We start from the raw sequence: 144179 nt of genomic DNA on the forward strand, positions 1-144179 counted from the left end.
TAATGTCTCTGCTTTTTAGTAAGTTGTCTAGGTTGGTCGTAACTTTTCTCCCAAGGAGTAAGCGTCTTTTAATTTCATGGCTGCAGTCACCATCTGCAGTGATTTTGGAGCCCCCCAAAGTAAAGTCTGACACTGTTTCCACTGTTTCCTCATCTATTTCCCATGAAGTGATGGGACCAGATGCCATGATCTTCATTATTAAGTTAATCTTAATGCACTCCAATATACAGTAGGTACAAACACTTTGATTCCATTTATACAAGGTACCTAGAATAGTCAAATTCATAGAGTCAGAAAGTACCCTGGTAGATGCCAGAGGCCAAGTAGGGGATGGAGTATTGGGGAGGGGAGATTGGGAGTTAGTATTTTACTGGGACAGATTTTCAGTGAAGGAAGGTGAAAAACTTGGGAAATGGATGATGTTAAGAGTTGCACGATAACGTACTTAGTGTTACTGAGCTGTAGAGTTAAACATGGTTAAAATAGTATGTTTTATATTATGTGATTTTCACCACACACAAAAAAATCATTAAAAAAATCAGTACCACGTTCTATCCCCTGCTGACTAAATTTATTTTTCTCTGAAGCGCTTATCCATTAATGTGCTATATATTTCACTTGTTGATTTTGTCTTCTTGTGACTAGAATGCAGGCTTTCAGAGGGCAGGAATTTTTGTCTGTTTTCTTCTCTGTCCTACCCTCGATGCCCAGAACCATGCCTGACATATAGCACATAGTACCATGCCTGACATATAGCACATAGTAGTCTGTTGATCAAGTGCACGAATTCTTCTGAGAATTAGAGCAGACTCCAGGTCTCTTTTCTGGTGTTTTTTTTTTTCTTTTCCCCCTGGTGTTTAGGAAACTAGATGTACAAAACTTGCCGTGGAAGACTAGAGCCAGCCTGTCTATTCTTCTTCATTTTGGTTTCCTTTCATTTCTTACTAAAACACCTGAATAGGCTCTACGTTTAAGAACTGCCTTCCCTCCCAGCATCACTTAGTAGAGAAAAATATTTATCTGGGTTTGAGGTTGGCAATACATCAAAATCCAATAATCGTACCCTAGTGCAATTGCACTGAAGGGTGTGAGATCCATAACGTAATAACATGTAATCTGCACATCAGGATCACAAAGGCAAATCTATAATTTCATTTTATTTATTTTCTTAAAATGTGACAATCCCACATGTTGCTTGAAATGATGGAAGTTGGGACAAACAGCAATGTGGGAGATTTATGAGCTGTGTCAACTCGGTCTTAGGGATTCCTCCCTGCTCCGTGCTTGGAAGATAGGACTGAACAATTTCCCTTTTTACTGCAGCAATATCTTGTCTGCATTTGGGAGAAAGACCCCCGACCCGTGAACATATTAACAGGCCTGTCTGTTTATGAGCGTGTAAATTTCTCACAGTGTACGCCTCCTGAGTCTTGGGGGTCTGTTTATTGGTGTGAGCTGTTTGGAGGCTCGGGTGTACAGCCTATGTAGGAGAAATCTTCATTGTGATTTGGACTTGTGCAAAGTGGAGAGGGGGAGATGGTCTGGAGATTTTAAAAAGCAGCAGACTTTTTTTTTTTTTCCTTGAACGCAAGGCAGGAGCCTGCTCAGATGAAATAACACAAAACAAATTCAAAGGCCTGTGAGCTGTGGTCGCAGGTTCAGGGTTGGACAGATTGGATCTCCCAAAGCCATCTGAGAGGGTCTTCACCCCCAAGGGGAGACTTCACCTGCCTCTCCCCACTTTCCTCCTTCATTCCTTCCCCCAAGGATTTGGCTCTGTCTTCTCACTGTTCTAAGCTTCCTGTCCCTTGCTGAGTGATTTTATGTTAAAGGTAGCAATAACCATTGTTATTTGGCAGAAATGTAACAGTGTCTTATTAAACACTCTGTAAGGCAGGTGTGTGGTCTCAGATTTGTCCAGGAGGAATCTATGACCATAAGGGTTAAATGACTAAGAAAGCAAGTGTTAAAGCTAGGATTTGAGATTAGGACTATGTGGTTGGCTTCTATTTTTGTGTTTTAGGGTCATCAGAACTTCATTGGTACTGTCATTTGTCCCATGCCACCAGGGCTCTGGGCTTCATGCTCAGAGGGCCCAGCACTGGCTTTTACTACAGGACATGACACATTCCTGGATCTGACACCCCTTCTTCAAGACCAAGTTCCAGATCCTTAAGGCAAGAACTGGAATTTAGATATGTGGTCTGGGATAGTCACATACTTCCATGAGGGCCTCTTGTCCTATCAGTTCAGTTCACTCACTTAGTCGCGTTTGACTCTTTGCGAACCCATGGACTGCAGCACGCCAGGCCTCCCTGTCCATCACCAACTCCCAGAGTTTACTCAAACTCATGTCCATTGAGTCAGTGATGCCATCCAACAATCTCATCCTCTGTTGTCCCCTTCTCTTCCCTCCATCAATCTTTCCCAGCATCAGGGTCTTTTCCAATGAGTCAGTTCTTCGCATCAGGTGGCCACAGTATTGGAGTTTCAGCTTCAGCATCAGTCCCTCCAATGAACATTCAGGACTGATTTTCTTTAGGATGGACTGGTTGGATCTCCTTGCTGTCCAAGGGACTTTGAAGAGTCTTCTCCAACACCACAGCTCAAAAGCATCAATTCTTCGGCACTCAGCTCTCTGTATAGTTCAACTCTCACATCCATACATGACTACTGGAAAAACCATAGCCTTGACTAGACAGACCTTTGTTGGAAAGTAATATCTCTGCTTTTTAGTAAGTTGTCTAGATTGGTCATAACTTTTCTTGCAAGAAGCAAGCATCTTTTAATTTCATGGCTGCAGTCACCATCTACAGTGATTTTGGTGCCCAAAAAAATAAAGTCTGTCACTGTTTCCCCATCTATTTTCCATGAAGTGATGTGACCAGATGCCATGATCTTTGTTTTCTGAATGTTGAGTTTTAAGCCAACTTTTTCACTCTCCTCTTTCACTTTCATCAAGAGGCTCTTGAGTTCTTCTTCACTTTCTGCCATAAGGGTGGTGTCATCTGCATATCTGAGGTTATTGATATTTCTCCTGGCAATCTTGATTCTAGCTTGTACTTTATCCAGCCCAGCATTTCACATGATGCACTCTGCATGTAACTTAAATAAGCAGGCTGGCCATATACAGCCTTGACTTGTAGGGTGAACCAAGTGTTGAAAGAGGAGATAGATGGGCAACTCAGTAAGGCTCCTTCCTTAGGACTCTTGCTGCAGGGGCCATAGATGCCAGGCTTGCATTTTCATCATCATGACACCCTGAGTGTGTGGAACCTCTGGACCATTTCCATTGCATCCATCCACTGTTTGATATTCACTCCAACTCAGTGAGACTGGAAGAATATGAGGATAAGGGAGAGTTCTACCCCCAGACTTGTCCTCCAACCCCCTCTGATCTCTCTCCAGTGCCTGCTCAGGCCTGTCATGTTCTTTGTGGTCCCTCCTCCTTTCTAGCATCCTCCTCGCAGTTCAGTTCAGTCACTCAGTCGTGTCCGACTCTTTGCGACCCCATGAATCGCAGCATGCCAGGCCTCCCTGTTCATCACCATCTCCCAGAGTTCACTCAGACTCATGTCCATCGAGTCAGTGATGCCATCCAGCCATCTCATCCTCGGTTGTCCCCTTCTCCTCCTGCCCCCAATCCCTCCCAGCATCAGAGTCTTTTCCAATGACTCAACTCTTCGTATGAGGTGGCCAAAGTACTGGAGTTTCAGCTTTAGCATCATTCCTTCCAAAGAAATCCCAGGGCTGATCTCCTTCAGAATGGACTGGTTGGATCTCCTTGCAGTCCAAGGGACTCTCAAGAGTCTTCTCCAACACCACAGTTCAAAAGCATCAATTACCCTAACCCTAACCCTAACCCTTCGGCGCTCCTCCTCGCAGAAGCCATGAAATTGGCCTGTGTCTCAGAGATAAGATCTTTGAAACTTGCCCCTACTAATCAGGTCCAGTTTGGCTAAACTGATAGACGTATCCCCAAGAACATGGAGACCTCAGGGGGTCTTCCTCCCCAGGCCAGCTACATGTTGCCTATGATTTGCTGGTCAGATCACAGAGAAAGTTGGAAGCTGGAGGCAAAGCCATCTGCAGTAACTAGATACCCTGCATCTTCTCATGGCTGTCTTCTCTGTGGTCTTCCCCCTACTGGGTCCACAATGGCCTGGGCTCTCACAAAGCAATAGGACCTGATTACAAAAAGACTCCCTGAATCCCAGAGCAGGCTGCTCTTGGATTGACTGAGATTGTTCAGTGTCAGGCATGTGGAGTCTACAATTCAGGCTCTGGGCCTGCCTCCTACCACTCCTCCTGCACCTCCTGCCAACTCCCCAGTTAAACTCAGCCCTAGATAGGTGGATTTCTTCATAGACCAGTCTACATACTTGGTCTCTTAAAATCTATGTCTTGCTTGTACCATTTTCCTTGCTGAGCATGTCCATTTTCCTGTCTCTCATTTTGTGTGAGCTTTGCCCATTTTTGAAGCCCTTGGCAGTTGTAAGTCATTCCATTTTAGGTCAACTGAAGAATCTATAGTTGTTTTGGCAAGAAAAGAAGGACAATTCAGGAGAAATGTGTGGAAAATGATGCAAAATATGGGAAGGATATTGTCTGGTAGAAGAGGTAGTGAAAGTGAAGTTGCTCAGTCGTGTCCGACTATTTGTGACCTCATGGACTGTAGCCTACCAGGCTCCTCTGTCCATGGAGTTTTCCAGGCAAGAGTTCTGGAGTGGTTTGCCATTTCCTTCTCCAGGGGATCTTCCCATCCCAGGGATGGAACCCAGGTCTCCCGCACTGTAGGCAGATATGCTTTACCATCTGAGCCACCAGGGAAGATCTTAGAAGAGGTAGAGGACCTAGTATATTTGACCTCAGAAGGCAAGTCAGAGCCACCAGAGGTTCACTTCAGCTCAGTATGGGAGAGAACCTGCAGGCAGTATCAGAAATCCAAACATGGATTGGACTGACTTGGGCAGTATCAAGTCTCTGGTTTCATGATACTGACTGTGTTCACCAGGGGATCATTTCTTGTGGCTGATGAAGATGAAATACAGGGTCAGTTTACAAGGCCTTATATTTCAATGACTATAGTTCAATGACTTCCAAGGTCCCTTGGACCCTGAGATACAAAGTTTTCTAGCGTCACTTCTTCTGGAAGATCTTTATCCATTGCTGCCTTCAGAGATATTTCTTTCTCTGGACCACTTGGAACCAAGAACTCAATCTTTAGTCCTGATTTTAGTTACCTTGTCTACCCTAGGTAGAACAAAAATTCCTTGAAGTTAAGGACACTTTCTGAGATAACTGTTCTTCTAGAATATAGTAAAGGGCTCAATATACACATCTTTTTAACTTTTTTGGATGATAAAATATATTTCTGCTTATTAAAAAGAGTCTAGAAACTGCAAAGCATGCAGAATAATATAAAAATGATCCATCATCCCAACATCCAGAAATAACTACTGACAAACATGTTCATGCATTTCCTCCCAGTCCTCAATATGCATTTATTTTTTGAAATGATGAGGACAAACTTGTGGGAGAATTTTGTATTTTTCAAACTCAAAAGCTAGTGGTAACCAAGAAGCTCAGTCAGCCTTCTGGGATGGTGCAGTTCAGTCCAGAACTTTCTGTTGTTGGTTCCTCCTTGGAAGCAAGGTAAGGGGTAGGAGGGACTCTCTCATCACTGAGGGCTACTGGCTATTCCAGGTAAAGTGCCCAAGAGTCTATAGGAAGGTGTGTTTTTTGGTGCAGATAGTGCACCAAGCCAAACCCAAGTGTTTGCCTTCCAACCCTAGGATATTCCTTGTGGTCAAATGTGCTCTCATTCTCCACAGTTACCAGGGGGTCTCCGCAGGGAGGATTAGCCTGGCTGGAGATGTCCATGTGCGGGCGTGTGTGTGTTTTCCTTTCTCCCTAACTCACTGAGAGCTTGGCAAGGCCAGGAGAGAGGCGGCTGATTATTTTTAGCCCCTTGTTCCTCAGAATGGATTGTGCATAACAAAAGAATGCTAATGCTCAGTGTCTTTATGAAAGCACTGGAGTTCATCAGCTTTGCAAAGAAGTGAAATTAAATCAAGATTTAATTGGGATATGCATGTTTTATTCATGCTACTAACCACAGGAGAAGCCAGCAAGCTGAAGGTAAAAAAGAGGGGAAAAAATCTTTTGAAAAGTTGTTTCTCTCTGATTAAATAGAGATAGTTTCCAACTTCAAAGGCAGCAGGCCTTTAATGTATTTTAAATGCTCAACTATGCTTGGTCTGGCCAGTTCTGTTGCCGGTGGGTGATAGCAACCCAGGCGTGCCCGGCTCCTGGCTTCAGATTCTGGCACCAATGCAAGTATGTGGCCCCTTGCCCCACCATCTATGCTTCAGTATGGGCCCTGCAAACAGCTGTCCCAGGACTCTGGGGAGAAGTGAGCACAACTCAGGGGATCTAGAGTTACCCTTCAGAATATGAGTAGCCTCTATTGCCCAAGTCTGTAATATTGAAGAATAAGACTTTTCTTCTTCAGAAATTTCTCTTCTGGAAGGAGATATTTGGGGTATCAAGCAATGTTAGGTCCAAAGATAAGGCAGTCCCAGCTTAAATCTCTTGCACCTCACAATATAGAACAAGAGATTAAAGAAAGAGCCAAATAATATGGGAAAAAGAGAAAGGCAAAGTTAGCTGGAAAGGTTTCTGAAGCTCTGAGAAATCAAAAGAAGGAGCAATCCAGTAGGAAGACCAAGAAGAACTTAACAGAGGAGGTGAGATTTGAGCTAAGTTTGAAAAGTGTCTAGAATGTCTATGTGTATAATTGGGAGCAAGTGTTCCAACCAGTGAAACTCTGGATCAAGTTGCTGGAGATGGAAGGCTTAAAAGATGTTTAGGGGAGGACAAAGAGTCTGATTGACTAAGACTTGTGGTGCATATGGTGTAGCAGCAGGAGAGTCTGGCAGTATGGGTTGGGACAAGACCAGGGAGAGAGTCTTAAAATCAGGCTGAGCAGTGTATAAAATGAGAGGATTAGCTGAAGTTTAGGGGAAAATGGGCTTTTATATAAATAAATCCAGAGGGCCATAGAATTGGAAGAGGTTTGCAGAATTATCTGGCTCAAGGATTTCTCTTCCTGTGGCTAACCACCTCCTGTGACCATGGTAGACATCAGTCATCCATACTGGCTCTCTTCTTCTGAGCTCAGAATGAAGCTTGAAGTCTTTTCAAGCAAAGCAAACTAGTATCCGCTGCTGGATTCTGGCTTTCTCAATTCTTTTGCTGACACTCATGAATATATCACATGTCAAAATATCTGCATGAAATGGATGGAACTGTACTCTTAACTCTCTATAAATGGGCTAGGTTATTTGGTTCTAATTACCTGTTGAGAGAAAACTACAAGTCCTCTTAAACGTATCAAGTAGGTAAGAAGTTAGTATGGAACTACTGAGAAAATTAATTAAAGGAAAATGTGAGAGGTAAAGCCAACACAGAAGACATTTTTTGCCTTAAGAGCATTGGCCAGCCTGGTGAATTCTGAACTTTTCTTTTGAATTCGTTATGAAAAGAAGGGGAAAGAAGAGAAAATCCAATATCTGAACAAGATTTGAAGTTTAATAGGTGATATGTTCCTCAACAAGCTGGTATAAATGTGAACCAAAAGGAATCCAGCCCACCTACAGTTCTGCAATCTTGTTTCAAATCTCCTAGATGGTCCAAGGAGCCTTTGGGCATAGATTCAGCATAGGATGGCATATATCCATGGCATTTGAAAGAAGCAATGCAAATTGGCTCCAAAAGAAAGCAACTACTTCCTTTTGTCCTCAAATATTACAAGTAATTATTTCAAGTGTAATGGGTATCATAAAGTCAAAGATCATCAAATTGCAAAGAATAAAATAAGTGTAGAAAAGCAGAAAACAAACAAAATAATAGAATCATTTCAACAAAGAATTCATTATCTTGACCAGACAGAAGTTATAAAACAACTATATTTAATCTGAATTGCAGCCTGGATTCTCAGGGATGTAGACTCTGAGACGGATATGAAAGTTAGAAAGCTTATTAGGGATCAACGTCTGTAAGGGAAGAAAAGAAAGTAGGATTGAGAAGAGGAAGAAGCTAGACTGAAATTCAGTCTCATTAGACCTCAGCAAACACCAGGAGAAACTCTGAAGGTAGGATGGCTCTTCAGAGATACCCTGAATTGGAGGGAGGAGTTTAGGTTATTAATTCCATTACAACCAATCCTTGGATATGGCTCACCTGTAGGAAGTACCTCTTTTTAACTGAGGTAAGGAATCTCTTTTCAACCAAGGCAAGTTCCAATGAGGTTGTCAGACAACAACATTCTCATCAACTGGGTAAGAAATCTCTTATTCCCGAGAGGGAAGTGTAGCATAACATCCATAATGCTCTGTTTAAGGAAATAAAAAGAATTGTGAATGTATTTGTATGAGAAGGAAGCTATAAAGATTAACAGAGTAGGTTTTTTTAAAATAGAATTTCTAAAACTGTAAAATCTAACCATTACAATGAAAAAAATGGGCTTAATTACAGATTAAACACAACTGAAGAAAAAATTAGTAAACTGGAAGATATGTCAGAAGAAAGTAGCCTATGTTTGACATGAAGAGACAGAAAGGTAGAAAATAAAGTAGTCAGATGATACACAAGATAAAGTGAGGCTCACATGCATTTAATCAGAATCCCAGGAGAGAAGAGAGAAAATAGGACAGAAGCCATGTTTGAAGAGATAGTGGCTGAGGATTTTCAGGACCTGATTGTGTATGACATTCATAAATCATGGAGTCTTATAAATCCACAAAACACTTAAACACAATGTAGAGTAACACAGACAAAGAGAAAATCTTAATAGAAGATTTAAAGAAATACAGATTATTTTCAAATGAATCAGAGTTAGATTAAGTACTGACTTCTCAACAATAATAAAGAAAACTAGATAGCACAGAAATAACACCTTAAATATGTTGACAAAATTAATAGCTATGAACAATTCTACACTTAGTAAAATATCTTTTAATAATGAGGACAGCACCTCCTTGAGAATCATGATGGGATCCAGGCATGGCCACAGTGCCTCCTGCACAGGCCCACGCATGCTCCATGTTCAAAATGTCTGAGACACTTTAAAATCATGTGACTTCTTTGGCAAAGGGACACCCCTGCCCCCCAAGCCCAAGGCACTCGTGGTGATCTCTCTTCTTGGCAGACTCCCATTCCTGTCTTAGAAAGACCCCAAATGTAAAGCTGAGTCCTCTGAGACCCCTGAGATGAAGCAAACCTTTCAGGATGGCTGAGTGACCAGCTGAGGAAGGTGCCCTTGTTCCAGACCCAAGAAGTTGCCCGACCATCTCTTGGATACCTTTTACCCAGACTATTGCAGATCAAGTCCTGAGCCTTTGGAGTGGGAGCACTGACTCCAAGACCCTAGACTACCAGAGAACTAACCCTAGGGAGTGTCAAATAGTGATAACTCACAGAAAGGAAGCCACTTGGATACAAGACCCGGCATCATCCAACCACCAGTAGCACCCTGTGCTGGACGCCTCATCTAAACAACAAACAACACAAAAGTACAAACCCAATCATCAGCAGACAGGATTACCACCTCACTCAGCCTTGCCCATCAGAGGCAAACAAACAGCACAAAAAAACTCAGCACAAATATCACCCTATGCAAATCTTATACAAACCACTGGACCAACTTTAGGAGAGCAGAAACCAAAAGGAAGAAAGAATTCAACCTTGAAACCTGGGAAAAGGAGACCTCAAACACAATAAGTTAAAAAAAAATAATGAAAAAGTAGAGAAATGCTACAAAAATGAAGGAACAAATGAGAAACACAGAAGTCCAAATAAATGAAGAGGAAATAGGCAAACTATCTGAAAAAGAATTCAGAATAATGATAGTAAAGATGATCAAAAACCTTGAAAACAAAATGGAGAAAATGCAAGAATCAATTAACAAAGACCTAGAAGAATTAAGGAATAAACATACAGAGACAAACAACACAATTACTGAAATTAAAAATACTCTGCTGCTGCTGCTGCTAAGTCACTTCAGTCGTGTCTGACTCTGTGCGACCCCATAGATGGCAGCCCATCAGGCTCCTCTGTCCATGGGATTTCCCGGGCAAAAGTACTGGAGTGGGTTGCCATTGCCTTCTCCATCAGAATGGCCATCATCAAAAAGTCTACAGGCAATAAATTCTGGAGAGGGTGCTGAGTAAACGGAACTCTCTTGCATGGTTGGTGGGGATGTAAATTGATACAGCCACTATGGAAGATGATATTAAGAGTCCTTAAAAAACTAGGAATAAAACCACCTCATGACCCAGCAATCCCACTCCTAGGCATATACCCTGAGAAAACCAAAAGTGAAAAAGACACATGTATCCCATTGTTCATTGCAGCACTGTTTACAATAGCTAAAACATGGAAGCAATCTAGATGTTCGTCAACAGATGAATGGATAAAGAGGTTGTGGTACATATACACAATGGAATATTACTCAGCCATAAGAAGGAACACATCTGAGTCATTTCTGATGAGGTGGATGAAAATAGAACCTATTATACAGAGTGAAGTGAGTCAGAAAGAGAAAGATAAATATCGTATTCTAACACATATATATGAAATCTAGAAAAATGGTACTGAAGAACTTAATTACAGGGCAGCAATGGAGAAACAGACATAGAAAATAGACTTATGGACATGGGGAGAGGGGAGGAGAGAGTGAGATGTATGGAAAGAGTAACATGGAAACTTACATTACCATATTGGTAAAATAGATAGCCAACGGGAATTTGTTGTGTGGCTCAGGAAACTCAAACAGGGGCTCTGTATCAACCTAGAGGAGTGGGATGGGCAGGGAAATGGGAGGAAGTTTCAAAAGGGAGGGGATATATGTATACCTATGGCTGATTCATGCTGAGGTTTGACAGAAAACAATAAAATTCTGTAAAGCAATTATCCTTCAATAAAAAAATAAACTAAAAAAATTATGAGGACAAAATAAAGACATTTTAGGTAAACTAAACAGAGCTGTTATCAACAAGCCCTCAGTAAAATAAATTCTAAATGATGTCTTTCAGACAAAAAGAAAATTATTCCAGATGGAAGATATGAAATGCAGAAAGGAATCAAGGAAAAGAAAATTGTAAATAAGTGGATAATCCACATGAACAGTGAATATACAGAAGAATAAGCATAAAAATCTTGCAACTTAATTTTAGAAATAAGAAATTAATGGAGTTAGTGTTGTAAGATCTTTGGGTAATGTGATATGAAGATTAGGTTATTCACATTTGATTTTGATAACTTAAACATATATCTTATACATTTTAGAGTATATTGTTCATGATTCAGCACAGAAAAACAGAAACAAAATATTTCAATAAGGAAAAATATAAATACAAGGAATTAGGAGTTTATTAAATCATTGGAATGATTGAGAACAAGAGTTAGAATGGCAGTGAAAAAATATCTGGCTGCTGCAAACTTCAAGGTTTTTACAACCTGTACATCAGCCATCACCACTGTCAAAGAAAGAAAGGTCTTTTCCTCAGTCTTGCTCTCCAGATTATATATATTTATTGGCAGAACATAAATTGCATTTCAAAATCCAGTGTTAAAGCATTTGAGAAATGTAGGTTATAGGTTTCCAGTCCCTGAGATCTAGAGACAGGCACAGAAGAAGATAGAAATGAAAGATTACCACTAAACATTATTCAGCACCAAAAGCATAAAAAGAGTGTATAATATCCAAAGAAGTAGATTTGCCACTGTTTTATGCTAGAATCGTCATAGTTTTTACTTTTACATTTAAGTATATGTTGTATGCTGTATTTAGGTATATGTTATCTATTTTAAGCTATTTTTTACATATTGATTGGAATTCATCTTTTTTTTTTTTCCGTTGTGGATGTCCAATTGTTCCAGTACCATATGTCAAAAGACTATGCTTCCCCACTGAATTGCCTTTGGCATGTGTGTGTGTGCTCAGTTGCTCAGTTGTGTTCAACTCTTAGAGGCCCCAGGGACTGTAGCCCTCCAAGTTCCTCTGTCCATAGGATTTTTCCAGACAAGAATACTGAAGTAGGTTGTCATTTTCTTCTCCAGGAGATTTTCCTGACCCAAGGATTGAACGCACGTGTCCTGCATTGGCAGGCAGGTTCTTTACTGCTAGCGCCACTTGGGAAGCCCCCCTTGCCCTTTTGTCAAAAATCAGTGTGTGTGTATGTGTGTGTGTGTGTAACTTTTAGATTCTCCATTCTGTTCCATTGCTAGGTCAGTCTATCTGATGTCAACATCACACTACCTTAATTGCTGTACCTTTACATTAATTCTAAAAACAGGTAGAATTAGTTCTCTATTTTGCACTTCCTTCTAAAGTTTATCTTGGCTATTCTACCTTTACAATTCAATATAACTTTTAGAGTCAACTTGTCTAAATCTATAAAAAGAAAAAACAAACCTCAAGGCATTTTCAATAGAGATTCTTTTGAATCTATTTGAGGACAACTGACGTTTTAACAATACTGAACCTTTGAACCTGTGAACAAGGTATTTCTCTCCATTTATCCAGGTCTTCCATTTCTTTTGGCATTATTTTTTTTGTAGTTTTCAGTGACAGATTTTGCATATATTCTGCCAGTTTTATACCTAGTCACTTCATATTTTGGTGATATTATCTCTTAAAAATATTTCAATTTCATTGTTAATATTTAGAAATACAGTTGAATTTTGTATATTGGTCTTGCAACCTGAAGTTCTGCTAAACTCACACATTAGTCTCAGTAACTTTTCTTTAGATTGCATCCCATTTTCTAGATGTACAATCTTACTGTATGTGAATCATTTGTGTATGTATGGGAAAATATTTTTACTTCTTCCTTTTCAGTCTAGATGCCTTTATTTCTTTTTCTCGCCTTATTGCACTGGTTAGAAATTCCAACATAATGAATAAAAATAGTGAGACTGGATATCCTTATCTTGCTCTTGATCTGAGGGGGAAAAACACGTTTTCTAAGAGTTTTCTGTTTTTAATGAAAAAATGGAAGTTGGATTTTCTCAAATGCTTTTCCTTCATCTATTGAGATGAATTATGTGATTATTCTCTTTCAGTTTGGTAATACGGTGACTATATTAATTCTTTTAAAAAGTTAAAACAACTTTAACAGTGATTCATGGAATAATTCATGTGATAAATCCTATTTGGTCAAGACATGTTATTATTGATTTGGTTTTCTAAAATATTGTCTATAATTATGGTATCTATGTTTATGGGAAATATTGTTTTGTAGTTTTCCTTTCTTTGTAATGTCTTTTCATTGTTATCGTTGTATCAGCTATACTAACTTTCAGATGACTTGGTGCATATTCCTCTTTTTCAGATTTTTGAAAGAGTTTGAGTAGAATAATTTTAATGTTTTCATTCAGTGTTTGGCAGAATTCACAGATGAAGTCACTTGAGTCTGGAGTTTTCTTTGTTGGAAGGTTTTTATTTACAAATTCAATATCTGTAATAGATGTAAGACTATTCATGCTATTTCTTCTTGAAAGAACTTTGATAGTTTGTGATTTTTCAAGGAATTTTACATTTCATTTAAGTTAATAAATTTATTGGCATGAAATTGTTCATAATAATTCCCTCTGACCCTTTTAGTATCTGTAGAATCTGTAGTGACATCCCTTTTCATATCTGATATTAGTCTCTTGTGTCCTCTCTTTTTCCCCCTTGATTAGTGTGGTTAGAGGTTTATCAGTTTTGTCATTATTAAACAATATTTATTGTTTATTACTACATTATACATATATTTATTTTGAAAGCTGCTAAATCTTTTTTTTTTTACTGTGATCCTCTGATCTGTATTATTTCTTTTCTTCTATTTCTTTAGGTTTTTTTTTTTCCAGTTTGTGAAGGTGAAAGCTGAGGTTATGTGTTTGAGATCTTTTCTTTTTTTTACTAAAATAGATATTTAGTGATAGAAATTTGTTTCTAAGTACTGCTTTAATAATCCCACAAATTCTGAATCATTGTGTTTTCATTCAGTTCAAAATGTTTTTGATTTTGTCTTTTGGTTTCTTCCTTGATTCATAGGTTATTCAGAAATGTGTTATTTGGTTTCCTAATTTTTAGAATTTTCCTTTTATTTTTCTGTTTTTGATTTCTATTTACTTCCATTGGACTTCCCTGGTGGCTCAGATGTGCTCAATGTAGGAGACTCAAGTTCGATCTCTGGTTTGGGAAAATCCCCTGAAGAAGGGAATGGCAACCCACTCCAGTATTCTTGCCTGGAGAATTCCATGAACAGAGGAGCCTGGAGGGCTACAGTCCAAGGAGTCGCAAAAAGTTAGATATGACTGAATGACTAACACCTTCACACTTACTTCCATTTTGGTCCAAGAATATACTTTATATGGCTTGAATCCCTTTAAATTTATCTAGATTTACTTTTTTGGCTTTTGGCTTGAATTTGGTCTACTTTGACAATTGTTCCTTTTACATTTAGAAGCAATCTGTAATTTATTCTTGTTGGATGGAATATCTTATGGATATCAGTTAGGTCAAGTTGTTTGATAGTGTGTTTAAGTCTTTTATATCATTGTCAGTTTCGTATTGTTTTTTCAAGTATTTAAAGAAAAAAAATTTCCAAGAGTAATCCCCGGCTATACCTGTGGATTTGTCTATTTCTCTTCTTAGGTTTATTTTTCTTTGTTTCATGTATTTCGAAACTCTATTATTATATTCTAAACATAAATGTTTAGAATTGTTATACTGTGGATAGATTAGGGCGTCCCTAGTAGCTCAGATGGTAAAGAATCTGCCTGCAATGCAGGAAACCTGGGCTCGATCCCTGGGTCAGGAAGATCCCCCAGAGAAAGGAATGGCTATCCACTTTAGTGTTCTTGCCTGGAGAATTCCATGGACAGAGGAGCCTGGCAGGCTACAGTCCATGGGGTCACAAAGAGTTGGACATGCACACACGCACAATGGTAGATCAACTCAGATCAATCCCATTAATCATTATGACTTAAAGTTCTTTATCTCTTATAGTATTCTTTGCTATGGTTCTAATTGTCTAATTATAATATAAACACTCCAGGCTTCTTTTAACTAGTGTTAATATTTTTCCTTTTGATTACCTTATTTTTTAAAATAAAATTTGCTATCCATTCATGATAAAGAAAACATTTAGCAAAGTAGAATTGGAAGGGAAACTTCTTTGTCTTGATAAAACATATCTACATCATACTTAGCAAACATAGCAAGTACCATACTTCATGGGAAAGCTCCCTATGCTTTCCTCTTGAAAGCAAGAACAAGACAAGGAATTCTATCAACCCCACATCTATCAATTCAATATTGTACTAGAGGTTTTGGCCAACACACAAAACACCTTCCTTCACTACCTCCAGAAAATGATTGAAAAGGAAAAAAAAAAGTCATCAGTTAAACATAACTGTGCATGTAGAAAATTGAAAAAATTTCCATAAATTTTTAAATGTAAGAAGAAAATTCTAACAAGTTTGTTGGGTACAAAATAAATATAAAAACAACATTTGTTAGAATATTTACACCACCATATATCAAACCCTACTATAAATAATATGTTAATTAGGTTGGTGTTGCTCTGATGCAGTGATAGCAAAATGCAGCAATGCCATGGAGCAGCAAGCCAAGCAATAGACTCTTGATACAGTGCAGAGGTGATCCTGCAGAGAATTAGATAAAAGACAGACTTTTCGAAAATGGTGCCAAGAAAATTGGATATCCATATGGGAGAAAAAGAAATTAGATATCTGTCTCACATCATACACTAAAATCAATTTCAGATGGATTAAAGACCTGATTATGAAGTCAAAATTATATTGCTTTCTGGAATTTCAGTTCCAGAACAAGATACTATAGACTGACATTTTCTTGCTCCTTCTCTCTCTAAATATAGCTAAATACCCAGGAATTTTTAAACCGACAATGATAAAAGGACTCTGAAAGCGGGAAAGAAAAGGTCAGACTGGCTAGAGGCCTCAGGACTTGAGGAGTAACAATGTGATGAGTTCCCTTGATGGGGGTGGGGGTGGCGGTGGGGGGGGCTGGGTTGGTTTGTTTTTGTTTCAGTTTGTTTTGTTTTATGTCTCTCATGTATCCTTATACTGGGCACTGGAAAAGCCTACAACCCAGAACCACTGACAGGCATAAACAGAGAGAAAGAAAAAAGACCTCTCTATTGCCAAAGGACCAAAAAGAGGCAAGCTCAATAGGAGATCAAGTGAGGAATCTCAACCCCTGCTCCATCACTAGGAAACCGGCAGTGGCAGCAGTAGACTCAGCCCCCTCAATCCTGCTCCACAACCAGGATGCTGGTGGGTGGTCTACTCTACTTACAGCAGCAGCAGAAAGTCCCCTGGCCACCCAGCCCTTGCTCCATAAGCCAGGCCCAGTGGGTGACCTGATCCATAGGAAATAGGGAAGCCCTGAGCTGTCTAAGCCACCACTGAACAACTGGAACACTGGTGGCTTATCCCATCTGTCAACAGTGGCAACAACCATGAAGATCTGTGTCTCCCTGCTTTCCGCCTAGAGGTATACGGAGACCCAGGCCCAGGGAGTTTCTTCTCCGTCAAAGGTTTCTCAGTAACAGGTGGCCTAAGGGAATACCTTCTGCCATTGCAGACAGTGCTAGCAGGCCTTGAGCAAGTATTTCAACTGCACTAGAAGAACAAAGCAAGTGAAAACAACATTGCAAGGACCCAGAAAACTGAACTTTTATTAGAAATAAAACAACAAAAGTAGGGAAGAACCTATATGTTAAACTTAAAAAGCGTAACTTTCTGCAAAAGTAGATTTAGATGAGATCAAAATTTCTTAATTTAATAACCAAAATATCCACGATGCAATAAAAAAAATCATCCTTCATAAGAACAGAAGAACCACAACTTGAAAAAGAAAAGGCAATCAACAGACACTAATCCTGAGATGCTGAATTATTTGGCAAGACTTTTAAAGCAACTCAGACAAAATGCCCCATAATCAATTACAACTTCTATCGAAACAATGAAACATATAGAAAATCTCAGCAAAAAAATAGAAGTCATAAAAAAGAACCAAAGAGAAATAAACTAAAAAATACAATAACTTAAATGAAAAGCTTGCTGAATGGAATCAATAGCAGAGTGGATATGACAGAGCACTAGATCCATGAACTTGAAGTCAAATCAATAGAATTTATTCAATCTGAACAATAAAGAGAAAATAGACTAAAGAAAAAATAAAAGTATCAGGGATTTATACAACAAATATCTAACATGTATATCAATGGAGTCCCAGAAGAAATAATAGCTGAAAACTTTCCAAACTGGTGAAAAGCAAAAACCTACGGACCCAAGAAGCTGAGTGAATCCCAGATAGGATAAACCAAATAAATATATACTGAGAAACATCACAAACTTCTGAAGACTAACGGTGAAGGGAAAAAAATCTTAAAAACAGCCAGAGATAAATGACACATTATTAAAAACCACCAATTTGGATGACAGAGGATGTCTTATCTGAACCCATGAAGCAGACAGAAATGGCATAACATTTTTCAGTTCTTAAAGAAATGGCAACCTTGAATCAGCTGAAACAGAGAGCAGGGCTTTTTGGTTTTGTTTTCTTTTGCTTGTAGACACAAACAAGTTTACTTTATTTTTTTTGTTTGTTTTATCTTTTAAAATTCATTTTCATTGGCATATAGTTAATATACAATGTGTGCTACTTTCTACTGTACAGCAAAGTAAATCAGATATATATATATACACACATACATACACTCTTTTTATATTCTTCTTCCATGTAAGTCATTACAGAGTATTGAGTAGAGTGCCCTGTGCTATATAATGAGTTCGTATTAGTTACCTGTTTTATAATAGTAGTCAGTTAGTAAGTTGTCACTCAGTCCTGTCCGATTCTTTGTGACCCCTGGACTGCAGCACGCCAGGTTTCCCTATCCATCACCAACTCCCGGAGCTTGCTTAAACTCATGTCCATTGAGTCAGTGATGCCATCCGATCATCTCATCTTCTGTTGTCCCCTTCTCCTCCTGCCTTCAATCTTTCCCAACTCCTCTTTTCTAAGGAGTCAGTTCTTCGCATCAGGTGGCCTTGTTAATCCCAATCTCCCAATTTATCCCCCCTTTTCCCCTTGGTAACCATAGGTCTGTTTTCTACACCTGTGACTCTATTTCTGTTCTGTAAATCAGCTTATTTTTAAATTTATGAAAAGAGAAAAGCTCTAGAATGGCCAAAACAATTTTGAAAAAGAAGAATTAAGTGCTAGAAATAACTTTTCCCAATGTTAAGTCTTACTATATGGCTAGGGTGTTCAATGGGCTTCCTAGGTGGTATGAGTGGTAAACATCTCGCCTACCAATGCAGGAGACATAAGAAAGGCAGGTTTGATCCTTAGGTTGGGAAGATTCCTTGGAGGAGGGGATGGCAACCACTCCAATATTCTTTCCTGGAGAATCCCATGGACAGAGGAGCCTGGCGGGCTACAGTCCATAGGGTCACAAAGAGTCAGATCCGACTGAAGTGACTGAACATACACACAGTGTATTCAATTAAATGTAATACTAATAGGGGAATAGACATATAGATCAGTGCCACAGAACAGAGAACTCAGAAATAGATCCACACAAAAATACCCAACACATTTTTGATAAAAGAACTAAACTAAGTAAAGGAGAAGAGACACTTTTTTACTAAGTGGTACTGGAGCTATCCATAAGCATAAAATGGACTTTGATTCTAAACCATGCATTTTATGTGCAAATAAATAAAAATGAATCATTGGCCAAATCTTAGGGAAAAAAGCATAAGAGAAAACCTTTGGGTTCCAAGATTAGGCAGAAAATTCTTAGACCTGACATCAAAAACACAATCCATAAAGGAAAAATTAGAACTCATCAAAATTAAAAAGCTTTTCTCTCAAAAGATCCTCTTACGTGGACAAAAAGACAAATCATGCTGAAAGAAAGTGCTTGCAATGTTGTGGAGAATTTGTATCTAGACTACATAGAGAACTATCAGAATTCAACATAAAAAACCAAAAAATCCAATTAGATAGTGGGCAAAAGACACGCACAGACCTTTTATCAAAGAGCATATGCAGATGACAAATAAGCACATGATGTCCAACATCGTTAGCCATTAGAGAAATGCAAATTAAAACCACAGTGAGACAGTACTACATATCTATCAGAATAGTTGATGTAAAAAATCACACCAAATACTAGCAAGGATGTGGAGAAACTGACTCACCTACATATTTCTAGTGGCAATGTAAAATGGTACCACCACTTCAGAAGATAATTTGATATTTCCTTTACAATTAAAAATTCACACAACAATCACACAATTAGGCATTTATTCCAAAGAACTGAAAACTTATTTTCACACAGAATCTTGTATAAAAATATTTATAACAGCTTTATTTGTAATTACTCCAAAACAGAAACTATCCAGTGTCCTTAATTAGCTGAAAGATTAAATAGGCTATGGTGCATTTATACTCGGGATTACTACTCAGCAGTAAAAAGGAATAAACTTGATAACTGCAACAACTTGGATGAACCTCGAGGAAATTACGCTGAGTTTAAAAAGTTATGGCTGAAAGTGTATATGCTACATGATTCCACTTATACGGCATTCATGAAATAGCATAATTACAGAGATGGAGAACAGATTAATGCTTTCCCAGAGACAGGGATAGAGAGAAGAGGAGGTAGCTATTGGGGTGTAGCATGAAGGGAGTCTTGTGATAACTCTACACTTACGTATAGGGATTGTGGCAGTGATTCCCTGAAGCTACACTTGTAATAAAACTGCTTGCTGCTGCTAAGTCGCTTCAGTGTGTCCGACTCTGTGCGACCCCATAGACGGCAGCCCACCAGGCTCCCCCGTCCCTGGGATTCTCCAGGCAAGAATACTGGAGTGGGTTGCCATTTCCTTCTCCAATGCATGAAAGTGAAAAGTGAAAGGGAAGTCGCTCAGTCGTGTCCGACTCTTAGCAACCCCATGGACTGCAGCCTACCAGGCTCCTCTGTCCATGGGATTTTCCAGGCAAGAGTACTGGAGTGGGGTGCCATCACCTTCTAGTGATACAAATACACATTCATGTATGTATAGGTGCGTATATACGAGTGCAGTGAAGTCTGAATATGCTCTGCAGATTGCAGTGATGTCAGTTTCCTGGTCCTGGTATTTCACCCCAGCTCTACAACGTGTTAACATTGGGAGACACTGGGTGAAGGATGCATGCATGGAGATTCCCCATATATATATATATTTTAAAAAACACTAGCTTTGTGGTTGTTTTTCAGTTGCTAAGGAGTATTACATTGTTATTAATATAATGGTTTTTATCGTTACCCTTTTTCATGTTTAAGAGGCAAAAACATCTACCTGATGGCCACGACTCTGGGGTAGAAGGGGAAAATGTTCTTTCTGATCCTCTTTTGCTTACAGAGGTGGTTGGTGGGGAGGTTCCTCCTGAAAGTTTGAACTGGTGGCAGAGGAAGAAATACCCTTTATGCCCTGTAATTTCTAAGCTCCTGCTGTTTTTTAAAATTTACTTTTAATTGGAGCATCAGTGCGTTACAATGGTGCACTGGCCTCTGCCACCCAACAGTGTGAATCAGCCACGAGTATACCTATGTCCCCTCCCTCCGGAGCCTTCCTCCCCAACTCCCGCCCCATCCCACCCCTCTAGGTTAGCACAGAGCACGGCGGCGCTGAGCTGCCTGTGTCAGTCAGCATCCTCCCATTGGCTTAGAGTGGAAAGCTGCTCTATTTTACACATTGTAGTGCATTTGTTTCGATGCCACTCTCTCAATTCATCCTTCTTCTTCTTCCCCCTCTGTGTCCACATACATTTTTTTAGCGCCTCTTGTGACTCTACAATTATTCCAAAATAAAAAATAAAAATTTAAAAAATTATTTTGTTTTTAGATGACAAAAGGGAATAACCTCATCACCTCAAGGTAGGGAAGACTATCTTAAACAAAATACAAAATGTACTACATACGAAAGACATTTCCTCAGTTTTCAATCTTACTCAAACTTCTTGAAGCACTTTATATTATTCAATATTATTTACTTTGAAATCTAGCTTTGATTATTTTCTAGCTTGGCTTCTGTGGATCTTAAACTTATCTAAATTTTCCTTTTACTTCTCAGAATGTATTCACTTTGTTAATGACTATTGAGTACCTATCATGGGCCAAGAATTGTTTTATGTTCATTCAGTCATGTCCAACTCTTTGCCACCCCATGGACAGTAGCCCGCCAGGATCCTTTGTCCGTGGAATTTTCCATGCAAGAATTCTGGAGCAGGTTGCCATTTCCTCTTTCAGGGGATCTTCCTGACCCAGGGATTGAACCCGAATCTCTTGCATTGACAAAAGAATTCTTTACCACTGCACCACCTGGGAAGCAGGCTATAATAGTGAACAAAAGAGGTTTTTCAAATAGATAAGCTTCCTATCCTGATGGGGCTTACAGTTTAGTGCTAGCTGGTGGTTGAGAAGACAAAAAAAAAAAGTATAAATAAATAAGTAAAATATAGTAGTATGTCAGTTGGTGATAACTGTTACAGAAAAATGATAAATCATGAAAAGGGAATAGAGATGTTAGGGAGAGATAAAGTGTACAGTTTTAAATAGGATGATTAGGGAGTTCCTCACGGAGGTGTCTTCTGAGCAGGGAATTAAAGGAGGTGAAGAATGTGCTGTGAAACTACCTGGGGGCAAGTGTTCAGAAAAGAGGTTTGAGCAGGAAGGTGTATGCTCGGCTCAAGGATGGGTAAGGGGGCCACGGAATCCAGAACAGACTAAAGAAAAAAGTAACAGGAGCTGAGGTCAGGGTGGTAATGACACCAGATCCCAACGGCCAGATCCCGGTGTAAAGCCTTTACTTTCCCTCTGCATCAGTGGTCTTGAAACACGGGCCTCACCCAGCAGCATCAGCATCTCCTAAGATGGTGTTAGAAATGCTCAACATCGCTGGTTATCAGAGAAATGCAAATCAGTGCTACAATGAGATATCACCTCACACCAGCCAGAACGGCTATCATCAAAAAAGTCTACAAATGATGAATGCTACAGAGACTGTGGAGAAAAAGGAACCCTCCTACACTGTAGGTAGGAATGTAAATTGGTGCAGCCGCTATGGAGGAAGCTATGGAGGTTCCTTAAAACACTAAAAATAGAGCTACCATATGAAGGAGCAAGCCTACTCCTGGGCTTCTATCTGGAGAAAATTTTGAAGACGTATGTGCAACCCAAGGATCATTGCAGAAATGTTTACAATAGCCAAAGTGTGGATACAACCTAAATATCCATCGACAGAGGAGTGATAAAGATGTGATACATGGACACAATCGAATAGTATTCATGAAAAGAATGAAATAAGGCCATTTGCAACAACACAGATGGGTCTAGAAATGATCAGAATAAGTTAAGTAAGGCAGACAAAGCCAAATATGGTATCATTAAGATGAAGAGTCTAAAACAATGACACAGCTGGGTGGAGGTTGCCATAGCCAGGCATCCCTGGGGAGGGAGCTGGGGCTCCTCCCTGGAGCTCAGGCCACAGCCGCCTACATTCCTGCCAGCCGGTGAGTCGCCCGGAGGGGGTGGGCGCTCAGGGCCTCCAGGGGGGCGCGAGCGGGCAGGGGTGTGTGAGGACGCTCGCCCAGCTTCCCAGAGGCCGCGATGAGGCGTCCCCACGCTGGCCGTTCACTTTCCTCTCGCTCTGATCCAGGCGACGCCCTCCCGTGCTTGGCCCGTTGGTGGCTTCCTGGGCCCTGGGGCCTGCCGGGCCTCCCTCCGCCAGTCTGGCCTGGGGAGGGTCCGTGGGCATACCAGCAGCCTCACTGACGCCCCAGTTCAGTTCAGTTCAGTCGCTCAGTCGTGTCTGACTCTTTGCAACCCCATGAACTGCAGCGCGCCAGGCTTCCCTGTCCATCACCAACTCCCGAAGCTCACTCAAACTCATGTCCATCGAGTCGGTGATGCCATCCAACCATCTCATCCTCTGCCGTTCCCTTCTCCTGCTGCCTTCAATCTTTCCCAGCATCAGGGTCTTTTCCAGTGAGTCAGTTCTTCGAATCAGGTGGCCAAAGTATTGGAATTTGGTCTCCCCGGGGAGACCGCCGGGGCACCCGGGGCAGGAGACCACCGCCTTGCAGTTGACACAGCGTGGTCAGAAATTTTTTTTATTAAAAAAAAAAGTGACACAGACCAGATGAACTTATAAACAAAAAACAGAAATGGATATGTGGGTATAGAAAACAAAGTTTCCATTACCAAATGAGAAAGGGGGTGAAGGATAAATGTGAGTTTGAGATTAATACATATATACCAGTATATATAACAAATAACAAGAACCCACTATATAGCACTGAGAACTATACTTAATATTTTGTAATAACCTATAAAGGAAAATAACCTCGAAAAGCATATATATATATATATATATATATATATATATATATATATATATATATATATTATATAATATGGAGAAGGAAATGGGAACTCACTCTAGTATTCTTGCCTGGAAAATTCCATGGACAGAGGAGTCTGATGGGGTATAGTCCATGTGGTCACAAAGAGTGGGACATGACTGAGCACACACATACACATAATATAATAATATATATATAGAATATATTAAATAATATATAAATAATTGAATCTCTTTGCTGTACACTTAAAACTAACACATTATAAATCAATATATTTCAATTAAAAAGAAAAACACATATTCCTGGACTTTTCCCACTATCTGATAAATTAGAAACTCTAGAAATGGGGCCAGCAATCTGTGTTGTAACAGCCTGTTGGGTGATTTCTTTTTTCTGAGCCCCCATGGTGATTTTCTTTAAACTGATTTTTTAAAATTAATTTTGATTGAAGTATACTTGGCTGACAGTGTTAGTTTCTGCTGTACAGCAAAGTGAATCAGTTATATGTATAAATATATATTTATAAAAAGTCAGCTACACATATACATATATACCTATATATCTATATCTATATCCACCCTTTTTAGATTCTTTTCCCATATAGGTCACTACAGAGCATGGAGTAGAGTTCTCTATGCTATAAATAGCTTCTTATTATACATTTTTTATGGTATATGTCAATTCTAATCTCCAGATTTATCTTTTCCCCCTTCCTCCTTGGTAACCCTAAATTTGTTTTCTACATTTGTGATTCTATTTCTGTGTTGTAGATAAGTTCATTTATACCTTTTTTTTTTAGATTCCACATATAAGAATGTCATATGATATTTGTCTTTCTCTGTCTGACTTCATTCAGTATGACAATCTCTAGGTCCAACCATGTCACTGGAAATGACATTATTTCATTCTTTTTTTTTATGGTTGAGTAATGCACCATTGGGGAGAAGGCAATGGCACCCCACTCCAGTACTCTTGCCTGGAAAATCCCATGGATGGAGGAGCCTGGTAGGCTGCAGTCCATGGAGTTGCTAAGAGTCGCACACGACTGAGCAACTTCACTTTCACTTTTCACTTTCATGCACTGGAGAAGGAAATGGCAACCCACTCCAGTATTCTTGCCTGGAGAATCCCAGGGACAGGGGAGCCTGGTGGGCTGCCATCTATGGGGTTGCACAGAGTCGGACACGACTGAAGTGACTTACCAGCAATGCACTGTTGTATACATGTATCACATTTTATTTATTCATTCATCCACTGATGGACATTTAGGTTGCTTCCATGTCTTTGCTATTGTGTTCTTCTGGGAACAGTGGGGTGCATATATCTTTTCAAATTATGGTTTTCTTTGGTATATGCCTTGGAGTGGGATTGCTGGATCATATGGTAGCTCTACTTTTAGTGTTTTAAGGAACCTCCATACTGTTCTCCGGAGAAGGCAATGGCACCCCACTCCAGTATTCTTGCCTGGAAAATCCCATGGACAGAGGAGCCTGGTGGACTGCTGTCTATGGGGTCGCACAGAGTCAGACACGACTGAAGCGACTTAGCAGCAGCAGCAGCAGCAGCATACTGTTCTCCAACCTAGATGGCATATTAAAAATCAGAGACATTACTTTGCCAACAATGAGTCAAAGCTATGGTTTTTCCAGTAGTCATGTATGGATGTGAGAGTTGGACTATAAAGAAAGCTGAACTGAAGAACTGATGCTTTTGAACTGTGGTGTTGGAGAAGACTCTTGAGAGTCCTTTGGACTGCAAGGAGATCCAACCACTCCATCCTAAAGGAAATCAATCCTGAGTATTCATTGGAAGGACTGATGCTGAAGCTGAAACTCTAATACTTTGGCTACCTGATGACTCATTGGAAAAGTTCCTGATGCTAGGAAAGACTGAAGTCAGGAGGAGAAGGGGACAACAGAGGCTGAGATAGTTGGATGGCATTACCAACTCAATGGACATGAGTTTGAGTAAGCTCTGAGAGCTGGTGATGGGCAGGAACGCCTGGTGTGCTGAAGTCCATGGGGTTGCAAAGAATCAGACACAACTGAGCAACTGAAATGACTGACTGATATTGTTCTCCATGGTAACTGTACAATTTACATTCCCAACAACACTGTAGGAGGGTTCCCTTTTCTCTGCACCCTCTCCAGCATTTATTGTTTGTAAAGTCTTTAATGATGGCCATTCTGACCAGTGTGAGGTGATACCTCATTGTAGTTTTCATTCATGCAGCTCAGTATAAACAACAACAACAACAACAATAAACCAATCAAAAAATGGGCATGAGATCTAAATAGAGATTTCACCAAAGAAGATATATGGATGTTTAAAAGGCACTTGAAAAGATTCTCAACATCACTAATTATTAGAGGGTGATTCTGATGCACACTAGAGTTTGAGAAACAACGCTCTAAATCATATGGAAACCATCCGAGAGCCTTGAGCAGAAGACTGGGGTGGTCTGATTTACCTTCTGGCTTCTATATTGAAAATATTTCACAGGAGTGAACATAAAGAGGCCAGCAAGGAGACTACTGCAAAGCTCTATGGGAGAGTTGATAGTGGCTTGTTCTAAAGTCATAGTGGTGAAGATGGAGAGGGGGTTATCATCACTGATACCTCAAGGATCGTTTTCCTTGAGTTATTTTCTTTTGAGTTTGGTTACAAGGTTTCACGTGTAATTTGCATAAGAAGATGCTCAGATCTGTGTATTCCTGGGCACCTTGCAGAGCTCTCTATCCCCTATATTTAATTCATTTTAGGATATTTTAAAGGAAATATCACCAAGCCTACACTCAGTGTAACTATTCTTCATATTTTGGTATCTGTATTACATGTGTTTACACTGATAAATTCCCAAAGAATTAAAAATAAATTCATTTCTGGGCTTTATTAACTCCCATAGGACTGAGGTCCTGTCACACCTATGAATTAGATTACTCTATCTCCAAAACCCATTAAAAATATTTGACATCCATGCTCGTGTGCATGTGCTCACTCAGTCATGTCTGACTCACTGTGAACCTGTGGACTGTAGCCCGCCAGGGCTCCTCTAGGCATGGGATTTTTCCAGGCAAGAATATTTGAGTGGGTTGCCATTTCCTTCTCCAGGGGATCGTCCCCACCCAGAGAATCAACCCTCATCTCCCGTGTCTCCTGCACTGCAGGCGGATTCTTTGCCACTGAGCCACTGGGGAAGTCCATTCTGTCACCGAATATTCCCAAGAACTGATGTCCAGTCTAGGATGACAATTTTGTCATTTTGCAAGGGTTGGGGTTTATGTTCCCAAATGTTGGGTTAGTTCTTGTGGGATCACTACAGCCAAGGAATCTGTAAGCCTCTAGTTGGTTCAGTTCTAAATGTTGACAGTGACAGATGATAAGAATGCAATGAATGTTTGTAAGAATTGCATGCATCTCTGAGTGTTCATTTATTTGATCTTTTAAAAATTAATCTTAGAATTTGGACTACATGTAATGCTAAACACATGTCGCTGATTCCAAACTTAATACGGTGCATGGAAATGTTAACAGGAATTAGAGGTACTTCAGAGTCTGTCACGGGGACAGACTGTTGACACAATCTGCTTCTGCTTTCTGAAACCTATATTTAGTCACGGACAACTTTATGTAACTCTTTTAAGAGTTCAATGGCTAAAATTATTCTCGTGTCTAAGAAGAATGAGATTGTTAATTGTGTTTACAATGAAAGATGTGAATAAATAAACAGAGTCTGTTACTATTTTATTGTAACTTAGGATTTGCTAGAACAGTATTTAATATATTGGGTACAACTAGTAGATTTTGTTTCTCATACTTGGTCCTATTGATTACTAATGACTGCTTGGAGCTCTGTGTGAAGTGTTCTGAGGCTGAGTCTGGTTACCTCAAGAAAGAGGGTCATGTTCGATATAAATTTTCTGCTGTTGGAGTGGGTCGTGGGCACAGGGGTGGGGGTGGCTTTAGAGCCTCATATTGCCTGACTCTTCCACAGAAGCAAAAACTGTCAGCTTTATTTGGATAAATTCAACATTTCCCAGCCTGTATGGGAACTCCCCACTCTTCAACTCTCCACTTTGAATGTGCTTATCTTTCTCATCTTTGCATTTTTCTCAAGAGCCCACTGCTCATCCAGCTGCTGTTTTATCTAGCATGAAATTCTCTGGCTTTAAGGGTTCTTATGATCTCCTTCCACCCATTCTATGGCTATCATCCTCCTAAGGTCCTTTATGCATACCCTTCTTTCTGGTTAGCCTGGCTTCCTTATTGTCACAAGTGGAAAAATATTGATGATTTTGTCTCTGAGCATTTGCTTAAACCTTCCATTTAAGTCTGAAATGTCCACTCTCCTATTTAACTTCTGTCTTTCAAGATGTGTTATAAGTCCTTTGTAGACTGTGGAGTCTTCCCTCATTGCCCTGACCCCTCTCCCCTGACAACTGCAGTTCTTGATCCAATAGAAACCTGGGGTGTGCTGCAGAAACCATGATATCTTCCTTAAAGCGAAAAAACAAAACAAAACAAAAAAACCAACAATGAATTACAGAGAATTGGGTAGCATTGGAAAGTTTGAAGGAGCATGCTCTAGGCTGTGCTTTTAGAAAGACTTAAAGAATATCAGTACTCTTGCCCGGGAAATCCCATGGACAGAGGAGCCTGGTAGGCCGCAGTCCAAGGGGTCGCGAAGAATTGGACACGACTGAGCGACTTCACTTTCACTTTTCACTTTCATGCATTGGAGAAGGAAATGGCAACCCACTCCAGTGTTCTTGCCTGGAGAATCCCAGGGACGGGAGCCTGGTGGGCTACCATCTATGGGGTCACACAGAGTCGGACACGACTGACGTGACTTAGCAGTAGCAGCAAAGAATATCAAGAATTCATCCACTTGGGAAGCTGCTTCCTAGATCCAAGAGGAAAGGTTAGGGATTTGGAATAAAAACCCTAGAACACTTGGTTTTAGGGACATACCATTTTAGGTAAAGTCCAGGAATCAGAACATTGCCAGTATTGTAACTGTTAAGAGCCACATCAGTCCTGCCAGAGTACACCAGGAAAAAGGATGCCTTATGCCCAACATTTTGGCATCTGAGCATCGAATGACTGGATGATGGAACACGGTGCACAAATGCCCTACTTCATGGTCATGCTTGCCAGCAGAAGACAGCGGATGCCTGAGAGGATGCCCACCTCTACCTTCTAGATCTTGCCTGAGTAGATGTGATTGCCTCAAGCTGAATCTTGAAATCCAGCTGAAAAAGCCTAGGGAATGCAGTTCCTGGCATTCTACCATCTACAATACAGAAAGGTACACTAGAAAGAGAGTGGGATTGATCTTGGTGAGGCAGCAGGGAATGGTGGTGTGAAGCAAGATCTTAATTCCCTGCCCAGGAATTGAACCTGGGTAGCCTGGATGAGAACCAGGAATCCTAGCCACCAGACCATCAAGGCTACTGGCTAGAAGCTATTTTTTCCTGGATCTTTGCCCCCAGTAAAAAAAAATGTATTTATCATGGAAGCAGAAACTGTAAATGCAGGTACAAAGTTTATTATTAGAGACAAAGCACAACAACAAGTGGGAGAGCGCATAGAGAAACAGTTTGTTTAGATGAGATAGAAACAAGACAGAGCTGCGTATGTGGAGAGAAATGGTGTGGGCGTCCCCCCTAGTGAGGAGGAGGGCAGTCAAGAGGCTGTTAAGTCATGTATATAAGGCAGTTCTTCTGGGTCTTTGTCTTCCTTCAGGCATAATATCTGGTTTCTTTTTCTACACCTGACCTCCCCTGGGACCTCCCCTGGGTGTACACATACCCCTCAGCTGATATAAATCTTGAAGTGAAGGCTTCTGGGAGGAACAAGGCTCATTACAGCCTGGAATTATCCCCTTGCTTCTGACCCACAAGGATCTGTGCGTGTGTAGTGTCTCCCTTGTCCCCAAAAGAGAGGAGAGCAAAGATTCCTTAATCCGTTACTCAAACAGGGTTTTGCCCCTCTATGTCCTTGCCATGACTATTACCTTAGAGACAAACACTGGCTATTTACCCTGTTTCTGTTGTTACTTCCATTTTGGAGGGCAAACAGGAGGCTGATTGTAAATGTCTTAACAGGAGCCCATCTATCTTTTGTCTCAGGAAGTGCTAACGGTTATAAGTATCCAGCCTGAAGCCCACTTCTTCAAGCCCCATGAAATGCAAACAGGAGGCCAGCTGTAAATGTCTAGCCTACGTCAGAATGGGTATGGACAGTCTGCCATGTTTGCCATAGGCATCACAAATTGCTCTCTCTTTTTTTTAAAAAAATTAATTTTAAATTGGAGGATAGTTGCTTTACAATGTTAAGTTGGTTTCTGCCATGTATCAACATGAATCAGTCATACATACATGTATGACCCCTCCTTCTTGAACCTCTCTCCCTCCTCCCATCACATCTCACCCCTCTAGGTTATCACAGAACCCCAGATCTGAGCTCCCTGCATTATACAGTAAATTTTCACTGGGTGTCTAATTTTACATATGGTAGTATATATGTTTCCAATCTTCTCTCTCAAGTCATCCTACCCTCTTCTTCTCCCGCTGTGTCTGTAAGTTTGTTATCTATGTCTGCATCTCCTATTGCTGCCCTGCAAATAGATTCATCAGTACCATCTTTCTAGAGTCCATGCTGCTGCTGCTGCTGCTGCTGCTAAGTCGCTTCAGTCGTGTCCAACTCTGTGTGACCCCATAGACGGCAGCCCACCAGGCTCCCCCATCCCTGGGATCCTCCAGGCAAGAACACTGGACTGGGTTGCCATTTCCTTCTCCAATGCATGAAAGTGAAAAGTGAAAGTGAAGTCGCTCAGTCGTGTCCCCTCTTAGCGACCTCATGGACTGCAGCCCACCAGGCTCCTCCTCCCATGGGATTTTCCAGGCAAGAGTACTGGAGTGGGGTGCCATTGCCTTCTCCCTCTGGAGTCCATATATATCCATTAATATATGATATTTGTTTTTCTTTTTCTGACTTATTTCACTCTATAATAGGCTCTAGGTTCATCCACCTTATTAGAACTAAGTTAAATGTGCTCCTTTTTATGGCTAAGTAATATTCCATTGTATATGTGTACCACAACTTCTTTATCTATTCAACTGTCAAAGGGCATCTAGGTTGCTTCCATGTCCTAGCTATTGTAAATAGTGCTATGATGAATATTGGGGCATGTGTATCTTTTTAATTATGGTTTCCTCAGGGTATATGCCCAGTAGTGGAATCGTTGGGTCATACGGTGGTTTTATCACTAGTTTTTTTTTTTTTTAAAGAAATCTCCATACTGTTCTCCATACTGGCTGTATCAATTTACATTCCCACCAACAATGCAAGAGGATTCCCTCTCTCTGCATCCTCTCCAGCATTTATTATTTATAGATTTTTTAAAAATGTAAACTTGAAAGATTTTGCACAGTGAAGGAAACTATAAACAAGGTGAAAAGACAGTCCTCAGAATGGGAGAAAATAATAGCATACAAAAGAACTGACAAAGGATTAATTTCCAAAATATACAAGCAGCTCAATAGGAGAAAAACAAACAACACAATCAAAAGTGAGCAGAAGATCTAAAGAGACATTTCTCCAAAGAAGACACACAGATGACAAATAGACACATGAAAAGATGCCCAATGTTGCTCGTTATTAGAGAAATGCTAATCAAAACTGCAATGAGGTATCATCTCACACTGGTCAGAATGATCATTAACAAATTGCTATCTTTAAACATTGCAAATCCTGTCCTGCTATTTCCCTCTTTAAAACCACTCGTTGCCTCTTAATAGCCTGAAGCTGTACTCCTTAGCATGGCCATAGGCTTTCTTCTGTGCCCAGGAGGCTAGGGGAGTACAAATGTAAAATAGAGTTTATTAGGGGAAGGTGGCTTGGATAGCTTTTCCAGCTTCTGGGCACTAGTATTCTCTCCTCTGCTCTTTTGCAAAGTCATAAAAAACACGATTTTTGTTTTGATTTTATACGTTTCAAAATATGACTGTTTCAACCCCTCCCTTGCTTTTCTTTAAAAAAATTGGGGATATATTTGCTTTACAGTGTTGTGTCAGTTTCTGCTGTATAACAAAATGAATCAGCTATACATGTATATATGCATATATATACATCCCCTCCCTCTTGAGCCTCTCTCCAACATTGCCTATACTGCTGCCCCCTATTTAGGTTATCACAGGGCACCAAGCTGAAACCCCTGTGCTCTACAGCAGCTTCCCCCTAGCTATCTATTTTATACTTAGTAATGTATCTGTTACCCAGTCTGGAAGTAATTGACTGGGAGTCAATTCCAGTCTCCCAATCCATCCTGCCTTCTTCTCTTCTCCCCTCCCAAGTCCACCCTTACTTTTATCTGAAGCTTCCTCTTCTTATGCCCCTATAGTTCTTTTCTTGCACAGTTTGGATTTTTACTCCCAGAAGTTTCTTCTTGGTGTAATGCTTTGCCTCAGAAGCAAGATTTAGTTGGTTAGCTCCAGGTTTTAGGGTCCAGACTGGTTCAGCACCATCTGTCATGACTGTACTCACCCACGTTGCACAGCCAATATTGCATTGTCTCTTTGCACTCACCCGCAAATTGGCTCCTGTAGAATTCCTCCCCATTTTTGGCCTCCGTGCTCAGACTGGGCCTCCAGAATTCCAGCGAATACTTTTGGCATCTTAAAGTTCTCCTATTCTTGGGGCCATGAGAGCTCAACTGGCTTTCCTTTTTTCCTTTAGCACAGATGCTAATATCACTTGTTCTGTTGATATTAGACTATTCTTTGATGGTTTGTTCCTACTTACTGGGTATATATCAGGATTTCATGATTTCTCCTTTTTTGTAGATGTTTTCCATGATTCTTTGATTTTGAAATCCCAGTTGCTATGTCATTTTTTTTAATGGGAAAATTAATGGAAAAAATGAATATCATTCCAATTTTGTCAGCATCTTCTTTTGAAAATATTAAATGAATAAATAAAAATCACTGATGACTCTGAATTCACCCTTAGTTTTGTTAGAAAAAAAAGGGTCTTAGTAAAGTCTTGATGTCATGAAGAATGATGAATTTGCAAGGATCTCTTCAGCAATAAGCCAGCACCCTCACTAAGCTGACAGTTTTGGCTTGGGTCCACCCAAAGTTTCCTTAGTTGGGCCCAACACAGCTTCTTTCTACTCATTGCTCTTTTCCTGTGGAAACAGATGCCACTTCTGATGCTCTTGAAAAAATTGTAGGTGCTTCCTGTGGCATTACTAAGAACAGAAGCTGGGCTTTGTCATTGGTGGTGTAGATGAATTCTATCTTTCATTTTCTTGTCACTTACTCAAGAGTTAAAATCGGGTGGGGAGTTTAGGTGCACCTTACTGGCAAAGTCTAGGCTTGTTCCTGTGATTTCCTTGCTAGGGAATAGAGGATGAAACTGATGATATTTTGGTGTCAGTAGCATAAGAGGTTAAGACTGCATAATAGGTGATTCCTTTACAATGAGAAAGGAGTTTGATGTTGGAAAGCAGCAGGAAAAGCTAAATCTCTATTGCAGTCCATCCTTTTGGTTGGTGAAAATACATTTACTGTTCCTTAAATCTTAAAATTTTGTCAGGAACAATAAAAATAAACAAGGGAGGAAAAGAAGAAAGACAAGCAATAAAACACACCTATCTTTTATACAAATGAAATGTCTACCTTTGAGCAAAGATAGACAGACTATGATCTTGCAGTTCTTGCTCCAGTTTGGGGTACAGGATTTTGGTGATGCTGTCTTAGTGTTGGCTCACCAGGTTGTGAAGTTCACCACCACCAATGCACACTATACCAAATCATGAAAAAAAAGAAAAGAAGAAGAAAGTGAAATATATTTTACCACAAATACAGAAATAAAGATAAAGGCTATGTCTGTTTTTTCCAAAGCTGATTATGACACTATACTTAATTTTTATGACTTCCTTTCTCTGTTCCCAATTCTTGTTTCCATGGACTTTAATTAGCAGCTTAACTAGTTGGAATTCCTTCCTGAGTGAGGTGGTGCATATGACATTCATTTCGGAGGGCATGAGCTCTTGATAATCCTGTGCGTAGAGCCTTCTATGAACTTTCACCCTTGCAAACAATGCTACTGGGAGGAGTACTGGAAGAGCCTCTGAATTTACTCCTTTCTCTTTCTTCCTCCCCTTCTATAAGTCACTCAGTCATGGCCAACTCTTTGTCATCCCATGGACTGTAGCCTTCCAGGTTCCTCTGTCCATGGAACTCTCCAGGCAAGAATACTGGAGTGGGTTGCCATTCCCTTCTCTAGCCCTCTTATAGCAGAAACCTTATTTATTTCATCTTAATACTGAGAATTAACCATCCTATCTAACACTACAAAATTATTATTGTTTGCATGTTGTCTCAGGAACATGAGAAACCCAAAACATCCAGGAGACAATTACAACTTCCAACTTGGTTAAATAATTGTTGTATTTCTTCATGGAAACGTTCCTCCATTGAGAGGTATGGTAGCATAGTGGTTAAGGGCCTGAGCACTCAAATTCCAGCTCCACCATTTACCACTTCACGGCATTCAATTTCCTAATGTGCAAAATGTGGACAATATAGTACTTCAATGGAGTCGTTATGATGACTAAATGAGATGTTCCATGTAAGTCACATAGAACAGTGCCCATCACATGGGCACTGTTAAAATACAAACTGTTACCACCGAGGTGCTAAACACACAGAGTACAGTTACAAGGAAGGGAAACAAACAAAATCAAGATTATGGGTCTAACTGTGAGCCTTGAACAGCCCCTCACTACTCTATATACATACATTTTCGCATCTTCATTTCTTCATTAATAGTAGAAATAGCACCATACATCTGTTGCCTACTCAAAGCACCCAATTTACCCTATACCATGTGCTCTAATTTCCCAAGATTCCCCCACAACTGGCACTGATTTTTATAAAGATTCATATTCTTGTTCCATAAGGTCACCTATTTCTGGGTGATACGCATATGTCGTGATCAATGAATCCCACGGGTATCAACCCAGTGTCAATTCTTTTCTGTACAAATATCAATTATTAATACTAATATTTGAATTATTTGATAAGAAATAGTAATGTGTGACTGTCATTATGATGTATAAGGCAACAATAAGATCATAGATGACAAAGAAAATCGTAATCCAGAATAACTTTCTCTTCCAAAGGGGTAAATCATGGCCACCTTCACAACATAAGTGTTCACTGTAATCAGCCTGCCAACAGGAAGCTAGCTGGTCCCTTTGATATACCGTATTAAGGGATAGAGATGTTGATTGCTGCTCTGCAAACTGTAGAGGATACATCCTTATTCTTAGTCTGTGTTCCTGTCAGCTCTTGGTCCCATGCTTGTGTGGATCTGGTGTTCCATGTGTGAAACAGCACTCTATATTGTCCACTTATTCAGATGATCAGAATGTACTCTGTAGAATCCCAATAACAACTTTGCTTTGTTCATAAAAATAATACGCAATGTTGAATTTTCTAATGCTGTCATAAAAATTACCACAAATTTAATGGCTTGAAACAACACAAATTTTTAATCTCACAGTTCTGTAGGTCAGAACTCTGACATGGGTCTCAGGTGTCTAAAATCAAAGTGTCAGCATGTCTGTATTTCTTTCTAGAGGCTCTAAGAAAAATCTGTCTTAATGCTCATTCAAGGAGTCAATAGAATTCAGTTCCTTGAGGTTGTAAGACTGAGGCCCCTACTTCCTTGCTGGTTGTCAGTTGAAGACTGTTCTCAGCATTTAGAGGCCCCTGTATTTCCTCCTCTATCCATCTTCAGATCTAGTAATTGTGAATTGAATTCCTTTCACACTTTGAATCTCTCTTGTCTCTTTTGTTACATCCCTCATACTCTTCTTTCAGGAAATGTTCTCCACTCTTAAGAACTTAAATTATTTGATTGGGTCCACCAGGGTACTACAGGATAATCTTCCAGGCTCAAGATCCAAGGCCTTAACCGTATCTGAAAAATTCCTTTTGCTAAGTAGCAAAACATAATAGGGTCCAAGGAGCAGGGTATGACCATCTCTGAAGAGCTATTATTTTGTCTACCACAAGCCAGCATTGTAGAAGAAAGCTAACATCATCTGACTCTCTGCAGTAGGAAACTTCGATGATTATTCACAAGAGACATAATATCATCCTTTCAATCCCCAAATGTTGATCCTTCTAACTTATAAATAATTTGGCTACACCATTAGCAAACTCCTAGTTCCTTAACTCAGTTTATCGCTCTTTCCAGGCAAAGTGGAAAAAGAGATGTCCTAGTCAAGGAGAGTTGAGACATCTCTGAGAAAGTCATAAAGGTGTACATTTGTCCCATCAAGTGAAAGAAAATTGCTTCTAGTGTCCTCCATTTGTTGGAAATTGAGGAGAAAAAAAGCATTTGTCAGATTAATAACTTCATACTCAATATCAAGGGCTGTACTGATTTGTTCTAATAAGGAGCCCATGAAAGGAAAAGTACCTGCAGTTAGAGTCATACATTATTAAACTGACAATAATCCACTGCCATTCTCCAAGGTTCATCTACCCTTGGCAGGATAAACCAAAGAACCAAATGGGCCTGTGAATTGGAGTGCTTTTCAAGTATTTTATGGTGACACTGATTTCCATGATTCTCCTAAGGATGTGGTTTATGTTTTGGCTTATTGTTTTGGTAGGAAGCACAAAGTGTAGAGGCTTCTTCTTGTCTCTTTCTGTCATGATCTCTCTCCCTCCACTGGTAAAGGGTACTGATAGAGGATCCTTGCTGTGCATATTTATTTCATTTACTGACATATGTTTTGATTGCCATTGGCCCACTACCATGATTTAGTTCAAAACTCCACTTATCACCTGTCTTATGTAAGCTTCCATTCTGGGTATTAGATCACTGTGGTTTTCTGAGAACATAAGCAGTAGTGTCAGTTTAGACCTGATGGGTAATGTAAATAAAAAGTTTAGATACCTATCTTTTTCTGAGGACAAATATCCATATCTACCTTTGGAGAAGAATAAAGGGAAGATTCTAAGTGAACACTGGGATATTTTTGCAGGATATCCCCTCAAGTGTACCCAGTCTTCATTCGCAAGTTTCTGTTTCTTTGAACTTGAGTCTAGGAATTGCATGAAGGCTCAGGATTGTCATGATCAGGTGACGTCAGGTGACAGTTGAAGTCAGGCCTCCAATTATTCAGTAATATCCATAATGTAGGACTTCAGTAAGCATGGCAGAAAAAGTAATGCTCACAAGTGTTCTATATGGTCTATCCATTTCCCCGTCCCCTTGCAGTTAAATGCTGCCATGTGATTAGCTTTGCTCAATGGGCTGTGAGTGGAAGTGACATGTGAAACTTCTGGTTGAAGCCCAGAAAAGCAGGCATAAGCTCCTGGTGCAGTCTCTTCCTCTACCATGGAAGCTAAGAGATCAGATTACAACATGGAACAAGCTTGGCCTCTAGTCACTGTATGATCAAAAGCCCAAAGGAGTCACTCAGACCTATAGCAGACTAATGTGCAAGAGAAATAAACTTTTAACTGCTAAACCACTGACACCTGTGGGCCATTTTTATTAGCATAGCATTTCCTCATTCATTGGGGAACCAGTCCTTACAGTCAAAGGATCCCTTGAGCGATCAACCATCATCAATGATCTTGTGGTTTAGACCATTTTATACTTCCTTCTGTTATGATAATCAAGCTCATTCTGCCTCTGCCAGTTAAGTGTCTCTACTTTTTTTTTTTTTTTTTCATTCTGAAATTCTTGCATCACACTGAAACCAGGGGGCCTATTTTAACTGTAGCATCTTCCTCACCATCTTTGGACTACACAGATCAGCCATCAGCGTGTTTCTCAAAGGTGCTCATACTTTTTACCAATATTGATCACAAGGTTTCATTGAGGAGAGATTTTTTTTTTTTTTCTGGGCCCTCCCTAGGGACTTAGGAAGTGTGTGGTTGCATTGTGATTAATTTCAGACTTCCTATATCCCTCCAAATTAAAGTTCCTTTATATACATTAGATCAAAATATTTTTGGTATTTGAATTTTATTTAGTGAGAGTCAGATAAGAACATGGATGCAAATGTTCATTAACCAGATATACAAATTATTACAATACATACCAGCAAGAACACAAAAACTAGTCTGTCTAGTAAGTCAATTCATATTGATAACTTGAGTCCAATCTAAAGCTATGTTTCTTCCAATTTGGTGTGTGTGTGTTCAGTTGCTCAGTCATGGTCGACTCTTTGCAACTCCCTGAACTGTAGCCAGCCAGACTCCTCTGTCCATGGAACTTTCCAGGCAAGAATACTGGAGGGGATTGCCATTTCCTACTGCAGGGGATCTTCCCAACTCTGGGATAGAACCTGCATCTTTTGCTTTGCCTACACTGGCAGACAGATTCTTAACCACTGCACCATCTGGGAAGCCTCCTTCCAGTTTGGTGAGAATCCTCTAAATTCATTCCCACACACATTCCAAAGACCTTTGCAAATAAAATGAAAACCCTGCAATTCTTTGGAATAGATTCCTCTCTTTGGTTTTATTTATCATTTTCTCCTTAGGGTATGCCGTGGTCTAATTTAATTGGAGAAAAGAAGGGTGTGTGAGGTGTTAAAGAGGGTAGATTGAAAGATAAAATGGTTTGTTGTTGTAGGGTAACTCTCTCATTCATGGGCACAGGAAGATTATCTCCAAGAGCATGGAAAGTTCCGTGATGGGTAAGGATCCTATATACCAAGACATCTCCTAATCCTGCGACATACATCTAATCCAGTGTCTTGGTATTCTCTTTTTTCCTGATACATGGCCCTACTGAAGAGACATTACAAGCTGGTTAATTCAACAGATGTCACAACTTGGCAGTCCACAGGGGAAAAAAATAATCTCTGATAAATTTGGTATTCACTTATCTCAGTCCTAAAGACGCAACTAAAAATTTATTCTTTCACAGTGTTTGTAGAAAGCCTGAGAATTTAGAAATTTAAATGCTTCATTTTCTTTTTAAAAAAATCATCAAATGCCAAGATAATTCCTTTACCCTGTAGTCTTTGCTTTAGCAACAACAATCGCCCAAGCTTTGCCCTCCATGAATACTTTATTCCGATAACTCTGGGTAATCTTTAACTATTTTGCTGCTGTGTGCCATAAACTAGAATTCCATCCTTGAATTGTAATAGGATGTTCATTGCTTTCTGCTGTATCTAGGCTAGATACCCAATCTCAGCTTTTCTGTACTTTATTGGAGACGTGTTAATTACAATGTGCTTACTTTGTGCCAGGCGCTGTTCCGAGTCGTTCTCACATATTAACTCTTTAAGCATTAAAATAAGCCAGTGAGATTGGCACTGTTATTATCCACACTTAAAAATGAGACACTGATACATCTACAGGCTAGTTCACAGAGCTTGTAAGCGGCAAAGCTGAAGACTTAAATGCAGGCAGTCTGGCTCCTCCAGGTGCTTTGCTGCTTCTCAATTTGAAAGTGCATCCTTATCAGTTAGTTTGCTGTCATCTTGTGAGAAATAGAAACTAATTTTTGCTATCTTAACAAAATGATGTTTTATTGGAATGTCGTCAGAATTGACAGAAAAGACTACAAGAGCAGCCTTAGGTAATAAACAAGATGGAGCTGAGGTCTCCATAGTGGGCCAAAGAAAAGGAAGGCAGTAACTATTCTGCTGAGAAAACAGTCTGGCCAGGACACCGCTCTTTTCACTACATCTGCCATCACTGCTAACTTCATGACAGAGTTCTAATCACTCCATCATCGTATTGCCACTCACTCGAGTGCCAAACTTCAGGGCAGAAGCCTCTGATGTGCTGAGCTTATTCACCTGCCTGTATTGTGGCTGCCAAAGAATGAAGAGAAGGAGGACTGAAAGTTTTTGGCTTCCTTAGTGGGAAAGAGATGAAGCCCAGCTTCACAATGAGACTAAATACAATGAGGAAATCTTACAAATCATAAAGGGGTTGCTTAACCGACATCAAAATACTAACTGATCACTGAGATTTGTAAAGATCTAAAAGGATCGGTACCCTACAATCTCATTTGTGTCTGAAAACCAAGAAACCAAGGAACAGATGTTGCTCAGCCTTCCCACTCTCCAAATCTCTCCTAGCTCCACTGCATAGACTTCACTGAAAAGAAGTAAACCAGCTCTCCCTTACCCCATCTCTGAAACACAGCAAGCTAGATTCAAATTCTACGCTCAGACCATTTAGTAGGAGGCTATTTTTTTCCCCCAAAATTTGCAAACCCAAGACACACCCTAGTCTATTCTGAGCTTGAGGCTGTTTCTCACATTCCTTTGTAGAACTGGTTACCCACAATCTCAGTAGTCCCAGACCAAGCCCCAAACCACTGAACTGAGCCCATCAGACTTCCAGATAAAATTTGGTATGGTAGAAACAGCCCTAAGCAGTCCAATTTATCAAAATAGGTAGGTCCCTTACACTTTCTTTGCTCAACCCCAATTTCCCAGGAAATACTGTAAAAGGAAACAAGAAGACATAAACTTGATAGGTGAAGCTGTAGATAGACATAAAAAGAAAATGAGGAGTGAGTGACAAGAAAGAATGTAGCTCCATTCAAAAGAAAAGTGCTTCCCAAGTTACTCCATCTCCAGAGTGCTGCCCTGTTATTTTGGAAAATTTCATTATTCCTAGCCTGCCTGCTTCAGAGAAGGCAATGGCAACCCACTCCAGTACTCTTGCCTGGAAAATCTCATGGACAGAGGAGCCTGGTGGGCTGCAGTCCATGGGGTTGCTAAGGGTTGGACACGACTGAGCGACTTCACTTTCATTTTTCACTTTCATGCATTGGAGAAGGAAATGACAACCCACTCCAGTGCGCTTGCCTGGAGAATCCCAGGGACAGGGGAGCCTGGCGGACTGCCGTCTATGGGGTCGCACAGATTCGGACATGACTGAAGTGACTTAGCAGCAGCAGCAGCAGCCTGCCTGCTTGCCTACTCTTTACCCAGAAAGCCTGCAGATAACTGCCTATCATTTGTAGTAGATCTTCCCCATGTGCAGTTGCAAACATAAGGATTAGACTCATGAAAGCTACATCAGCTTACTAAACAAATGGATGGGGTTCTTCATTCATAAATATTAATAAACAACCACTAGATATATGACTAAAACCTATGACAGGAAATAAATGTGCAAGGTGAACAAGCAGAGCTGACCATAGATGAGAGAGAGATGATAATGAAGCAGAAGAGAACTTGATATATACTTGAGAGGTCATTGCAGCCATAAAAGGATGCAATCAAAAAGCAAAAAAGAGTTAGCAAATCTGTTATTAGTGTTAGCTATGAAGGGGAAATCAAGGAACCAGTAAATAGTAAAATGGACAAAGTAAGTTGGGTACTTATAGATAAAAATTGAGAAAGCCAATGATAATATAATAAATGGATTATATTATATTACAGGAAAGTTGAGACTTGGTGAATAGAATTGTATTCTGAACAGAAGAATTTCTGGGGAAAAAAAAGAGTGGAGAAAATGTCAAAGATAAACAGAAAAATAGTTTCCAGAGCCAAACAAAGACATACACTAGCAATAATTTTGATTTTTCTGTGTTTTCTTTTTTTCTTATTGTGAATGTATCTCATTCTTATTTTCTGTCCCTTTAATTATGTTTCTTCTGTGGTTTGTTCTGTTTACTTTGTAAGTGTGAGAAAAATTGATTTTAAAAGACTACACCTGAACCTCTGGTTCCAATCAGGTTGCAGTACATTCCATAAACAACTTTAAAAGCTAAACAAAAAATATAAAAGCTTTTGCTTCTAGGCATTAGAGAACAATTATACCAGAAGTATAATATAGGAGGTGAACACTTCATTTATACTCACTTTGTCCCCAAAGGCATTTTCTAAACAGGTGCAGAGAACCCACACAGAGAGTGGTGGTTTATTCAAGCAGAAGAGACATTCATTGTTTAGATCTGCCAAGAGAACTTTAACTGAAAGATTATAACAGTAAAGGAGAGACCTGCAGTTGAGTCCCCCAAATCTATATTTTCCTAGTTCTTTGAATAATTTCTAAATTATTTGTGCATAAGGAGAACCTCTGGAAAAAGAGCCACAATTTGGGAGGTAAAGATTACAATTTTGACGTAAATAGAATGGAAATATCTTGGTGAACCCTATAGACTTTCAGTCAAGAGCTAAGAAAGGTCATATCCTAGTAAGCGGCAAATGTTAGGAGTCCTAGCTATATCTTCAGAGTAGTACAAAACTGAAGTAAACCTACTTAACAAATCCTAAAAGGCCTCTACAGGATAAAAGTGATCTTCCAGTAAATTTTTCTCTTTTATGTTTAAAATAATTTTACTGACTAATTTACATACAATAACGCATTTTAGCAACTGGTTTGAATTGTAAAGATTCATGACAAATGCTTACATCCATATAATCACTACTCCAAAAAAGATATAGATGTTTTCTATCACCTCAGTTTTCTTTTTTTAAAAAAATTTTATTGATATATAGTTGATTTACAATGTTGTGTTAATTTCTTCTGTTTAGCAGTCTTTTGGTTATACATATATATTTAATATATATATATTCCTGCTCATATTCCTTTCCATTATGGTTCATCATGGGATAGTGAATATAATTCCCTGCATTATACAATAGGAACTCATTGTTTATTCATCCTATATATAATAGTTTGCTTCTGCTAATCCAAAACTTCTAATGCTTCCCTCTCCTACCACTGCTTCCCCTTGGCAACCACAAATCTGTTCTCTATATCCGTGAGTCTGTTTTGGTTTCATAGATATTGCTTCGGTGGTTTGTATTGTATTTTAGATTCCACATATAAATGATACCATATGCATTTGTCTTTCTCTTTCTGACTTAATGATAATCTCTAGGTCCGTCCATCTTGCTGTAGATGGCATCAAAAAGAATGAAATAATGACATTTGTATCACCCTAAATTTTCTTTGTGACTTTTTGCAGACAATGACCCCTCTATTTCCTCTAGATTCCTCTAGAAAACTACTAATATTTTTTTTTTTATTAGTAGATAAAGTTTCCCTTTTAAAAAAGAACATCCTTTTGTGTCTGGTTTATTTGACTCAGCATAATGTTTTGAAATCATACATATTGTTGTGTGTATTAGAAGTTTGGTCCTTTTTCTTTCTGAATAGTGTATAATATACTACAAAATATATATAAATATATATATATATATATATTTTGTATAATATATTACAAAAATTTACTTATTGGTAGGCATTTAGGTTATTTTCATTTTTTTGCTATAGTAAATAAAGCAGCTATTAACATTTATGTATAAACTTTTCTTATGAGCCTTTCATATTAGTCAAAGCTATGGTTTTTCCAGTAGTCATGTATGGATGTGAGAGGTGGACTATAGAGAAAGCTGAGTGCCAAAGAACTGATGCTTTTGAACTGTGGTGTCAGAGAAGACTCTTGAGTCCCTTGGGCTGAAAGGAGATCCAACCAGTCAATTCTAAAGGAAATCAGTCCTGAATATTCTTTGGAAGGACTGATGCTGAAGCTGAAACTCCAATACTTTGGCCACCTGATGCGAAGAAGTGACTCATTTGAAAAGACCCTGATGCTGGGAAAGATTGAGGGCAGGAGGAGAAGGGGATGACAGAGGATGAGATGGTTGGGTGGCATCACCAACTCAATGGACATTAGTTTGGGCTAGCTCCAGGAGTTGGTGATGGACAGGGAAACCTGGCATGCTGCAGTCCATGGGGTCACAAACAGTTGGATAAGACTGAGCAAATGAACTGAACTGAACTGAACTGAACTTTCTTGTGAGCACATCTTTTCATTTCTTTTATATATTTAGTAGAACAGTTCCTTAGTTATACGGTAGGTGCAGATTTAACTAAACAAGAAAATGGTGAATGTTTATCAAAATGGTTTCATTTTACACTCCCATTTGGAATGTTAGAATTCCAGTTGTTTTACATCCTTGTCAACTCTTAGCATGGTCAGAGTTTTAAATTTTAGCCACTCTAATAGCCATGAAATTAAAAGACACTTGCTCCTTGGAAGAAAAGCTATGACCAACCTACACAGCTTATTAAGAAGCAGAGACATTACTTTGCCAACAAAGGTCCGTCTAGTCAAAGCTATGGTTTTTCCAGTAGTCTATAAAGAATGCTGAGCACCAAGAATTGATGCTTTTGAACTGTGGTGTTGGAGAAGACTCTTGAGAATCCCTTGGACAGCAAGGAGATCCAACCAGTCCATCCTAAAGGAAATCAGTCCTAAATATTCATTGGAAGAACTGATGCTGAAGCTGAAACTCCAAAACTTTGGCCACCTGATGCGAAGAACTGACTCATTGGAAAAGACCCTGATGCTGGGAAGGATTGAAGGAGGGAGGAGAAGGGGATGACAGAGGATGAGATGGTTGGATGGCATCACCGACTTGATGGACATGAGTTCGAGTAAGCTCCAGGAGTCGGTGATGGAGGGAGGCCTGTCATGCTGCAGTCCATGAGGTCTCAAAGAGTGGGACACAACTGAGTGACTGAACTGAGCTGAACTGAATGGGTATGTAATGCTTTTCTATTTGCTTTTTAATTTGCATTTCCCTGGTGACTAATAATATTAAGTATGTTTCAGATAGTATTGGTTACTGCATATCTTCCTTTGTGAAGCTCTGTTCAAATATTTTGCCCATGTTTTAAAATGTAGCTATTTGTGCTTTTATTATTGAGCTATAATGCTTCTTTATATGTCTTTGATGCAAGTTCTTTATCAGATATATATATATATATATATATATATATATATATATATATATATATATATATATATATAGTGTGTGTGTGTGTGTGTGTTGTGTGTTTAGTCGCTCAGTCGTGTCTGACTCTTTGTGACCTCCAGGCTCCTCTGTCCATAGGGATTCTCCAGATGAGAATACTGGAGTGAGTTGCCATGCCCTCCTCCAGGGGATCTTCCCAACCCAGAATTGAACCCAGGTCTCCCACATTGCAGGCAGATTCTTTACCATCTGAGCCACCAGGGAAGCCTAAGAATACTGGAGTGGATAGTCTATCCCTTCCCCAGGGGATCTTCCTGCCTCAGGAATTGAACCAGGGTCTCCTGCATTGCCTATATATATGTAGATATATATATGTGTATATATATATACATAAAATATCTTCTCTGAGTGTATAGCTTGTCTTTTAACTTTCTTACTGGAATCTTTTGAAAAGTAGAAGTTTAAAATTTTGATGAAGTTATATTTATAATTTTTTATTTTCTCATTTGTTTGTGTTCTATCTATCTAAGAAACTTTTGCCTATACTCAGTTCACAAACATTTTCTCCTCTTTTGTTTCAGAGGTCTATAATTGTATCTTTTACAGAGGTTCATGTATGGATGTGAGAGTTGGACTATAAAGAAAGCTGAGCACTGAAGAATTGATGGTTTTGAACTGTGGTGTTGGAGAAGACTCTTGAGAGTCCCTTGGACTGCAAGGAGATCCCACCTGTCCATCCTAAAGGAGATCAGTCCTGGGTCTTCATTGGAAGAACTGATGCTGAAGCTGAAACTTGAATTCTTTAGCCACCTGATGTTAAGAGTTGACTCACTGGAAAAGACCCTGATGCTGGGAAAGATTGAAGGCAGGAGAAGAAGGGGACGACAGAGGATGAGAGTCGCAAAGAGTCGTATACGACTGAGCAACTGAATTGAACTGAACTGAGCTGAACTGACAGAGATTCGTGATCCATTTTGAATAAATACTTGTTCATGTTGTGACTTAAGAAATGAAGTTCCTTTTTATCCAAACAGATACCCAGTTGTTTCAACACCATTTCTTCATTGAATTACCTTGTTGAAAATCAATTGAATATGTACATTTTTTCCCAGTGAACTTTTGATGTTCCATTAGTTTATATTTTAGAATTTCAATTAATATAATTATTATGGTTACAGTTTCTATAAATTCTTGAGCTTTTTAAATAAAAAAGTGTTTTAAATTGTTTGCTAGTTATATCATTTTTCTTATCCCTGACTATGCTTTGTTAACTGATTTTCTCCTGATTATGAGTTGTATTCTCCTGCTTCTTGATATGTCTACTAAATTATGATTGTAAACTAGACATTGTGAATGCTACACTGTTGAATGACTGGATTTTGTTAATATCCTTAAAGAGCATTTATTTGGGGTGGGGGAGGGTGGAAGTAGCTAAATTATTTGTTGTTCAGCTTGATCCTTTTGAGATGTTTCAAAGACTTTTGCATGTACACGCCATTAATTTACCTAACTAATGATTCTATTGGGATCTCTATTTAATATCCTGGGTATTCAATAAATTCTCTCTACTGTGATTGGCTAGAATATAGATGTCTCCCACTTTTATGTGAATTCTAAAGTTTTTTTTTTTTAACTTGTAGCAAACTAAAGATTGTAATTTTTGCAGCATCAAGGAATTTCACTTGATGATATGTAATAAATACTCAGCTAAGAAATCAAGAATACTCCTAGGCAGATTTCTGAAGCTCTCCATCTGCATAGTTCTCTCCTCTACACTACTATGCCCAGCAAATGCCAGTCACATTATTCTCGGACAAATCCTGCTGATATCTTCCCAAGTCAGCAAAACCCCTTTCGTCTGCTTGAGGTTCTTTTCCTTTGAAAAAGTCTAGAAGTCTCTTCCTGGAAGAAGGCTAGAGTGAATAGAGCTTAAGAGACATGAAGGTGTCTAAAGTCATGTATGTACTCAATTCATCAGAAGTGAGGATATATAATGAAATGAGGCAATATTTGAAGAAATAGCACTGAGAAATTTCCAAATCTGATGAAAGTCATCAACCTATAGATTCAAAAAAACTCAGAATATAATTTTAAAAAGGCTTCATCTAAGCATGTACTAGTTAAAATGCTGAAAACCAAAAATGAGGAGAATATCTTAAAATATTCAGAGAAAAAAAAACAAGCAAAAACAACAATAAACTGATAATTTTTCAACATATACTATAAAAGCCAGAAGGCACTAGAGTGACATATTTAAAGTGCTGAAATAAATAAATAGAACTGCCAACTTAGAATCATATACTCCATGAAAAACATCCTTTAAAAATATGGACAAAATAAAGATGCTTTAATATAAAATAAGATACCAAAATATTAATTTTTAGCACATTCATACTATAAAACCTACAGGAAAATGATAGAGATGAAAGTCCAAAACATAAAGAAGGAATAAAGAATATTAAAAGACTAAATAAGTAGCTCAGTTCAGTTCAGTCGCTCAGTCGTGTCTGACCCTTTGCAACCGCATGGACTGGAGCATGCCAGGCTTCCCTGTCCATTACCAACTCCCAGAGCTTGCTCGAACTCATGCCTATCGAGTCAGTGATACCATCCAACCATCTCATCTTCAGTCATCCCCTTCTCCTCCCTCCTTCAATCTTTCCCAGCATCAGGGTCTTTTCCATGGAGTCAGTTCTTCATATAAAGTGGCCAAAGTTTTGGAGTTTCAGTTTTAGCATGAGTCCTTCCAATGAATATTCAGGACTGATTTCCTTTAGGATGGACTGGTTGGATCTCCTTGCTGTTCAAGAGACTCTCAAGAGTTTTCTCCAACACCACAGTTCAAAAGCATCAGTTCTTTGGCACTCAGCATTCTTTATGGTCCAACTCTCACATCCATACATGACTACTGGAAAAACTATAGCTTTGACTATATGGACCTTTGTTGATAAAGTAATGTCTCTGCCTTTTAATATGTTGTCTAGATTGGTCATAGCTTTTCTTCCAGGGACAAGTGTCTTTTAATTTCATGGCTGCAGTCACCATCTGCAGAGATTTTGGAGCCCAAGAAAATAAAATCGTTCACTGTTTCCATCGTTTCCTTATCTGTCTGCCATGAAGCAATGGGACTGGATGCCATGACTTTCATTTTTGAAAGTTGAGTTTTAAGTCAGCTTTTTCAGTCTCCTCTTTCATTTTCATTGAGAAGCTCTTTAGCTCCTCTTTGCTTTCTGCCATAAGGATGGGGTCATCTGCATATCTGACATTATTGATATTTCTCCCGGCTCTCTTGATTCCAGCTTGTGCTTCATCCCACCTGGCATTTTGCATGATGTACTCTGCATACAATTTAAATAAGCAGGGTGACAATATACAGCCTTAACATGCTCCTTTCCCAATTAGGAACCATGTTCTGGTTCCATGTCTGGTTCTAACTGTTGCTTCTTGACCTGCATACAGATTTCTCAGGAGGCAGATAAGGTGGTCTGGTATTCTCATGTCTAGAAGAATTTTCCACATTTTGTTGTCATCCACACAATCAAAGGGCTTCCCTGGTGGTAGGTAAAGAATTCGCCGGCAATGTGGGAAACCTGGGTTCGAACCCTGGGTTGGGAAGATTCCCTGGAAAAGGGAATGGCTATTCACTCCAGTATTCTGGCCTGGAGAATCTCATAGACTGTATAGTCCATGGAGTTGTGAAGAGTCACACATGACTGAGAAACTTTCACTCACACAGTCAAAGGCTTTAGTGTAGTCAGCGAAGCAGAATTAGATGTTTTCCTGGAATTCTTTTGCTTTTTCTATGATCCGAAGGATGTTGACAGTTTGAACTCTGGTTTCTCTGCCTTTTCTAAATCCAGCTTGAACATCTGGAAGTTCATGGTTCATGTACTGCTGAAGCCTAGCTTGGAGAATTTTGAGCATTATTTTGCTAGCATGTGAGATGAGTGCATTTGTGCAGTAGTTTGAACATTCTTTGGCATTGCCTTTCTTTGGTATTGGAATGAAAACTGACCTTTTCCAGTCCTTGCTTTTCCAGTGGCCCCTGCTGAATTTTCCAAATTTGCTGGCATATTGAGTGCAGCACTTTAACAGCATCACCTTTTAGGATTTGAAACAGCTCAGTTGGAATTCCATCATGTCCAATAGCTTTGTTTGTAGTGATGTCTCCTAAGGCCCACTTGACTTTGCAGTCCAGGATGTCTGGCTCTAGGTGAGTGATCACACCATCGTGGTTATCTGGGTCATGAAGATCTTTTTTGATATAGGTCCATGTATTCTTGCCACCTCTTTTTAATATCTTCTGCTTCTGTTAGATCCATACTGTTTCTGTCCTTTATTGTGCCCATCTGTCTGAAATGTTCCCTTGGTATCTCTGATTTTCTTGAAGAGATCGCTAGTCTTTCTCCTTCTATTGATTTCTTCTATTTCTTTGCATTGATCACTGAGGAAGTGTTTCTTATCTCTACTTGCTATTCTTTGGAACTCTGCATTTGGATGGATATATCTTGCCTTTTGGCTTTCCTATGGCTCAGACTGTAAAGCATCTGCCTACAATGCGGGAGACCCTGGTTCGATCCCTGGGTCGGGAAGATGCTCTGGAGAAGGAAATGGCAACCCACTCCAGTACTCTTGCCTGGAAAATCCCATGGATGGAGGAGCCTGGTAGGCTACAATCTTTGGTGTCGCAAAGAGTCAGACGCAACTGAGTGACTTCACTATCTTTCCTTTTCTCCTTTGCCTTTTGCTTCTCTTCTTTTCTCAGTTATTTGTTAGGCCTCCTCAGACAACCTTTTTGCATTTCTTCATCTTGGGGATGGTTTTGATCACTACCTCCTGTGCAATGTTATGAACCTTCATCCATAGTTTGTCAGGCATTCTATCTATCAGATCTAATCCCTTGAATCTGTTTGTCACTTCCACTGTATAATCATAAGGGATTTGATTTAAGTCATACCTGAATGGTCTACTACTTTCTTCAATTTAAGTCTGAATTTTGCAGGAAGGTAGTTAAAGATAGTCATATTATTTTTTTTAAAGAATTTTTTTTATGAGGACCATTTTTAAAGCCTTTATTGAATTTGTTACAATACTGGTTCTATTTTGTGTTTCAGTTTTTTGGCTGCAAGACATGTGGGATCTTGGCTCCCAAGCCAGGGATTGTACCCACACCCTCTGCATTGAAAGGCAAATTTAAAACACATGTCAGATTTAAAACATATAGAACTAAACTATTGGACAACAGTAGCACAAAGAGAATGAAGGGGAACTCATTGAATTAAACTGTTGTCAGGGTACTGCATTGATAAAAAATTAACATAAGCATTAATTTAAATACACTGTAATAAATTAAGGATGAATACTGAATTATTCAGTATTTAAAAGAATATAAAATCATTTCTAATCTCCATATAAAAGAACAATAAAGAATATACAAATAAAAGAACAAAAAGGGAGAAAAATTGAAATATGAATAAACTTGACTGATTTAGAAGGGACCAAGAAATTAAGAATAAAAAACAAATAAAAACATGAAACAGAACACAAAAAACAAAATGAAAGACAGTGCTGACTAGGCTGGTAAGCTATATTCAGTTCAGTTCAGTTCAGTTACTCAGTCACGTCCGACTCTTTGTGACCCCATGAATCGCAGCACGCCAGGCCTCCCTGTCCATCACCAACTCCTGGAGTTCACTCATATCCATCGAGTCAGTGATGCCATCCAGCCATCTCATTCTCTGTTGTCCCTTCTCCTCCTTCCCCCAATCCTTCCCAGCATCAGAGTCTTTTCCAAAGAGTCAACTCTTCGCATGAGGTGGCCAAAGTACTGGAGTTTCAGCTTCAGCATCATTCCCTCCAAAGAAATACTAGGGATAAATAATTTAAAGAGTTACTTTATAAATGAAATCATTAAGTAGTATAATTAAAACTGAGCTTGTAAGCATGGATAAACAAATAAACTTCAGCTACATGCTATTTATAAATGGTATTCTTCATTAAAAGCCACTGAAAATTAAAAATAAAAATATAGAAAGGGATATTCTAAGTAATCACTAACTCAAAGAAAGCTGGTATAGTTAACTATACAAATATCAAGTAAAGTAGACTTTAAGGCAAGATATTACATTATAAAATATGTAATATAATATGTAGCGGTGGTGGTTTAGTTGCGAAGTCATCTCTGACTCTTGTGACCCCATGGACTCTAGCTCATCAGGCTCCTCTGTCCATGGGATTTTCCAGGCAAGAATGCTGGAGTATGTAGTATATATAATTAATGTCATTTCATTTTGTAATAGTAAAAAGTCCACATCAAAAAAAGATGGTAAAATATTGCATAATTGCAATCAATAACAGTTTTCTGAATGCTGAAGAATAACTTCAGCATTCAGAAAACTGTTAACTTCAGTATTCTTGCCTTGAGAACCCCATGAACAGTATGAAAAGGCAAAATGATAGGATACTGAAAAAGGAACTCTCCAGGTTAGTAGATGCCCAATATCCTACTGGAGATCAGTGGAGAAATAACTCCAGAAAGAATGAAGGGATGGAGCCAAAGCAAAAACAATACCCAGCTGTGGCTGTGACTAGTGATAGAAGCAAGGTCCAATGCTGTAAAGTGCAATATTGCATAGGAACCTGGAATGTTAGGTCCACGAATCAAGGCAAATTGGAAGTGGTCAAACAGGAGATGGCAAGAGTGAATGTCGACTGGAAAAGATCAGTTTTCATTCCAATCCTAAAGAAAGGTAATGCCAAAGAATGCTCAAACTACCGCACAATTGCATTCATCTCACACAATTGCATTCATCTCATTTGAGTAAAGTAATGCTCAAAATTCTCCAACCCAGGCTTCAGCAGTATGTGAACCAGGAACTTCCAGATGTTCAAGCTAGTTTTAGAAAAGGCAGAGGAACCAGAGATAAAATTGTCAACATCCACTGGATCATCAAAAAAGCAAGAGAATTCCCGAAAAACATCTATTTCTGCTTTATTGACTATGCCAAAGCCTTTGACTGTGTGGATCACAATAAACTGTGGAAAATTCTGAAAGAGATGGGAATACCAGACCACCTGACCTGCCTCTTGAGAAACCTATATGCAGGTCAGGAAGCAACAGGTAGAATTGGACATAGAACAACAGACTGGTTCCAAACAGGAAAAGGAGTACGTCAAGGCTGTATATTGTCACCCTGCTTATTTAACTTCTATGCAGAGTATATCATGAGAAACTCTGGGCTGGAAGAAGCACAAGCTGGAATCAAGATTTCCAGGAGAAATATCAATAACCTCAGATATGCAGATGACACCACACTTATGGCAGAAAGTGAAGAGGAACTAAAAAGCCTCTTGATGAAAGTGAAAGAGGAGAGTGAAAAAGTTGGCTTAAAGCTCAACATTCAGAAAACTAAGATCATGGCATTTGGTCCCATTTATTTCATGGGAAATAGATGGGGAAACAATGGAAACAGTGTCAGACTTTATATTTTTGGGCTCCAAAATCACTGTAGATGGTGATTGCAGCCATGAAATTAAAAGACGTTTATCCCTTGGAAGAAAAGTTATGACTAACCTAGATAGCATATTCAAAAGCAGAGACGTTACTTTGCTGACTAAGGTCCATCTAGTCAAGGCTGTGGTTTTTCCAGTGGTCATGTATGGATGTGAGAGTTGGACTGTGAAGAAGGCTGAGCACCGAAGAATTGATGCTTTTGAGCTGTGGTGTTGGAGAAGACTCTTGAGAGTCCCTTGGACTGCAAGGAGATCCAACCAGTCCATTCTGAAGGAGATCAGCCCTGGGATTTCTTTGGAAGGAATGATGCTAAAGCTGAAACTCCAGTACTCTGGCCACCTCAAGCAAAGAGTTGACTCATTGGAAAAGACTCTGATGCTGGGAGAGATTGGGGGCAGGAGGAGAAGGCGACAACAGAGGATGAGATGGCTGGATGGCATCACTGACTCGATGGACGTGAATCTGAGTGAACTCTGGGAGTTGGTGATGGACAGGGAGGCCTGGCATGCTGCGATTCATGGGGTCGCAAAAAGAGTCAGACACGACTAAGCGACTGAACTGAACTGAACTGAACTGAACTGAATAACAGTTTCAAAATATTGGGTTGGCCAAACACTTTATTTGAGTTCTTCCACAACACCCAAATTTTTAAAAAAATGTTACTGGATCTAAATGTAAGACCCGAAACTATAAAATTCCTAGAGGAAAACATAGGCAAAACACTCTCTGATATAAACCACAGCAAGATCCTCTATGACCCACCTCCCAGAGTAATGGAAATAAAAACAAAAATAAACAAATGGGACCTAACTTAAAAGCTTTTGCACAACGAAGGAAACTATAAGCAAGGTGAAAAGACAGCCTTCAGAGTGGGAGAAAATAATAGCAAATGAAGCGATTGACCAAGAATTCATCTCAAAAATATACAAACAGCTCATCCAGCTCAATACCAGAAAAATAAACGATACAATCAAAAAGTGGGCCAAGGAACTAAACAGACATTTCTCCAAAGAAGACCTACAGATGGCTAACAAACACATGAAAAAATGCTCAACATCACTCACTATCAGAGAAATGCAAATCAAAACCACAATGAGGTACCATCTCACGCTGGTCAGAACAACTGCTATCAAAAAGTCTACAAGCAATAAGTGCTGGAGAGGGTGTGGAGAAAAGGGAACCCTCTTACACTGTTGGTGGGAATGCAACCTAGTGCAACCACTATGGAGAACTGTGTGGAAATTCCTTTAAAAACTGGAAATAGAACTGGAATAGAACATATGACCCAGCAATCCCACTGCTGGGCATATGCACTGAAGAAATCAGAATTGAAAGAGACACGTGTACCCCAATGTTCATCGCAGAACTGTTTATAATAGCCAGGACATGGAAGCAACCTAGATGTCCATCAGCAGACAAATGGATAAGGAAGCTGTGGTACATACACACAATGGAATATTACTCAGCTGTTGAAAAGAATGCATTTGACTCAGTTCTAATGAGGTGGATGAAACTGGAGCCTATTATACAGAGTGAAGTAAGTCAGAAAGAAAAACACCAATAAAGTATATTAATGCATATATATAGAATTTAGAAGGATGGTAAGGATGACCCTATATGTGAGACAAGCAAAGGAGACACAGATGTAAAGAACAGACTTCTGGACTCTGCAGGAGAAGGTGAGGTGGGATGATTTGAGAGAACAGCATTGGAATATGTATATTACCATATGTGAAACAGATCACCAGTCCAAGTTAAAGGCATGAAACAGGGCACTCAAAGCTGGTGCACTGGGAACCCAGAAGAATGAGATGGGGAGGGAGGTAGGAGGGGGGTTCAGGATGGGGGACACATGTGTACCCATGGCTAATTCAGGTCAATGTGTGGCAAAAGCCACAATATTTTAAAGTGATTAGCCTCCAATTAAATAAATTAATTTTTAAAAGTTATTTATTTTTAATTGAAGGATAATTGCTTTCCAATATTGTGTTGGTTTCTGCCATCATCAATATGAATCACCCGTAGGTATACATATATCCCCTCTCTCGTAAACTTCCCTCCCACCATCGCCAGGATAAACTTTTTGGTAAACTCAGTAAATAAAGCCAAAGTTGACAGAACTAGGAAGAGGTAGATGAACATACAACCAGCTGTCAGTCGGAGAGATTATAATCAACAACCTAGCGGGTAAATAAGTACACTTCAGAGGGTAGCGCCACGGCTGGCCACAGACCAGAGGCTGTATTCATGTCTTTATATGCACACACACATACACAAGCTTTGAACCGTGTTGATTCCTGAGGAGAGGTATTTGAGGGGAGGTATGCCAAGACAGGATATCTTTACTTTTTAATAATGAATTTCTGTACTGTCAGATATTTTCTTTTTTAATAGCTACCTGTGGCTCAGCTTATAAAGAATCCACATGCAATGTGGGAGACCTGGGTTTGATCCCTGGCTTAGGAAGATCCCCTGGAGAAGGGAAAGGGTATCCACTCCACTATTCTGGCCTGGAGAATTCCATGGACTGTATAGTCCACAGGGTCACAAAGAGTCAGACACGACTGAGTGACTTTCACTTACTCACAAGCATTATTTAGATGTACTTTTTTTTTGATTAGTGTGTGCATGACATAGAGTGGTGGTGTTGGTTTAGTTGCTAAGTTGCGTCTGACTTTTTTGCCAGCCAGGCTCCTCTGTCCACGGGATTTCCTAGGCAAGAATACTGGAGTGGGTTGACATTTTCTTCTCTGGGGGATCTTTTGGTCCCAAGGATTGAATCCTCGTCTCCTGCATTGCCAGGTGGATTCTTTACCACTGAGCCACCGGGGAAGCCTGTATCACACAGGGTAGGCAGTCAATAAATGATAGCTACTATTTAAAGAGGGTAACTTTTACCCAGCTTACTATGTGTCAGGAATTAGATAAATAACTTGCACATAAACTGTCTCCTCTAACCCTCTCTAACAGCTGATCGTGAGAACTGACACCAGGATTCCACTTCCAGGCCCTCAGCTGATTATTACATCTTCTTCAACCACAGGCAAACCCCAGATTTCTGTGGCTGCTCTAACTCTGCAAAAAGAGCCACTTTGACACGACACTGGCCTCTCCCGGGGAGAGAGTGGAAACCAGAGGCGCACTGGCACTGCCTGGGGGGACAGAGGTGTGCAGGCAGCATGCCCAGTGCAATTAGAAGCGGATTAAGAGGGAGACAGGGTGGGGGCCAGGCGTGATGTGTTTCTGCCGTCTTGTCTGGGATTAGTAGTAATATATCTGCTGGTGTGATGGACACATCTGCTTTCGTTTATTCTGAGCCCTGTCAAGCTCACAAGCCTGGATTAAAGCAAAATCACGCTGAGTGAACATTGCTAATTTAGCTACTTTTTTTCCCTCTCTTTTTCTTCCTCATCTTCAAATTTTAATGTGAATGCTGCAAGAAGCCATTTCTTTCCAACCAAATGATTTGGGAAAGGAGCCTCAAATTCATAGATCCTGAAGGGGAGAGGGATGAGGCGATCTGGATCAGAAGGTGGAGCCTGGGGATTCACGTCCATATCCAGATGAAAAGGGGAGAAAGGAGAGACAGTAGGATGGGAGGAGAGTAGAGGAAATGTGAATTTCCACAGTACTTCCTGGGTTGAATAGATTTGGAACACTTCCCTTTAAAGCAAAAAACAACCATCTCCTCTTGCAGTGAAGAAGAAAGCCCTTATGTATTTCAGTTCACAATTCTCTTCCACCTCCCAGAGAATCAGACTTTTCCTCTCTGTAGCCCCATCCTTGAAGCCGGCTCCTACTTCCTCAGTCTCTTCCTTCCCGGATGCATGCATGTGTGCTCAATCTCTTCAGTCATGTCTGACTCTTTGTAACCCTATGGACTGTAGCCGGCCAGGCTCCTCTGTCCATGGGCTTCTCCAGACAAGAATACTGGAGTGGATTGCCATGCCCTCCTCCAGGGGATCTTCCTGACCCAGGATAGAACTCTCTTATGTCTCCTGCATTGACAGGCAGGTTCCTTACCACTAATGCCACGTGGGAAGCCCTTGCCTGCTACTTCCCTGCAAAAGAATTTCACTGCGGTGTGAGCTGCTCATGGTATCTCAGTTACTGGTCCACTGTCTCATTTCTGAAGCTCAGTTCTCAACAAGTTTGCATTTCTTACTGGCTGCCCAAATTCTGCTTCTAAGTGCTGAGTCAAAGAACTCCCTTCGCAACCTTCAGAATATCATCTTTGAGATTCTTTTCTTAATTTCTGCCCAAAACCAATACACCAAAGTGATGTCTTCAGATACTTTCTGTTGGTCTAGACAAGATCTTGGGATTTCCCCTCTCTCCACCCTAGTTAGGTTTTTTCATAGACAAATAAGCTCCTTTCTGCTTTTCCCTTCTGCTATCTTTGGGTGTCTGATTTGCATCAATTCATTCAGCCGATTCCTCTTTGGTTTCTTGTACCTTTCCTTTTAACATCTTTGAGACAGCAACATCTTTATTTACCAAGAAGAAACATTATAGGAGAACATATTTCTGGCTTTGAAATGTGATAGCCAGATGCAGAAATAGTAAATAAGCTCTAAGAATAAATGCCAGGATGCCAGATAAAGGGGATTAAGGTATGAACAGTCTTTAAAAGCGTAATAAAATCAAGCTGAAAGTCAGCATGGTGTCTTGGGACAAAGGGAAGGGATGTCAGGGATTAGGCTAAGATTAGAGGTGCAGAAGGAGAGACACAGCTGATCTCAAACCAGGAAGTGGAGGGGAGACGCAGGAGGCAGGAGGCAGGGCTGCAGCCTACCTCTCCAGGAGTCAGGCAGGCTTTGGGTCAAAGATGGTAACTGAGGGATTGGATCTATTTTACCCTCTGCAAGGGTTGGGACACCGACAGCCCCAGAGTCCTGTTTGCCTACTCCCCAACCGTATCTAGGAGGGCAGGGGCCGTTTAGTAGGGCAGTCCCTCTGGCTACTGCGCCATGCCATTTCCAGCAAAACAAAAAGCACTTGAAAAGGGCTAAATCAAATTCACCTTCAGAACTAGCAGAATCTGGCTAATGTGATTTCAAGCTCCCCCTCCCTTCCCCCAGAGCTCACCACCTTCTTGCTGAAGTCTCAAATTCTTTTTAACAAGAGAAAAAGTCTTTCATGCCACAATTAGGGATAAAAGACATAAAATGCAAACGCCTGGCTGAGCTCCAGTTGGAGAATAATCAATCAGTCCTTGGAATATAAATTACTAATATCAGATTCTTTCCTGGTATGACAGAGGGAGGAGGGTTAAAGACCAGGATGATAGTGACACCTGTAATGGAGGTTGCCAAGGAGATGGGAGCTGAGGAGGAGGGGCAATCCCTTCTAGGTACACAACACCTTAAGATTTGAAGAGTACGTGTGTGTGTGTTTTGAATCACTACTGGTCACAGCTCTGGAAGGCAGGCCTGTGTGCCCTTTTCATCAAGCATAAGAGGAAACTGAGGCTCAGAGCTGTCCAGAAACCATTGCCAGGACCAAAGGTTGCCAAACTAGAGATCTTTATCTTATATTTGAACCTAAGGTTCTGATTGCAAGCCCAGTGATCTTCAAAATGTATCAAAGCTGCAGAATGAAACTGACAACAGAAGAAATATCCTACCAACTTTCACAATTTTGGCTGAGATTTGTTGACTTTCAAATGGGGGAGGACACATGACTCTCTGTGTGGAGTAATTTTAGGATGGAGCTGCCAAGGCAAGTAGCCTGCTTTGCATGATTTATGAAGACTTTAAAAAAAAGAGAAAGAGGTTGTGTGTTGACTTTGTTAAAAAGGAGCTTCATTTTCTGGGAATTTACTATTTGAAGTACACCCACATTTTCGTGAATTTATCCTCTCCTCACAAAACTCCATTGACCTTTTCTTTCCCATCCATGGAGGTAGTCCAGAGTTTAAACTATTTCTAGTTTAGTATGGATATTCATGCTTATTTTTCTTAATTTTTTAAAAATAAGCATGTGAAGTATAATACTCAGACAGAAATATGTACACAACAGGAAACTATAGCTCTATAAATTATCATAAAACAAATCTCAGTGAAGCTATTACCCAGATAGGAAAATAAAACACCTGTAGGACCCCAGAAACCTTCTTCTTAATCCCTCCTCATCACTAGTCTCTCTTCTCCCTAAAGGTTACTCTTATCCTCACTTCTGAGATCACAGGCTGGTATTGCTTGTTTTGGGGACTTTAAATGGAATCATATGGAGTATATCAGATGTATTTGACTTATTTTGATCCATATCATACATGTGAGGGGCTTCCGGCACTAGTGGTAAAGAACCCACCTGCCAATGCAGAAGAGGTAAGAGACACGGGTTTGATTCCTGGGTTGGGAAGATCTCTTGGAGAAGGGTATGGCAACCCACTCCAGTATTCTTCCCTGGAAAGTCCCATGAACAGAGGAGCCTGTCAGGTTGCAGTCTATAGGGCTGCAAAGAGCTGAACACAACTGAAGCGACTTAGCGCATGCACGTACATGGGAGATTCATCCTCATTACTGAGCACAGTTGTAGTTTGTTTTCATTGCTGGGTAGTATACCATTGTACAAATATACAACATTTACCTATTCTACTCCTGGTGGAATTTGAATTGCTTCAGTATGTGCTATTATGAGCAATGTTACTATGAATATTCTCGTGCATGTATTTTTATGCATAATGCATTATTATACTGGATACATACCTGGGATCGAAACTGCTGGGTCATAAAGTATGCATAAGTTGAAGTTTAGTAGAAAGCTGTTTTCCAAATAATTCTACCAAAGTGCAGTCCCATCAACAAAGTATGAGCATTCCAGTTGCTCCACACCCTTGCCAACACTTTATTTATTACCAATCGGTGTAATTTTAGCTGTTCTGGTGGGTATGTAATGGTATTTCACTGTGGTTTTAGTCTTTATTTCCTCAATTACTAATAAGCTTGATCATTTTCATTTGTTAACTGGTCATTAAAATATTCTTATTTATTAAGTATCTTTCTCATCTTTTTTTTTAATACTTGTACTTTCCTTATTGATTTATACGTTTTTAATATATTTTTGATTGAGTCCTTTGTCAGTTACATGGCTTGCAAATAATGTTTCTGACTCTGTACCTGTTTTTTCTCTCTTAATAGTATCTTTTGATGAATAGAATGTACAATTTATGCAGTCTAATTTATCCATCTTTTCCTTTCTGTTTAACACGTTTGTGTCCTTTCAAATAATCCTTTTATTTTTTCCCTTGCTCCTGGTTCAGGAAGATCCCCCAGAGAAGGAAATGACAGCCCACTCCTGTATCCTTGCCTGGAAAATCCCATAGTATGGCAAAGAGTCAGACATGACTGAGTGACTAACATTTTCACAGAGATAATACCTTAGGTTGTCATGTAGAAAGTTTATGGTGTTGCCTTTTACTTTTAGATAAATAAGCCATCTGAAATTGATTTCTATATATGTTATATTATAAAAATCAAGTTTTATTTTGTTCTATATGGATATCCAAGGGCCTAACACCATTAAAGAAAACATTGCACTATCTCTACTATTCTGCAGTGTCAGACCCAGTGGTCATATATGCATAGTAGTTTCTGGGCTCTCTTCTGTTCCATTGGCTTATTTGTCTATCTTTGTGCTAATACTATGCTGTCTTAATTATTGTCACTTAATGATATGTTCTACTTTTTTGTTCTTTGTCAAGAATGTCTTAGCTTCTTGACCTTTTTCACTTCCATATGGATTTTAGAATAATATTTTCCATTTCAAAAAGAAAACAGGAAAGAAGGGAGAATTCACTGGCATTTTGATTAGGATTAAATTGAATATATAGCTAAACTTGGAGATGATATCATTGCACAATTTAGTTGTTAATCCTTGAAAAGTTTTTGTATCTCATTGAATTTAGGGGAGCTTCTCTGGTGGCTCAGTACTAAAGAATCCACTTGCAATCCTGGAGACTGGGAGATGTAGGTTCAGTCCCTGGGTCAGGAAGATGCCCTGGAGTTGAAAATGGCAATCCACCTCAGTATTCTTGCGTGGGAAATTCCATGGACAGAGGAGACTGGTGGGCTACAGTCCAGGGGGTCTCAAAGAGTCAGACATGACTGAATGACTGAGCATGCGTTGGATCTAGGCCCATTTTTCCAATAATATTTTAATAGGGATTTCTTCTGGTATGATTTTTGCTTGTTGTTTTGTTGTTGATGGTAGTGGTGATACATGTATACATAGAAGTCTTCCATATCTTTCATTAGATTTAATCGTAGGTATTTTGTTTGCTGATGCTGTTATGAATGCCTTATAATTATCTGAAAAACAATTCATACTCTAACTCTTTGTTTACATTATACAAGTATATAATTGATTTTTGTATATTGTCCTTATATCCAGTCACTTGCTAAATAATTTTAGAATTCTGATTGCTTATCTGTATTCTCTTTCAGATTACCTATGTAAAAAACAGTATTATATGCAAATATTATCTCTTTATAGGTTTAGTTATCACTTTATAATTGTGATCTTTTTTTCTTATCACATTGGCTAGACAATTCTATTACAATTTTTTTTAATTATTATTATTTTGTTTTACTTTACAACATTGTATTGGTTTTGCCATACATTGACATGAATCCACCATGGGTGTACATGTGTTCCCCATCCTGAACCCCCCTCCCACCTCCCTCCCCATCCCATCCCTCTAGGTCATAGTGCAGCAGCCCCGAGCACCCTGTATCATGCATTGAACCTGGACTGGCGATTTGTTTCACATATGATAATTTACATGTTTCAATGCCATTTTCCTATATCATCCGACCCTCGCCCTCTCCCACAGAGTCCAAAAGACTGTTCTATACATCTGTGTCTCTTTTGCTGTCTTGTAGCAAAAGAGACAGGGTTATCGACAGGGTTATCGTTACCATCTTTCTAAATTCCTTATATATGCATTAGTATACTGTATTGGTGTTTGTCTTTCTGGCTTACTTCACTCTGTATAATAGGCTTCAGTTTCACCCACTTTATTAGAACTGATTCAAACTATTACAATTTTGAATGGACGTAAACCATTGCTTTATTTCCCTTTTCAAAGGGTCAAAGCGATATCTGACCCTTTGTATTTTCTATTTAGAATGGTGCTTGCTATTTCTGCCTTGCAAATAAGTTAATCTGTATCATTTTTCTAGATTTCACATATAAGCAATATTTTATGATACTCTTTTCTTTTTCTGATTTACCTCACCCTATATGACAGTCTCTAGGTCTATCCACATCTCTGCAAATGGCACAATTTTGTTCTTTTTAATGAGATACAGATATATAAAATGGATGTGTGGATACCAAGGTGGGAGGAGAAAGGGTGGGATGAATCGGGAGATCAGGATTAACATATATACACCATTATGTATAAAATAGATAACTAATGAGAACCTGCTGTGTAGCACAGGGAACTCTACTTGGTGCTCTGTGGTGACCTAAATGAGAAGGAAATCCAAAAAGAGAGAGAATGCATGTATATGTATGGCTGATTCACTTTTTGTACAGCAGAAACTGCAGCAGAAATGAACACGACGGTTTAAAGCAATTATACTCCAATAAAAATTTATTTAAAAAAGGATGGTGATTGCTAGTTTTATAGTTATTTTTTCTCATAAGATAATTTTATTCTATTTCTGTTTTGCTTACAGCTTTTATCATCAATATGTTTTAGATTTTATTAATAATCATTCTTGCTTCTATTGAGAAGACAGTATAAAATTTCTTTTTTCTGTTATTATTGTAAACTAGAATTGTTTTCAAATATTAAATCAACTTTTCACTTTTGCAGTAAATATTCCTTGGTCTTAATAGTCTCCTTTTCATATATTCCTGAATTCTGTTTGATGATGCTACTCAGGATTTTTGTATCTGTGTTTGTGAGTCAGATTAATTTAGACTTCCTCTTTTGTAATATCCTTTCAGTTTTTAGTATCAAGGTTTGCTAACCTCTTAAATGAGTTAGGAAGTATTCCCTCTATTTAGGGACTTCCCTGGTAGCCAGGTGGTAAAGAATCTGCCTGCGATATAGGAGACCTGGGTTCCATCTTTGGGTCAGGAAGATCCCCTGGAGAAGTGAATGGCTACCCACTCTAGTATTCTTGCCTGGAGAATCCCATGGACAGAGGAGCCTGGTGGGCTACACTCCTTGGGGTCGCAAAGAATTAAACTCGACTAAGCACACACACACACATCCTCTTTTTAAAATTTCTGAAAAAGCTTTGTAAAATTGTTGCTTTAAATTTGAAGGTTTCAATACAGAAGCGACCTAGGTCTGAAGTGTGTGTGTGTGTCAATGTTTTTAACTATAGATTTGACTTCTGATTAGATGTGGAATTATCATATTCTCTTTCTTTTTGTGTTAGTTTTAATAAGCTATGTTTTTAAGGAATATATTCATTACCTCTATAGTTTCAAATGTATTGGTATAAAGTTTTTATATTCGCTTCATGTTTTTAGTCCTGTAGAATCTGTAATAATACCACTTTTTCAGATACTGTTCTTTTATCAGAAGGAGAGGATTTTTTCAGATCCTAGGCCTTAATAAATGAATAAATGTTGACTTTGTGTTACTATTCCCAGCACCCAGTTCTGACCTCCTAACATCATCTTCAGATACCAACTCCAGGCTGAAAAAGGTAGACGGAATTTTCCTTAGTATTGATGCTACAGGCCATCATCAATGATCCCTTCAATTCTAGTATTTTTAGATGAAAATTTATGAAAGCATAATATATATACACAAAAGTGTATATATCACCCAACTCAATGAATTCTGAGAAACCCATCTGTATAAGTAATTATTCATCTATATAATCAGCACATATATTAAAAATTAAAACATTACTAGCATCCATAAATCCTTCCCATGCTTCCTTCAAATTATACTTCCTACAATCCAGACTTCAAACATCATGAACTGGTTTTGCTTTCATATAAATATCTGTTGTCTTTTATTCAAAATTATGAGAATTTTGAATTCTCATAATATTGAAAATTATTCCTATTGTTACATACATACAATAGTAGAAGATTTTATTCTCTTTATTGTATAGTATTGCATTGTCTTAACATACCATAATTTATTTATCTTTTGTGCTATTGATGGATATTGGTATACTATCCAGATTGGTATCATAGTTCTACGATAAAAGCTCTTGTATGTATTTTTTGCTGAATATATGTATACATTTTTCTTGGTTTTCTACTTAGGAGTGGAATTACTAAATCATGGTTTGCGTATGTTCCACAATAGTGTAAATATCATAACTGCCAAAAAGTTTAAAAAAGTGATTCTATGAATTTACTCCTTACTATCAATGGACAAGAGTTACATTTGTTCTTCATTCATGACAACTCTTGATATTTTCCATCTTCTTCATTTTACCATTTGGCTGCCTATCTAGTGGAATTGCACTGTGAGTTTTAAAAGGTGTTCTCTTGATTTCTAATTAGGTCAAGCATGTTTTTGTATGTCTATTGGCTACTTGTGTTTATTCAAGTATTTTGCTCATATTTCTATTGGGTTGATATTTGTTTTATAATTATAAAATAATGATATTTTGTAACATTTATGTTCATGATAGAAAATTCAGAAAACACAGAAGAGTATCAAAGCAACATAAAAAAGAAACCTATGATTCCAATAATATTTAAATAACTCAATATTATAATTTTACCACATTATATCATATAATATAGTAGTTATGGTTGTAAAGCAGTTGTAAAATAATATAGTAATGTTCATACTCTTTGAAACAATCACATTGACTCCTCCTCCAAAGTACACAAATGAGACATGAAAGGAGGTACTCCTTTTCTCTCAGCCTTAAAAGGCTTGAGGATATTAACCCCTTAATCTCGTCCCTAATCAGAGGAACATCATTAGCTCATCACAAGGTCACTCCTATTCCCAGCATCTCTGGAATCTGAAGAAGGCACATTTGGGGATCATTTATGTCAAGTTTGTTTCCTCTCTGAGTTCATGGCGTCACCACCCTCCCTCTTTCCTGAGTCAGACACCCAAGTCAACTCTTATTCCTTTATTTCGCTAAGCTAAATTTTCACTTAGTTCAAAACCTCTTCTTTCCCGCTGCTAGCTCCCTAATTTGAGCCTTATCTGTCCCCTGAATTACTTCCATCCCACTTGCTTCTTGTTCTTGTTCTTGCCTCTATTCTTACTCTACTGCTTGCCTCCCTTTCTACTCCAGGCCATTCTTCAGATGCTAGGCAGCTTTTCTAAAATGCAAATCTGATCATGTCACTTCCGTGCTTATATCCTCTAAGAGGCTTCCCAATGCCCTCTGATAAGGTCCAACGTCTTTGCATCGATTGCTTGCATGCTTCTAATCTGGTTCTTGCTTTCTTTAGCCTCATCTCCTGCCACTGACAGATCGTGCACTTCTAGGCATCAGAGCCTTTGTTCCAAGTCTCCCTGCTTAAAATGCCTTCTCCTGGTGTCTCTGTCTTGGAGATGTCCTGTGCAGATTTTCAAAGCCAGGGTCAAGTGTCATCTGAGCTCCTAGACAGGATTCATCTGTCCCTCTCAGTTGGTTGTATAAACCACTCAGCCCGTTGAATTGCTATAGTATCTTTCCCATCCTTGCCACACACTGCATTTCTCAAATCTTTATCTCTTGACTTTCAAGTGCTTGGCACAAGATCCAGCTTATAATAGATGTTCAATAAACATTGAAAGAATACCCAAAGGAATTAATCAAAGGTAAAAAGAAAAAGAAACATTTGTTAGAAACTTGCTGCATAGCAGACACTTTTTCTATGTTCTCTCTTAAACTTCCCCAACAGTCTTATTAATTAGATGGTCTTATGTCCATTTTTATGAATGAGGAGATTAAGGCATAGATAAATTTAATAATCTTTTGCTCAAAGTTACACAGCTAATATATAGCAGAGCCAAGATTTAAATCTAAGTCTGAAAACAAAGCTGGTTGTTTCCCCTTAAACAGGTTATTATAATCATGATTATTTTAATGATGGTACTAAGAAATGGTCAGAGCACTTTACAAGCATTTCTCAGTGGTTAGTCCATAGATCACTTTCCCATCCATCATTGTTATTGAGTCCCATCACAAACAGATGAAGTCAGCAGAATTAGCCTCCTCCTCTGATAAAGACAGTAAGTATGAGGGTTTAAAGTGCCTCATCTGACTTACTTCACCTAGTGTGATAATCTCTCGGTCCTTCTGTGTCACTGCAAATGGCATTAGTTCACTCTTTTTAATGGCTAAGTAATATTCCATTGTGTATCTATACCACATATTCTTTGCCCATCCTTCTGTCGATGGACATTTACGTTGCTTCCATGACTTGGCTAGTGTAAACAACGCGGCAATGGACGTTGGGGTGCATGTACCCTACTGCATAGCACAAAGAACTCTGCTCAGTATTCTGCAGCAACCTAATGGCAAAAAATTTTTGAGAAAAGGATAGATAGATACATGTAAATGTAAAACTGAATCATACATGTAAATGTGTAACTGAATCACTTTGTTGTACACCCGATACCCAATCTTGTTAATTAACTATACTCCAATATAAGATAGCAAGTTAAAAAAAGATAAATCAATTGTCTCACCTAAGGTCACACAGTCTTAGCAAGCAGTGTGGCTGGATCTCAAATCCAGGTCTTCCAGCTCTAAGTCCAGTGGGGGCCGGTGAGGAGGACAGAATCTCAAAGGAAGGAACGCTTTGAAATAATAAGCTGGCTGCTTACTCTGGCACATATCCTGTCCGTTTCCCTTTGCAAGTCTGCTGGAGCCATGGCAGCTTCTAGAAGTTGGAAAAAAAAATCTCAGGCTGAAGCGGTCCACCATTTCATAAGGATTGGGAATTCTTTGCATGAGAGCCATTGTTTGACTTGGCAAGAAAAAAAAATTTTTTTTAATGAAGAGAAGAGAAGCCAGTATATATAAACATTCTAAAAAGCTGCATGGAGCCCGGACCACTACAGCAAGAAGAAAAGCTCTCTTGGGCTGCTGCCCTGTGTGAACCACCCCCAGGTAACCCCCTGTAGGCACTGCCCACCAGGCCTGCCTAGGGAATCTCCAATCTCGGGGAAGAAAAGGATAAAACAACATGAATTCTCCAGGAGCCTCATTATTCAAACAGTCCCAGAGGCAGTGAGCGGACAGCGGTGACTTTGGGAGAAGCACAGTCTTATCTCCAGGGTGAATAGGACCATTTGTTGTTTATGTCCAGGAAAGCGGGCCCCGCACAAAAAGAATGGGGGAGAACTCGGAGGAGCAGGGCGCCAAAAGCCAGCGGCTGATCTAAAAATCCTCTGCAGAAACAATGGCTCCTCCCAGGATGAGCCGCAGCCCCTTCAGAAAACAAAAGCTCTCGCGGAGGAAACTGGTCTTTTGTGGCTCTGGCAAGAAGCGACCCAGATAAAGCTAACCTGGCCTGACCCTCTCCCTTCCAGCAGAGGAGACACAGAACTTGTCAGGAAGTGGGGACACTTTGGCGGAGCGTCCTGACTTCTATCTGCTCTTCCAGCTTCCTGGGTCCTCCGCAGAGGCCTCCACTCTTCACAGCAAGGCCCCAGGACATCCTGGCCACCCGCCCCCAGACCCCTTTCTGCGTCCCTCTGAGGCATGTGGTTTCTGTCCCTCTCGTTTCAGCCAAAACCAAATGCTGCTGTTGGCCCTGGAGCCCTTGCAAGTTTTTCTGACAATTTTTTGAGCTTGGGCTAAAAATACACCCTGGCCTGGGACTTCGAAGCCAGCCCAACCTTGGCCTGACTTGAACCCGTTTGGCCCTTTTCAGCCGGCCAGCAGAAGCCCCCAAATTTCAAAGGGAGTCCAGCTGGGACACGGAACAGGCTGCCAACCAGCATCTCCCCACCTCCTCCTGGGTCACCAGGGTCCCTCGGATGGCCTAAGTTCCCCTTTGTACCCTGAGACCTGGCCCTGGGGTGGCCTTTGAGCTGACTCTGCAGAGTTGTTTTTAATGATACTTTCCACATTTGGATTCAGATAGGACTTGGAAGAAGTAATCTGTTTAGAAGAGCATCCTGTGGACCTTGTCTTGAGATGATGTTTGCCTCACAAGGGAGTGGTTTTATATTTAGACTGATGGTCTAACTGGGGAGACTGGTGGGGGACGAAGGCCAGCAGAGGTTTCCAAGCCACCCCTCCGCAGCTGTATCTATTAATGACCACATCAGTGGCAGGGAGGGGAAACCACACTCAGGAGCAGAGCAGAATTCATTCTACCAATGAATGAATTGGTAGGGGGAAGCCAGGCTCTTCCTAAGGCTTTTGTGGCGAAGCGCTCAGGCACCTGTGATGCCTTAGGCCATCACAGGTAGCGAGAAAGAAGGGAAAAAGAATCAGTTCCTCAAGGAAATGCTGAGGCTCCTTCTCTGCCCTGGGAATGTGGAGGAGAAGCCATGATGGGTGCTGCCTCTGGACACACAGGACAGTGACCAGACTGAATCCACCAGTATTTGTCAAGAACAGTAACCAGCTTGCACCTTATTCTTTGGAGCTAGTGAAGTGCTTCCTCACACTTTATCTTATAAAGTTCTTCCATTAAGAACATGAGGTAGTAAGAATATGATCAAAGCTGTCTCTTGTTGAGTACCTACTACGTACTGGGCAGTGTTCAGTGCTTACAAAAGCAGGAGATTTTAGCACAGTGAGCGATAGACTCCCCCAGCAGAGCTAGAATGGACTTCAGGGTCTCCATAAAGAGTTGAAATTCCAGGAACAATCTTGCATTTAAGCAAAAATGCCTGAACTCATTTCTGGAGTGAAAGACCATGACTTCCAACCTGTTCTTAAAGGCATTTAGGAATAATAAATGATCAGAGCCACTGCTTGAGAAACAGGATTTCAGGGTCGATATTGGTTTGATACCAGGGTCAGTCCCTCTTATGACAGGTTTACAAACCTTATTTCCGTTCTCACGTACGCTGCACTTTGCACGTGCCTTCATTGGAACACTTATAAATGTTTATTGTATTTTAAAGGGCTCTTTTTGAATCCTCACCTTTTATTCATTGGACTACAAATTTTTGAAGTTAGGAATTTCATCTTTTTTAAAAAAGTCTTTAGTGAATTTGTTACAGTACTGTTCCTGTCTTCTGTTTTGATTTTTTGGCTTCAAGGCATGTGCAGTTTTAGCTCCCCAGGAACCGAACCCACACCCCCTGCTTTGGAAGGTGAAGTCTTGACCAGTGGACTGCCAGGAAAGTCTCCAGGTATTGTATTTTATTCACAATTGTATCTTTGATGCCTAAAGTAAGTTCAGGTACTTAGTAAATGCTCAATAAGATTTTGACGCATAAAATTAACACAACATTGTAACTCGACTATATTTCAATTAAAAAAAAAAGATTTTGGTGCATGAATGACTAATGAATATAAAGGCCCCGGTAGAGAAGCTATATGTGAATGTCTAGGAGAGTGCCTTGTGGGTGGGGAACGTTGGGCCCTCTCAGACATGGTAACAGAAGGTGTGTGTGTGGAATCACTGGCGCTGGTTTGCGGGGAACCAGAGGCAGCCTCAGTGTCAGGCACAGAGCCAAGGGAAGCTGTGTCCGCGCATCCTGGTGGCACTCAGATTTGGCTCCAGACCGGAACATCTCAAGCGCGCCTCTCCCTGCCAGCACCCCTGTGCCTTCACTTTCCTCGGCATCTATTAATGATAAAAGTCCCTGTGGTTTATAATTACCAGTTTGACAAGTTCAGGAGTTCTCTGTTAATTATTATAATTAGCTTTCACTCAGTGTGACTTCGGGAGTTTAACAACAATATTAACAACAGGAGGATGACGATCAGGAATTGACTACAAAGAACTGACTAGAAAGACTTCCTTCTGCTGTCAGGGAAACTTATTAATGAAGGCAGAACCTGCACAGCAGCTCCCCTCTGTCCGCCTTGACTCAGTGATCAGATCTAAATCTGCCTTGGGGAACTGAAAATAAGGGTTGTGGCCAGTGCTTGCAAACCCCAAGTTTAAAATTAACCAGGGAAGAAAGAAGAAGCCACTGAAGTGAGAGCTGTGGGCTACTCCTTGAGCAGATATCAAGCAAAGGAGGCGGCCAGAAAGGAAAGCACGAACCAAAGCTGCCAGCCGTGGCTCCAGATCTGGTTGGTAGAGACTGCAGACGTGCCCAAGGTATCACAAAGGGAAAGGAGGGCAGGGCTGGGCATTTCCAGGGGCAGTTGGCTTACCCTGACACTGTGACAGTGAAAGCCACTTTTTCTGCCCATCTCTCAATGCTGTTCGTTCCCACAGCTATTCCCTGAGTTTTGACCCTCAGTCTCTTTCACCTGGGTGTTACTGGACTTAATTGGTTTCCACTCCATTTTCCAAATCTGCTTCAAGTTCACAGGCTTATCAGACTATTCAACCTTGAGGACGGCTTTGGTGACTTCAACTTCTCACCTGCAAAGTCTTTGATGGGTTCTAATTGCTCATCAAATACAGCCTAGAGTCCTCATTTTGGCACCAAAGTCTACTCAGTATGGGTACAACTTGTCTTTCCAGTACTGTATGTGTGTTAATTGCTCGGTTGTGTCTGACTCTTTGTAACCCTGTGGACAGTGTAGCCCGCCAGGCTGCTCTGTCTATGGGATTCTCCAGGCAAGAACACTGAAGTGGGTTGCCATTCCCTTCTCCAGGGGATCTTCCCAACCCAGGGGTCAAATTGAGGTTTCCTCCATTGCAGGCAGATTCTTTACTGGCTGAGCCACCAGGGAAGCCCCTTTCCAATACTATCTTCTAATTATTCTCAGTCTGTCACTCAGACAATAAACACCTACTCAATATCAGACAGTGTTTCAGATGCTGCAGCCTGAGCAGACAACAAGACAGATGAGTATTTGCCTCAGTGGCTTTTTAACTCTAGTGCAGGACATCAGAAAATAAACAAATACTCTAATAAATAGTATCATCCAAGGAGATAATAAGCCTTCCATTGTCATCTTAACCAAAAAGCTAAAGACACTGAGCCTGAAGCAGGGAGTTCTAAAGAAACTAACATTTATTCAGCCTCTATCATAGGCCAGATGTGATGATAGCCCTTTGAGGAAGCTATTCCCCTTTAGGTTAAACAGGTATTTTTCTACCTGCTGTTTTCCAGCCGCTTCTCTGCCATGCTCCAGTGACCATCAAGGAACAGAAAAAGAAGAAATCCATGGTGACAAAGGCATCAGAAAAGTAGGGTGGTGGAGCAAAGAATGAAAGATGTCAACAACTTTTTGACAGTGGATAGCAGGCTGGAGTGTTAAAAATGCAGCTGACTGAAGAGCTGATGTCTGAGAGCCTGCGGAGGGGCTTGCCAACGGGAAGTGAGAGGCAGTCCCTGGAAGCCTTAGGTGATCAGGGGTACCAGAATCCTGAGGGCATGGGTCAGGAGTGAGGTGCACACAGGGAGATGAGTTAAGGAGCATTTGGACTCCCAGATCTTCTTTATTCCGTGCAGCCAAATGACTATACCTCTCCAACCTGGCAAAAAGCTTTGTCTTCTGGAGAAATTAAGTGAGGGAAGTTCTATGTTAGGGGCAACAGGTGAGGGTGAAGGTAAAGAGATGCATTGTGGGAAAAAGATATTCTGATAAAGTACACTCAGAATTCTTCCAGTGGCTACTCCTCTTCTCTATTCCCTCAACTCTGTCAGGAGCTGGGAGGCCTGTGCTCTGCGAAAGACTATCCCCAGGGAAAAGCCCTGTGGACACTGACGTTTGACAGTCTCAAAGATGTGGGTACTGCCGTACAGACTAGTGGACCCGAGACGCTGACAACCCCACATACAAGGAATTTCCAGTCAGATTTTACTGCCTCATCCTAAAGGACCACCGAGGATCACCACACATTTGGGGAAAACTTAAAAGCAGTGCCCCAGCTATCAGGGAAAGAAATTCAGAGGAAAGGAAAGCAACACAGGCGGCAGAAGAAAAATATGAGGAAAAAGAATCTCTGTCAAATCTGTGGAAAGAGAATACTTTTCATTTCTTATATTCCAGAAACAAGAACAGGATCCTATTTTTTTTTCCCCTATGGAACAATATCATAACAGGAAAGAACTCTTGAAAGATAAAGTTATTGTGACCAAAATTTTAAAAGGATCAATTGAAGATTTGTGAAATAAAAAATGAATGTATTTCCTAGAAAGTGTGAAAGCAGAAGAAAGTGAAATGGAAGGGAAAAGACAAACATATTTGAAGTAAGTGACTGTATTTTATTGAACCATTAGAATAGCTATGTAGGTTAGGTATCATTTCTTCTATTTTGTCGAAGAGAAACTGAGGCTTCAGGAAGCTTTAGTAATCTTCCCAAAATCACACATAGTGAAATGGCAGAGCTGGAACGTGACCCAAGTCTTAGGACTCCAAAGCCACGTGTGTCTGCTCAGCTGTCCCCTCAGAAAAGCAGTGGAGAAGGCAATGGCAACCCACTCCAGTACTCTTGCCTGGAGAATCCCAGGGATGGGGGAACCTGGTGGGCCGCCGTCTATGGGGTTGCACAGAGTTGGACACGACTGAAGCGACTTAGCAGCAGCAGCAGCAGCAGCAGAAAAGCAGACTCAGCAGAGACCTGGAAGGTGGGTTGGGAACTGAGACAGCAGTTTTAGTAAAAGTCATAATATTTGCACCTTTCTCCTCCGTGGTAACTCTAAGACCCATTCTTTTCCAAAGCTTTTTGTGATTATTTAACAGAGATATCACACATAATGTACAGGGCCTCATAATATGGTTCTTCTCTTTTCTTATCTGCAGCTGAGCTAGAATCCCAGTAACTCTTTGCCCTGGGATTTTATCTGATAAAGTTATAAGCATTCAAAACATACAGTTGTCCTTTGATCAGACTTAGTGGGGCATTTTCATAAAGTGACAGTGGGATCTAGAAGATGGTTCTATATCAGACCTTTCATCCAGGTGGATTAGGCATGTATTCATGCCTTGACGTGTATTTCAAGTCAGGGGAAAATGTAGTGTCAGAGGAAGCATAATCAATGACAACTGGGACCGGCATGTCTTCTGATTTATGGGCCCCAGTTCAGCTGCTGATCATGGACAGCGGAAGGAGAAAAGATCCTCAGCAGAACTGCCTCTCATTTCCTGGGAGAAAAGAGAATGGAAGAGAAAGCTCAGGCTTCTTATGGATCAAACGAGGCCTAATAAGATAGACGGTGTGAGGTTCTTCAGCCCATAGAAGCTTCCGCTCTTTTGCCTTCCTTTCCTCTGTCTCCCTTCTTTTATTCCCTCCCTCCCTTCCTCCCTCCTTCCTTCCTTTGTGTTTTCCTTTCTTCTTTCCTTTTTTCCTCCCTCCTTCCCTCTTTCCTTAAAGGAGGCAGAAGACAGAGCTCAACACAATCACCTTGATTATCAAAACAGATTAGTTTGAGGACATGACTTAAATACGTGACAACAATGGGCTTCCAGACACTGACCTAGAAGAGAGAGGCGAGATGGGTCTCAGAAGGGTTGGCTGGCGGATGCATCAGTCAGTCAGTTCCTGAGGCAGATATATCCACCCCTCCTGTCTAGGGAAGAGTGGGTAAGGAAAGGAGGAGGCGTGCTATGCTAATCAGCGCTCCTCCCCACAGAAGGGAGCCTCAGAAGTGGGGACTACGGTCCCTTTAGGTTACAAGTAAACACTGGCATAAAAGGTATTTCATGGGGTCGGGTGGAACATTTTGAAGTACCTGGGAGACAGGGCTTTAGCAGAGGGATGGGTAAGAGCACTGGGGTTTTCGTTTTCTTTTTGCTCCCTTCCTGGGGTATGTTTTGATAAATGCTTGGCAACTCTGAAATGATTAATTTCTACTTCTTTCTACTAGTAGCTGGGAATCTTGTAGATATCACTATACGATTCCCGGCCACTTATTCTATCATCTTGGGTTCCATCTGGTCTGTCTGGAAGTTGGGCATAGCTCTGGCTGCCTCATTCACCTTCCAGGGTTGCTGTGGGGATCAAAATGCAACATCGCTGTGAAAAAGCATCACAAACATTTAATAATGCTGAGGATTGTCCCAGCGGTATCCGGTATGGCTCCAGACCTCTCCTCCACGGCTCTGTTCACGGATACTTCTGCGTATGTGCTTCCTGTCTGGTCCACAGAGACTCTCAGGAGAACACCCTCCATTGCCGTCCGTGGCCACGAAATAGGCATCCTCTCATCCATGGCCATGCAATAGACATCCTCTGTTCTCCATCCTGCCCCCGCTCTAAATACCTGTGCTTTGGTAGCAGGGAGCAACCTGCCCCGCTACAACCAAAAGGAAAGAAAGAAAAAGAGAGATAAGAAAAACACACAACAGCAAATAAACAAACAGAAAAACCCCATGTTCTGTACCTCTTGCTCAGAAATGGCACAGAGAGGGAGGTCTTAAGACAGAGAGATTAACTTTCTCCAAACGCCAATTCACCTGGGAATACACAGCAAGACACAATAGGCTGAGCAAATATTAGACAAATGTTCCTTTTCTGCATGGCCCACTTTGCTGGAGATGAATGGCTTGACTTCTCAAACACTCTCAGAGCAAACCCAGCCTGCCTGGCTTCAAGATCAATATCACTTGTCTTTCTTTCCTTCCCACCTCTCCCTCCTTTTCTAATTTCCAAAGCAAATGTATACAAAATATTTATCTAGAATAGAGGCACTTAGAAAAGCAAACTGTGCAGAGTCGATGATCTGAGACCCCAGTCTCTATTCCTCTGTGGGCTGGTACCTGTCTGGGCTCCAACCTAGACTTGCAATGCAGAAATACCTGGGGAAGGCTCATAGCACTGCCCTGGATCCAAGATGATGCTCTTTGGAGCCCTTTGACTCCTCCAGGCACAGGTGGGGAGGATGGGGTTGGGTAAGGAGCTGTGGGACTCAGAAGAGCACAGAGCAGAGATGTGCTCTAAGAAAGAGCTTAGTGGATTTAGGTTGAATGTGAGACAATGTCCAGTGGATACTGCTTGACTCTGAAATAAAGTGAAATGTGAAGGAAGGCTGTAGAGTGACTTCCTGAGGTCCAGCGAGAGAAGGGGAGGAGAAAGGTCATGGGTGAGAGATGGTGCCTACAAATAAATGAAGACAGGATTGTCTTGGGGCAGGAATACATCCACTGTGACCTTTAGATGTCCCTGTCTGCTGAAACCAGATCGTGAGAAGCCATCACTGGATGGTACCTTATGGTCGTGGTACTTTATCAACAGTTGAGGGAAAAGGGCTCAGAAATATAAAGGGAGTTTTTTGGTGTCACACAGCAAGGAAGTGATGCGGCTAGGATTGCAGGCTTGCTCTGAGCCATAGCCTGCCCAGCTGAGCCCTAACTGCTTGTGCCTTCCCCTTCTGGGCTCAGTCATCTCTGAGCTCCCAGCATAAGCTGGTTCTGCCCTGAAAAGACTGGTCCCCTGGGTCAGGAGCTACCGTTCTCTAACTTGGAGCATCCCTTGACTGCAAAGAAATGCTCTAAGTAAGAGCATCCCTATGCATCACCCAAGCGCAACAACAAACTGTGTGTTACATGTCCTCATGTATTGAGATGCTGCTACTGCTGCTACTAAGTTGCTCCTGTCGTGTCCAACTCTGTGTGACCCCATAGATGGCAGCCACCAGGCTTCCCCATCCCTGGGATTCTCCAGGCAAGAACACTGGAGTGGGTTGCCATTTCCTTCTCCAATGCATGAAAGTGAAAAGTGAAAGTGAAGTAGCTCAGTCGTGTCTGACTCCTAGTGACCCCATGGACTGCAGCCCACCAGGCTCCTCCATCCATGGGATTTTCCAGGCAAGAGTACTGGAGTGGGGCGCCATTGCCTTCTCCAATTGAGATGCTAGTCTCTTCCAAATAAGCTCTCTCTGCCCCAATCTTGGTCTTTCATGGTCCCAGCTTCTTCTCTTTTTCCACTGCCTAAGGCAAAGGTTCCAGCATGCCTTTCTGATGAGTCTGTTTGCATTAGAGCAAAAATGGGTGGAAGTAGCATTTTCTCATGGCTCCAGGCCTCATAGGACAGTGGATGCTAGGATGTGACATTCGCATTTTTCCTGCAGGAGGAAGAGGGATTTTCATCTTCTCTCTGGAAGAGGAAATGACAGGAAAGCCACAGCAGCCAGGGCTGGAAGACAGACTGTGGTTTCTCATCATTAGAAAAATTAAAGTATACAGACAGAAATGTGGTTTTGCTCCATAACTGTATCCTGTCAACTAAATATTTCATTTAGACCTAATGCCTGAGCCAAATGAGAATCTCGAGCAAAACTGCACTATTAGAATACACTTAATTATTGATTCAGCCAGGCAAAAAATAAAAAATAAAGAAACCGGGCGGTACTCTAATTCCTCTTATCAAGCATCTCGAGTGCTAATATGCACTTGAACAGCTGCTATTATCCTGGGGAGCCCACTGCCTTCAGCTGCAAAATGTACAACTTCACACCAGCCACATGGAGCCAGTCTGAAGGCGACAACAGAAACACATCCTTTTTTTCCAGACTCAATTTCTCTCTCTCGGGGAGGGGAAGGGGCAGAGGTCCTATGGTCACCACCGAAAGGGGAGCCACCCCTTTCACTTCTTTCTGACTTCCTATCTCATATGTGTAGAAAATATCATATTATTTCAGTGGTTCCCAACCCGGGATTTATAGACGTGACCCAAAATACTGCTCCTGTGCTATCTAAATGTCCTCTCTTTCACTTGATTAAAATTAACAAAGACAATGGTTTATGATCCTAGCACTAAAAGGGACTGTGGGCACCATCTGATTCAACTCTTTCATTGACGCAGATGGAATTATTGAGACTAGCAAGCTGAGGTGATGAGTCCAAGGACCCGTCGTGTCAGTGGGAGTAATATAACTAATTTAGTTTCATCTAAAACATGTTGCTGGTGATGGGAGAGGAAAGAGAGTAGAGAGGAGCTGGAAGGGGAATATGGAGGTATTGTTAGCTGTGATGTGTGTGTGTGTATGTGTGTGTGTGTGTGTGTGTGTGTGTGTGTGTGTGGCTGGATGCTGTTGTGTTATATAAGGTGTCTGTAAAAAGACACTGCTGGCATGTCAGTCTCAAAAACTTTAAAATGCAGCTTTTTTTTGTACTTTTTTTTTCTAGCCGTATTATATAACTTCTCTTCTTATAGCTCTTTTATTTTAGCCACTATAATTCTTCTATTTATCCATTCACTTATCCATCATTCCATTCACAAAGCTGCCATTCAATTTCACCTCTTTTCTCCCTCCCTCCCTCCGGTCCTTCCTTCCTTCCCTCCCCCCTCCCTTCCTTCCATCTGTCTGTCCATCCATCCAGCTACCCATCCATTTATTTATCCCAGAAGCACCTATTGAAGCCCTACCAAATACAAGATATTGAAACATAATTCTTCACAAGTAATACTGCTTTGTTAAGAGTGTCTTCCTATGAGCACCCTGGGGGAAGGCACTATGTTCTAAGTCACTTAACAGAACCAAAATATGGAGTTTTCTGACGGATATGTGCCCAGTGAGACATTTATGACCAAAGCTGAGGAAATTTAAACGTCTCCTGAAGATGGAGGTGGTAGAACTAACAAGTTGGAAGGAGCCTGCAAAGACCATCTTGTTCCTACCTCAGCCTTCAGGGTAGCTTTTGACCTAAATCCTACCATCTCATCAAAACGGCCTCTTTAATGTTCCCATGGATGGCGTGAATTCAAGTTTCCCTTGCTTTGGGGTGACCAAAGGTGTCAGTTTGCCCAGGACTGAGATTTCCCATCAAATGAGAGTGGCACCTACTTCCTTTGTTAAAACAGCTCCTTCTATTTATAGGAGGAGCTGTTTTCTTGCTTTTATTTATACACATCCTTCTTAGCTCAAGTCCTGCCACCTCTACAGAGATTTATGTAGCTCCTTTTTCTTCTTTAAAATGTCATTGCAATTAGACTCCTTGCCAAACCACTCGTATTTGTACAGTAAAGTTACACTGGCCAGTCCTTTTCACTAGTGTATGAACATCACTGTGGAATCTCTAGCTACACTGGAAACTTCTCAGGTGAAGGGACTTGCCTAAATTCTGTCTTGTGTCCTGTTTACTGCAGCTCTTGCAGAAGAAAATTCTCCACTCTGTCTAACCTAATTCCTTCCTGCTGAATTCAGTCTTGCATTTCCTACTTTTTCCTCAGAAAAGATAGCCAGGAAGTCATCATCCCACTGATGCTAGTCTTTCTAAAACATCAAGTCAATGACTAAAACCCTTCCAATCCTTTCACTCTATCTTCTTCATGAGTGTCTTTCCTTTGGTCTGTCTTCCAAGGTGCCATTCCTTTTCCACGTTGTCCCTTGTTTTCCTCTGCACTCTTTAAACGAGGAGTCCAGGCTGGACATGGTGTCTAAAGGAAGACTGGCCAGGGGACGTGGCCGCTGTGAGCCCAGGGGGCCAACGGGCCAGGTGCTGACGAGCTCTGTCACACAGTCTTGTGGAGGAAGGAGGAAGGAAAAGGCCTGGGGAGATCCAAGCCACAGCACTCGGCCTCTCAGAAGGACTGGCATGCATGCACCCCGCTTTCCTTGGGAAATCCCCACCTCCTGCCGCCAGTAGAGTCTGTGGTTGCTGGTCTTGCCCTGACACTCACCTTGGCTGCCTGGGGAAGTCATGCTTCTTCTTTGCATGTTGATGTAAGAGAAAATGCCCACAGAAGCCTGAGGGACACAGGAAGCAACAGACAGTTTGCGATGTTACGAAAACAGCACCGGAGATGCAGATGGGAAAAAAGAAAATCGATGGCTTGTGAAGACTAAGTTGAGCAATTAGGACTGGGAGCCTGGCTCTTGCCTGTGGCTGGTTGGTTGCTGTGAGTTGTGGCTGGATTTATGTTAGAAGGCAATGGCACCCCACTCCAGTACTCTTGCCTGGAAAATCCCATGGATGGAGGAGCCTGGTGGGCTGCAGTCCATGGGGTCGTGAAGAGTTGGAAAGGACTGAGCAACTTCACTTTCACTTTTCACTTTCACGCATTGGAGAAGGAAATGGCAACCCACTCCAGTGTTGTTGCCTGGAGAATCCCAGGGACCGGGGAGTCTGGTGGGCTGCCGTCTATGGGGTCGCACAGAGTCGGACACGACTGAAGTGACTTAGCAACTTAGCATGGCTCCTGAAAAGCAGTGTGTTTCTGAACCCACTCCCATTTCAAACCAGGAGGAAACTATGGAGGCAGTTAGGGCTCTTACAGGTGTGTGGTAGGTCGATTGCAAAAATGGCTACATTTTTTGTATTCATGCCTTTTGCAATGTGACTTTGCAATTCTATCAGTTTTTGTATCCCTTAAATCTGGACTGAATTTTAAAGAAACTCATTTGTCAATAAAATGCAGCTAAAGTGACAGGGTACCAGTTCTAAGTCTAGAACCCAAGAGCTTTTGTGTGCTTCTGCTCTCCTGTGAAGACGGCATTGCCGTGTATAAAGCCTGAGCTAGCTTGCTGAATGATGATAGGTATGTGGCCCTGTCACTCCAATACTACAGCCAATAGCCAACCACCAGACACAAATGAGGCATCCTGGACAAGCTGTCTTCCAGCCTACCCACCAGCTGAACACAATCTCATGAGTGAACCCAGCCAAGATCAGCCAAGCCTGGCCCAAATCAGAACTACCCAGTGGACTTATGGTTTTGTGAGGAATAATAAAGGTTTGTTGCTTCAACTCACTGAGTTTGGGTCCGTTTGCTATGTAGCAAGAGCGAACTGATGTAGGGTTTGAGAGGGTGAAGGGGAAAGAGGTGTTGTCTTCTATAATAGATCTTAAAGGAATTAGAACAAATCTAGTTCTTAACTGCACACGGGAATCTCTGTGATGTAGACTCCTTGCATCTTTGACTTTACTTCTTGCTAGTTCCCACCTTATTTGCCTAGCTCCTCCCTCCCTCATACACACACCAAGCTTCAGCCTTCCGGGGCTCCTTGTAACAGTTTGAGCTCTGATTTCCGTTCTACTCTTTCCCCTTCCTGGTACATTGTCCCATGTCTCACCTTCTTTCCTTTGCCTGTCTGAGTCCTGCTCCGTCCGCAGGCTTCAGCGTAGCTGTCTCTTCCATATATTATCACCTTGTCTCTGTTCCTTAGTTCTCTTTAATGTTGTCTCTTTTAACACTTACCACATTATATTGAGGTCTGAAGACCTCTCTTTCCTTCAAGGACCATTGTTCTCTGATTCAGAAAGTACTGAAGCTAGGGTCATAACTCTGAAAAGTTAAATCATGTGGTTGAGCATTCACATATTTGAAAGCACCAGGTGATTCTGATATGCAGTCAAGGCTGAGAACTACTGTAGGTCTAGTCTATTTGTAAAAAGGTGTGTGTGGAGGGGGTGGTCCCTGTCATCCAAATCTGCCGCTACTCCTCCATTTCTCTTCGGTTCTGCTTGGACTTTCATCTGTGACCAACCATGGTCTGGAATTTCAGGGTTCTTTACTTTCTCAGTGCCATGCTCTGCTGTCATCCTGGTCTCAACAGAGAAGTGATGTGAGGAAGATGAGGTTTCTCTTTGTTGTCCTGTCCAATAATTTACACAAAACCACAAACAGAGGCTGTCTTGGTATCACATATTTTACTGAAGGGATAAAAGGCAAGGTAGAGGGGTAGCACACACAGTGAAGAACTTAGAACAAATTCTAGCTTGGCTTGAAAAGTCCCTGGGATTTTTCCACCACCATCACCTTCTCTGACTTTTGCCTCTTCTTGTTGTTGGGTTCTTTTCACAAATGTGTTTGGCTTTCCCAATTTATATTCCTTCTAGCATCTTTACTCTTCCTGCTTGGGCTACCGAAATGGATTAAAACTCCTCTTTAAAATGCAGAGCAGGGGGACTTCCCTGGTGGTCCAGGGGTTAAGAATTCACCTTACAATGCAGCAAACACAGGCTTGATCCTGGAGGGAACTAAGAACCCACTAAGAACCCACTAGCAACTGTTGGATTCACTCCTCCTGGCAGGTCAGGATCTGGACCTGACTTTTTTCCACATATGATGATCCATCAAGGTGTATTGCTAAACAGAAGAGAGCTCTTTACTTTTCATGAATTCTGACTCAAGCTTTAACAGAAAAGTTGTTGTTTTCTCTGCTACCTATAATCTTTGCCTGACTACTTACCGGTCTCTGCAGTGAACAGTGAGCCACTAGGGGTTGGTTCAGATGGTCGTGTTCGCCAATGAGTTCTTAGAGCCAAGCTCAGATCAGAGGAGGCCCTCAAGCAATATTTGTTGCATGAATAATGCTTGAATGAAAGAAGACAAGGGATTGTATGAACCAGTTTAAAGCTCAGCCAAGGAGTGTGTCTGAGCCTGTCGGAGGGGAAACACTTGATGGGGGGATCCTTGAAGACTGCCAAGGGTCAGAAACTTGGGAAGTGCAGTTCAGCTGTTAGGAAAAAGCTGTTCAGATCTATTAGGAAAACGTTGAGATTGAAATAAGCCAAGCTAACGTGTCCTAATCCCATGGATGGAGGAGCCTAGTGGGCTGCAGTCCATGGGGTCGCGAAGAGTCAGACACGACTGAGCGACTTCAGTTTCACTTTTTACTTTCATGCATTGGAGAAGGAAATGGCAACCCACTCCAGTGTTCTTGCCTGGAGAATCCCAGGGACGGGGGAGCCTGGTGGACTGCTGTCCATGGGGTCACGCAGAGTCGGACATGACTGAAGCGACTTAGCAGCAGCAAAGTGTCCTAAAATGAATAGCTTAGAATGAAGGAGGGGACAAAAGCAAGGGTAAGAGTGGGAAAAAGTGAGAGACAGCCTCAGGGACTGAGGGATCCATAAGTCATATGGACCTTTTGCTACAGGGACAGAGGGCAGGAGGGTTAGCGGAAAGCTGGGGAGGGCAATGGGTACTTCATCCCCCAAACCACGATTTCAGAATCATTTCCCTTTTCTCTAGTACAAATTTAGATGTGTATATTTGCACACACACACTTATGTATGGATTCCTTGGATCAGACTTTTAAGATCAGATGTGTCCAAGGAAACCAGAATTGAAAGAGACACGTGTACCCCAGTGTTCATCGCAGCACTGTTTATAACAGCCAGGACATGGAAGCAACTTAGATGTCCATCAGCAGACGAATGGATAAGAAACCTGTGGTACATATACAGGATGGAATATTACTCAGCCATTAAAAAGAATACATGTGAATCAGTTATATTGAGGTGGATGAAACTGGAGCCTATTATACAGAGTGAAGTAAGCCAGAAAGAAAAACACCAGTACAATATACTAACGCATATATATGGAATGTAGAAAGATGGTAACGATAACCCTATATGCGAGACAGCAAAAGAAACACAGATATATAGAACAGTCTTCTGAACTCTGTGGGAGAAGATGAGGGTGGGAAGATCTGAGAGAATAGCATGGAAACATGTATATTATCATATATGAAACAGATCGCCAGTTCAGGTTCAATGCATGAGAAAGGGTGCTCAGAGCTGGTGCACTGGGATGATCCAGAGGGATGGGATGGGGAGGGAGGTGGGAGGGGGGTTCAGGATGGGGAACATATGTAAACCCATGGCTGATTCATATCAATGTATGGCAAAACCCACTACAATATTATAAAGTAATTAGCCTCCAACTAAAATAAATAAATTAAAAAAGAAGAAATGTATTCAACAACAACAACAAAAGATCTGGTTTGAAAATGCATCTGACAGTCAGAGCAATTGTTTTCCCTTTACAGAAGGAGCATGATGAAGTGCTCAAGAGAACTGAGTTTTGGAGTCAGTACCTAGTGCCGGCTCCACCTCTCAGCAACTGAAGTACTTTAAGATGGGAAACTGCTGGACCCTTAGCTTCTGCAAGTCTTAACAGTCGAATCACATCATCTCCTGCACAGGTTTACTAGGAACCTTAGGCAGAAAAAATCTGTAAGGCACTTAGCATAGCCCTTGTACTCAGTGAATAAAACTATATTTAACAAATGCTCTCTGACTGTTGACTCTGTGTCTGATGCTTTGCTACGCTGGAGGCACATGAAGAAGAAAGCTGTAGTCAGAGGAGTTGGTGGGTAAAGACATCCTGTATATATTTCTCTTGTATATACTATGTGAGGCCGGGAGGTAGCCATTGGGGTTTATCCTGAGTCTTGCATCCAAGTATTTAAAAACTTGGTTTCTGAAGGCACTGGTGACCCTGGACTCAGAGAAGAAAAAGGTACCTCTTTCCAGGAGAGATAGTCATCTATGGGATAGTCTATTCAGTTGCATCCTAGGTTTTCCTAGGAGATTTCCTCACCATCCAAAAACCAATGAGGTCTGACCTTGCACGATGGGCTGAGCTCCCAGCCCAGAGCAGTGTGATTGCTGCTGAGGACGGGCCCATTCATAACCAGGCACAGACAGACCTGTTAGCGACTTTGCTGCAGGCGGGCTATTACTTACAATATAGTTAGTGTCGCTTAACCAAAATGGATGGGACGCAGTGTTTGGGAGGAGAGTCCTGAATCTGACCAAGAGGGAAATAAGTTACCGCAGTGGCAGGCTGGTCTAGGCAGTCAGAGGGCAGGGGTAGGGGTTGCCATTGAACTTGGGTCCTCTCTGTGCAATGTAATTGTTTTCCTTTTTTGATAAATGTCCAAGTTTGAAGTTTCCATGGAAGGATCTATGCGAGATTCAATATTTGCTTGGGGAAAAAGTGGACAGGGCTGCAGTGAAAGTAACAGTTATACAGGAGAAAGAGCACTGGGGGTTAGACACAATGGTGGCATGGCCATGAGGAGCAGGTAGTGCAAGCTGTAACTGGAAACTTCTCAAAGTCCTTCTGTCTACATAGCTAGTCTATTTCTGCCACCTTAAGGGTCTAGAGGAGAGTGAAAAAGTTGGCTGAAAGCTCAACATTCAGAAAACTAAGATCATGGCATCTGGTCCCATCACTTCATGGCAAACAGATGGGGAAACAGTGGAAACAGTGAAAGACTTTATTTTGGGGGGCTCCAAAATTGCTGTAGATGGTGACTGCAGCCATGAAATTAAAAGATGCTTACTCCTTGGAAGGAAAGTTATGACCAACCTAGACAGCATATTAAGAAGCAGAGACATTACTTTGCCAACAAAGGTTCATCTAGTCAGTTCAGTTTGGTTCAGTCGCTCAGTCGTGTCCAACTCTTTGCAACCCCATGAATCACAGCACACCAGGCCTCCCTGTCCATCACCAACTCCCAGAGTTCACTCAAACTCATGTCCATTGAGACAGTGATGCCATCCAGCCATCTCATCCTCTGTTGTTGCCTACTCCTCCTGCCCCCAATCCCTCCTAGCATCAGGGTCTTTTCCAATGAGTCAACTCTTCGCATGAGGTGGCCAAAGTATTGGAGTTTCAGCTTTAGCATCAGTCCTTCCAAAGAACACACAGGACTGATCTTCAGAATGGACTGGTTGGATCTCCTTGCAGTCCAAGGGACTCTCAAGAGTCTTCTCTAACACCACAGTTCAAATGCATCAGTTCTTCGGTGCTCAGCTTTCTTCACAGTCCAACTCTCACATCCATACATGACTACTGGAAAAACCATAGCCTTGACTAGGTGGACCTTAGCCGACAAAGTAATGTCTCTGCTTTTGAATATGCTATCTAGGTTGGTCATAACTTTCCTTCCAAGGAGTAAGTGTCTTAATTTCATGGTTACAATCACCATCTGCAGTGATTTTGGAGCCCCCCCAAAATAAAGTCTGCCACTGTTTCCACTGTTTCCCCATCTATTTCCCATGAAGTGATGGGACCAGAGGCCATGATCGTCGTTTTCTGAATGTTGAGCTTTCAGCCAACTTTTTCACTCTCCTCTTTCACTTTCATCAAGAGGCTCATTAATTCCTCTTCAATTTCTGCCATAAGGGTGGCGTCATCTGCATATCTGAGGTTATTGATATTTCTCCCGGCAATCTTGATTCCAGCTTGTGTTTCTTCCAGTCCAGCGTTTCTCATGATGTACTCTGCAGATAAGTTAAATAAGCAGGGTGACAATATACAGCCTTGATGTACTCTTTTTCCTATTTGGAACCAGTCTGTTGTTCCATGTCCAGTTCTAACTGTTGCTTCCTGACCTGCATTTAGGTTTCTCAAGAGGCAGGTCAGGTGGTCTGGTATTCCTATCTCTTTCAGAATTTTCCACAGTTTATTGTGATCCACACAAAGGCTTTGGCATAGTCAATAAAGCAGAAATAGATGTGTTTCTGGAACTCCTCTTGCTTTTTCGATGATCCAGCAGATGTTGGCAATTTGATCTGTGGTTCCTCTGCCTTTTCTAAAACCAGCTTGAACATCTGGAAGTTCATGGTTCACGTATTGCTGAAGCCTGGCTTGGAGAATTTTGAGCATTATTATTTTGGGGGCCAGCTATTATGATTTCTCTGAGAGCAAAGCAGTGAACCAGGTACATATGGTGCCTGTTTTCATGGAACATGCATATGGTGCCATTTGGGGAAGATATTCCATTCATTGAAGTTGATTGGGTTTCCTGTAACTTCCAACAACTGATTAATCCTTCCCTATCAATTAATAATCATCACCATCTCCCCAAACACACACACACACAAGGCTTCTGAGTTTCAGCTTTCTTCAACTGTTCCTCATGACTTATGAGTTAGGATGAGCACCCTCCCCCTCTGTCTTCCACCACCAGAGATTAGAGTGATAAGAAATTGGCATTTGGTTCCAGAGTTATTTTTCCAAGGAAATAATTTATTAGTTAGGGTAACTCTTGCTGCTGTAACAAATAAGTACCCCAAATCTGGCCTAGCACAATAGAAATTTGTTTTCTTATTCACTTAACAACTTAATTCTGGAAGCCATTGCTGATGGTATTTAGAGTTCAAAGTCCTTTAGTATGTTTCTGTTCATGCCTAGGGACTTTGAAACCCTCTGTATTTGGCTGGTGGATTAGAAAAAAGAGATTGGAAGATGTACATTCGCTTCTTAAGCTCCAAGACTTAAAGGTGTGGCTATCACTTCTGTTTGCATTCCAGTGGTAAGGATTTTTGTCATATGGTCCTTCCTAGTTTCAAGTGAGGCTAAGAAACTATAATTCCTAATTGGCAAAACTGTTTGCCAGGATCAAATCTCCAGGACAGAAGCCAGCTATCTCTGCAACAAATAAGGTCAAATTTATGTCAATAAGAGCTATATGCTTTTGAAGGTTGATGGGTGGTCTTTGGAAGGGAACTGTCCTTGTGACAAACTGAATTTGAGGATCTTCTCCAAGCCTTCTTCCACCATATTTGCAGCATAGGGTTTATCTTTCTCCCCCATTGTGGAGCCAGTAAGAACCTGAGCAGAGGACAATGTCTAAGGCTGCAGAACGTAAAAGTCAATGAACTGGAGACTGACCCTTTTTCAATCTAGTCTCCAGAATAGGCACATGGGACAGAAATACCAGTTCAGGGAGGAATTAGAGGGCAAGGATTATGAGAAAGAAGACGAGCAGAGATGTAAATGTAGGAAAGTTAGAGCACTTAAGTGGGATGCCTTCTGAAGGCCTGGGTCCCCATCCCTTTATGTGGTATTAGAGACAAGTAAGCTTAAACCATGCTCTATTTCTCCTTTCCTCTTTACTTTTTCCCTTTCTTCTTTGGGGATGATCACTTAAACCTTTTAAAAAAGAACTGTTTAAATGTCCATGGGATCCAACGTATTTTGATTAAGACAAGTAGGCTTTGTGGTATTCAGAATGGGTAAAAGGTAGACCTCCTCTTCAGTCTGAGGACAAGCATCAGCCCACACCCTCGGCTTGCAGTAATCAAAAGTGAAGAATAACTAAGAGCAGGCCATTAACTTGAGAGCTATAAACTCAGTTCTCTCAGTGCTTATGTCCCCAGAGCAATCACTGTAGAGAGGTTCTGCAAGCCATGAGAGTTTCCAGCCCATCATATGCTGACCATGATTCTGTTGCTGCTTGCTATTATTTCAATGAAGCCATTGGATGTGTGTGTTTAGTTGCTCAGTCGTGTCCAACTCTTTTGCGACCACATGGACTGTAGTGGTCTCCTCTGTCCATGGGATTCTCCGGGCAAGAATACTGGAGTGGGTAGTCATTCCCTTCTCCATGGCATCTTTCTTACTCAGGGGTCAAACCCAGGCTTCCTACATTGGAGGCAGATTCTTTACCATCTGAGCCTCCAGGGAAGCCCATGGCATTGGAACAGAGCACAGTTAGCCTTATGTGTGTGGACAGTTCAGTGCACAGTAGGCTGAGATTATCAACTCCATTACTCAGGATACTACATTTCTATTAATGTTACACTGGTTTTGTTGAAAGTCATGTACCATACTATTACATAATGAGCTTACCATCAACTAATCCCCCATGATTTTGTTTTACATGAATTTCTGGAAAACTAAGGCTTCTCATTATAGGAGACTGGAATGCAAAAGTAGGAAGTCAAGAAGCACCTGGAGTAACAGGCAAATTGGCCTTGAAGTACAGAATGAAGCAGGGCAAAGGCTAATAGAGTTTTGCCAAGAAAGCGCACTGGTCATAGCAAACACCCTCTTCCAACAACACAAGAGAAGACTCTACACATGGACATCACCAGATGGCCAACACCAAAATCAGATTGATTATATTCTTTGCAGCCAAAGATGGAGAAGCTCTATACAGTCAGCAAAAACAAGACCGGGAGCTGACCGTGGCTCAGGTCATGAACTCCTTATTGCCAAATTCAGACTTAAACTGAAGAAAGTGGGAAACCACTAGACCATTCAGATATGACCTAAATCAAATCCCTTATGATTATACAGTGGAAGTGAGAAATAGGTTTAAGGGACTAGATCTGATAAACAGAGTGCCTGATGAACTATGGTTGGAAGTTCATGACATTGTACAGGAGACAGGGATCAAGACCGTCCCCAAGAAAAAGAAATGCAAAAAAGCAAAATGGCTGTCTGAGGAGGCCTTACAAATAGCTGTGAAAAGAAGAGAAGTAAAAAACAAAGGAGAAAAGGAAATATATAACCATTTGAATGCAAAGTTCCAGAGAATAGTAAGGAGAGATAAGAAAGCCTTCCTCAGTGATCAATGCAAAGAAATAGAGAAAAACAATAGAATGGGAAAGACTAGAGATCTCTTCAAGAAAATTAGAGATATCAAGGAAACATTTCATGCAAGGATGGGCTCGATTAAGGACAGAAATGGTATGGACCTAATAGAAGCAGAAGATATTAAGAAGAGGTGGCAAGAATACACAGAAGAACTGTACAAAACAGATCTTCACGACCTGGATAATCATGATGGTGTGATCACTCACCTAGAGCCAGACATCCTGGAATGTGAAGTCAAGTGGGCCTTAGAAGGCATCACTACGAACAAACCTAGAAAGTGCTGCACTCAATATGTCAACAAATTTGGAAAACTCGGCAGTGGCCAAAGGACTGGAAAAGGTCAGTTTTCGTTCCAATCCCAAAGAAAGCCAATGCCAGAGAATGCTCAAACTACTGCACAATTTTACTCATCTCACACGGTAGTAAAGTAATGCTCAAAATTCTCCAAGCCAGGCTTGGAGCGCCAAAGAATTGATGCTTTTGAGCTGTGGTGTTGGAGAAGACTCTTGAGAGTCCCTTGGACTGCAAGGAGATCCAACCAGTCCATCTTAAAGACCAGTCCTGGGTGTCCACTGCAAGGACTTATGTTGAAGCTGAAACTCCAATATTTTGGCCAGCTGATGCGAAGAGCTGACTCATTTGAAAAGACCCTGATGCTGGGAAAGATTGAAGGCAGGAGGAGAAGGGGACAACAGAAGATGAGATGATTGGATGGCATCACCAACTCGATGGAGATGAGTTTGTGTAAAATCAGGAAGTTGGTGATGGACAGGGAGGCCTGGTGTGCTGCGGTTCATGGGGTCGCAAAGAGTTGGACATGACTGAGTGACTGAACTGACTGACTAAGGCTTCTCCTATTGTACAGATAGTTTTGGTTCTTAGGGTGGGATCTTAAGTGTCGTTCTGATAAATTTCATCTTGTGTATTCTATCCTACCCTGTTAGCCTGCCTTCTGAATCTAGATTTTGTCATCAGAGTTATTAGCTATCTCTCCCAGCTGAGAGCTATGTACAACTTTGATAAGCAAGTTTCCTGTATGCTTTAGACAGACTTTGTGATGGTCAAGTTTCAGCAGACCTCTTTTCTTCATAGAATGTTGCTAAAATGAGCTTGCTTTTCTCTGCATATGTTACTCAATAAAAGGAAAATTAGTATGCCGAATTCAAATCAGCTTGTGGATGAGCTACTACTTGCAGACAAGTTATCTGCAAATTGACTCTATTTTACTTTTTGTGTTTCTCCTGAAAGGGGGAAGGGAATGTGTGTGTGTATATACATATATATATATAACTTTTTGGTGCTCGTTAAATTTTTTTGTTCTTATTTGAAGGCTGGTAGCTCTCTCATGGCATATTAACTTTTGACTATCCAAAGCAAGGGCTTCCCAGGTAGTTCTAGTGGTAAAGAAACTGCCTGCCAATGCGGGTGATGTAAGAGTCACAGGATTGATCCCTGGGTTGGGAAGATCCCCTGGAGGAGGGCATGGTAACCCACTCCAATATTCTTGCCTGGAGAATTCCGTGGACAGAGAAGCCTGGTGGGCTACAGTCCCTAGGGTTGCAAAGAGTTGGACATGACTGAAGCGACTTAGCACAGCACATCCAAAGCAAAACCCTGAGTTGGCTACTTAAGTCAGTTCCTCCCTTAGTCTTCCTTAGTTCAGAAAATGATGCTTCCAGCCTTCCAGTTGCCCAGGCCATAAAATTTTGGCATAATCTCTGACTCTTCTTTTGCTTTCCCACCCCAAATTCAAGTCAACAGCAACCTTTAGAATATATCCAGGGGCTAATGACTTAACTGCTACTATCCTGTCCAAGCTGCTGCGGTCTTTCACCTGCTGCTAAGTTGCTTCAGTTGTGTCCAACTCTGTGCGACCCCATAGACGGCAGCCCACCAGGCTCCCCCGTCCCTGGGATTCTCCAGGCAAGAACACTGGAGTGGGTTGCCATTTCCTTCTCCAATGCATGAAAGTGAAAAGTGAAAGTGAAGTCACTCAGCCATGTCCGACCCTCAGCGACCCACGGAGTGCAGCCCACCAGGCTCCTCCATCCATGGGATTTTCCAGGCACGAGTACTAGAGTGGGGTGCCATTGCCTTCTCTGGATTTTTGCCTGGGTTACTACAAAAGCCTCTTCACTTTGACCCTATTTCCATCCCTGCCCAAGTGTAGTTAGTTCTTCAATTAGCAGCCAAAGTGATCCTTCAAAAAAACTGAGTCAGATCATGTCACTTCTTTGCTTAAAACCCTCCAAAGGCTCCCGGCTCACTCAGAATGAAGTCCAAGTGGCTTGCTATGGTCTATTGGTTGCTGTTCAGTCATGTCTGACTCTTTGCCACTCCATAGACGGCAGCACACCAGGCTTCCCTATCCTCCACTATCTCCCAGAGTTGGCTCAAGTTCATGTCCATTGAGTCAGAGATGCTATTTAACCATCTCGTCCTCCGCTGCCATCTTCTCCTTTTGTCTTCAATCTTTCCCAGCAATGGTCTACAGCATCCCAAATGATCAGGCCCCTCTGATGTCTGAGAGCCCTTTCCAAGGCCTCCCCTTTGCCCACTACTCTTCAGCCACAGCTCTGGTTGTTCCTCGAATATTCCAGGCAGGAGCCTTTTGTGCCAGTGTCTCCCCGCTGGAATGCTCCTTTTCTGGTTATCGGCATCACCCGCTTCCTCACTTCCTTCAGGTCTTCTTATGCTACCTTACACAAAGGTCTTCTCTGATCATCCCATATAAAATAGCACAGCCCATCTGAAGCACATATTATTTACTTTTACTTTTTATTTCTTGCCCCTACATATTTTTCCTCTTATTATGTTTTAATTTTTTATAACTTTCAGCACCTGACACAGCGTATATTTGGGCTTCCCAGGTGGCTCAGTGGTAAAGAATCTGCCTGCTAATGCAGGAGACAGAGGAGATGCAGTTTTGATCCCTAGGTGGGGAAGATTCCCTGGAGGAGGACATGGCAACCCACTCCAGTATTCTTGCCTGGAGAGTCCCAGGGACAGAGGAGCCTTGTGGGCTATAGTCCATGGGGTCACAAAGAATTGGACACAACTTAGCATCCGAGCACAGACAAACACAACAGTGTGTATATTGATATCTGGTTCATTGTCTGTCACCTCCCGTTAAAATAGAAACTCTCTGAGGATAAAGATGGTTTAGTTCACTGCTGTATTCCAGTACTTAGAACATGCCTAGCACAAGTGGCTCCCCCCAAATATTTGTGAGATAAATGAGCAGATAGCATCGGCAGGGACTTAAAGTTCTCTCTCTGGCCTCAGTTTCCCAAGTTATAATATAATGTATGTTCAATAGACTTCAAACTTTGTCTGCTTTTCCAAGCTAGGGAATTCTTGCTTTAGGTGAACCCTTGAGCAAAAATCAAACAGACAATTTCAACCAGAAAAACTTCACTTTTAATGAAGTGTACTGAGTTCCATGTGACCCAGTATTTCTACTCATGAATATATATCTGGAAAAAATAAAAACACTAATTCCAAAAGATACATGCACCCCAATGTTTGTACCAGCACTGTTTATAGTAGCCAAGCAAACCAAGTGCTCATCAATAGATGTAATTAGATAGATAAGATGTGATTACATGTGATTAGATTAGATGAAGATATGGTATATATAATGGAATATTACTTAGCCGTATAAAAGAATGCTATTTGCCGCAATATGAATGAACCTGAAGAATATTACACAGGGTGAAATAAACCAGAAAGAGAAAGACAAATACTGTATGATATCACTTATATGTGGCATCTGAAAAATAATGCAAATGAAAGTATATGCAGAACAGAAGTAGAGAGATATAGGAAGCAAAATTGTGGTTATCAAAGGGAAGAGGGAAGGGGAGAGTGACAGACCAGAAGTGGGAGATTAACAGATATAAACCAAAAGTATAAAATAGATAAGCAACAAAGATATCCTATATAGCACAAGGAATCATAGTCACTATCTTGTAATAACTTTTAATGGAGTACAGTCTGACAAAATACTGAATCACTATGCTGTACATCTGAAAATAATATAATATTTTACATCAACTATACCTCAATAAAAAATTGAATTCTTCTGGTTCAAACGAGGGTAGAAAATAAGACACTCCCCTTTCCCTGCTCCATCTCTGCGTACACTCCAGAGTTTCCTCAGGGAGAAATCTTGAAAAACCACAAAACCAAAACATCCTATAACTCTATCACTATAAAGACTCTCAGTCACTTGAATTTATTACCAAGAATAATTATGATGTATTATCATTAAAAATTTTTTAAGGGGAATTAATTATTTTTTAAACATAATCTAAGCTTAGTTCTCCCTTCTTACTCCCCCCTTTCCCCCATTACTGAGGCAGCAGCGAGTGGATTGAATCTCCGAAGGTCTTGTTTCAGGATGAAGATTGTATGAGCAGCTGGTGCTACCATAATGAGCGCTCCCAATTGAGAGAGGAAAAAAGGAGCTGCGGAATTCAGGGGAAGGTGAAACTGAAATTTCCAAAGTGACTCAACCCATTGCTGAAATGGAGGAACATCAAGTCTTCAAAGTTAAATGTAGATTCAATTAGAAATTTCACTGAAATTTCAAATTACAACCATTTTTTCCCCCTTAAACGACAGAATTATATGGCATCGCAGAGAAACTGACAGGTAATTTGGGAAACTAAAGGTTCCTTGGACTCTGTAGTTAATGGAGAGTTTAGCACCAATTCCTGTGTAATTTGCACTTCTGAGAAGCAGAATTATTATAAAGTCAGACATCTCTAGCACTTTCAACTCTTGGATCTGCCGGGCTCTAAGATGACCAGGAATGTAGAAGGGCTGAGGTCAGAGGTTGCCATTTCAATATCTGAGGCTGCCCGGCTCCCCCAAACTGGCATTTGAACTGAAGAGTCGAAAATTGGAGGTGACATTCAGAAGTCTCTGAAAATTATAACCCTGACTTCCTCCCTGAAAAGCTTATCTGAATCCTAGCTTATCCTTTGATGAGGTTACTGAAAAAGCACTCCACTCTGAGCTCTTGAAAGATAACAGTCAGCGCTAGGGAGGCCCGGCTTCGTCCCTTGGGGAGAAACAGTGGCAGATGTAATAAGCTGGGGACACTAATTAAATCGTCCGGGCAACTTTCTGGGGATAAGGGAGTCTGCTCCTTAGACCTTTCTCCCTGGGCTCCTCCCGGCAGTGGTGCCCTGAAGGCCTGGGGCCTCAGTTAATAGAGGCAGTCCCCCACTGCTGCCCCAGGAAGAAGGCTTTTGTGCCTAAAATGCGGTCGCTCAGGAGAGCATGGCTTTCCCCCTGCTCCTTGGGGGGCTGCTCTGCTTGTCTTTGCCAAACAGGGATGAAAGGGAAATGAAGAGCTTCAGCACCAAAGATAGTCCTTCTCCATGCATGCGTGTTCAGTTGCTTCAGTCATGTCTGACTCTGAGACCCCATGGACTGTAGCCCTCCAGGCTCCTTTGTCCATGGGATTCTCCAAGCAAGAATACTGGAGTGGGTTGCCATGCCTTCCTCCAGGGGATCTTCCCCAACCAGGGATCAAACCGGCATCTCCTGCAGCTTCTACACTACAGGCAGATTCTTTACTGCTGAGCTTCTGGGGAAGCCCGGTCTTTCTCCAGGCATTGTTAAAGTCAGCAGTCCTGAAGGCAGAACCGCTGCCAATGTCAGAATTAGTGCTCCTGACTCCATCTAGAACTCAACTGGAATCATCCCTGATTATTGAGCCTTTTCTGAACTCCGTGCTGCTTAGGGTCTTAGCTGTTTATTTTGGCCCTTCTCATGATTATTTAAATACTTGCTCATGGATAACAAGACTTTCCAGCTAGGTGCTAAGCTCCATGAAAGCAGTGACTGTGTTTTACATTTCTACTGCTCCATAGCTCCCTGTATGTTGCTCAGTATGAAACAGATCCTCAATAAATACTTTGTTGATTCAGCAAGTATTTTAGTGAGTGCCTTCTTTTCAGAAGACACGACATGGTAAGTAGACGTCCCCCTGGGCTACAGTCCTGTCTCCTCTGCTTCTTACTGGCTGTGTGACCTTGAATAAATGAGTTTATCCTTGTAATCTCAGTTTCTTTATCCTTTTAGCCTCAGTCATGAGAGGATAGAAAAACTAGCCTTGACTATTCTATTAGTGTCATAATAAACATGTAAGAGGGCTTCCCAGCTAGCAACAGTGGTAGCGAATCTGCCTGCCAATCAGGAGATGTAAGGGACCCAGGTTTGATCACCAGGTTGGGAAGATCCCCTGGAGAAGGGAATGGCAACCCACTCTAGTATTCTTGCCTGGAAAATCCCCATAGACAGAGGAACCTGACAGGTTACAGTCCATAGTGTCGCAAAGAGTCGGACAAGACTAAAGTGACGTAGCAGCAGCAGCGAACATGTAAGACCCTAAGCAGTATGGATGTCAGAAAAGGGGTAGACCAACTCGAGGACAATAATCAGGGATGATTCCAGTTGCTAAGTTGTGTCCAACTCTTTGCAACCCCATGGGGTGTAGCCCACCAGGATCCTCTGTCCATGGGATTTTCCAGGCAAGAATACTGCAGTGGGTTGCCATTACCTTCTCCAGGGGACATTTCTGACCCAGGAATCAGACTGGGGTCTCCTGCATCTCCTGAATTGCAGGCAGGTTCTTTACTGACTGAGCCACCAGGTAAGCCCTTACTTTATTGGTGCAGTTGTCATAAATATTAAAGGATTAAATTAAGGCCTTTAGTGTCATGTTATGATTTTTGTTTATAAATAGGATTTAGATTAGACTTTTATATACCTCTCTGGTCCTCAGTTTTTTTTATAGTATTTATAATAATTTATAGTTGTAAAACTCCAGTACTTTGGCTACCTGATGCGAAGAACTGATTCATTTGAAAAGACCCTGATGCTGGGAAAGATTGAAGGTGGGAGGAGACAGGGACGACAGAGGATGAGACGGTAGGATGGCATCATTGACTCAATGGACATGAGTTTGGGTGGGCTCCGGGAGTTGGTGATGGACAGGGAAGCCTGGTGTGCTGCAGTTCATGAGGTCGCAAAGAGTTGGACACAACTGAGTGACTGAACTGAACTGATAGTTTTAAAATTTATTCATTGTTCAATAAATATGCAATGAGAACCCACTGTGTGCATAATATAGTGCTATTAGGAATAAAAGTCTGAATCTAAGCCATGGGATGTGCTGTGAGATCTTACCCTTCAGTGAGAGATAAGGTTGGCAGACAACTAACAGATGAAATAAAGGCTTCCTTATGTAAAGGAAGATATATATTCTATGATAAACACATGTATATAATATATATGACAGAAGTTAATCAATTATTGTTATGCATTATATTCAAGTTGCATTAATTCTGCAAATGTATACCTATATAATTTCAAAGCATCAAATAAACCATAAAATGTGTCTCTTTACCTTGTAAAACACAAATCAACTTGATATGTGATTTTTTTAATATTAAAGTAAGCTATTGTTTGCGGAATAAAGAGAAGCACCTTTGTTGTCTATTATGGGGAAAGGATGGTGTTAGGAGACCCACAGACAAGTTCACAGATAAGAGGGCTAGTGGACAGTTCAATTGATACCACAGACCCAACTTCAATTTTGACTCCAATCCTGAAACAAAACCACTGGCAATGGAGGAGGGGTCACATCAGATGAGCCACCATTTGGCCATAGAAGGGTCCATGCTAAGGAAGGGAGGAAGTAGTGGGAGGCACCACCGTTCTGGAGCAAAGACTCCTCCAACCTGGGTCCCAACTGAGGAGTAAACAATCACTGACTTTGCAAACAGTGCTTTCTTTCCCAACCAAAGAATAATCTTACTGTGTGCACAATGTGGAAGGAACAGTTGGTCCCAGGGAGATCTTTTCAGCTGTGGCCAGACACACAGGTAAGAGTTGTCATCAGCTCTACCATCCTCTAAAGTAAATGACAGACAAATGCAAATCTGCATAGCACACACTATGATGTATGAACTCCATAAAGTCCTTGGGGAATATAAGTATTTAATAGCCCAGATCATTGGTATGGTAGGAAGAATCTGTAAGTAGTGTTTTAGAACAAATGAACTGAAGTTTGTGGTACCTGTATTATTTATTCACATTGCATAAATTTTAATTTCTTTATGTATGCTATCAATCTGTCCTTCCCCAAAATGCCCGGAAGAGTGTCTATAAACAGTGGGTATCAACAAATTAATTTTACAATATTGTACCCAAATGTTGTGAAAACTAAATCAGTAGTGAAATATTCAGTCTATCCTACTCTGTTAAAAGTCAATCAGTTGGATCAGCCACTTGTTTTCCTTTCATTAGAAAATTGTTTCATGAGAGTAGGTTTTTTCCTGTTTTATCCACTGATGTATTCTGAGTGCCTACAACTGTGTTTGGCATATAGTAGGTACTCAATAAATATTTATTCAGTGAATGATTGAGTGAATAAACATTTACTGAGTGAGTAAACTGATATCAAGTCATGGGCAACCAGTAAGGCAGCTCATGTACTAGTCGAACTGAAATGCACATTAGTATGCAAGGAAAGTTCATTTCCTTATTCATTTATTCTCTATTTATTAACTTATCCACTCACTCAAAAAACTTTTTAAGCATTGCTTATGTTCAAGTTACTGTGATGGAAGACACAAAGATGGACCAGAAGCATTTTCCACCTTCAGAGAAGTTACAGTTATGTTTATGTCATGAAGAGAGGCATTACCAAATAGAGTAATTGTATAAGGGTTGAATTAGAAAGATAACCTCTCTGGTTTCTTATTCTGAGATTTCATGATTCCTTGAGGTCAGTGTTGATTTCAGATAGTTTCTATGACATATAAAACCTGAAGCTACTGAGATTTAAAATTGAAACACTTTTAATGGCAAGGACTTTATGGAAAATTGCATTTTAAGCGAATTGCTATCCAAAGCTAGATGACCGTTGGGCTGTTCTGGGTTCTGAGTGGCTTCCAGATCATGAGGTCAGATGCTGCCTTCTGCGTTTTTTTTTTCAATGTACAAGAGGTTTAAAACATTAGCATTTACAAAATAAAAACTGTGTTCCACATTTTTCATTTTCAATATATATCAAATGCAGTATATTAGTGTTTACAAAACAAAAATTTGAAAATTTTCTTGGGACTTCCCTGGTGGTCCAGTGGTTAAGAATCTGCTTTCCAATGCAGGAGATGTGGGTTCAATACCTGGTCAGGGAACTAAGATCCCATATGCCTCGGTGCAATGAAGAACAGACACAGTCAAACAAATAAATATAAACAATAAAAGGAGACTTTCCTGGTGGTCGAGTGGCTAAGACTCTGTGCTCCCAATGCAGGGGGCCTGGGTTTGAGCCCTGGTCAGGAACTAGATCCCTCACGCAAAAAAAAAAAAAAAAAAAGACTCTACGTGCTGCAACCAAGACCTAGCACAGCTAAATAAATAAATATTAAAAAAAAAAACTTGAAAATTTTATTGTGCTTTCCCTTTGTCACTAAACTTGAAAGACCCAAAAAGTGTGATATTTAAGGAAACTGCTTAATGGATTTAACCATGCAGTCTGTGGGGCCCTGAAAGACAAATAAATGTTTGTTGCAGAAGTATGGTATCTTTAAAATTTGTTGCTTTTTAAAGTCTATGAAGTCGAACTGTAAGACACACACACAAAACCACCCCTCCCCCCCCCCCCGCCCCATAGAATTTCTCAAGATAATCTCAGTTCAATTCAGTTCAGTCTCTCAGTCGTGTCCGACTCTTTGCGACCCCGTGAATCATAGCACGCCAGGCCTCCCTGTCCATCACCATCTCCTGGAGTTCACTCAGACTCATGTCCATCGAGACCATGATGCCATCCAGCCATCTCATCCTTGGTCGTCCCCTTTTCCTCCTGCCCCCAATCCCTCCCAGCATCAGAGTCTTTTACAATGAGTCAACTCTTCCCATGAGGTGGCCAAAGTACTGGAGCTTCAGCTTTAACATCTTTCCTTCCAAAGAAATCCCAGGACTGATCTCTTTCAGAATGGACTGGTTGGATCTCCTTGTAGTCCAAGGGACTCTCAAGAGTCTTCTCCAACACCACAGTTCAAAAGCATCAATTCTTCGGTGCTCAGCCTTCTTCACAGTCCAACTCTCACATCCATACATGACCACAGGAAAAACCATAGCCTTGACTAGACGGACCTTAGTTGGCAAAGTAATGTCTCTGCTTTTGAATATACTATCTAGGTTGGTCATAATTTTTCTTCCAAGGAGTAAGCGTCTTTTAATTTCATGGCTGCAGTCACCATCTGCAGTGATTTTGGAGCCCCAAAAATAAAGTCTGACACTGTTTCCACTGTTTCCCCATCTATTTCCCATGAAGTGATGGGACCAGATGCCATGATCTTCGTTTTCTGAATGTTGAGCTTTAAGCCAACTTTTTCACTCTCCTCTTTCACTTTCATCAAGAGGCTTTTTAGCTCCTCTTCACTTTCTGCCATAAGGGTGGTATCATCTGCATATCTGAGGTGATTGATATTTCTTCTGGCAATCTTGACTCCAGCTTGTGTTTCTTCCAGTCCAGCATTTCTCATGATGTACTCTGCAGATAAGTTAAATAAGCAGGGTGACAATATACAGCCTTGACGTACTCCTTTTCCTATTTGGAACCAGTCTGTTGTTCCATGTCCAGTTCTAACTGCTGCTTCCTGAGCTCATACAGGTTTCTCAAGAGGCAGGTCAGGTGGTCTGGTATTCCCATCTCTTTCAGAATTTTCCAGTTTATTGTGATCCACACAGTCAAAGGCTTTGGCATAGTCAATAAAGCAGAATTAGATGTTTTTCTGGAACTCCTCTTGCTTTTTCCATGATCGAGCAGATGTTGGCAATTTGATCTCTGGTTCCTCTGCCTTTTCTAAAACCAGCGTGAACATCAGGGAGTTCACGGTTCACGTATTGCTGAAGCCTGGCCTGGAGAATTTTGAGCATTACTTTACTAGCATGTGAGATGAGTGCAATTGTGCGGTAGTTTGACCATTCTTTTGCATTGCCTTTCTTTGGAATTGGAATGAAAACTGACCTTTTCCGGTCCTGTGGCCATTGCTGAGTTTTACAAATTTGCTGGCATATGGAGTACAGCACTTTCACAGCATCATCTTTCAGGATTTGAAATAGTTCCACTGGAATTCCATCACCTCCACTAGCTTTGTTCGTAGTGATGCTTTCTAAGGCCCACTTGACTTCACTTTCCAAGTCTGGCTCTAGATTAGTGATCACACCATCGTGATTATCCAGGTCATGAAGATCTGTTTTGTACAGTTCTTCTGTGTATTCTTGCCACCTCTTCTTAATATCTTCTGCTTCTGTTAGGTCCATACCATTTCTGCCCTTTATCGAGCTCATCTTTGCATGAAATGTTCCCTTGGTGTCTCTAATTTTCTTGAAGAGATCTCTATTCTTTCCCATTCTGTTCATTTCCTCTATTTCTTTGCATTGATTGCTGAAGAAGGCTTTCTTATCTCTTCTTGCTATTCTTTGGAACTCTGCATTCAGATGCTTATATCTTTCCTTTTCTCCTTTGCTTTTCACTTCTCTTCTTTTCACAGCTATTTGTAAGGCCTCCCCAGACAGCCATTTTGCTTTTTTGCATTTCTTTTCCATGGGGATGGTCTTGATCCCTGTCTCCTGTACAATGTCACAAACCTCATTCCATAGTTCATCAGGCACTCTATCTATCAGATCTAGGCCTTTAAATCTATTTCTCACTTCCACTGTATAATCATAAGGGATTTGATTTAGGTCATACCTGTTTGGTCTAGCGGTTTTCCCTACTTTCTTCAATTTGAGTCTGAATTTGGCAATAAGGAGTTCATGATCTGAGCCACAGTCAGCTCCCTGTCTTGTTTTTGTTGACTGTATAGAGCTTCTCCATCTTTGGCTGCAAAGAATATAATCAATCTGATTTCGGTGTTGACCATCTGGTGATGTCCATGTGTAGAGTCTTCTCTTGTGTTGTTGGAAGAGGGTGTTTGCTATGACCAGTGCATTTTCTTGGCAAAACTCTGTTAGCCTTTGCCCTGCTTCATTCTGTACTCCAAGGCCAAATTTGCCTGTTACTCCAGGTGTTTCCTGATTTCCTACTTTTGCATTCCAGTCCCCTATAATGAAAAGGACATCTGTTTTGGGTGTTAGTTCTAAAAGGTCTTGTAGGTGTTCATAAAACCGTTCAACTTCAGCTTCTTCAGCGTTACTGCGCACTTAAGCACAGGTGGCTGCGAGCCGGCAGCCGCCTGTGAGCTGGAGCACTTAAGCGCGGCCGAGAGGAGCTACCCTGCATCCGAGGTCGGGGCAGCGGCCTAGAGTGCCAGGCTGCAACGGCTCAGGAACGGTCGAGAGGAGCTACCCTGCGTCCGAGGTCAGCGGCAGCCGGGAGGACCTACCCCGCGTCCGAGGCCAGGGGTGGCAGCTGGGAGGAGACACCCCGCATCCGAGGTCAGGGAAAGCAGCCGAGAGGAGCTACCCTGCGTCCGAGGTCAGTGGCAGCTGGGAGAAGCCACCTTGAGCCAGAGGCTAGGGGCGGTGACCCTGAGGAGCCACCCCAAGCCTGAGGCCAGGGGCGGAAGCTGGGAGGAGCCACCCATGCCCCAGGCCAGGGCCGGCGGCCGGGAGGAGCAACCCAAGGAGCGGTGGCTGTGCAGGCACAGGAGGGCCTAGAGGAGCTATCCCACGTTGAAGGTCAGGAACGGCGGCGGTAAGGAAATACCCTGGTCCAAGGTAAGGAGCAGTGGCTGCGCCTTGCTGGAGCAGCCGTGAAGCGATACCCCACACCCAAGGTAAGAGAAACCCAAGTAAGATGGTAGGTGTTGCAAGAGGGCATCAGAGGGCAGACACACTGAAACCATACTCACAGAAAACTAGTCAATCTAATCACACTAGGACCACAGCCCATCTAACTCAATGAAACCAAGCCATGCCTGCAGGGCCACCCAAGACGGGCAGGCATGGTGGAGAGGTCTGAGAGAATGTGGTCCACTGGAGAAGGGAATGGCAAACCACTTCAGTATTCTTGCGTTGAGAACCCCATGAACAGTATGAAAAGGCAAAATGGTAGGATACCGAAAGAGGAACTCCCCAGGTCATTAGGTGCCCAATATGCTACTGGAGATCAGTGGAGAAATAACTCCAGAAAGAATGAAGGGATGGAGCCAAAGAAGAAACAATACCCCGTTGTGGATGTGACTGGTGATGGAAGCAAGATCCGATGCTGTAAAGAGCAATATTGCATAGGAACCTGGAATGTCAGGTCCATGAATCAAGGCAAATTGGAAGTGGTCAAACAAGAGATGGCAAGGGTGAACGTCGACATTCTAGGAATCAGCAAACTAAAATGGACTGGAATGGGTGAATTTAACTCAGATGACCAGTATATCTACTACTGCAGGCAGGAATCCCTCAGAAGAAATGCAGTAGCCATCATGGTCAACAAGAGTCTGAAATGCAGTACTTGGATGCAATCTCAAAAACGACAGAATGATCTCTGTTCCTCTCCAAGGCAAACCATTCAACATCACAGTTATCCAAGATAGACTAGAAACAAGAAATGTTTCATAAAAACTACTGAGATACTAATCAGTTCTATGACTAATATCAAAAACTGAGAAATCCTTTTGACTCACACTCACACTATTTCTACACGTAACAGTCCAAAAAGCAGCCCCAGTACAGGATGGCCTTGGCCCCAGCAAGTAGTCATCTTGTAGAGCAGGTCAGCGTCTGATGTACCTTACCTGGGTTGAGTCATCATGGTTCTGTGGTTAAAACATGGAAGAGGTGTGTAAAAGTCATGGACAGGCTAAGCTGGGGGAGAAGGACAGACACAACCGGAAAGCTTGTAAAAGTCACCTTTAGCAGAATGATCACTTCCGTTTTTACAGACCTTAGTTTCCAAAGCTCTTTTCTTATACATCATCTCATTGGTCTTCTAAAATTTTTAATTTAAATTTTTATTTCTTTATTCAGATACAGTCGATTTATAATATTATATGTTTCAGGTGTACAACATGGTGATTCACAATTTTTAAAGGTTATGCTTCATTTATGCTTAATATATATTATCCACTCTATTCCCTGTGTGGTACAATATGCTTGTAACTTACTTATTTCATACACAGAAGTTTGCACCTCTCATTCACCGAGCCCTATCCTGTCCCTCCCCACTTCCCTCTCCTCACAGGTAACCACCGGGTTGTTCTCTATATCTGTGAGCGTGCTTAGTTTTTGTTATAATCACTAGCTTGTTTTATTTTTAGATTTCACCTATATGCGATAATATATAGTATTTGTCTTTTTCTTTCTGATTTATTTCATTAAGCATAATACCCTCTGAGTCCATCCATGTTGCTGCAAATGGCAAACTTGCATTCTCTTCATTCTTTCTTATTGCTGAGTAGTATTTCATTATACACACCCCCATATATATATATGCATGTATATATACACATTATATATATCGATCTCACATTTTTTAACCATTCGTCTCTTGATGGACACTTGGGCTGTTTCCATTCCTCGGTTATCGTAAATAATGCTGCACTAAACATGGGGGTGCATGTATGCTTTCAAAGTAGTGTTTCTCTCACTTTGGATAAATACCTAGGAGTGGCATTCCACTACGTACAGTAATTCTATTTTCAGTTTATTGAGGAACCTCCCTCCTGTTTCACATAGTGGCTGTACCGATTTACCTTCCCACCAACAGTATGCAAGGGTTCCTTTGCCCCCGTCCTCACTGACATGGCTCTTTTAGAGTAGTTCTCTTTTTCTCCACCCATTTGATGGAAGAGGTCACTGAGTCTCTAAGTGGGAATGTCATTTGCTCCAGGTAACATGATTTATCAGCGGTGAAACTGCAGTCTGCTTTTCCCTCCGCACTGTGAAGACCACTGTCTCGGATACTCTGAGTCTGTGGGAGGGTGTAGAGCCCTTTCTCTGCACAGAGTGAGGTTTACTCTCCCCAAAACTGAGGCTGTAAAATAATTCAGTCACAAGTCCCACCCTTGGTGCCAGAGCTAGACAACATCTCCTCTGGCCGCCAGTGTGGCGTGGACACACCCCAGCGGCCCGGTCAGCTGGCAGCTGGAGGAGAGACGCGCCATCGTTTATGCCTGTCAACCCCATGAATGGATTAAGGTATCGAGAGACGACAGCCTCAGGGAGACTTTGGGCCGCAGCCAAGACCAAAGACATAAATTTGAAGGGGTAGATGGGGTTGGAAGATAAGTGCTCTTCCTCAGTTACCTAGTGGGGTGGCAAGGGCAGCATTTCTGCCCAGAATCAGGCCAGGATGAGCTTCTTTGGGGTACCTATGTCTATCTGTGCCATTTATCTTTTGAAGCCACCACTATGAAGGGTGACTTCAAAGGGCATTGCGGGGTGGTGGGGAGGGGGCGGTACACAGTGGAGTCAGAAATCCTGGATTCAAATTCCACTTCTGCCTTTTGTATCGTGTGTGGCCTTGGGCAGGACACCGGAAGGTCTCTGCAAAATTTGCAGATAAAGTGATATACCTGGCTTTTAAAGAGGATAAAATAAAACAGCATTTCTGAAAACTCCTTGTAAACATTTATTCTGTACAAACACGACTATTTTCCCTGAGGCAGAAGGGCACCCTGAGTTGTCAACTTACCCTCCCACTTCCCGCAGGACCTGGTGTCCCCACCACAGTCACTGCGCAGAAATTGGACAGGTGCTCCGCTAGGTTACTGCTGAGAGAAGCAGTTTTAGGCTTTTCAACACTGGTTCATAACCCAAGGGATAGGGCTAGGACCAATAGGCACAAATTACAGGGAGACCGATTTTGACTTCCCATTAATTATTATAATAATATTCATAACAACCAATATATATTGGATGCTGACTCTCTGTAAAGTCCTCTGCTAAGTTCTTTGTCTATATAAATTTATTTAATATGTTAAACAAGGTTGCAGTCAATCAGTCATTCAATAAATACTTACTAAATACAACCTATCAGCCTCCAAAATAGGAACAAAGCCACAGAGGTAAAAAGATGTAGCTTCTGTCCTCAAGAAGCTCATGATACATGAGGAGAGAAATATACAAATGCAATGCAATGTGATAAAAGATATAATGAGAATATGTGAAGATAAAGTCAGGGGGATGGAGGACCCAGGCTTGCCTGGAGAGGTCAAGCAAGGTCAAAGGAGGTAGCCCTTTTGGAAGGACACATTTGTGACCAAGGCTAGACCTGCTTATATGTGTGACATAGTCAGAATAAATATTGCTCTGTATCATGTGGGCTAAATTAGTTGCTCCAGGGGCCAGATAATGACACAAATATGATTGCACAAAGCGAGATGTTATAATGTATTTCATAAGCTGCAGTGATATTTTTGCAGCTCATGAAAAACAAGATAATGTCCATAAAAATAAGATATTATGGTAAAATTGGTATTAATTACTAGGAGCCAAAGTGCACTGCTTGAGGCTGTAAAACTTTTAATATTCCAGAAGAAAGCAGTTCAAGTAACAGGCTAACCACGATCCTTAACCGCTTGGCAGCTTCCCAGCCTATCTTAGCGAACAACAGAGCGGAAGCAGCAGCATCAGCCCCAAACAAACAATCCCGTGAAGCGTTGCTAATTTGGCTGAGATGACTGGGTGGGGTGAGGAGGGCTGAGAGCCGAAAAGGGCCCTCCTTACAATTTACCTTCTTACTGCCAATGGATGAGGCTCAGTAGAAAGCCTCTGGGTTAGCCTCCATGGGGACTTCCGAGATGCAATGGGCCCTTGCTACCTTAAGATGGACTTTTCTAATTGCTGGTGATACAGCTGAACTATAGGAGTCCTTGGTGGGGTCAGAAATTTTCTCCTCTTCCCTGCCTCCACCTCCTTTGAGGCCCTAAACACACGCACACAGGCACAAACACTCACAAGGACACAGGTGAGCACACACTGTATCTCAGGGCACAGAGCTCCTACCTTATGTAAGGTCAGGATCGCACTGCAGGCTTTTATTCCCACACTTGGAATGCAAGACCAATTTAGCGACAGCCTCCCATGTGCCATAAACGAAACAGAAACATATGCACATGCAGTGATAAAACAGATCTGAAGCGACGTTCCTGCCGCCTGTTGGGTGGCAGCTGAAATCAGACATCTTAATGTATGATATTATGGGAATTACCCACATTAAGATAAAATATCTGGATTTAAGTAACTGTCTTTTGCTCTGAATTAACTTGGAGATTGAACTCAAAAGAAAAAAAAGAGGCATATGAGTTGTAGCTAAGGAGTCTGTTTCACAGCCACTGTGCCCACTGCCATCCTGGGCATGACACTGTGCAGGAAAGCCCATAGGAGCAGCGTTGCTTCATCCCTGTGTTTCCAACACATAGCAGAGGCCCCAGGACACGTTAGGTCCTTTACAAATATTTGTTGAGTGAATGATGAGGTATGGCAAGTCGTCTCTCAACCACCAAGTACATCCCATTGCTACTTCCCACTTCCTGTCCCTGGACATTTACATCAGTATGAATCTCTACTTCCCCCACCTGGTTGGAAACTGTACTGCAGAACCATTCACAGTAGCCAGTGGCAGGAAGATTCCTTCTCCTTAGGGCTTTTACAAGACTCAACTGTGTTCCTAGTTGCTGCTGCTGCTGCTAAGTCGCATCAGTCCTAGTTGCTAGGAGTCCTTTTTCTGGCAGTCTTCTTTGTGGGCTAAAGATGCAGGTCTGAATAGGAAGACTGAGGTGGTTTTGTAAGCTGGTGTGGGGGCAGCAAGTACAAGAGTTTCCAAGGATTCTCTGTTGGTTGGCAAAGGACTTGAGTCTCCTGGGCTGGCAATCTGGCACCTGGGGATTCAGGATGGAACCAGGACCACCTCCAACCTTGTAGATGTTGGCTCTTGCAGCATGTGCCCCCATGCTCCTGGCTGTCTTTGATTTCTTTGGGGAAGATAATTAGCTGGTTTCTGCTCCTAAGCAATGTTTCTTCAACCTCACTAGCTCCACTTTGTTTACTTAGGTCAGAAAAAGACAATTTGTGGTTAAGATATGTAATTCATCTTGAAGGGCCCAAGTGATTGTTTTTTTCAGGATGGACGAGTCCATTGAAATTTGAAGATCTAAGCTGAGACTGCTCTTTGAATCTTTTTAACAGGTATTCATGACATCTACCTGGTCTGGTACCAAGTGAGGTGTTGGGGGTGGGGTGGAGCAGGGACCACATGATGCTATTTAATAAATTGTAAACAAATGTAGGCGCTTCCCTGGTGACTCAGTGGTTAAAGAATGCACCTGCAATGCAGGAGACATGGGTCCGAGGGTTCAATCTCTGGGTCTGGAAGATCCCCTGGAGAAGGAAATGGCAACCCACTCCAGTATTCTTGCATGGGAAGTTCCATGGACAGAGGAGCCTGGCAGGTTACAGAGTGAAGCATAGCATGCATGTAGCATCCATGGGGTGGCAGAGTCGGATATGACTTGGCGACTAAACCGCCACCACCACAAGCAAATGTAGAGGTGAGAGACTGAAGGCGAGGAAGAGGCAGGAAGAACTGAGGCAATCTGAGAAGAGGTGAAGGAGCAGGTGAGTCTTGATGATTAGATTGGATAAAAGTGTCATTGGGGAGGGGCAGAATGAGCAGAAGGAGATTTTCATGTGATTTTAAGATATTGTGCTATCAATACAAGAGTAGAGGAATTGACCAATGAATCAGAGAGCTGGCAATGGACACACTCCTGTAGGTAAACTTAATGTGTGACAAATGACCTTGCAGCTCTCAGGGGAGAGAAGAGACAGCTTAACACTGGGGCTGGGATAGCTGCCTGTATTTACTAAAAACAAGTGAAATTGGATGCTGATACATAAATCATAAAAATAACTTCCTCATACGCTAAAGACTTAAATGTGAAAGGCCAACCTTTAAAGCTTTTAGAAGTAAATAAAGGAGGCTATCTTTGCGACGCTGAGGCAGGGACGATTTCTTAAACAAAACACAAAATGCATTAATAATGAATTAAAGGACTGATAAATTTAACTACATTAAAATTAAGAATGTGTGTTCACCGAAACAATGGCATAAAGAAAGTGAAAACGCAAAGCACAGATGGAAAGGGTACATTTGCAACAAATGGATTCAATAAAGGATTAGCATCCAAAATACAAAGAATTTGGAAAAACCATTAAGAAAAAGACAAACAAGCCAACAGCTAAATGAGGGTGGGGTGATGTGTGAAAAGACATTCCATAGTCAAGAAAATAAGGATCACCAAGGGTCAAGAATTGTGTGGAAATTTTTCAGGTTGGGAAAGGGGTCAAGGAATAGATGTTTAGCTAGAGATTCTACTTTGAGGATGGGCACATAGTGCAGAAATTAACAACATCTTCTATCTTTTGAAATTCCCTCCCGTAGCCTTGTATTAAAAGCATGATTTTAGTCTGCCACTGGGAGGTCATTGAGGAAGCCTGGAGCGTGAAACAAATACCTTATAGACAATATGCAAAATTGTACGCCAGGAAGCCCATACTTAGGCACCTACATCTTGGGCATCTTCTGTGATATTAATAGATCCGCAATGTGTGAGATTTGTGGAGGTGGGGTATGAAATCTGAAACTGGAGACTGGCTGAAGAAGCCTTCTTCTCTGGCTACAGCGGCCAGCATCACTAGGCAGTAGCCATTCTTCAGGAAAATCCTACAAAGGCCCCATCACCCTGAAATGCTGTGCTCTATTTCTGTGGGCTTTCAAACAGAATAATTCATTAGTCAGTGAAGAACAATCAATATCCCACTCCGACAATTACACACTGACTCTGTTTACCCAGTGGACCCTCTCTGATAATATTATTTATGATCCTAAATAACTCCATCAGTGTTCAATAGAGCTGGGGATGCCTCTGGGACCAGGACACAAATCATAAAGACAAATGGTTTGCGCAGCCCTGAAAGTGTTCAGGTGCATTTCATTGTTAGTCTCGAAGTCCTACCTTCCCCCAGTCAGCTCCACAAGCTTCCTGATTGTGCCTACAGGAGGGGGCACAATTGTGCCTACCCTCTTTGGGCCAGTGGGGGGGCCTCTTTATAGTCGTATGAGAGAAAGTTGACCACCAAGTGAATTTGACTCTGGCTATTTCAGGATTCTCCAAAGTGAAGGACATGTTGAACAGTTCAGTGGATTCCAGACCAGAGTAGCAACTGGGATGTGGCTCGGCTTTGCCTGTAGAGGAGTGTGGAACAAATGTGTCTGAGAGAGATGAGCGGGGCTGCAGAGAGAGGGGAGATGAGGAAGTGGTGTGCATGCGTGTGCATGCGTGTGCATGTGTGCAGGAGTCTATAGTAGGCTTGCGGGGTTAGGTAGAAGCAGAGGATTGTGAGGGCTGAGGGTCAAGGACGCTGGGGTTTCAGGGAAAGTGAGATGATTTACTGAAAAACATCTCTATTATTTGACTTGTTACAATGAGTGTGTGTTATTTATGTGATTAAAAATATACAGAGATGGAAAAACTCCCTTGCCCATCTTCCTCTCCCCATCTCCTTCTTTCTCCACCCCCACCCACAACTTCCATCCTTCTCTTTCTCTCTCACACACACACCAGATTAGAGAAATAACACCAAGAGAGGCTTTGATGCCACTTCATCACAATCGCAGGCCAGAGTAACGTGAAAATGGTGTGCCTCTCAGTACCCACTCTGAGCCCATTTGACAGGAGTGTGAAGGCAGAGGGTAAAGGAAGGTGAAGGGGGAAGCACTGAAATCCCACCTTTTTGTTTCAGCTAACTGACCTTTCTCCCCTTAGGAGGGTAGACTGTGAGGAAAGGGAGGGCAGGGTCTCCTAGGCCATCTACACTGCCGTCTGATCCCTACCTGGTAGGGAAGTCTCCAGAAGCAAGAGAAAGAGACTAACTTCTCTGGCCTGTGACAGCCTTGTGAGGGCAGTTGAAGTGTGGGCAGGTGCCAGCACCTGGCATTCACGCTGGAGACCTGCCCTTTCCACGGATTCTTCATAACAGCCCAGAGCAGACAACACCATCCCCTCTTAGAAGTTCCAGGCGTGCATCCCTGGGCCTAGTACCAGGACCACAAGACACCCCATTCCAAGATCTCTCCACCGCCCCTATAGTATTGCTGCTCATCTGACCTCAATGACTAGGGACCAGAGGTGAGCCTGCACCAAAGGGTCATCTTGGGAAAGGATTCAAAGACCACTGATGCATTCTAAAAGTAAGGAAACTGCCCTTCAGTTTTATAATAGCTTCATGCTTCTCTGGTTCCATTGAAGGCCAGTGATCTTTGCTGCATGAGAATCTCATGGATGCTTTACTGTCTTTATCTCCTTTCCTTTATTTTATCCACAGATATTTATTGAGCACTCTGGTAGGACTTATAAGAGACAGATAAAGAAGACACCTGCCTATAAGAGGCTTCCAGCCTACTGACCAGATTTGCCCACAGATAAACCACTGCAAGTCAGAGAAGCATCCACAGGGAGGTACAGATCAAGTGCTAGGGGGCTGTCACCTGGATTTTGAGCAAGCTTCTCATGGCCTTCCTTGGTGGCTCAGACGGCAAAGAATTTGCTGCAGTGTAGGAAACTCGGTTTGATCCCTGGGTCGGGAAGATCCCCTAGAGGAGGGAATGGCTCCCCACTCCAGTATTCTTGCTAGAGAATCCCATGAGCAGAGGACCCTGGTGACAGTCCATGGGGTCCCAAAGAGTTGGACAGGACTGAGTGGAAGTGTTAAGTCAACTTTCACTTTCTTTCACGTGTCATATGAAATCACAAAGCACTGTGATTTCCATCGTTTCCCACTGTCCACTGACATTTATTCAAGAGGGATGTTCTGCTACTCCTGACCTATGCTTAGAGAGATCCATGACTTTGATAAACGTTTTCCAGCTTTAAAAATTCGATGACACTTTAAATAACATTTAGACTCAACTCTTGCTTAGACTGCCCAATCCCATGTAGTGGTCAAGGCATCCAGCTTCGCTTAGAGTTGCGTCTACTCGCCCTTTCCCTGGGTAAGACCTGCTGCAGTGTCCTCCCTGCCTCTGTCATCTGGAACAGAGGAGTGTGGAGGGTTTCTCTCCCTCTCTCCTTCCCCCAGTCCTCTGTTTGTGACCCACTAGGATTGGGTAGGAGTGGAGGGAAGAGAGGTGAGTGGAACCAGAAAGTCCACACTCTTGGACCCATCTTGGCTCAGGTGAGCATACAATACTGTTACCCTCTCAGGTTCTGGTCCTGGCTTGGAGGGTTAGAGCAGGGAAGGGTTAATTCTGACTGAGGAAACTCAGAGACTCAACCAGTGAGGATGTGTGGCCTCCCAGCTGGAGGGAAGAGTACAGGGATTAACCCTGTGCTGTGGAGGCAGAGGTCATGAACTCTGGGCTGCAGGCATGCGCGGTTGGGACTCCTGCTGCGGCTGGACCAGGACCCTCTCTGGCTGTCTGCCTTCTCATGAGCCCCATGATGCTCTGCTATGGGCTTTTGCAAACTAAGCACCGGTGCTGGGAACTGGACTGGGCAACTGTACTGAGGACATGATACCATCTTACCTTCTAAACGGTATTGGTCTGGGGTTAGAGTTTGATCGTTTTTAATGTGCTGTTCGTTCTTTGGGCTCTTAAAAATAGAGGGCATAAAAGACTTGGGGTTGAACTACTTCTCCGAGCAGCTGGGGAGACAGCTCAGGATCTAGCCGCTTAAGGAATCCCCATTCTGCTCAGACACCAAGAGCTCTTGTCTGAGATGGAGCTAAGTGAGAAAATGGAAAGGGCCTCCATTGCCTTGAACTTGATTTAAACTTGGGCAGCTTGGGTTCCCTTTGGACTTTAATTCACAGGGGCTAAATACTTTGATTTTGGACTTTAATCTCTTTGGGATTCTACTCTCTAAATTGTTCCCTAGGAATTTGATAATGGGAAGGGTTTACATCCAAATTTGGGGCATCTTATTTTGGCATTTATTATTGAAGAATCTTTATGCATTTTTTATTAGCTCTTTATGCATTTTATTATTGAAGTATTTTCATGCTGCTATTAAATCTCATTACAGAACCTCTGATGAGTATATTGGGCCGTGCGACTGGACATAAATTTGGGTTGGAAAGAGAACAGGTTCTGAACTTTCAGCCTTGGGTGCAGGAGAGCTTTGGAGGAGATTTGATTAACGTAGTGTTCTGACCCATTTTGGGGCCTCCTGGGAGCAAAGCCATCCCTGTCTTACTATGGAACCAGGAAGACACATGAGAGGGCGGGCCCTGATGCTGGAGAAGCAGCCTTATGAAAGCAGAGCAGAACTACTCAGGTGACTGGCACATCCCCTCTCTTGGACAAGCACAACCATACACATGGTTGACCAGAGGCTTAAAAGTTCAGCCCACAGTGACCTCTCCAAGTCACTGGTTGTGGGCTGGGGCTTCCTGAGCCACTGGTGCTGCACTGAGATGCTTTAAAGCCTTATTAAGAATGTTTGGATATCCATGAAGCCCTACTGTACTCAGGTTCACCAGGAAATTTGGGTAGGAATGTGATTGAAGGGGGCTTCTCCAGTGGCTCAGTGGTAAAAAACCCACCTGAGATGCAAGTTTGATCCCTGGGTTGGAAAGATCCCTTGGAGCAGGGCATGGCAACCCACTCCAGTATTCTTGCCTAGAGAATTCCACGGACAGAGGAGCCTGACTGGATACAGTCCATGGGGTCACAAAGAATTGGACGTGACTGAGCATGCGTGCACAGGATTGATGGGAAATCATTGTTTATAAAATCAGGAGTACTGAGCACCTGCTCGTGGTCATCATTAACCAGCTTTACTTGGATGGGACATTGGTCTGGCTGTGTTGTGGGAACGCGGGATATTGTGTACATTTGTAGCAAGGACGCTGTCCTCGGGCATGAACAGATATACCTATGAGACTCCCCCAACCCCCTAAAAAATGTTCAGCCCAATTGGTTAATTGTCTAGGAAACAAAAGTCTGGGCAGTGCTTGTCCCTTCACTTTCTGGTTTCCACGTGGAGGGACCTCCCTGGAGTGACACCCCCGGCCCCTTGCTGTCCCCTTCCTCACCCAGCAGAGTGATTCGTCACTTGCAGCTTTATGCGTGACCTACTCTCTTCCCTCTCCTCTTCCCTTTTGGGATAGGTTTGTCTACAGAGGACACAGACTCTGATGTCAGCATTGAGGTGAGATTCATGGGGCAGGCTCCGATCTAGCCAGGCAATCTTAACGTTTGAGGGGATCAGATCAGTTCAGGGGTGCGGTGGCAAATCATCTTGGCCAGACCTGAGCCGTGCCATCTCATTTAACAGGATCAGAAATAAATGTGAGGTTTGGATCCCCATTTCTCTGGCTCTTAGTCTATCCTTGCCTCTGGATTGAGAGAGGGAGAAAGTGCGGTTGCCCCCCTCACACCTGCCAAATAACCCTTTGGACCAAGAGCTCAAGTGATTTCTCATCTGTGAACTCACCGTTTTCTTTGGGAATGAATCGTGCGTTTTCAATTTTCCACTTCAAAAACACACACTTCAGCAGAAATCACTTTATAGCAAATGAAAGAAGGAATTTCCTGGGGGTGTGAGGAGGGAGGGGTTTGACCCTTAGCCCAGGGCAGAGGGTATGACTTAGGGGCAGGTATCTTTCCCAACTGTGAAGTCACCCTGAGGTCTTTTTGATATTATTGCCCTTACAGCCAGTAAGGCAGTGGTTTGCAAAATGCTGACAAGCAGTGCTCTGACTGGCAGAATTGCATCCCACTGTCCAGCCCAGTGTGGTTAGGGAGCGTCTGACTCACAAGGGAGGTAGGGGGATTGGGTGGGTTTTATTGTGGGATAGAGGATCACCATCTAAGAGGGGCTGCTCTTTAGAGTCTCAGAGAGGAGCACAGCTAGCTAGTAAGGTGGTATTTGCTCTGGCTGGACCCACCGAGATCCCTCCTTACTAAATGCCTCCCTGCGAGCTCTGTCTTCCTCCTCCTCCTCACCTGAGCGTCTCTACTGCTTTTACCTCGTCGCTGTTGTTACTGAGCACTTCACAAAATGCTGGGCTCTGTGCTTAGCCCTGTTCATGCCCCTTCTGCTCACAACCACCCCAGGAGATGCTTGAAACCATTATTAACCCCCATTTCTGATGGGTAAACAGAGGCTGGAGGAAGTTAAGCCAATGAACAGGGGAGCCGGAATTCCAACTCAGACCAGTGTCACTCCAGAGTCTGTGTCCTTTGTAGAAGACCAGCTGATGACTTCTTGGATGCTGTCAGTGACAGGGTGCTCACTACCTACAAGGTTCCCATCGAGCTGTCAGACAGAGCCCACATCTCCCTCCTAGGGTCTTTGACCTTCTCCTGTGGTTACCCAGGATGCGTTTTGAATGCTAGAACTGCATCTCTGATTGGGGCCAGGCCTGATTAAAGCTCTGTAGTCAAGCTAGAACGTGGGCTGTTGAGATGGGAAAGGCTGACCCATGGAGACAGCATTTCACTGCGGGCAGCGAGGCTTGAAATGGGTGTGCTGTGTACAGTTTGGCCTTGCCCTCCTAGGGGGTGGAGTGGACCCCGAGGGACCACCTAGGCAGCCCAGTGCATGCCTGTTCTCTCTCTGGCCTTGGTGGGGCCTGTGACATACATGCTGAGGTCGTGCTTCCTGCTCAGGGAGGCCCGCCGCCCCCACATGCTGCATGCAGTGTCTTCCATCTGCCTCTGCAAGCCTGCCTGGCGTTCTGGCTGGCCATGCGGATCACATTCCGAAAGCTTGTGTTTACCCACCTCTCCACTGAACAAATTTACAAGGTAAACATTTTGGGACATCTCAGAGATTAAAAAAAAAAATCACAACACAAAACCAACACAACTGTGTTGTCCTCCCCAACCCCTTGTTTGTAACTAATAAATCATAGGATGGAATTAAGATTCCAGCTCTCGGCACTGGATCAATTTTGAGATGCCGTCTCCACTCATTCTTGTCCTTAGTCTTCTCCTTAACTCTTACTAGAAGCCTCGCTATCCTGAGTCGTGAAGGCACACAGAACACGGGATGGTGGGTCACTGAGACCTGGCTTGAGATTCCGGCTCAGCCGGCAGAAAGCTGTGATGATGGGCAGGTTACTTAAACTCTCTGAGCTTGTTTTCCCAGGGGAAACCAATAGCCAGTTTGCACTGTTGTGATGAGCTTTAAGCAAAATGTCTGGGTCATGGAGAGTTTTGGTTGTTGGTTGGTCATTCCAGGACTCCATCCTTTCAACGTTGATCAGTTCCACGGTGAGCAATTTTCATCAGTCAAGTCTGGATGGAGCAGAGATGGATGAGATGTTGGACAGGAAAGCTGGACTGAAACCAGACTGAGCTACCGTGGGCCAGTCCCTGAGATCTCTGTGCTCTCTTGCATCCATCTGTTGCTGCTGCTTAGCAGGAGGTGCAGCTGAGAAAGAAAGCAGAAGGGAGGAGCTTAGGTCTGTTGAAAAGTGAACAGCCTCTTATAAGCCCCAACCGTTGCTGCCCACTCTTCACAACTGATCTGTGGCCCTACTGGGAAGACAGCCTAATTCAACTCCCTGACTCCCTCTTCATTCCTCTCCAGCCTTCTCCCTCTTCTCTGCTCCCACAACACTCAGCAGAGCCTCGCATTGTGCGGGAATTGTCTATTTACGCGGCGGCCTCCCCAGCTGGATTTAGAGCAGGGACCACAGTTATTCTTTCCCTGTGTCCCCATTGCCCAGGCCAGTGCCACACAAATAATAAACACTTGAGACTGAATGGCACTCAGAGCTGCACACCCCCAGCTCTCAACCCCCATCTCCCTTCCCACGGCACACTTGCATTCTTCCTTCTCCTCTTACTCTGTCCTCCTCACTTCTCCCCCTTGTCCCATCACTGTCCCTGTGGCCCCCCAGTTCAACCTTTCTTGGCAGTAAGAAGGTCAGTGATACCCCACAAAGTGAATACACCCCCTGTAAGTAATCCACAGTCACCACCATTCTTTTAGGCATTTACCTCCCCTTCTTGCAGCATGTCCAGCCCTGGGGAGGGCCGTGGAGGGGCCAAAGCAAGCTCCTCTAATTAGGGGGCATTCAGTCCTGACCTGAGTGGCCAACCTCCCTTCTCCTCCACCTCCTCCCACCTCTACAGGCAGCTCTGGGCAAACAAGTTGGTCTTCATTCAGACAAGGCGCACCTGTTACCTGGGTGAACTTCTCCCTGGTGGCAATTAGCATGGCTCTGGCTGATGGAAAGGCATTTGCTTCCCGGCTCTCTCCATGAGCCTTTCTTAGTGGACGGGGCTATCAGAACTGCCTGCCCAGGGGTCCTGCTGTCTGGTTGGTACTAGATTGCTGCCCCTGCCATGCCTGCCTCTAAAGCACCCCTTGGAGAGGAATTTTAATACGCGCTGAAGGCAGCAGCCAGAGTGGGAGGGGGCCCAGGGAGGCAATGACCCTGGTTTCTGGCCAGGGGAGAGGGGCCTGCACTGGGCTGTTTTAAACTTCAAAGAGAGGGTTGCAGGAGCCCTGCCTTGATTTATTCCCTACCGCCAGCAAATAAGAGGATGGAGGGATGCACCCAACTTGAAAGAGCCAGTCTGTGGCGGAAGAGACCTACCTATGTGGTGGGGTTGCGGCAAGCAAGGGAGAGGGGAGGCGATGTGTTTTGTGAAGTCACTGGGTCCATCCCCCTGCCTCCATCGTCTTCTGATCCCTGTAGGCCTTCCCTTTCTCTCCAGTAGGGGTGGAGGCATGGCAGGACCTAACTCAGCCACTCACATGTGCCAATAGCTATGCTCAGGACCAGGAAGGTATATTTCTTTTCTCCCTTTCCCTGCCCATGCTGGCCAGTGACTCTCGGCTTGCAGTGTTTCCCAGAAGTGGAGGAAGAAGAGCTAGAGCACGGAAATGGTCTGTCTGGGGCACTCATGTACACCCACTAGGGACAATCACCCTGTGAAACTGCTGGTATTTTTCTCTAGGTCTTTCTTTTTGAAAAAAATACTATATTGACATTGTTTATTTTAAAAAAATCTCTCCTTTTTATAAGTTTTATTTTATTGCAGACTTATCTGTTGCTACAGAAAACATGGAAAACTTATAAACTCATATTCTAATATACACAAACCAGCACTGTTACCACTTTGGAGGGAAGATGTTCAGCTATGGTTGTGTGTGTGTAGAGACACTCATAGCTGTGTATCTAAATCACATTTTAAAAGTAGGATGATACACATATCTTTTAAATATTTGTGATAGATGCACATACTGTAAAATTTACCACCTTGACCGTTTCAAGTGTACAGTTCAGTAGCGTCAAGCATATTCCCATTGTTGTGCATACAGACCCCCAGAACATTTCATCTTTCAAATGATGAACTCTGAACCCATAAACAACCCCTATCTCCCCTTCTCCCAGCTGCCCTGATAAGCTTCATTCTACTGGTCTCTATGAATTTGCCTGTTCTAGGTACCTCCTACAAGCATCATTGCACAGTATTTGTCTTTTTGTGTCTGGCTTATTTCACGTAGCATGGTGTTTTCAAGGGTCATTTATGTAACAGCGTGTGTCCAAATTTCTTTCCTTTTTCAGGCCGAATAATATTCCGCTGTATGCAGTTGGGCAGAGTTTTTCAACTTCTCACCTCGGCTTGCCCATCTGTGAAATGGAGCAAATAATAGCAGCAACCTCACAGGGCTGTTGTTAGAATTCATTTAGTTAATACATGTAAAATCCTTAGAGGAACGCCTTGCTCATTGTAAGCCCTTCACAATTGTTACTGTTTAGCCTTACTCTTAGACTTTCATCCCCTTGCTCCCAAATGACAGTATTCTGGGCTTCATAACAATGATTATTTATTAGGCACCTTTTATGTGCTGTTAGAATTGTGGGATTGTGTGCGCGCTGTCGTGTCCGATACGTTGTGACCCCATAGACTGTAGTCTGCCAGGCTCCTCTGTCCGTGGAATTTTCCAGGCAAGAATACTGGAGTGGGTTGCCATTTCCTACTCTGGGGGATCTTGCCAACACAGGGGCTGAACTTGCATCTCTCGTGTCTGCTGCATTAGCAGGCAGATTCTTGACCACTGTACCACCTGGGAAGCCTTTATGTGCTAAGCAGGTGCCAAATATTTTACATCCTCTAATTTAATCCTGAACACCCTTATGAGGCTGGGGGTGGTGGTGGTGTTATCTCCAGGTTTCAGAGGACTTAACTGAGGCTCAGATAATTTAATTAGCCTCAGGTTATACAGCTTTGTGAAAGGAAAGTCTGGCATTCAAAGCCAGGGTGCTCTGACTCCCAAACCCACTCATCACTACCCTATACCGCCTCCCAGAGGAACTTGGTGGGCAGGATGTGTCTGCTTTCAGACAACCCATCTTTGCTTCCTACCATGTGAAGAAGCAGCCTCTCCTTCCAGGGCAACACACTCGCCCAGGTTCCAGCTTTGAAAGACAGAGAGTGAGCAGAAAGGAACTCTTTCCTCTCCTTCGTCCCCACCTCCTCTCCGCTCTCCTCTTTCTTCACCCCCAGTTCCTCTGCCCACATCCTGAAGAGGCCAAAGGAGGCAATGACTAAGATGCCCTAAGGGAGGGCTGGGCCTGTGGGATTTCCAGGAACCAAACTGGCTGGGAGACGCCTGGGGGCTGGAAGCACTCTGGGCTCCCCTCGTATCACAGAACGCCGAGCTGACGGTTATCTGTCCCGCATGCCTACCCATTGGTCAGCGGTGTTAGAGAAAATTGAAGCAAAGAGAGCCCCACTCCTGAGCAGTTTAAACAGGGGCTGGACGACCTTTCTCAGGGGCCTTGTAAGAGGCGTCCCTTCTGGGTCTGTCATGGTCTGTGCTGAGACTGAAAGAGGTGCTGTGGTTTAAGCAGATGGGAAGGGAGCCAAGGGGACACAGAGCCCCATGGATGCCTGGAAGGACTCCTGCCACGGCCACAGTGATTTGCAGCCAGTCCATACACCACTGACATCCACTCTCAAAGCCCATGCCTGCTCTTCCTAGGAGATCGGGCTGAATGGATTATCCTTTTCCTGGAGATTGGAACTCTTATCCCCCCCTCTCTGGTCTTTCCCACACACACATTTTATTGCCCCAAATCACCAAGAACAGAAAGAGACAGAAGAGAATCACGAGTTTGCCCACCTAACCATGGTGTGTGTGTGTGTGTCTGTATGTACAAGCATGTGCTGGAGGGAAAGGATGGCTCTTGGCTGCCTCCCCTGGCCCTTCAAGCCCCTTGCTCTGAAAGACCTGGCTTCAAGGCGGCTGGCCTTGTCCCAACTTTGGACAAAATCCAGCTTCTACAATTTTGAAAATCCAAAGAGAGGTTCACTGGCTTGTGAGCCAAAGAGTGACCAGAGCACATTGGTGGTATCCCTGACTTTGAGGTTCCTTCCCAGGCAATGCCCGGCTCAGCCAACTCTCTAGTCTTAGGTGTCTGAGCAGGCCCCTTCAACTCAGTGCCCCTGCTTTTCCTGAGGCCTGGAGTAATGACAGTATAAAACAATAGTATTAGGCAAATGCTATAAATAAACCATAACAATCGATCCACAATAGGACCAGTTCTGCAAAGACGTGGCGGGACAGCTGAAGGGGGATGTGAAGCCTTTGTGGACTAGACACGCCTTGCTTGGGGGAGGGTTACTTTCAATAATCAGGAGCCCTGGAGACCAGCCTGGAGGAGTGGGCTCAGGAAGACCCCTGTGGGACATCCTGCCCGGCCCCTACAAACTATGGGCCTGAACAGTGGACTCCTCAGGGACCAGGAGAAGAGACTGGGACAGCTGTGAGAAGTTAATACAGAGTATTCGGTGATCGGTAACCGGCCATTCTCTGCCCGTCTCACATTGGTGGGACTCACAGTGAACCGCCAGTCATAACCCCACAGCGTCTCAATTTCCTTCATTGAGAAATGGGGTGGCAGTAATGCCCCATTGACCTCAGAGGGTCAAATTGACTTGAAGAGCCTGAAATGCTACCTGGAGATGCACTTTGAGGCTGTTTCAGGTGAGATTATGCTTGTTGACCACATGGGCTTCCCAGGTGGTACTAGCAGTGAAGAACCCACCTGCCAGTACAGGAGACATAAGAGATGTCAGTTCGATCCCTGAGCCGGGAAGATCCCCTAGAGCAGAGCATGGCAACCCACTCCAGTATTCTTGCCTGGAGAACCCCATGGACAGAGGAGCCTGGCAGGCTACAGTCCTTAGGGTTGCAAAGAGTCAGACATGACTGAGTGACTAAGCACGCGTGCACACTCACGTGCCTCTGTGGTCTGGCCAGCCTCAATTCCTCTCTTCAGCCCTGCGCCCTGCACTCCCAGCCTGTGGGTCCTAAAGGAAGTGGTTTCTCACTGAGGGAGAAACGAATCCTCTCCCAGGGGAGAACCAGCGTCAGGATGCTCGGGGGCCCAGCCCCTCCTGCATTCCTCCCTTCAGATGGATGGGGAGTGGGACCCACCACCTCACTCATGGGCCTGTTCTTTAAACAGCTCTGCTTTGGGTTTATGGAGTTTGCTGTTTATCTTCTCAGGATTTGGGAATGGCAAGCACTGTGCTTCCTCAGCTTGAGGGTTTGCTCATGTGCTGGAGCCCAGAGACCCACCTCACCTCCTTTCCTTCCTTGGGGACAGAGTCAGGGCACGGGCCTCAAGGGCCTTGGAAAGGGCTCACATGCCCTTCTGGAGACTTCCACTCCAGAATGAAAAAGAGGGGCTGAAGAAGTAGAGAAGGGAAGATGAAAGCCCGGAGATGACGAGAGATCAAGAGGGGCTATTTAAGCATGAGGCAACTTACACAGGAGCTGGGCTCTAGCGCCCACGTGGGGCTGGAGGCTTCTTGGCAGTGGATGCTGAAAAGAAGCTGCATATTCTAGAAGCCAAAGGAAGGTGTCCTTCCAGCAGGGCCCTCGGGGACCCCAGGCAATCCTCCGCTTCCAGAGGGCAGGTCTGGGCCTGGTGGCAACAGATGTTTCTCTGAATCACTTCTGTCAGAGCAGGTGTCTGAGAAGCATACTGCGTGCATGTGTGTGTACGTGTGTGTGTGTCCGTGAGCCACACTTATCAGTGCACAGACTGCGTGCGTTCATATCTGCGTGTGTCTGAGTGTGTGTGAGTGTATTCACCTGCCCAAAAGGCATACAGGCAAGTTGAAGCCCCCACCAGCTGCCCTCCCCAGGGCACATCATCCAAAGTGGTGGCCTTCCATCTCCACGTCAGGGCTGACCTGTGCACTCCCCAGCTTATACAGGCTCTGAAGTAGGGCAGTAGTTCAAGGCAGACATGTCATCCTCTGCTGGGCTGAATTCATAACCAATGCGTGGCCAGGGCTTGGGTGCTCACCAGGAGCTTTATCACCCTCAGGTTCTCACAACAAACAAATGGCGGACAGAGCGGTAGCCTTTAAAGAGCTGAAACCAAGACTCAAGAGTCTCAGAAATGCCTGTCTTTTGTAGTCAGATCCTGTGTTGTTTCCCCAATCCTTGAACACCACAAGGTGCTCTTTCTGCTGTTTGTGGACCCTTTCCTCATATCTCTACCCTCTCAACCTGTAAGGGTCAGACGTGTGCAGGGCAGGCCAAATTGGGGGCCTGGATCCCCCATCCATGGCCTTGCAGCTTGACTAATATGGTCAGAGTCAAGGTGGGTCGCAAGTCCAGAGTAGGACCTTCTGCAAAGGTCTGGGGGCCCAAATTCCAAGCCTCCGTACATAAAGGAATTTTAATGTTGGGAAAGATTCTCAGGTGGAAGAAGGAAAAGGTGCTGCTATCAGGGACTCAGGGAGACTTTTTGGCTTTGGAATCTATTGGGATTGTGTTCAAATACTAGTTACGTGACAGAGGCTGATCATTACCCTCTCAGCACCTCAATTTTCTCATCTATAAAATGGGAATAGTAACAATAGCTGCTAATAGTTGTAGAATGCCAACAATATGACAAGTTCTGTTTTAAGTTCTTGCATACGTTCTAAGTCGCTCAGTAATGTCTGACTCTTTGTGACCCTGTGGACTGTAGCCCACCAGGCTCCTCTGTCCATTGGATTCTCCAGGCAAGAATACTCGAGTGGGTTGCTGTGTCCTCCTCCAGGGGATCGTCTCGACCCAGGGATCAAAACTGCATCTCTTCCATCTCACGTTGGCAGGAGAGTTTACCACTAGCGCCACCTGGGAAACCCTAAATTCTTAATATATGTAATTTAATCCTTACATCAATCTTGTGAGTGAAGAATTATTTAACCTGATTTAACAGATGAGGAAACTGAGACTCAGAATATTAAGTAACTTGCCCAACATCACATGGCTAATTCACAAAGCTTATGTGACTTGAGCCCAGGCAGTTCAGTTCCAGTACCTGCATTGAAATACTGCAATACTTCTGGACAGGGCTGGATAACCCTCTGAACCTAAGAAACAGTTTAACAATAGCCGACAGTCTCAAAGCATGGCCACAAACTCCTTGACACTCTTCCATCAAAACGTAGAATCTAGGTCTCCTCCCCTTGAAAGTCCTGAGAGGACTCTGTACCTGCCTTAGAGAGTTAGGGTGCAGCCAGAATGATACTATGTGATGTGAAAGGCTGTATCAGAAGGCCTTTCAGATTCTGCTGGTCTCTCTTGAGATACTCGCTCTGGGAGTCTTCTGCAGCCCTATAAGACCCTGGCCTCCTGGAAGCTGCGTGTGGAGGACCAGAGAGGAGGGACAAGATCCCTGAGAGCTCCAGTAGTGTGTGTCTCTCCAAGCCCAGACTCCACACACATGGAATGAAGAGCCTGCAGGACGCCCCCAGTCCTAGCTACCTCCTGATTATAACGATGAGAGCTCCCCCGACCCGGGAAGAACTAGGGGTACATAAACTTTGAAGTTAGGCTGCCCTGGGTTTAAATCCTGGGGTTCCCACTTTCTTGCTCTGTGACCCAGGGCAGATTTCCTAACCTCTCTGAGCTTCAGGTTCCCTGTCTCAGGTAACCTCCACCTCCCTGCGTGATTAGGAGAATTAAGGGGAGATTAGAACAAGCAGCAGTCGGCTCATGTCAACTCAATGGACATGAGTTTCAGCCAACTCCAGGATACAGTGAAGGACAGGGAAGCCTCAAAGCACGGGATACAGTGGGCTACAGTCCATGAGATCGCAAAGAGTCAGACACGACTGAGCGACTGAACAAAACAACAAAGGACAAGCAGCAGTAAGAACTGTTTCCCTGAGCCCAGGCAACTCCCAGACCTGTGAACAAGAGGAATAATCGTTGTTCTCTTAAGCTCCTGCTTGGGGTGGCCAACACAGAACACTTGCTTCAAGGTAGTTAACGTGGAGAACAACTGACAACGTGTCGTCAGGTCCCTGGCAGTGAAGGCCACCTCCTTTAGCCTCATCCATCAACCCTCCTTGGGTCCCCTCTTCACTTGTCTTTAAAACAAAAGCCATTTCTGTACAAGCTGAGTAGACATCTCATTAAAACTATGAAAACCAGTGCAGGAGAGTCTCAGCTTTCTCATATATAACTGTGATCTTCAGGGCCCTTTCAAAACCAGAAATGCTGCCCGTGATGCTAGGATCTGGAGGACCCTGGCCTGTATGTCATTCAAGAAATCCCTGTGGAACTTAGGCTGGGCATGCTGTGTTGCCACGCTCCATACCTTTACTGGCAAATACCCATGAGGATCACACTATGAGGAGTTCTCCTTAGTCTGGAAGTTTTGTGAAGGTAAAGGCTTAGCTTTATTTCATTCTTCTATAAATTTGTGAATAAATTTGTGAATTTCCTCACTGTCTCCACAAGACAGAACAAGGCATATTAAAGTATGGTGAGGACTCCAAAGACCTGTCCAAGAGAAGAGAAGCAGGAAATGATAGCAGGAAGGGGAAGGAAGAGAAGAAGGAAGGGATGGAGAAAAGAAGGAAAAAGAAACGAAGAAGGAAAGAGAATCAGAGACAAGGAAAAGGAAGAAGAAATGGAAGAAAGGAGAGGAAGGGGCTTAAGATGAAACGTGACACATAACCCCAGTCTTGTTATGATCCCTCTGCTCTGACTCTTGGAATGGGGAGGCTCCAGTCGCAGACTGTGCCCACCTCTCTCTGTGCCAGCACTGGCCTCACACGCACAGCTCTTGCCTGCAGCTCAACACCCTGAGCTCCTTAAATAGCTCTGAACCTCACTGAGTGGTGGATAAACATTTGTTTCACAGCTCACAAAGCAGAGCTGCTGGTGACCGGCAGGTTTGATGTAATGAGTTCCATTCTGGACCCCAGGGAGCATTTAGAATGGGCTCCTCTTTGCCCAGGCTGCCAGTCAAGCTGGTACCAGGGAGAAGGGGAAAGAAACAAAAAAACCCAGCACTGATCTCTTCCCCACTATCCCGTCCTGATCTAGAAACAGAATCAGACTATTCCATTTTCCTGGGATGGGATTAGGGCTAGAGTGCCCAGGGCACCATGGGTGGGGGTACCTGAGAGAGTGGCTGGGTCACCCCCTTCCTCTGCCTCCCCAGGAAGTGGCCTGGGCTCATGAGCTGTCCAAAAGACAGCCCTTCTCAGAAGCAGAAATTTGCAGGTAACCTATGGTCCTTTCTCTCCTCCGACTGCCCCATAGAATCTTGGGCAGCTGTGGAGCTTCTGAATCAGCAGCCAACCTCCTTGACCACTGCTCTCCACCATCTAGAACTTGCCCAGGGCACCCTGCTTGCCTTGGTACTTTAGCCACAGGGCCTTCCCGGTACCCGCAGTGCCTACGGGCTGCCCAACATCCCCATCACAGGATGGTAGGGCAATGGGTGGGGAAAAGCTGGCTGATTCTCTTTATTCCCCCTTTCCTCCCAGACTCCCCACTTCAGGATAGGGTGACATGCTGCTAGAAGGAGCTGAGGACCGGTTGATATGCTGAAAAAGTGGTAATTAGGTTGTTGGCCTTTCAGCATTTCCTCTGTGGATATTAATGGCCATCAGTGCCCTGCTGTTTTGCACTCACTGGAACCTCCCAGCCAGATCACCAGGGTGCGTCCCTGCCCAGGCCCCCTCACTCATTGGCCCCCTCCTCACTGCCATTGCCTCATTTGCTTCCGAATTTCAGGAAGGAAATCAACTAGCACAGACGGTAGGTGGGAAAATTAGAAATGGAGAAAACAAACCCAAGGGGAAGTGATTTAGTCTTCCGGCCAAATTGGTCATTGAATTGGCTTCGTGGACTCTTCTGATTGGGATCTCCTAAGGGTCATATTGTTCCTTCTCCAGATTCCAGGCAAGAGTCCCCATGGAAGTTTACATCCTTTTCCTGAAAGTTACTGGGGCTGGAGATGGACAAATAAGTTCAGAGGCAGACCTGAATTTCCCCACTAGTGTAAGTGAGGTGGCAAGAATGGGAAGAATCGGGCTGAAATGATGAAAATTTAGATGTAAGGTGCATTTCCTTGGATTCTACCCTTTCTTGTAGCAGCAGCCTGCTGCCCTGAGAGACTTTGGAATCAGAGACGAGCCTAAAGAAGCTGGCTCCATGCCCTGGACTACAGATGATGAAAAGAGTGCAACCCGTGGGTAAGAAGATTCAACTTCTTCATAGCTCTGTGACCTTGGGAAGGCTACATACCTTCTCTGAGCCCCAATATCCTTATCAGAAAAAAATGTTGCTGGAACAAGATGGTAAGTGTAAATAATACACACTAGTCACTATCTTGTGTTGAAGCCAGTTTGTACCAGCTTATGAGCCGTCTGTGTATATCGCTTCCCAAATCTGTGTTCAGGAACATCGCTTGAAAGCAGTGATAGTGGGAGTATTTACACTATAGAAATTGGCAAGTGCTATCAACTAGGCCTTGTATTTTTCCCTTAAGAGAGCTGACTGTCACAATTCACCAGCACGTCATTGTTCCTGCCTCATTTCAGCTGTCTGGACTCATGGGGTCTTAGGGAAGATCCTCAGGCTCCTGGAAGCTGCAAGCAAGCCCTTTGGATGATCTGTCTGCCTCCCATTCACCACAACAAACCGCTCACTTCTAGCAGGGATTGTCAAAATCTCCTTGAGGCCCTATTAGAAAGCTGTGGCTCCTTGATCTATTCAGTACCAAGAGGCAGTTGTCGAGGAAGTTGATTGTAGTCCAAATCCAGGTATCAATTCAAAATGTTTTTGCCTCAGACAACTGCGTACGATCAATCAGTAATGTAATCCTCTGCTGGTAGAACACAAAAACAAAGCCCCACCTTGCCTCTTAAATACAGCATCATTAGTCTTAGGATAAACTATAAATTGATGCATAGAGCAAACAGCCAGAGCCGCGTCCCGGGGAATGGGAGCAGATGAAAGAGCAGTACTTTATGGTGAATGACAAATCACAGCTCGTTCTGTTCCCTATCAAGTGGAACATCATCCATCACGTGGTGGACTCGTTGGGTTCCAAGACAGATAGGACACTATGAACGGATGCTACGGCTGGGACGACTGGCCTGGGCAGAACTGGGCTTCTTGCTTTTTCTGGGAGGGAGAGATGAGACCAATCTACTTTCTGTATGGTCCTGTCCTTCATTCTGGTTTATAAGCGTGAGTGAGGCAAGGAATCCCATCAGTTATAGTGTCCTTGAGGATGGGGAACTTTATCTTTTTCAGGTTTCACACAGAGCCCTGTCTGAATGGTAAGAGAAGAGCCCTGCCTCTGAGCCAGAGAGAAAGAGAAGAGGACTGATCTGCTCCTGTTTTGATGTTTGATCGCTGAAGTCCTGTGTGCCCCACACAATCACCCCTCCCCCTTGGCCCTGCCAGGGTACCCATAATCCCAACCCTTTGGTTCATGCCTTTATTATTTTTAAAAATAATTTATTTATTGGATGCACTGGGTATCCGTTGCTGTGTGTGGGCTTTCTCTAATTGCAGCGAGTGGGGGATACTGTTTGTTGTGGTGTGTGGTCTTCTCATTGCAGCGGTTTCTCCTCTTATTGCAAAAACAGAACATGGTCTTTAGAGGCACGTGGGATTTGGTGGTTGTGGTGCTTGGGCTCAACAGTTGTGGTCCACTGCCTTAACTGCTCTGTGGTACATGGAATCTTCCTGGACCAGGGATCGAACCCTTGTCTCCTGAATTGTTAGGCTGATTGTTAACCACTGGAAGACCCAAGGAAGTTCCTGGCTCACTCCCTTAAATGAAGGTATTATGTACAAAACTCTGCTGTGATCACGACTGTCTTAACAGGATGGGGAACCGTCTGAGGCCATTAGAGGTGCCCCACATCTATTTGTTGAATGGATAAATGAGTTGGCAAGTGCACAATAACACAGGGTAGGTAAATAAACATTGTGGCAGGTGACCCTGCTTTGGGGGAAAGGGGACTGACACAAATGATCCCAAATGAAGGACAACCTCATTGGAGGGAAAGGGAGGAGGTCCCGAAGTTAATCTCCACATCCTTTCTGATTTATCCCTGGCCCTCACTAGTCTTTAATCAAAGTATGTGGAGAGCCATATGCATCATGATCTGTCTCTGGGCTAATGGGAACATGAGGCAAAGAGGAAAAGTTAGTTGGTTGTGATTCACCGCAGCTCATGAATAATCCCATGGGTCCTATTCCTGGCCCTCTGCCATTCATGCGGCAGGAACCAAGGAGCAGTGGCATCTTCCTGACTGCTGATTTAATTAAGTGTGGCTAGCCTGTGACGGAGGCTGGCTCGGCACACAGCCAAACTCCCAGGTGAATTGGCCATGTCATTGACGAGCGAGTCAAGCCTCTTTTTTGACCAAAACCACCAGTCATTTGGGATATCTGAAGACTTCTGGAGAGCAACTGACTCTATTATGGTGCAGAAAGACACTGGCTATTTGGTTAAACCCCATCAATAGAGTGACAAATATACTGGTGCATTCAGTCCATCTGACAGCTTTGTGTAGGTGCAGCATTTGTGATATCAAGTATTCGGCATAATGTAGTCAAAGCAATGTCTGATGGACTGATTTTTTATTTTTTTAATTTCCCCCAGTTGCTGTGCACATAAAGCTGACACAGCTTAGGGGTAGTGTGGAAACAGTTGGCATGCTTCCTTTACGTATTTTTCACCTTTGCCATCTGGAATTAGCAAAAGATCTTCCTTCTGCCAGCTCTCCCCTCGCCCCACACCCCGAGTTGAAATCTACACAACCTTTACCCAAACATCAGGAACAGCTGTCTCCGGCAGAAGGAGGTTGACTCCAGGTGGGCACTCAGCGGCAAGGGCAGGTGAGATAATGAGCAACAATAAAGTCCTTTTCAAGGAGGTGGGAGTCTGTTGGAGAGGTGGGTGGGTTGGCATATGCCAAACCTTACTTGGCTTGTAACATTTGCTCTTCTATGCAGCCTGTTTCTCAGTGGGGGATCGGACTTACTCCCCTCTCTTCCCCTTCTCCTGATTTCGTTTCTCCCTTCCTTGACTGTGCATCACACCAGGCTTGATGCTGTAGAAGAATCAGAGACAATGTAGTTATACCACCCCCCACGCCCCGCCCCGCCTCCCTGCCACCAAGGACCTGGTCACACTCAACTTGAGAAGCAAGGCAAGCTCAAAATCACTGTACTGTGAAAAGATGAAAGGGAAATCAGATGTAAACTAGAAGAGATTAAGTGTTTGAGGGTTTAAGGAGAGGGGAAGTGGACTTCCCTTGTCTTCAAGGAGGATTAAGGAGCATTTGTGGGCCAGGAAGGACAAATGAAACTGGAACTGTTACCCTGTATGGGGCTGTGGGGGAATCTAGCAAATTATGGGCAGGGAGAAAGAGGAGAAGAAAGACATAGATGAAGAAACTAGGGCAGTGGGATTGAAGAAGTCAAAGAACCTGCCGGACAGAAGATACAGGAAGAAGAGTAATAAGAATGACATTTTTGCCCTGTTGATGTAGAGTCAGAGCAAAAATGGCATTGAACTCTGGGTTTACAAGGTTGAGCATATTTTGGCCATTCACTGAAGTTCAGTTGCTCAGTCGTGTCCGACTCTTTGTGACCCCATGAACCGCAGCACATCAGGCCTCCCTGTCTATCACCATCTCCCAGAGTCCACCCAAACCCATGTCCATTGAGTCAATGATCCCATCCAACCATCTCATCCTCTGTCGTCTTCTTCTCCTCTCTCCCTCAGTCTTTCCCAGCATCAGGGTCTTTTCCAATGAGTCAGCTCTTCGCATCAGGCGGTCAAAGTACTGGAGTTTCAGGTTCAACATCAGTCCTTCCAATGAACACCCAGGACTGATCCAACCCTGGACTGGTTGGATCTCCTTGCAGTCATTGAAGACTTATTAGCAGGTTAGTGATGTCAAAACTAATCTTTAGGAAGAATAATCTGGCAAGAGTTGTAAGGAAGTTTGGAAAAGTGGAAGATGGGCAACGTAGATGAGTGTTGATATAATATGAGACAGTGTGAAGGATGGGACTCCTGGTGAGAAAGCAATGGGGGAACATGTTGAGAAGCAGGTCTGGTTAGAATCTAGAGGATGAGGGTCCGATGACTGCGAAGTAAAAGGGAGAGGAAGAATTGAAACCTTCTCCACAGTTTTGTACTTGATGCTTGGCTGAGCTGACTTGGGAGAGGTCTGCTTCTGGTCACAGTACCTTTGGGATATGTACTGTAATGGAGAGATCCACATGGCCTCAATCACCTTGCACATTGCCTGCATCTCCCCTCAAGGGCCCCCTGGGCTTCTCTCTACTTTGTGCCACACAGCCATCTCCAAACCCTAGGAGTCTTCTTGGCCTGCTCATAGGAGAAACCCAAGAATGAGGTGAAAGGGATCTCCTGGACGATTGCCAACCAATGGGGAAGGGAATCAATGCTCCACCTTTGGTCCTTCGGGGGCACAGTGTGGAGAGCACTCTCAGCAGGTCCCAGAGGGATGGAGGCTGCATTGCTCGGAGCACTGACCCTGAGCATGCTCCCTCCTCTGGATGCCCCTCCATCCCCGCCTCCCCTGACCTTCCTACCTTTCTCCAGCCTCCTGGACCACCTCCCACACAAACTCCCTGCACCCATTCCTTGCCACAAGCTTTGCTTTTGGGATGCTCCAAAACAGACATATCGTGGGTAAAGTGAGTGTTGGACATTTGGGTGGATCCTTCCTAAGAAAAGTGTAAATGTGAACCAAGAACTCTAATGAGGCTGAGGTTTGAGATCAGGAATCATCTGCAGGGCCAAAGCGCTTGAAATTAGAAAAGTGAATAGAATCATTCAAGAAGAAATGTGGAGGGGAAAAGAAAAAGGGAAGATACCAGTCCTTGGGGAATTCTCCATTTAGCACAGGGGAGGAGGACAAGCGGCAGCCCTTGTGGGTGGGAAATAGTAAGGAGAGGTCCAGGAGGTGGTTGTACCAAGACTGAGGGGGTCATGCGTTCACCAGAGGTCTGAGTTCACACAGAGGCCCCAGGAAAAGATGGAATTTCTGAAATTCCTAAAGACCCCCAGAAAGTGGTTTTGGTGATGACAGTGAAAGTTGTTTTTGTAAGGGATAAGTATGTAAGAAAGTGGAAGCCCAGAGCTTAGATTCCAAACTCTTACACCTGGCACCCAGAAAGACTTTAAAATATACCAGCATCTCAAAATAGACCTACTGAGTTATAATCGCTTGGATGAGGGTCTTCCCTCTCAGTTAGACTATAGGGAAAATGAGGAACTGTGATCGTTTGAAACCCCGGTGCAGAGAGGCAGGGAGAAAAAAATGTCCTTTCAAGCAGAAGAGATGTATACCAAGTAGAGGGAATTAAGCCAGTGGAAAGGAAGATATTAAAGATGCAAAAGAAAAGGAATAATATATGGAGAAGGGCTCAGAGAAGGAGAAGGGATCAAGAACTCAAGTGGGGTCAAGAGAGTTTAGTTTTTACAAAGAGGATTCATTCTATCATTCAGCAGGCCTGGATTAGGTTCCTTCTGTGTGCCAGGTTTCACTCCAGGGCACTAGGCATAAAGGGGAGGGCCAGGCATAGCTACTCCCTCTAGGATAGAAGGAGATGGAAAGAAATAATCCCTAGAAACTTGTTAGGTTCTGGAATAGAAACATTTACAGTGAAAAGGGAAGAAATGCTCCTTTAAGGGAAAGAAAGAATATGGTGGTTGAGCGGCTGGCTTAGTAGTGGGCATGTAGTAGGCCGTCTAGAAAGCTTAGTTTCCCTTCTTCTGAGACAAATGGCATTGTAGATGAAGAAAGATTTTACCCTGCCCAGAGAACCTAATAAAGCTTCCCAGATAAACTATTATTCGAATGAACTTAGGGACTTGCCTGGTGGTCCCATGGTTAAGAATTCACCTTCCAATGCAGAGAATGCAGGTTCGATCCCTGGTGGCAGAATTAGGATCCCACATGCCACAGGGCAACTAAGCTCTCATGCCACAATGAAGAAGTGAAAGTTGCTCAGTTGTGTCCGACTGTTTGCGACCCCATGGACGATACAGTCCATGGAATTTTCCATGCCAGAATACTGGAGTGGGTAGTCGTTCTCTTCTCCAGGGGATCTTCCCAACCCAGGGATTGAACCCAGGTCTTCCGCATTGCAGGCAAATTCTTTACCAGCTGAGCCACCAGAGAAGACCTCATGCCACAGTGAAGAAGCTCAGCTGGAAAAAAGGAAAAACAAAAAACCCTTCAGAGCTGAGAGAAAGAAATGGGAAATGTGTGAAGACAGAGGACTAATTGGAGTCAAAAGCAGGGCAGTTGAGGAAAAAATCAGAGGGTTCTGATGTTCCAATAAACAGAAAGCAAATTTGTCTCTTGAAGGTAGGTGTTGTGGGTTGAATTGGGTCTCCCTCAAATCCACAGTTGAAGTCTTAAACCCAGTACTTGTGAATGTGACTATTTGACAACAGGCCTTTAAGGAGGTAATTAAGAGAAAATGAGGGCAGGTGGGTGGGCCCTAATCTGGTGTCCTTATAAGAAGTGGAGATGAAAACACAGACTCACTCCAGAAGAAGACGGCCATGAGCAAGCCAAGGAGACGTCTTTGAAGAAACACTCTACAAACACCTTGATCTTTGACCGTTTGTGTCCATGACTGTGAAGAAATAAATTTCTGTCATTTAAAACTCTTTGTTGTTGTTGTTTAGTTGCTGAGTGGTGTCTGAGTCTATGTGACCCCAGGGACTGTAGCCTGCCAGACTCCTCTGTCCATGAAATTCTCCAGGTGAGAATACTGGAGTGGCCAGGTTTGAAGCATCAGGGTGCTTGGGGCTGGTGCACTGGGATGACCCTGAGGGATGGGATGGGGAGGGAGGTGGGAAGGGGGTTCAGGATGGGGAACATATGTACACCCGTGGCTGATTCATATCAATGTATGGCAAAAACCCCTATGATATTTTAAAGTAATTAGAATAAAAAAATACTCCAATTAAAAAAAAAAATACTGGACTGGGCTGCCATTTCCTCCTGACCCAGGAATCCAACCCACATCTCCTGCGCTGGCAGGTGAGTTCTTTACCCCTGAACCACCAGTGAAGCTTAAGCCTCCTACTCAGTGAAAGTGGTTACTGCAGCCCTTACACATTAAGGGTGAGGGGATAGTACAGGTTTGGGAGGATGGGAATTTCAGAAGAGTCACAGTGGGGAAGTCAATAAAAGCTGGATGAATGGGTTCCTGAAGAGATGGTCCAGCTAACTAACAATGAATGCATAGCTGTCTTCCATGCATTTGGTAGGACAGCATGTAACACTTGGCTGTGTTTGGGTTTTGGCACCAGGGGACAGATGGGTTAGGAGTGTGGAGACTTCTAAAGTGGCTGTAAGCTCATAAAGTGGCTGGCCTGGGGCACAGGGTCAGGGGAAGCAAATATGGCTAGAGTGGACAAATGGATGGAAGGCTAGGGGAGATTCTAGAATGGGAGAAACGTTGGTCAATTAAAGGGGAGAGAGTGGGAGGTAGGAAAGGACAGGCTTTGCATTCACAGAGGGAAGTGGGCCTGGAGCTGTGCTCAGGGTTTAAAAGCAGTGAACAGACTTTTGTCACATCGTGTGAGGATTGAGTAGGCCTGAACAGTGGCCAAGAATTATATGGATGTTAGGGAAAGCTGTATTCTAGTTCCCAGGGGTCCGTGTTTTAACAGCAATGTTCTTAAAAAAAAATGCAAAATCCTGGCTTGCAGATCCTCGTCGACCCTAGGAACATAGTTCCTTTATAACGATGGACACGTGACACCTTGGACCCTTAATGTCTTCCTTAAATTATTATGCTCTGATGGCACTAAAACCTATGTATTTTAATTCCTCATTTGGGACCTTCTATAACCTGCTCACATTAGCAGGGGCATGATGGTAAGGGTACAGGAGGGACACTGTTTAAAAGTCAGTGTCCCAACATCTCTCCAGAACGAAACCTGTGGGTTAGCAAGACACCATGACCAGCTGAAAGCTGGTGAGTGCATGAACCAATGGTAGGTTTCCCTGTTAGACTCTCACATTTTCCAGTCCTGGGACTAAGGTCACAAAATCATCTGTAAGTGCTTGGAATGGAATGGAAGGAAACAGGAATGAAATATCTTGGAATGTCTTTATCCCTGGATATTTTCTGTCCATCTCTGCTTCAGTTCAGTTCAGTTCAGTCACTCAGTCGTGTCCGACTCTTTGCAACCCCATGAATCACAGCACACCAGGACTCCCTGTCCATCACCAACTCCCGGAGTTCACTCAGACTCACGTCCATCGAGTCAGTGATGCCATCCAGCCGTCTCATCCTCTGTCGTCCCCTTCTCCCCCTGCCCCCAATCTCTCCCAGCATCAGAGTCTTTTCCAATGAGTCAACTCTTCGCATGAGGTAGCCAAAGTACTGGAGTTTCAGCTTTAGCATCATTCCTTCCAAATAAATCCCAGGGCTGATCTTCAGAATGGACTGGTTGGATCTCCTTGCAGTCCAAGGGACTCTCAAGAGTCTTCTCCAACACCACAGTTCAAAAGCATCAATTCTTTGGCGCTCAGTCTTCTTCACAGTCCAACTCTCACATCCATATGTGACCACAGGAAAAACCATAGCCTTGACTAGACGGACCTTAGTCAGCAAAGTAATGTCTCTGCTTTTGAATATACCATCTAGGTTGGTCATAACTTTTCTTCCAAGGAGTAAGTGTCTTTTAATTTCATGGCTGCAATCACCTTGGATGACTTTTTTAACTATTCTTAAATCCAGACTTTCAGTTGAGGCAGGTGAAAAATTTGGGAGATGGATCGCGGTGAGAGTTGCGTAAGAGTGTGAATGTACTTAGTGCCACTGAACTATACTGTTAGATATGGTTAAAAACGCTTATATTATGTGACTTATACCACAGTTTAAAAAAAGATGCTGGAAAACTCCATTACCCTTGCAAAATAAGCCAATCATGCCCTGCACCTAGGAGAGAGCCTACACCAAGCAGGTGCTCATTAAATGTTTGCTGCGTTATCGAATGCTCAACAAGTCTTCCTTCCGAGAAATTCTTTCATCCCTCTCTCCTGCTACTCCTGTACTCCTTATCGTGTGGTTAGCTGTGGGTTTCTGTGTTCCCCAGCCGCACTTCTCAGCCTAGGTGTCAAAACACACTGGCTTGTTTTATCTGCCGGGAGGTACACTGCAAGTAATTTGTTAGCGATAATAAAGCATCAAGTCAGGGAAGGTTTTATTTGTGAAATAGAGAAGATTTAAAAGAGTGCTTATCATAATGTCCTTTTACTGGCCTTTCAGTTTGCTTCCTTAGTGGGAAAGCAAGGAGTCAGAGGTGGATTACAGAGGACTCTGTGCAACCCCAGGGACTGGAGCCCAGCAGGCTCCTCTGCCCATGGGAATTTTTCTGGCAAGAATATTGGCGTGTGTTGCCATTTCCTCCTCGAGGGGATCTTCCCAACCCAGGGATCAAGGGCACCGAGGGCACCGTATATAACCTCTGTGAAGGCAGTGGGTGTGTTTTGAACAGGTAACTTTCATCCAAGCAACCTAATCTGTGGGGGAAACAAGTATGAGATTCACAGTTAGAACATTGATTCACTGTGGAATAGTTGACCAGATCTTCAGCTTTCTCCTCCCCAGACTTCATATTCACAGATCTGTCCAGTAACTGGACACTCAGACACTCCTGAAGAGCATTTTAATTGGCTGTGTGGGTCTCCGAGGACCTGCCCCCATTAACATGAGAGTGATTCCGGAAAGTTGCCCAAACATAGCAAATGCAGCCGTGTCCTAACAACACAGTGCTGGGGACCTCTGAACCGTGTCTCTTTCCATAGCCTCGGCTATTTCAAAGAGATCATTAACAAGGTGGAATTGGGTGCCCCCAGGGTCACCGCACAATATACATTGTTACTGTCTTTTAATGGACTTTTCCCAGACACGGTGATTCTTAAACTGCAGTGTCGGCAGCTGCTAAGACCAGGCTGAGCCCTGCCGTCTGCAAGGAGAGTCGGCCTGCCAGTCCTGCCAGAGACGATCTGAGCCTGGGCAGATGGATCCGGCTGGGAGGGGGGAGGAGGGGAAGTGGGCTTTGGGGGGGCGGGGGGGGGGGGGGCGGGGCATGAGCCAAGAAGTGAGGCAGCCCTTGGAGGTCCTTGTTATTGATTTAGCGTGAGGACTGAAAGTGGCAGGTAGGCAGGTGGCTGGGGGCTGGCGGGCTGGGAAGACAGGTGTAGGCAATCGTGGGCAGTGATTAGCCCGGGTGCTGCAGATGTGGCTGGGGGTGTCAGCTGGTGGTGATTAGCGTGGGCACTGCTGAGGGGCGTGGCATCAGATGGTGGTTTCGGAGTCCAGATGTGAGAGGCTGATGGGCCCCCGTCCTGGCTTGCAAGCCCTTACTAGTCTTTCCCCTCTCCTGAGCAGGCTCATTCACCTTCACCCTCTCCTACCGTCCCCTCCATGTGCCTGCTTGCGCACATTCCTCTCTAGGTGAAGGGCATGGATTTGCAGACTGCGCTCCCCCCATTCTTCAGTCTCTTAGCCAATTTCTGAGATGATCACACAGACCGAGCCCCTTCAGACACCAGGCAAGACAAAACCTGCAGGATCCATAAGTGTGATCCTGCTCATTCATGTGAGAAAGGTACCTGGTTGCAGAGGGTGTTTATAGCATTCTGTCAACTTTTCTTGCCCTCCCTTTTATAACCTGCCTAAAATTTTTATAAATAAAGATTTGTATTGGAGTCTAATACACACAGAAAGTAGACATACTAGTGTAACTCTCCCACCCAGATGAAGTATTAGAAGATTCACAGCACTCCAGAAGCTTTCCTTAGTCCCCCATTCTAGTCATTAATACCCTGCTTCCTCTCCTAAAGGGACCTCCCGACTGTAACCACCACAGATTCATTGCGATTGTGTTGGAATTTCATGTAAGTAGGCTCACAGACAAGGCTTTATGTTTTATTTGTTCAATAACATGTTGGTACGCAGTTTATTTTTCATTGTTGCACGCTATTCCACTGCATGAGTGATTCACAATAGTCGGTTTCACTGATAATAGACATGTGGGTTAGTTCCATCTTTTGATGACTATGAAGAATGCTCTTCTAATTATTTTAACAGGGATTGTGCTGTATAATGTGTGCATTTCTATATATTTGGGAATGGAATTATTAGAATTACAGGATGGCTATGTTCAAGTACAGTCAAAACAGTTTAGTAGAAATGGTTTTGTGAAAAAAACTATGTCATGCCTCAGCTCTGAGATCACGAGACTAGCCTGCCCACACCACAGAGGCTGGGAGCTCTTGGTGAATTAGCCACCATCACGGCTGCCTGTCCTGCACATTCTGTGGGACTACACTCCTGGTCACTCATGTGAGCATCTGGTGCCCTATACCCAGCCTCTCCATGTCTTGGTTCTTACGAGCTCTGTTTCCCTATAACCATTTCAGGTCTTCCTCTGTAACTTACTGACCCGTTCTTCTTCCCAATTAAACTCGTGACTGCATTTCCACCCCCATCCCCTGGAGCTCTGCCTTGGGCTTCCTAGAACTCATCCAGGCCAGCCCCAGCTTCTGGCCTGTGCATTAAGGAAGGTAAGGTGATCAGAAGTAGAGTTTGTCATCCTGAGAAGAGAAGCAAGTGGACTGTAAGGCAGGTAAATCAACGAGATTGGCATTTTCCATTATTAATGGGCCTGATTTGTCTTGGGTTAGTGGCTATTTACAAAATCTCAGGAGGCCCAGTCCTTTAAGCCTCACCGTATCCTAACGACACTTGCCTGATATGATGTGCATGTCTGTGTGTCTGTCTCCCAGCATCTGTTATTTCCATGTCTGCAGCAGAGTGTTCTGCACCCAGAGGCGGATGTGATGAAGCCCTGTCACATGGCTGGTGGCGTGTGGTGAGTCAGCTGGGCTCCTCGCTGGATTGCAGGGAACAGGAACCACCGCACTTGGCAACTTGGGCTGTGTCCGCATGATTGGAAACAATCTGTGAAGTGAGTCAGATCCGTTGAGAAAACAATTAAGTCAGTGGGAAAAGAAAATCAGTGAAACTGGTGATTTGGCAAGGTGGAGAAGAAAGCAGCCCGTTGTTTGGCTACATGTTTCTCTCTCCAGCTGGTCATTGTGACACTGAGGCTGGGCTTGCCCACACAGAGGCTTTCAGCTGTTCCATCCACACACTGTCTACACAGCTTTAAAACTCTGCAGCAAACTACTCAATAGAATCAAATCATCAACTATCCCCCTCACTAGTCAGTGTGTCCTCTGTGTGAGCCCCATAGGAAATGATGGTAGATGGGAGAGACAGGACTTTGGGGGGACCAGACCACTTCTGTTAAATTCCAAATCCGGGGAGCATCTTGGATACTCTCTGCTGTCCAGAGGTAGGAGGCAGAGACACCTGTCAGAAAGAGTTCAAAGCTGTGAAATCCAGAGGTAATCCTCCAAAATCATGTTGACCCTAAGTTTTGTTTTCATCTGAGACTGTTGAGCAACCCCAAACACACAAACTGATTCTAGCCTTTTGGTGATCATGAATCCAACTCCCAGATTTTAAAGATGAGACAAGGGAGGCCAGGAAGGTAGGAGGACACACCCAGAATTATATGGGTAGAAAGTGTGTTTTTACTTGCCTAAATTCTGCTGTGCTCTGCTGTCTCCAGTGGGTGCTGGTGAACTGGGACCGCTGGATATAACAGAGGGATTTGTGATGGAGGATATTCAGAAGGAATGGGCTGTGAAGGAGAATTCTCTACTGAGAACTGGGGAGCTGCTCTTCGCCTTTTCTGGGCACCTTCCCTGTGTCCCAGATGCTCATGACCTGCCGCAGTTCTCATCAATCTCCAAAGAACAGCAGTGTCCCCAAGCAGGGGGATGTGGACAACGTGGCTTTGGCTGGAGCATATTTATGACCTGAAGTGTGCTCTAATTGTGCAGACATTCCCATTAATGTTATTTTATTAAGTTGAGCTACAGTAAATCTGTCATCTCTGTAAGTAACGCCACAGTGAACCTGTAGGTAAGCTCAGAACACTGCCGTGAGCCATGCTGGGCTATTAGCTTCCTTGCTCGACGTTGTTATCTGTGCAGTCACAGCCTCTCAGGGGCACAACTCGGGCGCCAGGTTTATGGGATTTGGTTCCCCACAGGTGTGCTAAGCTCCCAAAGACAACAGGAATTGTTACAAAAGATGGAGGCAGGAAGACCAGAGGACCTTAGAAGTGGACTCCCTCTAATCTGTTTAGACACAGCTTGGGGCCAGTGTGTTGAGAGCTGGAATGGGGAATGAAGAGTCTTGGCTTCTGTTCTGACTCTTACAAATTGTTCAGCCTGAGGAAAATCACTTAGTGTGTTTGGCCTCACTCCTGCCATCTTTAAAACGGTGACACGCATGCATGCCCACCTGTGTGCCCCTCCAGGTAAACATGGCAGTCTGCAAGTTGGGATGTTGAACCCTTAGGATGAAGGCCATGACTATTAAGTGCATTCTATCAATTGGCCTGATATCTTATGGCCATTCTGCAAGGTGCAGCACCACCTGCCAAGGGGCCATAACCTACCATCTCCTTTTTCTGGGAAAAGTGAGAAAAGGAGATTTAATGATAGCTCTGACCCAAGAGAAACTGGAAACAAATTAATATCTACATGTATTGTTGATGAACCTGGACGACTCAGTATCTATTTGGGATGTAGAAGCCAGACTATTGTAAACACAGCACTTAGTATATTAGGAAGTTTCCAGCACTGACAATATTTAATAACAGTCAGATTCACCCCTGGTCATTGCACCCCAAAACTGATCATGGACTACCATGTTGGGGGCAGAACTGAGTGTTCAAAGGAAGCTGTCCCTGAAGAGACAAAATAGGGAGTATTTGCTTCAGCACATAGTGTTGAACTAGCTGTTATGCACTATAGAAAATATTTCATAGTTCCTAGGAAACAAGGCAAACTTTTTTAAGATTTGATTCCATATTCAGTACAGTCTCTCTCCACAGCTTTTGCAGAGCATCACTGTAAAGTTTTCTCCCATTTAAAAAAATTAACTTGAGAAGAACATGAACTGAGTTTGGAAAAGGCTGTCAGGGGGTTGTAAGTGAGGGTTTACAGACCCAGGAAAAACATGCTTGAAGAAAAACCCCTCAAACTGGGGTCAGCAGACATTAAATTACAGACATGTCCATGGTTTGTCCAGATTGGTTAGAGCACGTTTCTCTGCAGCAATAAAAAACTAGAGACATTAACAAGCAATGATGTTAGATGGAATTAAGTAGCGTTCAAATGATGAAAGGGAAAATTAAGGAGCTAACCTTCCACCACCAGGGCAGTTCACCCAGTCAGTGAAAAATAACAATCCTGTCTTCCCTGCCATCCCTGCCATCATTGGGAGAAAGTGATTCAGATGGTCTGGTGTCCAATGGCACCATATGCCCTTGTGCAACTGTCCTTTCAGGACCCTCCTGTTGGTTTTGGGTGACTAACTGGCCAGCTCAGTGCAATATATTTTGAGCCTGCCTCTTGTCTCTCTTGGTGGTTCCTGATGCGTCCTGAGGCAGGCACTGCCATATATCATTGCCTTTCTGCAAGTGTGCCACCCAGACACCATCCGTAGGATTGTAAACAGAATGATTCACAAACTGGTGGCAGAAGCTAAAAGCAGTGCAGTTCGTGACCCTAAGCATGACGCCAGGATTCTAAATGGACTGTTGCAACAACAAAGCTGCCTGAAGATTCTAAAATACAATCGTGTCAACTGGGCATTTGTAAGGTGGCATAACCTGTAACCGACAAGCGCACCTGTGGCGATTTTTTGCTGGGCACAGCATCCTTACGCTCTACTGGGCCTCCTGTCATGTGGCCACCATTTATTTGCATCCACAGGCACGGGGCAGGGATTCTGCAGAAGGAACCCCAGAGTGGTGTCTGATTCCCATGGGGCTTTGCAGCCAGCTTTAATGAAGTGATTTCCAATATTCAGTTTCTGAGAATTCTGGCCATGGTATGTAGACCATGGCACACCTTAACGACAATAATATCATCTCACAGTTTCATCAGCATTTAACAGTTTAGAAATTTAATCCCTGTGAGATGGGTGGTCTCTTCTCCATTCTATTGACAGCTCAGTGTAGTGGAAAGAGCTCTGAAGCCAGAGAGATTTAAGTTCAAATCCTGGCAATGACCCCCTTACCTCCACTAGCTCTCAAACTGCAATTTACTTCATTTCTCCCAGTTTCTTTTTTCTTGCCTATAAGATGAAGAATCATCTCTCTGACGTATAAGATGAGGTGTGTGGTAAGAATTAAATAACATATTTAAAGACGCATAGAAGCACTGGATAATCATTAGTTTCTATCCACTTACAGATGAAGAAAATGAGGCTTGAGAGGTTCAGGGAATTGCTCAAAGTAACAGCCAGTAAATGGCAGAACTGAGACTTCATTTATTTTACAAACATTATTGAACACCTACTATATGCCAGTGCCCCAGGCAGAGGAAAGTGGATAAGACATAATTCTGGCTCTTGAACTGTTCACGGTAGAGTGCCAGAGTCTGGAATGCAAATAATCAATTACAATTTAGTGTGATCTGAGAGGCAGTGTGTATTGAGGGGATGTCCTGAAGTTATGGATGCACCCAGGTATCTACACAGGAAAAAGAGCACCCTACAGGGGTGTGGCAATGGGGTTCAACGTGAAATAGGACTTCAGCAGGTGGATCTGAAGCATGGTGGGGGCGGGCTGGACATACAAGAACAGGCAAGAGGGGAGAGGGAGGTTCTTGGGAGGTAAAAGAACTGGAGGGGCTCACAAGGAATGCTGAAAAGCAGGGATCTTTGTCTAGTCAACACTCCAGTGCAGCCACGGGCTGATTTTACATAAAGAACCGTGTGGTCAGATTTGCATTTTTGAAGCCAGGGGGGCAGTGTGGAAGATTGACTGGAGGAGAGAGAATGGAGCAGTAGTTCAATGAGAGATAATGAGGCTGTGAACTAAGAAAGTGGCAGAGCAGACAATTTGGAGCGATGCAGAGGAAGCGGAATTGACGGGACGGGGCAATTGATTAGATGTCGAGGCAGGAGAGGAAGGAGAGGAGTCGAGAAGGGCTCCCGGGTCATTAGCCTGGATGACTGGATGAATGGGAGTGTCCCCACTGACAGGGGGAGGAGAGTGAATTTGAAGGGACAGTAATGGGTTCATTTGGATACGTTGGTTCTGAGAGACACGTGGACACTGTCTAGAAGGAGATGTACAGTGGAGAGTTCAAAACATGAGTCGGGAACCTGGGAGGTGACAGGGTGAGATGCATGAATCAGTGGTTATATCGGCTTTTATTTGATGGTCAAATCTGAACTTAGGCGAAAATGACAGAACAAGAAGGAAAAAAAAAAGGGTCATGAAGAACTCTAGAAAATGCCAAAATGTAAGTGCTAGAGGGAGGACTGTCAGAAAGATGGAGGTACCAGGAGAAAGCAAGATTTAAAGGGCCAAGGGAGACAGGTGCTTCGTGATGCTAAAAATAGGGGAAGGGACCATATTCTACCAAGAGTCAGAGAAGACAGAGAGAGAAACTCATATCATACTTGGCAATAGAGGGTCACTGTGGCAATTTAGTTTTAGGTAAGGTTGTTAAAAAAAGAAATATTCAACTTTTTTCTTTTTTAAACAAACTGTAACTCAGAGTAAGAAGACTATCCTATACTGTAACCCGGGACAACAGTTTCATGAACAATACTCACTTTCTGATTTTTCATCCTTTTATCAGATCTTATCCATCCCATCCCACTACATTCTGAATGCGGCTTTATTGTTGTTCGGTCACTAAATTGTGTCTGACTCTTTGCAACCCCACGGACTGCAGCATACCAGGCTCCCCTGTCCTTCACCATCTCCCGGAGTTTGCTCAGATTCATGTCCATTGAGTCAGTGATGCTATCTAACCACGTCGTCCTCTGCCACTCCCTTCCCCTGCCCTTAGTCTTCCTCGGAATCAGGGTCTTTTCCAAGGAGTCAGCTCTTAATATCAGGTGGCCAAAGTATTGGAGCTTTAGCTTCAGCATCAGTTCTTCCAGTGAATATTTAGGGTTGATTTCCTTTGGGACTGACTGGTGTGGTCTCCTTGCAGTTCAATGGACTGTTTGGTACACACTAAATTTATTTGATGACTAAGTAATGGTTTGCAAGCTGTGGTTTGAAAAAGTGTTGGTGTGGAATTCCCTGGCAGTCCCGTGGTAGGACTCCATGCTTTCACTACCAGAACCACAATGGATCCCTGGTTGGGGAACTAAGATCTTGAAAAAGCACTGGTTTATGTAAATATAATTTTACCACAGGAAAATCATGGGAAATGTGAGATAGGGGAAGGAACACTGGATTTGGAGTGAAGACACCTAATTCATGGCATGACTCAGTGACTTACTGGCTGTGTGACCTTAGATATGCCCATTAACCTCTTCACGTCTCTTTTATTATCTGTGAAATTCAAACAGTGCATCAGCAGCAAAGGGATCTTCTGGGGATCACACCAGACAAAATGTGTGAATGCAAAAACAGTATGTCTAGAATAGTCCTGGTCAGTCTAGGACTTATTTTGGTCCCAAGCAAAGAAAGAGCAGAATGGCGCATTCTGTGTTCCGCTTGGTTTCGGCTCTCTTACCTGAATCCTGGAAGCAGAACATACCAAGGACCAAAATGGAACAAAAATCTGATCACATAGAATCGATGCTGTCGCCTCAACACTTATAAAACACTCTTGTTCCAATACTATTATAGCCATCTTGGTTTTCTGATTCATACCCAGAGTCCTCTCTTATAAGGACTTTCGTTAAAGTCTGTTGGGATAAGAGCCAACCCAGGCAGGTTTTCTCACCATAGTGTGAAATGACAGCAGACAGGCTGCAGGAAAACATAGAAAATGGGATCCTTCAATACAGGCAGTAATCCACATGAACTTCAGTAGGGCTGGTAGTATCACTGTATTAAGGCATAATATAATCATTGATTTTTATGATTCATTTGACCAACTGCTACACTTGATTACCTAGTATATGTACCAACTTAGGTACAAGGAAGACAAAGATGACCAAAGTATGGTTCCTGACCTCAAAAAGTGTACAAACAAATGAATTAGCAGACACAGAAACAGATAATTTTCAATTAAGTGGTACATCTCAGAGAGATTTGGATCTGAGCATGACAAGATATGAACAAACTAGGTGAGAAAAGGAGAAAAGCAATCAGCCTGATATGGAGTCCTTAATGGTCATCTATGGATGGAGGTTCGTGACATTGTACAGGAGGCAGTGATCAAGACCATCCCCAAGAAAAAGAAATGCAAAAAGGCAAAATGGTTTTCTGAAGAGGCCTTACAAATATCTGTGAAAAGAAGAGAAGTGAAAGGCAAAAGAGAAAAGGAAAGTTATACCCATTTGAATGCAGAGTTCCAAAGAATAGCAAGGAGAGATAACAAAGCCTTCCTCAGTGATCAGTTCAAAGAAATGGAGGAAAAAAAATAGAATGGGAAAGACCAGAGACCTCTTCAAGAAAATTAGAGATACCAAGAGAACATTTGATGCAAAGATGGGCACAATAAAGGACAGAAATTGTATGGACCTAACAGAAGCAGAAGATATTAAGAAGCGGTGGCAAGGATACACAGAAGAACTATAGAAAAAAGATCTTAATGACCCAGATAACCATGATGGTGTGATCACTTACCTAGAGCCAAACATCCTGGAATGTGAAGTCAAGTGGGCCTTAGGGAACATCACTACAAACAAAGCTAGTCAAAGTGATGAGATTCCAGTTGAGCTATTTCATCCTGAAAGATGATGCTATGAAAGTGCTGCACTCAATATGCCAGCAAATTTGGAAAACTCAGCAGTGGCCACAGGATTGGAAAAGGTCAGTTTTCATTCCAATCCCAAAGAAAGGTAATGCCAAAGAATTCTCAAACTACCACACAGTTGTACTCATCACACGCTAGTAAAGTAATCTTCAAAATTCTCCAAGCCAGTCTTCAAGAGTACATGAACCATGAACTTTCAGATGTTCAGGCTGGATTTAGAAAAGGCAGAGAAACCAGAGATCAAATTGCCAACATCTGCTGGATCATCGAAAAAGCAAGAGAGTTCCAGAAAAACATCTACTTCTGTTTTGTTGACTACACCAAAGTCTTTGACCGTGAGGATCACAATACACTGTGGAAAATTCTGAAAGACATGGGAATACCAGACCACCTGATCTGCCTCTTGAGAAATCTGTATGCAGGTCAAGAAGCAACCTGGACATGGAACAGCAGACTGGTTCCAAATCTGGAAAGGAGTACATCAAGGCTGTATATTGTCACCCTGCTTATTTAACTTATATGCAGAGTACATCATGAGAAATGCTGGACTGGATGAAGCACAAGCTGGAATCAAGATTGCAGGAGAAATATCAATAACCTCAGATATGCAGATGACACCACCCTTACGGCAGAAAGTGAAGAAGAACTAAAGAGCCTCTTGATGAAAGTGAAAGAGGTGAGTGAAAAAGTTGGCTTAAAACTCAACATTCAGAAAACTAAGATCATGACATCTGGTCCTATCACACTTCATGGAAAATAGATGGGGAAACAATGGAAACAGTGACAGACTTTCTTTGGGCTCCAAAATCACTGCAGATGGTGACTGCAGCCATGAAATTAAAAGAAGCTTGCTCCTTGGGAGAAAAGTTATGACCAACCTAGACAGCATATTAAAAAACAGACATTACTTTGCCAAAAAATGTCCGTCTATACAAAGTTATGATTTTTCCAGTGGTCATGTATGGAAGTGAGAGTTGGACTATAAAGAAAGCTGAGCACCAGAGAATTGATGCTTTTGAACTGTGGTGTTGGAGAAGACACTTGAGAGTCCCTTGGACTGCAAGGAAATCCAACCAGACCAGCCAAAAGGAAATCAGTCCTGACTGTTCATTGGAAGGACTGCTGCTGAAGCTGAAACTCCAATACTTTGGCCACCTGATGAGAAGAATTCATTCATTTGAAAAGACTCTGATGCTGGGAAAGATTAAAGACAGGAGGAGAAGCAGTCAACAGAGGATGAGATGGTTGGATGGCATCACCAACTCAATGGACATGAGTTTGAGTAAGCCTCGGGAGTTGGTGACGGACAGTTAAACCTGGCATGCTTCAGTCCATGGGGCTGCAATGAGTTGGACATGACTGAGTGACTGTCATCTTGAACTGAAAGGTCATCTTGACCAAGGTGAGTCTTGAAGTAAGAGTTAACAAAGGGAAATGGGAATGAACTTTTCTGAAAGGCAGAACAGTCTGAGAAAGGCATGAAAGTGTGAAAACTTTTATGTGTGCACAATATTTCTAGAGCATAAAAAAGGGCAAGTACAACCCAGACAATAGAGGCAAGGATGGTCCACATCCTTGAGAGTTGTGCTAACCTTATAGAGGTTAGGGTGCTTAGAGTATATTGCATTTGGTCTGGAAGCCTCTGATAAGGACTGATTGCTGACAGCTATATGGAGGGGATGATAAGAGTAGAACACCCAGGGATAATTGCAATGATACAGGACAGACGTAAAAGGACCTGAACAAGAGAAGCAGTGTTAGGAATGGAAAAGAAGAGTTTAATTTGAGAAATATTTTGGGTGCTGTATTTATATGTGGGGGTTGAGCTTAAGTAATAAATGCTCTACTTCAGAAACAAAAAAGTGAATAAAACTGCTCTATCCTGCCCAATAATATTGTCGTCCTCTGGCTCAGTGTCTAGTATGGAAAAATTAAGATATATCTACAGACACTATAATGTGAAGTAGGAGATGCAAAGTGTTGAAAGAGAGGCACAGATACCTAGCAACAGGAATCAGAGGGAAGAGACCAAAGTTCCACCTGGCCGATTCAAGGAAGACTTCATGGAAGAAGTGGCTTTCAAGATAGGCTTTGAAAATGGATAAGATTTTGCCACAAGTTGATAAGAGGAAAGGGCATTTCTAGTTGAAGGAGCATC

The sequence above is a fragment of the Capricornis sumatraensis genome, chromosome 16 (assembly GCF_032405125.1).
Source record: "Capricornis sumatraensis isolate serow.1 chromosome 16, serow.2, whole genome shotgun sequence".
In the NCBI taxonomy this organism is placed as follows: Eukaryota; Metazoa; Chordata; class Mammalia; order Artiodactyla; family Bovidae; genus Capricornis; species Capricornis sumatraensis.